The 122,220-nt window shown below is 38.4% G+C and overlaps 5 protein-coding genes and 1 long non-coding RNA gene across 8 annotated transcripts; 1 reads left to right on the top strand and 5 right to left on the bottom strand.

Moving 5' to 3' along the window:
- Positions 1 to 15,158: 15,158 nt before the first annotated feature.
- LOC125244413 (natural killer cells antigen CD94-like) lies at positions 15,159 to 22,514 on the bottom strand. Its single transcript, XM_048154500.1, has 5 exons — positions 22,286 to 22,514; positions 17,761 to 17,970; positions 15,479 to 15,606; positions 15,255 to 15,355; positions 15,159 to 15,198 (listed from the first exon to the last, which is right to left on the bottom strand). Exons 1-5 carry the CDS (start codon positions 22,443 to 22,445, stop codon positions 15,159 to 15,161), a joined length of 639 nt encoding a protein of 212 aa, XP_048010457.1. The 5' UTR covers positions 22,446 to 22,514.
- Positions 22,515 to 59,789: 37,275 nt separating this feature from the next.
- On the bottom strand, positions 59,790 to 68,502 carry LOC125244414. Its single transcript, XM_048154501.1, has 6 exons — positions 68,126 to 68,502; positions 66,922 to 67,062; positions 64,985 to 65,151; positions 61,005 to 61,319; positions 59,968 to 60,095; positions 59,790 to 59,894 (listed from the first exon to the last, which is right to left on the bottom strand). Exons 1-6 carry the CDS (start codon positions 68,500 to 68,502, stop codon positions 59,790 to 59,792), a joined length of 1,233 nt encoding a protein of 410 aa, XP_048010458.1.
- A 16,779-nt stretch (positions 68,503 to 85,281) lies between these two features.
- Positions 85,282 to 109,886, bottom strand: LOC125245985 (C-type lectin domain family 4 member M-like). Its single transcript, XM_048156811.1, has 5 exons — positions 109,607 to 109,886; positions 109,175 to 109,447; positions 86,966 to 87,096; positions 86,790 to 86,890; positions 85,282 to 86,674 (listed from the first exon to the last, which is right to left on the bottom strand). Exons 1-5 carry the CDS (start codon positions 109,662 to 109,664, stop codon positions 86,545 to 86,547), a joined length of 693 nt encoding a protein of 230 aa, XP_048012768.1. The 5' UTR covers positions 109,665 to 109,886; the 3' UTR covers positions 85,282 to 86,544.
- On the bottom strand, positions 94,810 to 95,576 carry LOC125245987. The gene is made up of 3 exons (XR_007179664.1): positions 95,182 to 95,576; positions 94,977 to 95,030; positions 94,810 to 94,834 (listed from the first exon to the last, which is right to left on the bottom strand). It is a non-coding gene; the product is annotated as an uncharacterized LOC125245987 (long non-coding RNA).
- Positions 109,887 to 110,327: 441 nt separating the features above from the next.
- LOC125244415 lies at positions 110,328 to 112,735 on the top strand. The gene is made up of 4 exons (XM_048154503.1): positions 110,328 to 110,405; positions 110,539 to 110,737; positions 110,868 to 111,158; positions 111,643 to 112,735. The coding sequence occupies exons 1-4, from the start codon at positions 110,328 to 110,330 to the stop codon at positions 112,671 to 112,673; spliced, it is 1,599 nt and encodes a 532-aa protein (XP_048010460.1). The 3' UTR covers positions 112,674 to 112,735.
- Positions 112,736 to 112,881: 146 nt separating this feature from the next.
- On the bottom strand, positions 112,882 to 117,049 carry LOC125246229. 3 transcript variants are annotated; one of them, XM_048157143.1, is made up of 7 exons: positions 116,667 to 117,048; positions 116,471 to 116,571; positions 116,066 to 116,192; positions 115,118 to 115,216; positions 114,668 to 114,940; positions 114,208 to 114,391; positions 112,882 to 113,332 (listed from the first exon to the last, which is right to left on the bottom strand). In XM_048157143.1, the coding sequence occupies exons 4-7, from the start codon at positions 115,138 to 115,140 to the stop codon at positions 113,018 to 113,020; spliced, it is 795 nt and encodes a 264-aa protein (XP_048013100.1). In that variant the 5' UTR covers positions 115,141 to 115,216; positions 116,066 to 116,192; positions 116,471 to 116,571; positions 116,667 to 117,048; the 3' UTR covers positions 112,882 to 113,017. The 3 variants fall into 3 exon arrangements, 2 of the variants coding, with proteins under 2 accessions (XP_048013100.1, XP_048013099.1); XR_007179789.1 differs by lacking the exon at positions 114,668 to 114,940 and having other exon boundaries at positions 116,667 to 117,049; XM_048157142.1 differs by lacking the exons at positions 115,118 to 115,216; positions 116,066 to 116,192; positions 116,471 to 116,571; positions 116,667 to 117,048 and having other exon boundaries at positions 114,668 to 115,102.
- Between the last annotated feature and the right edge of the window lie 5,171 nt (positions 117,050 to 122,220).

Consider the following 122,220-nt stretch of genomic DNA (forward strand, 5'->3'; position numbering starts at 1 on the left):
GAGGGGAAATAATTGCCATGTCTACTTACTTAAAAAAATTGAGACAAAAAAATCTTGCATTACAGTTGGACCTACAGAAAGTAGAACAGGAACATAAAGAAAGGCCGAATGATAAAATTTATCAGGAAATTAGGAAGAAAAAAGTGGAGATAAATGATATTTATTCAGCAGATATACAAAAAAAGTTACTGTTCACAAAACAACGGTATTATGAAGCAGGTAGTAAGTCAACAAAATTACTGGCATATAAGTTAAGAAAGCAGGAGGCCAGAAGTAATATATACAAGATTAGGGACTTTCACAATAAAACAATAAGGCATAAGACAGAAGACATACAAAAATGTTTTGAATTATATTATAAACAACTTTACGACCAACCATCCATTGATGATAAAGCAGACATAGAAGCCTTTTTAGATACACTTTCATTACCAAAGGTAACAGACGAACAAAATTCATGCCTGATATCAGAGATTACAGATCAAGAAATAAGATCTGCTATTTCTAAACTCAAAGTGAATAAGTCTCCGGGAGCAGATGGATACCCCTCAGAGTGGTACAAGTTGTTCAGGGAATCATTAATCCCAATGTTAGGAAGAACGTTTAACTGGGTGTTAAAGAAAGGGGAAATACCATATTCATGGCGGGAAGCTATAATTTCAGTAATCCCTAAAGAGGGCAAGGATGAATTGGACTGTTCCAGTTATAGACCTATTAGTGTCCTGAATCAGGACTATAGACTTTTCACTTCAATATTGGCTAGGCGTATTGAAAAAATCTTACAGAGTATTATTCAGCTGGACCAGACGGGATTTATTAAAGAAAGACAAACGCAAGATAACATAAGAAGGGCCTTACATGTGTTGCAGCATATTAAAGAAAACCATACTGAAGCGGTGATTATGGGAATGGACGCGGAGAAAGTGTTTGATTCTGTCAGGTGGGATTTCCTTTACAGTGTGTTAGAAAAATTTAATTTCCATGATATAATAATTAGGACAATACAAGCCTTATATACCGACCCAACGGCTAGGATTAAGATTAATGGTAGTTTATCCAATTCTGTTTCATTAACTCCCTGAGGTCTGAAAACGCGCTGGCGCATTTTGCAGGATTTTTTTCACATTGCAGCAAAACAGACTTAAAATACTCCGTCATTTCTTGTCATAGAGACATAAGTAATATATCAATTGAAACTATAGAATGTCTTCTTTTATTTGTGTACACTCAGAGTAAAAACACAATGTTGTGCTTTTTGTAAAATAAAGAAAACTAACATGATGCGTGATCTCTCCTCTCCCTCTGAACGAAGTCCAATCTGATAGTTCTCAGAAAATGAACTGTAAGTTATGAATACTAATGACAAAAAAATGACAATTACGTCTAAAGAAATGTTGAAATGTCAGGTTTTAAATCATGCAAGTCAAATCGAAAACAAACATTCTGTGTTTATGTAATCTGTATGAATAGAGAGCCATGTCAGAAGTCCATGATTCAGCTCATTATCCGCTAATGCGGCCACGCCCACAGAGTCAGCGCTATTCAGACGCAAATTCAGAGGCAATACATGCATTCATCGTCTCAATCGTGTGTTTATTGTCTTGAAAAGTGTTTATTTGGATGTTAAAGCAATGGTTAGCGATCTCTAGAAGACATGCCGTTAGTTCCTAGTTCATTTTCTTCTTTATATGAATTTGTGGCCTAAAGGTGTACAGAGAGCACCCTCCGGCTGCAAGTATGAATTGAAAATACCATTCCTGAAATGTCCTCTTCTTCTTTAGAATAATTTGTGGACTAAAGGTGTACAGAGAGTGCCCTCCGGCTGCAAGTATGAATCGAAAAAACAGTATCCAGCACTCATAGTGATGACAATAAATATTACTTCTCATTATAGAAAATTGACATAAATATATAAGAAACCATCAATATTTCTCCAAATGTGCATGCTTTTAAGCTAAAAGCCTATATGAAATGCCATAGAGGTAACATAATTGTTCAGACACTTTGCATCACAGAAATACATTTTATTTTAAAGAATATAATAGAATACCATTATTTTAAATTGTAATAATATTTCACAGTATTGCTGTTTATGATGAGCTGAGACATTATTACAGAGGTTTTTTTTCACAGCCTACCTGACTGAAAGGCCTCATTAATATGCAAGTCATTTCAGGTCATTATTATGTGATTCTTTTGTCTTCTCAGGTGTAAATGGCCCATTATTCATGCAGATTCACGCCTCCACGCATACTGTGTTTCTTGACAAAAAGTGTCTTACAAAAACTAAATCAATATATTGTTTTATATGAAGGAGTAGGCAGCATAATTTTTACATAATTCTGAAGCAAAAACTCTAGTCTACAACCTCCAATACCCAAAAGTCTTGTGAACACAGATTTAATATACTTTTTTTGGCCTTATTTCAGTGACTTAAGTTTTTTGTTTTTTCAATAACCACACATAAACATTATTCCTTCAAAAATACAAACATGTACATATATGTTCCTCACATATTATTGTAGCCTAGTTTGTGCTGAATACAGTGTAATGACACTTTTGTCATTTATATGTTTATGAACAACTGAAAAAAGCACAAATGTCAAGGCATGTCAAAACTTCTCCAAGCCCCAAATCAGCCTCAGACTCCAGAGGGTTAAGGCGCGGATGTAGGCAGGGTTGTTCGGCTAGTCCCCTTCTCTTCGCAATTTTTTTGGAACCACTTAGCCAATCCATAAAACAAAAAGCACAAATACAAGGCATAGAGATAAAGGGTACATGTCAGAAGCTTGCCCTTTTCGCAGATGATGTTCTAATATTCTTATCTAGTCCTGATACATCTGTGCCAGCACTCATGTCAGAATTTGCAAAGTTTGGCCAAATGTCCGGATACAAGATAAATGTACAGAAAACACAAGTCCTCACTTTTAATTATAGACCCTCTGAAGCTGTTAAATAAAATTATAAAATTAAGTGGGATTTAAAATCAATGAAATATCTAGGAGTTAATTTGACAAATGATATTGGCCAACTGAAATCAGCAAATTACGACCCACTAATATCCAAAATAAAAGAAGATATTGCAAGGTGGAATTTAATCCCCTTTATGACTCTTACAACTAGAGTAGAGGTGATTAAAACCAATGTTCTTCCCAGGGTGTTATATTTATTTCAGAATCTACCAGTGGAGATACTGGACAAGGAAGTTATAGAATGGGATAAAATTATTTCAAGATATATCTGGCAAGGAAAACAACTTAGAATAAGGTATAAAACATTACAACTGTCTAAGGCGAAGGGGGGACTAGCTCTCCCGTGCTTAAAAAGTTATTATCAAGCAGCGCAAATAAAGCCTTTGTTGAATTTATGTAATCCCTCCTACTCTGCTAGGTGGAAATAAATTGAATTGAAAACGACAACGGAAGCTCCAATACAGGCATTTATCGGGGATAACAAACTCAGGCATCAATCGGAAAGTAGACCCAATCCATGGATTGACATTTCACTTAAAGTGTGGTTTGAAATTCTTACAAAGAACAAATTGACACACAACAATAAGCTACTAAGGTGGATAGGATATGATACAGAATTTTCCCCTAATAGAAGAGATAATAGATTTAAAAATTGGGAAAAGGCCCTCATATGTTTTGGGAACTATTAGAAAATAAGAAATGTAAAAGTTTTGAAGAAATCAAAGAACAATTTGGTCTGGTAAATCAAGATTTTTATAGATTTTTACAAATGAGGCATTATTTAGAGCATGATATAAAAAAGGAAAATGTTGATGTTGAGGTAAACATTATTAAACTCTTTATTTCCGCATATCAATCTAAACTAAACAAGAAACTAATTTCGAAGATATATTCAGGGATAAAAACTTTAAAAGGAGACGATACACACTACATAAAACAAAAATGGGAAAATGAAGCAAATATAAAATTGATGGATGAAGAATGGGAAGATCTCACTCAACAAATATGGAGAGTGACATCATCCTTAACTTGGAGGGAACATGGGTGGAAAAACTTAGTGAGATATTTTAGAACTCCAGCTCAGACAAAATATCGGGATACAAGCTGTTGGCGGGAATGTGGGGAACAGAATGCAAATCATGTTCATATTTTCTGGAGTTGTCCTTCGATGGAGATATATTGGATGGAACTCAAACACAATGTATGGACAAGATATTACTGGTTAATCTCCCTTTCAATTTTGACACATTTTATTTGGGAAGACTTAATATGCAAGGCAAAAAAAATCTGAATTGTAAAATGTTTAAAATAATGCTACTAGCAGGAAAAAAGGGAATTACTAGGAAGCGGCTAAAGATGGATGCGCCAAGAAAGGAAAATTGGGTTGATGTGATGCATGATATATACATTATGGAGAAACTGACGTACACTGTTAGATTTGAAATAGATAGGTTTGAGAGGTTGTGGAATGGATTCTTAGAATTTATTAGGCCAATAAGATTGGGCTTTGTGTAAAATAGAATACCTGGGACATTCCCCTTGTTTATTCTTGCTACCAGTTTATTTAAATTTAATCTTTTCTTTTTTATTGTGGTTGGGGGGGGGGGGGGGGGGGTCATTTAGTTCTGGGGGAAAAAAGAAGACGTTGTAGGACAAGATCAAAATATGTATTATATGACCAAATGTGTATTTATGTCATGCAACTTCAATAAAAAAAAAAAAAAAAAAAAAAAAAAAAAAAAAAAAAAAGAAAACAGCTCTGTTAACGCAAATATAAGGAAGCTTATAGATTTTAGCTTATTACAGGCCAAACGTGTAATTGCATTAGGGTGGAAAAATATTCAAAGACCTGTTCTTTCACAGTGGACAAAAGAGATGACCTTAATCTTGCTTTTGAAAAATTAACATATGTAACTAGAGGTAAAGCAGATGTTTTTAAAAAGATATGGTCCCCCTTTGTTCAATTTGTTAATAGGTAGATGGAGTGGAATGTGATGACTGTTTTTTTTAAATCAGTTGTTTTTATTTTGTATTTTTGATATTTATTTATTTTCATTTTTATTTCAACAACTTTTAGCCACATGTTAAATTTGTTTATTTATGTGTACATGCATGTATGTATATATCAGTGGCGATTTCTTTAAGACTGCATGCAGTCACAAAATTATAATGTCACAAAATTAATGGTCAAATATGTACTATTGTATTAACATTTTATTGACTAAAAATGCGTTAGAAAACGTTCATCTCAAAGACGAGTTCGTTCAGAATCAGTTATAGCAGGTCGGCTGACTCGATTTCCTTCTCATACATTCCCGCAGCGTCACAGTGCATTTCCCTATTGAAGCCCAGCGTCCATTGACTTCAATGGGGCTGCTTTGAACGGTTTTTTTCAGCGCTTCGAAACTAGACGGTCATTGGATAAACGCTGCGATTATGTCCCGCTCAGCGTCTCTGGGGGTGAATGGGGAGTGGGCTGGCCCGGACTCCGAGCTTCTGCGTGATGATTGGAGGGTCTGTCGAAAGACTGCATCTCCTTTTGACTGACAGCGATTCTGTACTATAAGGAATCACTGAAGCTATTCGCGCTCAGTCCCATCGCGGATTTCTCAAGTTCAGTCGAAATAAAAACTGCTGCAACCTATTTCTTTGATATTTGCTTGGCGAAATTGCTTGATTTTCATCATACATTTCACACAATTATACACCACATTCCTTGTTTCAGTTTTACAGAGTTTAATATTTTTTTTTTTAGATGTTCATTCATTCATTCCTTCATTCATTCATTCATTCATATAACGTTAGTAGGCTAGGCTAGCGTCGTGGGTGAAACTGCGCACGATGGCAGACGGTGCTAATATTGTCGACCTGATTTTGGCGAAGCCATTTAAGTGTTCCTTACGAGGAAAAACTTTTAAAAAGAATTAAACAGCAGGGCAGATCAACACCTAAGATTGATTTAGTGCAAAAGATAGGGAAAAATAACAGGTCTTTTCAGCTCTCCTGGTATGACAAAGTCTGTTTAATGGAAGTCATCCAAACTGTTCTCATTAGTGGCAACAATTGGAGCTACATCTGCAGGTGTAGAAAGGAGCTTCTCCTGTTTAAAGCGACTCAAGTCCTACACCCGAAACACAATGGGCCAAGGCCAGTGGGGACAGTGTATTCTGTAACTGTATAATTTTACATTCTGAATTGTTCATGGGGGTTCTACAACAAAATCAATAAATACGGAGTGAAAAAAAAATATGCATAATTAAATTATACATGAAACTAACTCTAAACCAAACTCTATTCCTAACCATATAGTAAGTTCATGTTGTTATTGATATTACTCAGAACTTAAATGTATAATTTCACTCTAAGACATCTTAAAATAAAGAGTAATCAAACTATTACATTAAAAGAAATGTTGACTTATTAGGCTGCATTGTGAACTCAACAATTTCATAAAGACTTTATTAACTTTGTGATCATGATGTGCTCCATCATTTTGAGTTGATTTGACCCACAAACACATTTTGGTTTTATGCGCTAAATTAATCAAATAAAGCTTCTGCTTTCTAACTATGTAATTATACGTTTGTAATCATTTTTGAGAAATAAAAATTTAGATGATTGTCACAAAAATGTGTTAATTTTCTACAAAACTATAATTTTAGTGATATGATTCTCTATAGAGATGCTTGTCATTTTTTTATAGATGAATAATAATTTAAGTTTTAAGTTATTAGTGATGTAATACTCATTACATTATGTGCAGTTATTACATTTTGCTTTATTACATTATTATGAGTTTCTTGTGTTTTCATAATGCATTTTGCTCACTTATTTATTGAAATGTGTCATTTAAAAATAATCTTCTCACAGATCCATCTAAATGCGTTATTACATAGATAATCAGCCCATCCTGTTGAAGATGTCAAAACACAGTCTTCATCACCATTGTAACTATTACACTGCAAAAAATGATTCCGCATTTTAGTTTGTTCAATGTAATTTTGTAAGTTGATACAACTTGTAGTTTCTGAATTTGTTCGTTCAACTTAACATGTTAGGTTTTTACTATCTCAACTAGTCTGTAAGTTCACTGAACTAGAGTATGTGTCGCCTCAATTTAAAAACATATGCTGAACCATTAAGGTATAAGTTCTAATTATTTATCGCGAAATCACGTGAAGCGCGAAAAAGGTCTCGTTCGTTCATCGGCATTGCTGGCATAGACTGGCAGCTGGAGAGTTTGTCGGCACGCGGCAGATTTATCTTCTATTATCATCATCAACTCTGGTAAGTAAATATACGTTCATATTTGTGCAATGACTTTTAAAATTACATCTATGAAGTAATCATCCATGTATTTGTTTACATTATCAATGTTTATTGATCACATTGGACCGTTGCTAATCCAGTTTGGCCAGTTATGTAGCCTAGCTAGTTTATAGTCAGCAAACTAAAGCTAAAAATCTATAAAACTAGCCAACTATTACTTCTTTTTCTTTTATTTATTTATTATTTAACGTAGGCTACATTATTTCATTAAGTTTACGAAATGTGGTGGTTGCTAACGTTAGATTAATTTAATTTAAGTATTTAAAATAAAACTTATCACAATAGACAAAGTAAAGTTGAAATATCTGCACCGAATTCAGTTTGTTTGTGTGTGTGTGTGTGTGTGTGTGTGTGAGAGCGGGAAATTTGCCAAAATTTATAGCGGGAAATTTGTGGCATAAAAAAATAACGCGCTTTCATGTTCACTGTCGTGTTCAAGTTCTTTGCGCCTAAATCAGCGAGTCTAATCAACCGTTTAAGCAAAGCAGCGTCGACGCGTGAGTACGACGACAACGAGCTGACAAATATAATTTAATGTAAAACTGTGTGAGTGGTGCAGCAGAATTATCCGAATCCTCCGGTGTTCAAGCTGGATGCTCCAGAACTGAAACGTCGTTGTACAGCTGTCTAGTTTTACTACTTAAATGTCGAACTCGTTTAAAAGACTGGTCAGTTGTGTTTAGTTTATTGTGGGAGATGATGTAACTATAGCAACCGCTTCACCGTCGCTGTGTTTTAGCAAAAAATATAGTGGAATGCTTAATCAAGCTGTGTCTATACAAATCGCCAAATTATACTGTGCTCTAAAAACATGTAACGTACACATGCGTGTGTAGCAGAAGATTAGTCAAGCTTTGGGATGTACGTCATAACTGCATCTTTAATGTACAGCTCTGTTGCTTAGATAAGTTCATCTTTGTCACGGTTTAAACTGGCCTGTCAATCATCTGATCACAGTTAACATTATCTTAAATGTTAACGTTAGTTTCTTACCAAATCTTGATATGCGTTTATTAAAATGTCTCTTACTCTGAAATAAGGTTATGGTCATATTGTTCACCCCTACTATTTAGGATGGCTAGTAAAGTATATTACATTACATTACATTAATGATATAAGTGCTATAACAAGTCTCAGTTAGCTTAAACGCATATTATATTATGTATATTAACAAATATAGTAAACTTTAGTAGCCTAAAACCATTACAGTAACAGTAATACAACATTTTTTTCAACTAGCCTATACAATATATATTTTTAAATGAATTGCATGTCATTTAGCAACATCAGTTACAGCTTTTATTTATAAATTCTTATGTAGAGCTAGCTTACTGCAAGTGTCTCAGACAGCCACCAAGCTAACACAGTGAGTATCTTTAAAAACCTAACATTCCGCACATTCAGATGTAGTTTAGTATGATTGTTTAGAGGAAATAAAACAGCTTTGTGTAACCTCTAAATTTTGATTTGACAAATACATGTGAATAAATATCAAGAAATTTTGTGAGAAACTATTACTCTAGTCCTAATCTTGACTGTGTAATCTGTTTATTAAATGTTGGTTGACTTCATTTTTCTTTTCTTCATAGAATTACTTCAGGCAGTACTGCAAGCAGTGTGGGGCATTTGCCCTTGACCAATGAAGTGGAGCTGCAAGTTCTGCTATTTTACGACAACCAACCAACTCATTGTGATAAGGCACTACAAGCTGAAGCACTGCCATCACACAAGTAACTATCCGCTTCCCTGCATATATGAAGACTGTGTGTGTTCATTTAGAACTGAGTTTGCTCTAAGAAAACATTTGGCCAGGGACCATAAACAATCTGTCCGGCTCTCTGCTGCAGCCTTTACATTGAAGTGTGATCTTTGTGCTTTTTCAGAGACCTGTGGAATTACTCAATATTTCACACACTTAAAGACTCATCTCAAAAACAGAGAGAGTGTGAAATTTTTTGTGAGAGACAGGTAAAGTCCCAGACTGCTGAAAATGGTGTTTACTTTAATATTTAGATTTTTTGCAGTGTTGTTTAACATGTTGCTGTTATGTTTGTCATTTAATGTAATTATTTTAGATCAGTGCAGAATTCAAAAGACTAATGTCGCTGGACCTGAGCAAGTCCTTTTACGAGGGTCTCGACCGAAATCTACCAAAACTGCTGTGCCTGTACCGTTCAAAGCGCTGTGCTGGGATTGCAGAAATGAGGACCATAATGGACAGCCTAGATAAAAATGTAAGTACATATATTTCTACTGTACTTTTTTCATAAACATTATGAGCATTTCCTTTCTTGTCCTGCATAGCTTTTATTAGTGTTGCAAAATATTGAAGACAAAGGTTAAATGCCATTTGTAAATGCAGAAGTATTTAACACTCTGAGGTCTAAAAACGCGCCGGCGCGTTTTGCAGGTTTTTTTTCACATTGCAGCAAAACAGACTTAAAATACTCCGTCATTTTTTGTCATAGAAACATAAGTAATACATCAATTGAAACTATAGAATATCTTCTTTTATTTGTATACACTCAGAGTAAAAACAAAATGTTGTGCTTTTTGTAAAATAAAGAAAACTAACATGATGCGTGATCTCTCATCTCCCTCTGAACGAAGTCCAATCTGATAGTTCTCAGAAAATGAAGTGTAACTTAGTGAATATTAATCACAAAAAATTCATACTTATGTCTAACAAAACGTTGAAATGTCAGGTTTTAAATCGTGCAAGTCAAATCGAAAACAAACATTCTGTGTTTATGTAATCTGTATGAAAAGAGAGCCATGTCAGAAGTCCGTGATTCAGCTCATTACCCACTAATGCGGCCACACCCACGGAGCCAGCGCTATTCACAGGCAAATTCAGAGACAACACATGCATTCATCATCTCAATCGTGTATTTATTGCCTTGAAAATTGTTTATCTGGATGAAAAAGCCATGGTTAGCGATCTCTGGAAGACATTCAGTAAATTCCTGTTTGTTTTCTTCTATTGATAAGTTTTAGTATGAATTGGTAAACACCATTCATGGAATATCGTCTTCTTCTTAGGTGAATTTGTGGACTAAAATGCACAGAGCGCCCTCCGGCTGCAGTATGAATTGCAAACACCAGCGCTCATAGAGATAACAATGAATATTAAATAAAAAATAACTCCTCTGTATAGAAAATTGACATAAACATATGAGAATCCTATATTTCTCCAAATGTGCATGCTTTTAAACTAAAAGCCTATATTCAGACTCTTTGCATCACAGAAATACATTATATTTTAAAGTATAATATAAAACCATTATTTTATATTGTAATAAAATTTTTCTGTATGTTTCATATACCATGATGAGCTTGAGACATCACAGAAGTTTTTTTTCACAGCCTACCTGACTGAAATGCCTCATTAATATGCAAGTCTTTTCAGGTCATTACTATTCAATTCTTTTGTCTTCACAGGTGAGAATGAGCCATTATTCATGGAGATTCACGCCTCCTCGCATACCGTGTTTCTTGGCAAAAAGTGTCTTACAAAAACTAAATCAGTATATTGTTATAAATGAAAGAGTAGTCAGCATAATTTTTACATAATTTTGAAGCAAAAACTCTAGTCTACAACCTTCAATACCCAAAAGTCTTGTGAACACAGATTTAATATACTTTTATTGGCCTTATATCAGTGACTTAAGTTTTTTGTTTTTTCAGTAACCACGCATAAACGTTATTCCTTCAAAAACACAAACATGTACACACATGTTCCTCACATATTATGGTAGCCTAGTTTGTGCTGAATACAGTGTAATGACACTTGTGTCATTAATATGTTTATGAACAACTGAAAAAAAGCACAAATGTCAGGGCATGTCAAAACTTCTCCAGGCCCCAAATCAGCCTCAGACTCCAGAGGGTTAAAATGAATTACTACTTTTATCTTTGATAATCAAAATGACAAAGTTTTTTTTTTGTTTTTTTTTTTCCCTGTGAAATCAATTTCTACAGGCCGTAATATTTTAGCTTGATTGTAACTTGCTTCATTTATTGTACAGATCTATGAATATGCAAAATACCCCGTTTATTCACAGTGTATAGTATTGGACTTAATTATCTCAGTTTAAAGGGATAGTTCATCCAAAAATGAAAGTTCTGTTATTAATTACTCACCCTCATGTCGTTCCAAACCCCAAGAACTTCATTCTTCTTCGAAACACAAATTATGATGTTTGTGATAAGATCCACAACCTTTCTGACCCTGCATAGACAGCAATATAATTACCACATTCAATGCTAGAAAGGTAGTAAGGACATCTATAAAATAGTCTGTGGCATCAATGGTTCAACCTTCACTTAATGAAACTACGAGAATACTTCTTGTGGGCAAGTAAAATAAAAATGTCTTTGTATAACAATTTCTTCTCTTCTGTGTCATTCGACGTGCATTGACAAAAGTACCACAACACATGCATGTGATGCTGCTGACGTAGGAGCCGGCATTCTGACTTAGGACCCAGATACGCTGCGCCTTGTTTACAAGCAGAGGAATGCACACGCATGTGTCGTGTTACTCTTGTGACCACACGTCAAGGACTGGCATGGAAGAGCAGAAATTGTTGAATAAAGTGTTTGTTTGCTTTTTGTTGTTGTTTTTTGCACAAAAAGTGTTCTTGTATCTTCACAACATTATGCTTGAACCACTATAGTCACATGGACTAACTTAATGTCTTTTATACCTTTCTGGGCCTTGAACATACATGAGTAGTTCCCTTGCTGTCTATGCAGGATCAGAAAGCTCTTAGATTTCATGAAAAATATCTTAATTTGTGTTCTGAAGATGAAAGAAAAAAACGAATACTAAAGTAAAAAGTGAAACCGCTTCAATGCAACAGGCCAGTAAATAAACTTCTAATAACAGTATCATTAAACTTTTTTTCTTTTCTTTGGGGGAAGGCATCAAATCAACGAAAGAGGGTTGCAGTACTGCAGGGTCTGCCATGGTTCATGCATGAGAATCCATCGCAATTCATAAAGATCTGTGAGGTATGTGGAAAGTATGGAGGCACGTTGGAGGCAGTTGAATAGTTGAAGTTAAAGGTATAGTTCACTTAAAATTGGAAATTCTATCATCATATACTCACCCTCGTGTTGTTTCAAACCTCTATGAATTTCTTTCTTCTGCTGAACACAAAGGAAGATATTTTGAAGAATGTCAGTAACCAAACAGTTAACTGGTCCCATTGACTTCCATAGTAGGAAAAAATATATACTGTGGAAGTCAGTGGGACCAGTTAACTGTAACATCAGAAGAAAGAAATTCATACAGGTTTTAAACAACATGAGGGTGAGTATATGATGACAGAATTTTCATTTTAAAGTGAACTATCCCTTTAATGTATTATTTCTAACTATGTGGATGGAGTATGTATAAGATTAAATGTAGCAGAGGCTATGGTATAGGACAATGTAATATCAGCAATAGCACTCTTTGGACTGTAATTGTTTCCCTTGGGGACATCTTAAAAATGAATTTTCATGGACTCTCTATGCATTTGGATAATTTATTCACACTAATCACAAAAAAAAAAATCACATACTAGCCCTTGTAAATGTTGAAATTTCCTTACATCCCCATGAAATACAATTACTATCCATATAAAGTTGATTTATAGATATATTAGAGAATGATTAAGTGATTGAAATGAGTATTCGAGCACCACTTGTCATGAAGGTAGCACTTAACAATAATACTCATGTTGTGTTTAAGTCTTTGAGCTTTAGTGTTGTATGTGTGAAAGCACATTTTGAAGTTTGTCTTTTTTTAATACAGCACACAGATTCCGAAGAAGAAATGATCAGGGGCATGACTCTAGGAATCATCACAGTGGTGGAAGATGTGACAGACCCCATTCCATGCGACTCTGATGTGGCCCTTGTTATAGAGGAAGCGGTTTGTTCTGCGAGGACTTGGTGACATACCAAATGCGTATGTGAACATGATGGGATTGCTTTATGCTCTTAACATAAACTACCCAAAAAACCTCAAATACACTTTTGAGGTAATTCAGCGGCTGCTGATGAACATTGGAGCGGATACATGCAGTGCAAGAGTGCACTCCCTTAAAAATACATTAAGTTAAAGATGTTGTTGAGGTAAGGTGTTGTGTGTTACTATCAAAGGCCTGTGTTTTTTTAATATTTTACAGTTTTTCTTTGTTCTCTGTTCTCTGCATCGATGGCCTGACATCTATTTTAAACAAGATTTCATGTTTTAAAGTTATTTCAGAATTTAAGGGGTGTTATTAATGTGAAAAGTCTTAGTGTTAGTTTACCCAAAATGACAATTCTTTTGTTAGATAATCAACCTCATGTTGCTCTAAACCGTCTTTTGAACACACATCAAGTTATTTTTAATGAAATTTGTGAGCTTTCTGTCCCTCCTTTGACAGCCTACACAACTATCACTTTCAAGGTCCAGAAAGGAAGTAAAAGACATTCTTAAAGTAATCCAAGTGACTACAGTGGTTTATATATTTGTTTGCATGCAACAGTATCTGCTTTCGCATTCGAACAAGAAGTAGGGCTGGGCGATATATCTAACGATATGATCATGCCCATCTAGTCAGTAAAGCCGGTTCCGTGATTATCGCTAAATCGCCATCACCTGCTTTTAAATGGAGTGGCATTTAATAGACAGAGCCGTAGATCACTGACAAGCTACGCAATATCGCGTTCATTATCGAAGGCGATTCATCTGGGATAATGAACGCGATATTGCATAGCTTGTCAGTGATCTACGGCTCTGTCTATTAAATGCCGCTCCATTTGAAAGCAGGTGATGGCGATTTAGCGGTAATCACGGAACCGGCTTTACTGACTAGATGGGCATGATCATATCGTTCGATATAACGCCCAGCCCTAACAAGAAGCATGTGCTGTCATGTTTTTGGAAACATGCGATGGAGAAAACTATTTAATAAATAAAATGGTATGAAACACTAGCAATGATTCATAAAACTGAGCTGAAACCACTGAAATCACTTGGATTACTTTAAGGATGTGTTTTCTGGACCTTGAAAGTGCTAGTTGCGTAGGCTGTCAAAGGAGGGACAGAAAGCTCACAAATTTCATTAAAAGTATCTTAATTCGTCTTCCAACAAAGGCAAGTCTTAACGGGTATTGGATGGCATGAGAGTGATCAATTAACAATGGTATTACCATTTTTTGTGTGAACTGAGACGTTTTTTTTTTTTTATACATGAATACACTTTCCATGCATTTTCACCATTAAAATTTATGAAATTGCAATACCTTTTTATTTGACAGATTGTTTTATTTTGAAATTAAATTATTTTTCTGTAATGTATAATGTAGTTTTGAGTTTGTATTTGAAAATATTCAGAATTGTTTCGAATTTCTACTAAGAGAAGTTTACGCTATATTTTACAGTTAAAAAGTTTACAAAAAAATTCATTGTAATCCTTTGAATGTTAACTGAGTTTGCCCTTAACAGTTATTGAATTGTAAGGGAAAATAAAATCGTTTGTATGGAAAAATCTAATTATTTGGTTGAATGTGCTGTTGCAAGTTGAGAAAAAATTTTAGTTGAATGAACATAAATTTTAGTACAGATAACTTGAAAATTTAAGTTATCGTATTTCAACTAATCTTTACAAGTCCAGGTTAGTTGAAATAAGTTGTTGGGCCAACTATTTTAACTGTGTCAACTAAATTTTTTAAGTTGAACATACTTAGTAGATTAAGTCAATAAAACTTAACTGAGTCAAAGCAAAAAGATAACTAAAAAATATAAGTTGAGTGAACAAATTTTTTTTTACAGTGTAGGCTGTCCAGACCTCCAGATCCTGAAAGAACAGATCAGCATTAGATGTTCAGTGCTGCTTCCTGTGTGATATGATACTGACTGTGAGATATGATCATTTATTAGAGAATAATCAGTTTAATTCAGTGATTTCTCACCCAGAGGTCATGTTGGTGCCATCAAACCATTCCCATCTGCCCTCCACATCACTGTCAGTCAGACCAATCCAGAAACTAACAAAACTGTTACTGACAAATCCCTAAGAATAAAAACACAGATACATTTCATCATTTAGGGTTAGAAGCTAAACACACACACACACACACACACACACACACACACACACACACACATACACACACACACACATTCTTTCACTCACTTGTTCCTCTCTGTTGTTTATGATGATCAGATCTGTTCCTCTCTCTGTACAGTATCTTCTGCTCTCAGCCCAGGTCCTCTCCTCAGAGGAAATGAAGTAAAGACTGGATTGATAGTAAATCCATCCATCTGTAAACACAACCAGTTTAACTATTAGCATCTTTTTCAGTTTTTTAACTTGTTTCGTTCATCTGTGAGCTTTAGTGTTAGTGGGTGGTAACTATAATATGAGATCACTTGGTTCATTCTGTAACCAGGGCAAAAATAGCCTGTAGTCATTCCTTCCCGCCATTAGAGGGCACCCTTGTGCACAGGTAGTTTCTCTAGATAAGACTCTTATTCCTCATCTGGTATCGTTTAAAGCCCTTTGAAGCTGCACTGAAACTGTAATTTGGACCTTCAACCTGTTGGTAGCCATTGAAATCCACTATATGGAGAAAAATCTTGGAATGTTTTCATCAAAAACCTTAATTTCTTTTCGACTGAAGAAAGAAGGACATGAACATCTTGGATGACATGAGGGTGAGTAAATTATCAGGAAAATTGTATTTAAAAGTGGACTAATCCTTTAAGGGATGAAAATGAATAGTAATGTGAAGAATGTTAAATGCATTTAGTTTTGGTCCTATAAGTGTGTGTGGCTTATGAGAATGCATCTTTAATAATATTTCTATTTTGTTCTTTATCCAGAAAACATCAAGCCACCGTTGTTTATTTGGGGGTATTACACAAATAGGGCCCTATAATACACCCGACGCAAGGTGCAGCGCAAGTGTGTTTGCTAGTTTGCGTCCGGCGCCATTCGTGTTTTCCCGTTCAGCGCCACGTCCTTAAATTAGTAAATGCATTTGCGCCAGTTAGTGCGCCCATGGGCGTGCTGGTCTAAAAAAGAGGTGTGTTCAGGCGCATTGCCGGCACATTGCTATTTTAAGGAGCTGAAAATAGACTGCGCCATAGACCGACTCAAACCTGGTCTAAAGTCTAAAGTCAATGGCGCAATATTTTTTTGATAGAGCGCGTTGGTAAAAACTGCGCCTCTGGGTGCGTCCACAGTGCGCGTTGACTTTGCTTATTACACACAGGGATGCGCATCACACAAACATGCCAAATATTAAAAACAAAAGGATTACAGTGTAAAAGAATATTATTGTGTAGGCTACATAAATATAAAAATGTAATGATGAATAGTCATTGCGTGTATTAGAATTAGGCTACCTATTTTCAATTCAGCCTATTACTACTTATAATAATGGCTAATTAATTGAACAATCGTGCCAATACACACACATATTAACTGACTCATTACGTGTACGCCATGTAAATAGCAATACTCCATGGCGCGAGCGCATCTCGCTCTTAAAGGGAATGGGAGATGACACTCTGATTGGTTTATTGAATGTTACGCCCATTACTCATTAAGAGAATAGGGACAACCCATTTTAAAAATGCGCCCCCGCGCACGGACCATTTTTCCGTCGTTAAAATAGCAAAAGTGGATTTGGACACACCCTGAGTGCACCTGCGCCGTGCGCTTTAGACTTTGCATTTAGATCGTTAAAATAGGGCCCATAGTGTGTGCTTGGAGTTTTGTGTACTTTTATTTTATGAGAATTTTACAACCTAGTTGTAAAGGAAATTTGTGCAAATTGATCTGAATTAAGTACACAGAGAGGGACTATTCTTTATTTTAGTTTGTTTCTTTGTACATTTGTGGAACATTGTGATTCACACTATACGTAGTGAACTCTCTGTTTGAACAAATTTTCTTCTGTTTATTTTGTTTATACACCTTTCCTCAACCTCAGACATTAACGCAGCGTCTTTCTCATATGTGGTCAAAAATAAAGAATCCTTTTTTAGATGTCTGGCTGTGTTTGAGTTTATGATAGTCAACACATTTTCATGGCCACAATTCTTTACATTTTACATTGTAAATATATTTTACATTTGAATTTATGGTTCACTTTAGACTTTGACTAACTATAATAACTGCAACTGCAGTCATTGAACTCTCATTAGAGTATCAGTAGACTGTTAGTGTAGGATTAGGGGTCTGGATTAGGAGAATAAACTGACATGTAGTTGTAAAGTTACTTGTAGTCAGTAGAAAGTGTAAAGTGGACAATTGAAATAAAGTGTTACTGAATTTATTTTGTACTATAGACTCTTTCCATGCTGTGAATATGTGCACTAGAATTACACTTGACATTCAAACACCTATGAATACTAACCAGATTATATTCCTGCTCTGTAGAAACTACTAAAATGACAAAAGAAACTCACCCAGTTTACCAAGACTCATCTGAAGATCATTTTTCTCCAGTTTTAGCTGCTCTCTCTCATTGGTCAGGTTTTCATTCTTGGATATTAACTGTCGTCTCTCTAGAGTGAACGTGACACACAGCACTATGACTGCAGTCAGCAGAAGAACACACAGCAGCACCAAACACACTGCAGCTGCTCTGGAGCTTCTGATCTTCACACAAACACTTCCTGAAGATGACAGACATCAAGATAAATGTTTTCTCAATTCCTAATTGTATATTTGTGTTTTATAAAATGGTTAGTTCCTGTCCTCGATTCTAATTGGTCAATAGCTGTGTTTTATTAACGATAATGGCTATGACCGCTTCACCCAACGGTTCTGTGTATCACTACACAACACCCTTAGCAACCACTCTTAGCAACGTAAACTGTTTGTTCTCAGTTGATATTGTTCATTGATGTTTACTGTATTATGTAGAAGAGTGTTGTGAGAAAGAGATCAAGTGAGCGAGTTTATTACCTGCATTCAGATTTTCCTTCAGGTCAGTCCTATAATCATAATAAATAATCTGTTTAAATGTCTGATGTATTATCTTGTCCTTTAACAGTTAAGGGGTTTTCCCGTGACTGACAGCGCTAGTCAAAGCATTTGTCAGTTCTGTCTTATTCTGTGTTCACAACAATTCAGTCTTTTCAATGTAAAAGTCTTTGCTACTGGTATGGAATTTAATTAATCATAACTAACTTTTTTTTTTCTTGCAGGAATAACATTTATATGCATTTGAAACCTAAATGTCCTCAACCGTTGGGCCTAAATCAGTGTGTGTCTGAATCATGTCCAAATATAAGAAAAGGGGGAAAATAAAGGGTTAGTTCACCCAAAAATGAAAATTCTGTCATTTATTACTCACCCTCATGCTGTTCTACACCCGTAAGACCTTCTGAAAGTAACTGAACTTCAAATAACGACTGTATCGATTGCACTGTTATGTCACTAGGTGGCAACAAACTTACTGTTAAAAATGTGTCTATCACTGAATCATTCTTTCAGAAACAAATGAAGTCTTTATGATTCTAACTTACAAAAATATTCTGTTTCAGCTGTCTGGATCTTACATGTGTGTTCAAGCATCTTATCTAATTTGTGGTAACACTTTACAATAAGGTTCATTTATGAACTAACCAAGAGCAATACATTTGTTACTGTATTTGTTGATCTTTGTTAATGTTAATAGAAATACAGCCATTCATAGTTTGTTCATGTTACTTCACAGTGCATTAACTAATGTTAACACATACAACTCTTGATTTTAATAATGTATTAGTAAATGTTGAAATTAACATTAACAAAGATTAATAAATGCTGTAGAAATGCAGTTCATTATTAGTTCATGTTAATGTAGTTAACTTATGTTAACTAATGAACCTTATTGTAAAGTGTTAGCGAACATGAGATTAACAATCTGTTAAATTCATTTTACAAGTATAATAAACACAAAAAGGACTGTTTGAGTAAAGTATTGTGCATTTTTCTCTTACTACTATTTTTTATTAGTTGTTTTATTATTTTTATGGAACCGGAACCGGAATCGTTAGGCAGAACCGGAATCGGAAAATTTCTTACAATTCCCAACCCTAGTAGAGAACCTTATTATGCACCAAATAAATAAACGAAAGATTATTTGTTATTAACTAACATCAGCTATATTACATCTAATGGGAATTAGGAAATTATATACTGATAAAATACAACAATGCCAAGGTCTCTGGAAAGAGGTTTGGTTAAGTGATATTTACGTTCCACGTGGTTGAGTCTGATGACGGTGACGTCTTCCGCTGGTTGTGCTGGGCGACAATGCAGTGGGGAGAGGAGCCAGAATCTGTTTCAACAGTCTTGAACACGAAGCTCTGTGGGATGCTGATCTCCTGGAGCACCAAAGGGTCCTAAAATCTGGAACATGCAGATGAGGCCCTGGTGTAGGTGCAGAAGGTCCTTAACAATCTGGAACACGCAGACGAAGGAACCTTGGAGTGAAGGTTTGCTCTCCTGAGCTTAACCTTGTTGCAGATGTCGTTACTGTCTCGCTGGATGGAAACTCTGAACGTAGTGTTTGTTGATGTCTCTTTCCTCACAGGATGGAGGCTCAAAACATGGTCGTCTCTGTTGCTGCCTCACAAGCTGTAGACTCAGATCATGGGATCTGTTGTTGTCTCTCTGGACGAACCAGAGGTTCAGAAGGAGAATGTATCTGTCAATGTCTATCCCCGTAAAGGACAGACTCAGAATGGTAAATCTCTTGTGTCTCACCTGATGGGAGACCCAGAACAAGGAGTGTCTGTTGAAAGGGTACCTTTATCCCTTTCCGATGAGGAGGAGATTGCATTTTGGCGCTTCTCCATTCGAGTGCTGTGATTGGCTGCTGGCATCAGAGGGGACACACACAGTTTGGCCCACTCTTCTTTCCCCTGTGGAACTCATTTGCATAAAGCAAGGAGTTGGAAGTCTTTACAGTGTCTTTAAAGTTTACCAATGCATTTCTCACTTTCCAAACCACCACCAGAATACCTTTGGCAATATTCTAAACAAATAGAGACTAAACATGATGGAAAAAGATTGAACTGTCATTCAATTGTACATTAACAGCTATATTTGTGCCAGATGTTGCACTACAAATAGCTGTCACTGTGAATACTTATTTCTGTGAATAAGTATAAAATGGATGTGTGTAGTTTGCATCAGTTCTAAGGTTTTCAAACATGGTTTTGAATGGATTTGGATGGATCTTTGTGATCTCTCTTTGTTTCACCCATTGCTGCTAAGGTCCTGAGGAATTTTTATGGCGGTCTGTGACCAGCCTTAGGAAGTAGTGTCTAGATGGGTGAAGGGCAGAAACTGCCCGTGGACCAATGAGAAGTCCTGTCCTTCCTGGTACAAGAGTCTTCTTCTTGCCCTCGAAGAGGTGTCTGGATGTTGTCCTTACATCTTTATCTGATGGCGTTGGACGGTTTGTTTGTGTTAGTCCACCAAGATCCAATTAAAATGTAGCAAAAATTTGTCCGCTGTTACAGACAGAGAGGGACCCGGCCATAAACTGGGCCCTGGAATGTGCTGTTCCCTACACTAGAGACCTTATTCCCAAGTGATAGTGTTCAAAAGGGTCAAGACGTTACCAACTCAGCCGACGTCGATTAGGAGACGTGTATAAATTATTAAAGCATCAATTAGGAGACGAATCAGGTAAACTTAAGTCAGGTGCGGTAGGGGAAAATCTACCACACTACTGACTGACACACTTATAAAGACAGCCTTTGCCTCCATCTAATGGCGTAATAATGTAATAATGGCGTAATAACTTATGTTGCTGCTCACTGTCAGGGACTATTTTTCTGGCGGAAGGAAAGCTTTTAGTGAAAGTTTACTTAATGAAACTTGCATTGATACATAGCATAGCATCTTGTACCTTATTGCTTACATATGTGTACCTGTATGGTTTCTCTTGGTTCAGTGTTTATATTGCCATAAACAAGCTTTTTTGTTCACCTGGTCATGGAAATGATGAAAGCTATATGTGTTTCTACTCTGTAGTCCTCTGCTATTTGAGACTCTACTTTTAGTAGTCGAGGCCAATAAGTGGCAAAGTATGTAACAGTACAAGAGCACGTGACATCCTGTCTGTGAACATTAATTTGCAAAACAAAAAGCTCTTCCTAAAGGGCACTATTGTGATATTGTGTTTAGATGTAGCAGTAGGGTTTAAATTAGCACAGTACAGTTATACATGAGAGAAAAGTCACTTTACCTAATCCAGTGAAATCAAAATTGATGAGAAAATGTAACTTAATTGTGCTTGAACATGAATCAACCCCAGATAATATGGTCATATTTTATGATACTTTCAATAGTGCTTTTGTGTTCTTTTAAGCTTTTTCCTCAAGTTCCTGTGTGAAATCTTCAAAACATCTTCATTTGTTTGCCACAGAATGATTGTAACTAACAGCACTATGTCTGTAAAGTCAAGACTGTGGTTTCTGTTTCTACACCAACACAAAGATAGAGCAGCATTCTCATGAACATTGTTATAAAGGCCTCGGGTACAGTGTATATTTTAGGACATCCTCAGACTTATTACGAATGAGTCATATTTCAAAAAGGCATCATGCCTCAGACTGAAATGCTTCAGTCATTGGACAAAACGGCATCATGCCATAGACTGAAAGTCTCAGGAAAAACAACGTCAGTGTCAGGTCTGGTACAATTAGGCATCAGACAAAAAAGGCATCGGACGAAACGGACTGACCATCCTTACTGAAACACTCAGGCTGAGTAAACACTTTAATCATTTTTTTCTCTCTCTCCAAAATCATATACAGATGGTTAGTTATTAAATCATAAAACAGCATCAGCAAAACACAAAGCTGAACCAAACACACTGTAGCTTCTTCTGATCTTCACACAATCACTTCTGAACAGCACAGGTCTGACATTAGATGACTGAACATGTGCAGACTCTGATGATTTGATCAAAGTAATGAATGTGATTACCTGTACGCTGAAGTGGTTGGTGTGTGTTTGTCTCTGTCCTGAAGTCATGATCTCTCACAAATTCTGCACTCTCATAGATTTCCACTGTCATCTCCATTCTGTCTGTGTTCATTCTCTCAGACTCAGTCCTGATCACATCTTCATAAATACCATCAGCCATTTCTGCTCTTTAACCTTCAAACATTAAATGATCTTGTTCCTTGTTTGTTGTAGATGTAGTCAGCACTCGTCTTCTTTTTAAAGCTAGTGGCAAACAGACTTCAGTGACATCAGACCCTTAAAGTTGACATGAAACAGAAGTTGTGATAGACTTTTTCCCTTTTGTGATGTATATCTGAGTGAAACTCGGCCATTGCTATGATGTCATGTGATTGACAGGTTGTCCCACTCTCGCTCCAGTAAACACGTCATCAGAGAAGAGAAGTCATTGCAAGAGGGAGGGGAAGTTATTTTAATTAAAGATTATGAGGGCACATGAATTTTAAATGTGATGTGCATTGATAAATCACTCATTATTACTGCAATATTTCATAAAAAATAAGAATTGTTGATTTTGATTTCAGTGACTTATTCAGTGACTTATATTATTATCCATTGGATTGGCTCTTTCACTCTCTCTCCTCTCCACCTACAGCTGGTGTGTGGTGAGCGCACTGGCGCCGTTGTACTGTGGCTGCCGTCGCATCATCCAAGTGGATGACCCCTGATATGATTGTAAAGCGCTTTGGGTGTACAGTTGTACATATGAAAGCGCTATATAAATGCCTCATTCATTCATTCATTCATATTCATTGTTGTGGAAAAGTTCTTTATTCTTTCAGTGGTGAGAATGTAATGAAACAAACACTCAGGAAATGTCTTTGTTGATTTTATTCATGCAAGAAGGTTGTTTAAAGAAGATTTCTACACAGTTCTAGAGAGAAAACACCCTCACCCAGAGCGGCTGTCTTATATACGCCTCTTATTGTTCCTTGTTACCCCAAACCAATCATAACACGTTATCATATTAGGATCATAAAAACTGAAAAAAGAGAGGGGTCTAAAACTTAGCAGATGCCCTATTGAAGTTCAAGCTGTCAAGACAAACACATTTGCACCTTTGCCTCACTTCCTTTGTTAGTTTCAGAAGCATTTCTTAAAAGAGAACAGCATTAGCAGTAATTTTCCACTGAACAAGCTGTTTTAAATGATACACAAGACAGAGAGAAAACAAGTATCAATGCATCCATTCATAAATCAGGAGAATAAATGATAAGCAATAAATATTCCTCTACAACGTTTAGAACAAGCACTGACTGTGGCAGGTTACTGGGGAAATGAACATTTGGAAAGGAAATATATTTACAGGAACATTTCAGCAGGTTCAAGATGAGATGAGATGTAAACATCCTCAATTTGGAAATGCATACTCTCACCCATGCTATTCTGAATTTTTTTTGTGTTGGGAAATCGTGAAATCTAAGGTACTGTAAGGCAACAAAGAAGCAGCTAATTTAGTAACACAGGACGGGGGTGAAAACTTTTGAACATTTTCTTGGTTTTTTTAGTACTGCCCTTTGGAAGCAACAGAAGATACTTAATTTGTCATCAGGGAAACATGCAAGTACAATATTCCTTTATCTTGAAATTCAAAAAGTTTTCACCCTCCTGCTCTTAATGCATCATGTTTCCTTCTGGAGCATCAGTGAATGTTTGAATGCTCACATTCGATGGCGTCTGGCACTTTGGAGAGGTGTTCTCCTCACGGATGAATCCCGGTTTTCACTGTACAGGGCAGATGGCAGACAGCGTGTATTGTGCCTTGTGGGTGAGCGGTTTGCTGATGTCAGCGTTGTGGATCGAGTGGCCCATGGTGGCGGTGGGGTTATGGTATGGGCAGGTGTATGTTATGGACAACAAACACAGGTGCATTTTATTGATGTCATTTTGAATGCACAGAGATACCGTGACGAGATCCTGAGGCCCATTGTTGTGCCATTCATCCACGACCATCACCTCATGTTGCAGCATGATAATGCACGGCCCCATGTTGCAAGGATCTGTACACAATTCCTGGAAGCTGAAAACATCCCAGTTCTTGCATGGCCAGCATACTCACCGGACATGTCACCCATTGAGCATGTTTGGGATGCTCTGGATCAGCGTATACGACAGCGTGTTCCAGTTCCTGCCAATATCCAGCAACTTCACACAGCCATTGAATAGGAGTGGACCAACATCCCACAGGCCACAATCAGCAACCTGATCAACTCTATGTGAAGGAGATTACACTAACAGACGTAATAAAGATAAGGGTTTTCAATCTGGTTTCTAGAGTATTTTTGCTGGTTTCTTGACATTGCTAGGGAAAGTTACTTCTCATTATCAGTGTTCCTGCTTGTTTCTTGCATATTTAGACTCTCCCTGTTTAATGAATTTACTCAACAAAATTCATTTGTAGTCCTGAAAGGAAGTCACTTTAGTTTCATATCCAGATGGTGTGAACAGAACCATGTCTAAAACAGGACTGACATCTGTATTCTGCTGTTGTGTGAATGCAGGGGAGGATTAAGGTGGTCAGGAGCCCCTAGGCTGCTCTTTGTGTGAGAAAACACAAGACTTCATACTGATACAAAGCCTAGAGGAGTATAAATAGACAAATAGAGTTATGCTGCATTCACGCCACCTTGTATTTACCGGAATCTTGAGACACATGACGTATTTTACAAGCTAGAATCTCGTAACTACAGGAATTACGAGGCCGCGTGAACGCACCTTATATTACATAGTTTAAACAAGACACAGCTGAAACTGATAAACTATGAGCAGAGAGTTCTGGGAAATGGAGTCCGGGAATAACAGAGTGTGACAATAAGAAAGGCTACCATCTGCTGGTAAACAATTGCATCCGCAGCTGACAGATGTAACATACACACACATTGAGACAGCCAATATTACTGTGTCCTCTACATCCCTTCAAGTGGTAAAATGAGAAATTGAACATTACAAACAAGCACAAGGCCCAGTGCTTAGAAGCAGCCCTTTAATTATGATCAAGAAACAATGAGATGTAAGTGGAAAGAATACCATATATTACCCTCTGCCACCACAGCCACAAAACAGTTACAAAGGAAATCTGAAAATATAAACAGCAAAGCAACAGAATTCATAAATAGCAGTAGTGCTATATCAACAGTGAATAAGGTCACGATGCTGATTCGTCATCTCCTCAGAAGTGGACGCGTGTCACGCGCCTATGCATGTTTCGTATGAATTACATAATCTGAGAATATGTATTTTCCATTTTAATTGGTTCGTTTAAAGTAAGCGAACGGTGATCATCGAGTTTTCCTATTCCTATTGTGTGCAACAGTAATGCAATCAAACTTCAAATCTCAAAAACTGCTTGCAGCCTTGCACACTCGCATTTAAATAACATATTTCAAATCATTAACAAAATCTGAGATGAACTATCACATGAATGTTTCCTATGATGCTTAAAAGCTTATGTTTCAGGTTGCTCCAGCTAACACGCATGTGCAGTCTCGTGCGAGCGCACTTTCTTTCTCCTATTTTTATAATAATATTATGAATGAACCGTCTTGATATATGTAAAGTTTTGGTCAGACTCGGCTTAGAGAGCGCAGAAATGAACGTCAGCGGCCATGTCACTGAACAAGCAATCGTTATTATTCAAAAGGGCAAACAGTCAAAGTTATTTTATTGTATGAGTGGACTCGAGTCTCGAGATACAATGAAATAATGCAAAACTGCAAAGTCGCATTTGTCATCATGACAGCAAGTGGACTATTAAAGCTGGAATAATGAGTGGATTAAGCATTTAAATCGGCAAGAGAGGAATAACGGATGAACTTTCTTGGCAAGGGCATCACAGTCAGGTAACGTACAAGGGAGAAAGCTAACTGTTAGCCTACTAACATTAGGTAAGACAAAATGTTTTATTTTCGCAACTTGTTTATTGACTTACTAATAGCAATTTGCTGTGAAATACACCTATGTGCCGATCAGGTCCTGTCGGGTCTGTGTCTTCCCGGTCGGGTTCGGGTCCAGCTTTCAAATAATAGACGGGTCCGCATTGGTTCCGGGTAGTACATTTATGGCATTTCTTGGTTCTGCACGGGTCCGGGTCCAACTTTCAAAATAATAGTCGGGCCAGGTCGGTTCCGTGTAGCACATTTACGGGTCTCTTCGGGTTCGGGTATGAATTTTTGGACCCGTGAAGACCTCTACGCTAGAGTCAAGAGTCAAACAGGCTCACCAAGGTTAGTTTTGATCTGCCTTCTCAAATTTTCAGGTCAATGGCAGTCATGTGTTTAGAGAGACGCGAAGGTCCTCATAGACATTCATGGCGCCTTCGACCAAGACACTGCGTGCAATTTTCAAGTCAATCGGACTAACGATTGTGTATTTATAGCCATTTTCATGTTTTTTTAATCCTGTTTTAGCTCCACCAAATGGACAATCACTTTACCGTCATGGCAACTTGGACAAGGACAGTGCAGGCCAATTTTCAAGTCAATTAGATTAACTGTTGTTTTTTTTTATTACAGTGCCACCAAGTGGCCTAACGCTACAATTTTTTACTGTTTATGTGAAAATATCTCATTGAAATAGATATAGTCATTTCACTAAAAGGCAACTGCCTACTTTAAACGTTTTGGCGTTCTGTTGCGAACCTCACCAATCAAAATTCTTTTGATAACTTGTTGCCATGAGTATTTCTAGATTATGCATGTCAAGTTTTGAACAAATTGCACAAATGGCCTATGAGGAGTTCGAAAAAGTAGACTATTTTTCAAATAATGAACAATTTGATTGACAGCAGTGGTTCTTGAGGCAAAGTTGTTCAGAATGAGGAGATTCAACATATGATATGAATATTGTGTGTATGTGTGATATGTTGCGTGATATATAGGGTCTAAAACAGGGGTTCCCAACCCTGTTCCTGGAGATCTACCTTCCTGCTAGTTCATCTCCAGCCCTGCTCAACACACCCGTCTGTAATTATCAAGTGCTCCTGAAGATCTTAATTAACTGATTCAGGTGTGTTTTATCAGGGTTGGAGCTAAACTTTGCAGGTTGGTAGATCTTCAGGAACAGGGTTGGGCACCCCTGGTCTAAAACATGATTGCGCCACCCAGTGGCCATTTTCTTTCAAACTTCGCACAGACCTCTAGGGCCATGAGTCAAACAGGCCCACAGAGTTTAGTCCCAATTGGCCTGCATTAACCTGGTCTAAGAGGTGCTCAAAATGTATAGGCTGATGACAGCTAAGATTTTCAAGATATACAAATGTCATCATAAACCATCACGACAACTCTGACAAAGACTAAGAAAATATTCAAGTAAACTGGACTATATTATAGCACCACTAAGTGGTAAATCTCCGCAATTTTTTGTATGACCACAGAATGAACTCGTACATGAGTTTGACAAGTTTGGTGAAAATACCTCATTTTGTTCAAGAATTACAAACATTTACAGTTTTTTTCAAATGATTTGACACATTTCTCACAGTAATCTGAACACTTTGTAATTGCCCTAAACAGGTTGTAAATTTTGCAAAATGCAAAATGTGCACAGTAGTTTATACAGCCACCAAAACATCAATATATCAGGTGAAAACAATTGCAGCTCTTTTTATTGTTTTTTACAAAAATCACAATCATTTGTGCACTTTTCCAAACAGAACTTATTTGTTAAAATCTCATTTGTACTTGGAATGTTCTCAATTAACCCCAAATAAATATCTGCTGAGTTAGTAATACACACAACACAAGAATGCTAATTCCCTAGTTGTTTACACAGTTCAGTTACATATATATATATATATATATATATATATATATATATATATATATATATAAAAAGGGGAAAGAAAAACAACAAAAACAAAAAAAGAAGATAAGCCACAGCATATACCACATTAACGAAATTGAGGCATGATGCCAAAATGACTCTTGAGACTGTAAGTCTGCAGTGCTTTGAGGTGAGAATGACACATGCAAAATTTTGTCAATATGTCACTCTAACCATACCACATGAATTTGGTCAAAGTGCCATCTATTGGTTGAAAGTGTTAAACCATTTATTATTGACTGTATTTATGATTTTTCAGCTAGTTATGATTTTTCAGTCATAATAATCCTACCAGGTCTTTTATTGCTCACTGTTGCAGTTGGTCTGATGCTCACAGCCATGTATAGTCATGACTTGTTGTGCCTTCTTCGTGGTTGGCCCCATAATTAATTGCTGCTTGCAGCTATATTATGTTTTTATTATACTTATGCCTATATAATTTTCTGTAATTTCAAACACATGGTAACTAGTAAAAAAAAAATACATAATTTTTTAAATAATGTAATTATGAGAAGTGCCCCTTTTTCCATTAGAGTCCCTGCGCCCCCAAAATGTCTGTGCATGTCCCTGCTGCTGCACATCATCAGGAAATGATGAAACAATGACAGCTTTCAGTTTTTGAATTTCCACAGGTGGTTCGGAAAAAAGCTAGTGGTGTAAAAAAAGCTAAGTGGAAACCCATCAGTCTTTGGTGTCTTACTGCCAGTGTCGAGACGAGCATTTTTGAAGTTTTGTGTTGCATGAACAATCTTCTTGAAGAATTTGTGTTTCCCCTCAAAGCACATGGTCCAAACATCTATTAATGGTCCAAAAGTCCTAATTAATTTGTTATAATGCTCTAGGTAGTGATGTTTGGGTCGAAGTCTTGTAGAGGGAAACAATGTCTGCTCTGAGATCACTTATCGTGCCTTACTAGACTCTACATCAGTAAGGTAAACAAACTACTTCACATTAAGGGTGTTTTCACACCTATGGATCGCTTGTTTTGTTCCGAAACAGGGACTAAATTTGTTACAATGTTGCATTTTCTTCTTGGTTCGGTTCGCTTTCACATGGCAACATTTCAAAGCGTACCAAAATGCATTCAGGCAAGTCACATGAGAGTACAACTGTCCTCTTATTGGTCAGAGTTTTCGCTGCGTCATCCATCAAAATAATGATTGACAAGCTAGCTCCATGAGCTTATTGTGGCTTTATTTGTAACTGTCGAGACACACACAAACACTTTATAAATGTAGCCGTCTCTCCCGCAGTTAATTCATATTTGCTGCGGCAAATTCAAACCTGCGCTCTTTCTCTCTCTCCATCTCTGGATTTCCCAGCGCTGTCTAGTAGGCGACCTGTTGTCCGTGTGTCTGTCGAGAGAGACCATTTGAATTTTATAATGAAGCAGAGCGGGAATTGAGACTTCGTCGGGACAGCATTCTCGCACGGAGAAGTGTAATTACACACCAGAGGCGCTCGTTGGCTTTCAGATATTGTAAATAATGTGCTCACTCACAGAATCAGACATTACTGATTTTTATATCACATTTTCCGTTATGAAAATGATATCATTTGGTTCGTTGGTCCGTTAACTGGGTCGATTGCTTTCACATCTCAAGCGAACCGCTCCAGAGTTCGTTTGAAAGCGTTCCGAGACCACCTCTTCAAGCAGGTCTCGGTACGCTTGTTTGGTCCGCTTTTGGTGCGCACTCGAGTGCGATTGCTGCTTTCCCACCTGCCCAAACGAACCGCACCAAAGGGGCAAACGAACTCTGGTACGATTCAACCGAACTAAATGAGGCAGGTGTGAAAGCACCCTAAGTAAAGTCAACAGAAAATAATAATTTAACACGCTTGTTAGATATCCAGTGTTAGCGTCAGTTCTGGCAGGTCACCTCAGTCAAGCTTGCATCAACTGACTCCCAGGTGACTCTCGTCAAACTATAGGAATACGACGCCTATCACAGCATTCATATATAAGTTCCTCAGTATCATCAGCAGCTATCACATTTCTCAGGAGCAAATTACCCTCCTCCATCCCCAGGTCCTCCTCTCGTCTGTCAGGATTTGGCTTATGATTCCCCTGAATTAGACTAATTCTTGAAATGTGTGTATGTTAAATTATGACATTAATTATATCTGCATATGTTGGTTCTGTTCTGTTTCCCTAGGGGGGGTTATTGCTGCTCTCCATGTTCTTATCTTATACTGTGTTCACCCAATTACCCACAGTATTTCTGTCACTCTGTTTTAGTTCTTTGTTTTCTGGTCTCATTTCATGTCATGTGTGTGAACTCTACCGCCTGTTCTGATCTGTACTTTACCTGTTTGGATTATTATATTGAACTGTGTTGGAACTTTATTTGTTTTCGTCTTCATCTGTCTATGCACACACCGTCACACATAAACTGTTTCACATACACATATTCAATTTACACTTCTTAAAAATAAGAAATGCATAAATAATTATAAAAATAAAGATACAAATTCATAAAATAAGTAAAAATATAAATATATTATAAATATGTTACATGATATTTATGTATGGCTCCCATAGCTGATCACAGTCTTAGCCTTTCCAGTCTGATACAGTCCGATAACTCATAGATGGAGCATCCATACTCTTCCAGCATAATGCAATAACTCTTCTAACTTGAAGGAGACCAAAGTCTACCAGTTTAATCTGTCTTGATGTTTGTGTATTGGATATGTTCCAAGAATACAAAGTTTTACATTCAAAGGAATTTTAACAATAAACATGTCTGACAAACATTTTATAACCTCCTTCCAAAAGTTTTGCATCTTTGCACATACCCAGAGGCAATGATACAGTGTACCTTTATCGTCCAAACATTTAGAACACGCGTGGAATATTAGCGGACACTTGAAGAAGTTTGACAGGTTATATAAGTTATATAGGTTTTCATGAACCATTTATATTGATGTAATTTAAACCTTGTATTTATTGTCTGTGTTTGTGCTTTAAGACATGCATCGTTCCAGTCTGCCTCATCTATATCTTCCTTTATATCCATTTTCCAGGCATTTAATTGGTCCAATGTTGATTCAGTACTGTTTCACCATAACATCTAGTACACAGATAAATGACCCTTAACCGCTTAAACACTGAAGGCATTTTCAGAGTGACATACAAAAAAGTAAAGACTTATAACTCCAAAATTATAGGAGTCAAAATGATGTTATCATTTAAAAAGAAACTTTTTTTTTTTTTTTAAATAAATTTTTAAATAAAAAATAAATACATTTGGACATTCTCATGCTGAGAAACTGCTAATAAAAGGCAAAAAAAAAAAAAAGTGTGTTCAAGGGAAATTTTACATATCTTTCTAATTTGACATGCGATATCTCATGAAGGAAACAAGGTAGGGGGATAATTATTTTTTGCTATATGTGATCTGCATCTGGTTCAGATTTTGTAATCAAAAGTATGATTTTGCCAACATACTGTCTGCCACATTTAATACATCTGATGACAAATGCAGTTCTCGGCATTTAGAGAGATGTCGGGCAGAAAAAAGGCCTCCCGCCCTCCAAAGGCCTTGATAACACAGGAATTTCTGACTGGCCAAAAATTTTCTCTGGCTCTAGGGAGGCGGTTATGGACTAGCAAGTCCCTCAACTTGATATTACGCTTGTCCAATTTTGGCTGCGAGGCCAAAAGTGAAAAACCTCCCCCTGCCGGGGTGTCTGCCAAAGTCTATGTGAATTTGCACCCGATTTGTCCTGCTAAGTCGACAGTAGCCGATGAGAATGTAAAAATCGCAGGGACCCGAACAGTGTCGGACTGGGAGACTGAGCAACCGGATTTGCACTGGACTCACAATGTTCCTTATAAATGGACCGCAACAGCCTTAAACAGAATCTGCTTAGCCTCCTGAAAGCTATTATTCTGAGAGTAAATACTCCTAAACCTAATCAGTTGTGCTAAGACAATCCCTCTTAATGCATGACGGGGGTGGTAACTCCAATGATGTAACAGTGCATGAGTATCTGTTTCTTTGAAAAAACCTTTGAAATCCAACTGTCCTGTGATATGAAAATCGTGCCCCTTATAAACCGTAGTGTCCAGAAAATTGATGGCTTGTTTGTCTATTACACATTTTACCTTGATGGAAGCATGATATGAATTAAGTACCTGCAGGAAGACTTGAAACTTCTGCAGGCCATGGTGCCACACTCCCCATAACAGGAACCGGAGATAACAAAGCGGCAATTTGGGGCATTTGGGGAATAGTGTTTCCTCCCATTGCGCCATGTAGATATTTGCATAGGGCGGCACAAACCTCTTCTCCATGGCCGTGCCCTTAACTTGCAAATAAAAAGCCCCCTCACACAAAATCGTTTTTTGCAAGACTTAGCTCAAGGTTCTGCAGGATTGCATCATCCGGTCTGGAGGTATTCAGAAATTTTGCAACGCAATCTCGTACTGCATTTAAACCAAGAGGAGTTTCTATATTCATATAAAGACTATCTATGTCTAATGAAAACAAAAAAGCTTCCGAAGGCACCTTAAGTTGCTTTACTTCTTTCAAAAAATCATAAGTGTCTTTGACATAACTTAAATGCTTAGTGGACAAGGGATTTAAATAAAAATCAATGAACTCCGACACCCTATAGCTTTCGCTCCCACAGTCGGACACTATGGGGCGACCCGAGGGCATAAACAGGGTAGGCCATATGTCACTGGGCTTATGTACTTTTGGAAGCAAAAAAATCTTCTTGGCCTCGGATTGGATTCCCTAAACCCTCCTGTAGGTACTGCGGCCTGTCTATGATCACCACTGCACTCCCCTTGTCCGCTGGTTTAATGACAGTATCCCGCATGTGCGATAATTCGCTTAAGGCTTTAACCTCATCAGGTGACATATTGGGAGACGGAGCCTGTACCTGTGTGGCTATTTCATGACACTTTCAAAATTCCTGTCAAAAAAAAATCAAAAACCTCCCCTGGCAAAACTTGGTGAGGGGGAACCCAATCCGACTTGGCACAAAACGGCCGGGCCCGGGAGGAATTTGAAGTCAGTCCCCCAAAAAAAGTTCTCTGCATTCTAACTGAATGTGCTGGAACAAATGATAAGCCCTTGTCCAATAACTGGAACTGTGCCGGGGATAATTGAAAAACTTGAGACAAATTAATGACCGAATTATTCAAAAGAGCATTATTCATTCACAGCAAGTTTAAATGCCCCAGCCAGTGCTTGAACATTGCTTCTGCTGTAGCCGCCATCCAGTGAATTTTATCGGCCTCCATCCTGAACGATTCCCATGGCAGCAGGGGAGTGCTGTGGCCCGTCTTCTGAAAAAACCCATTGAGCATTTTGATGTTTTCCACTAATCTCCCTGGCATGGTCTTGTCATAATTGATCAGGGGCCGCACACTGCAACTGCTCCACGCTCTTGTTCAGAATTGTAGGGTTCCCCTGCTCCCTATTATTCAGGCCAAAAGAGAGGACCACATGTTGGGTTTTAAATCCCCATAATCATAAGCAGTGTCTCAGAACAAGCTGTTTCTAGATCCCTGGCAATGTGTAAGGATCTAATCTCTGCACCCTTGGCTGGACTTGAACCCGGGTCTCTGGTGTTCTAAGTGTGGCGTGTTCTCCCAGACAATGGAACCCAAGAGCAGAAAAGTAACGAGTCAAGAGACTTGAGTCTTCCAAAAAATAAAAATAGTCTTTACTTGAGAAACCAAGGAACAAAGTACAAATGAAATAGGATAGCAGAGCGTCCATAAAACAGAGAAACAAAAATATACACAAGGGTCAAACGGTACAATAAGGCATAAAACTTATCTTGAGATCTGGAGACTGGAGTGCATAGGCTCAAGACTGAACATAATGCCAGGGAACGAGCACACTTATAAAGCGCAAGACACAGGTGAAGGGAATCAGGGCTAATGAGGAGAGTTCTGAGTACAATTAAATACAATAGCACCATCTGCAGGAGTGGAGAGAACTGAGCTTTGAGTTAAAGTGCCATCTGGAGACCTGGAGGGAGCATGACATGGAAGCTTAAGGAGGGCGCCCAGAGAACAGCAGCCCAGAGACTGGATCTTTACACAATGTGACATCACATTAGCCACAGGCCCCGCCCATATATGTTAACAGACATTTTAACATAGAACCGCCCTGAGCAAGTTCACAGTGAGTTGTACACAGTCCGCCATTGCTGCACTGAAGAGAATGTCAGGTGGATTTATTTTGTTTTCGAAGAAAATGCTCCCTCAACTCTACCAAAATTTATGTCTGCGTTGTTTATGAGCCTTTTCAAGCTCCCACTTTTGTATAGCCACTTTTAAAACTTTGGCTATATTAATTCTAGTGTGTGTTAAAAAAAAAGTGGGTGAGTCTGAAACGTGAAACGTTTCATTTCCCACTCTGTGATAATAATAACATGTGCCATGACCAGAGGTGTCAAGTAACGAAGTACAAATACTTCGTTACCTTACTTAAGTAGAAATTTCGGGTATCTATACTTTACTGGAGTAATTATTTTTCAGACGACTTTTTACTTCTACTCCTTACATTTTTACTCAATTATCTGTACTTTCTACTCCTTACATTTTAAAAATAGCCTCGTTACTCCTATTTCATTTCGGCTTGTTTTCATTCCGGCTTGAAAAAAAACCTATCCAGATAAATCGCGCCATCCGGATAGAGTGAATTTGATTGTGGTTGGATGAGAAGTATAAACATTTACCATTCTGACACCCTATTGGTTTGTACGCGATCCATCACACCTGCACGTCACAGATCACGTCACACTCCAGCAAGGTGGACAGTGTTGGGAGTCGTTACTCAAAAAAGATTATTTCTTAAAAGTTATTATTTATCCACTACTGGCTCATTTAGGCTATCAAACGGGTGCTTTCTCTTCTCCTCTGCAAATTAAGCTAGGTAGTTCGGTAGAGAGACGTTTGAATAAATTAGCGTATAGCCTAAACCGGTTTTTTTTTTTTTTTAGCGCGACCCTTTTTATTTATGTGACCCATAGTCACATACAACCATGTAGCTAAACAAGCCAAAACGAATTTATTTAAAATGAAACTGAAGGTAAGCCTGCGTTGCTCTCATGGTGTTATACCTCTCTCTTTCGGTGAAGTGGAGCAGTGCTCTTGCTGAATGGCACGGATTGCACTACGGACTATTATACCTTTTATATATATATATATATATATATATATATATATATATATATTTATTTATTTATTTTATTTTTTATAACGAACAAGCTGCGATGTCACGTTTCCAGTGCTTTGTTGTGTGTACGTGAGGCGCGGGCGCGATCAAACAGCTGTCTTTGCCTCATCGTCATGGCAACGGTTCGTGGCCAGGTCAGATTACGTCAGGCCCTGCGTTCCATTCGGAAGGGCTCATCCCTATGCCCTATAGCCTAATACCTATAAAAGTGTTTACCCTCCGGAGTGAGAGCTTCGAAGGGATGAAGGGTGTAGGGGTCAAATTACTCCTTTTTGGAACGCACTTCTGCGTCATCTTAACAAGGCAATCAAGGAGGATAGATTGCGCAAGCTGCGCCCTTTATTTAACGTTAGTTTATTTATTTATTTTTGGTTTATCGCACCATAATGTATATTGTGTCTATGTATTTGAAACATTTGAATGGACTGATAAAGGGAGCTGTAAAGTATTTTTTGTTGAAGCACAATGTCGTTTTGACCATAATAATGTACTAAATCTAACTCGTAGAAATATTACAGTAGTATAGAAAAATACTATACATACATTTATAGATAAAATCGAACTCCGAGCCTCCTGTACCCATTCTGTGACGTCAAACAACTTCCCTGTGCAAAGGATCATGGGGGCCCAAAGTGTCCATCAGTTGTATCCTTCGAAATCCTTCATTCCGAAGGGCCCTTTAAAGTGGCCAGTTTTGAGCACTTCGGTTTGGAACAACCCTTCAATATTGGCGGCCATGATTGTTTTCACTCCGAAGTACTCTCCAGAGGGCGATATATGCCGTTTGGAACGCACCGAGAGTTTGTTGCCGTTTGTTGGATGCTCAGACGACCAAACAAACGCCGATTAAACATGTTCAGTCTGGTAAAAATAGACTCCGACCAATGCCAACAGGGTTATCACACCTATCCAACAAACTCCAACAGACGAGTGCGGTGTGAACTGAAACAGCTGAAAACTACCCGCATTTGGCAGGTTGGCGGGTGTTAATGTCAAGCCCTGATTGTTACTAAGCCTGCCCTGGGTACACCAAAACTACCCACATTTTTCTTGTCCGCTGCCCTCACAGATTCCTGCAGTTAAGTTTGGATGTACAGTACAGTCCAAAAGTTTGGAACCACTAAGATTTTTAATGTTTTTAAAAGAAGTTTCATCTGCTCACCAAGGCTACATTTATTTAATTAAAAATACAGTAAAAAACAGTAATATTGTGAAATATTATTACAATTTAAAATAACTGTGTACTATTTAAATATATTTGACAAAGTAATTTATTCCTGTGATGCAAAGCTGAATTTTCAGCATCATTACTCCAGTCTTCAGTGTCACATGATCCTTCAGAAATCATTCTAATATGCTGATTTGCTGCTCAATAAACATTTATGATTATTTTCAATGTTGAAAACAGTTGTGTACTTTTTTTCTTTCAGGATTCCTTGATGAATAGAAAGTTCAAAAGAACAGCATTTATCTGAAATACAAAGCTTCTGTAGCATTATACACTACCGTTCAAAAGTTTGGGTCAGTAAGAATTTTTATTTTTATTTTTTTGAAAAGAAATTAAAGAAATGAATACTTTTATTCAGCAAGGATGCATTAAATCAATCAAAAGTGGCAGTAAAGACATTTATAATGTTACAAAAGATTAGATTTCAGATAAACAGTGTTCTTTTGAACTTTCTATTCATCAAATAATCCTGAAAAAAAATATTGTACACAAATATTTTGTACAATTGTACACATTAAATGTTTCTTGAGCAGCAAATCATCATATTAGAATGATTTCTGAAGGATCATGTGACACTGAAGACTGGAGTAATGATGCTGAAAATTCAGCTTTGCATCACAGGAATAAATTACTTTGTGAAATATATTCAAATAGAAAACAGTTATTTTAAATTGTAATAATATTTCACAATATTACTGTTTTTTACTGTATTTTTAATTAAATAAATGTAGCCTTGGTGAGCAGACGAAACTTCTTTTAAAAACATTAAAAATCTTAGTGGTTCCAAACTTTTGGACTGTACTGTACATTTACATTCCAATAAAGGTTATTGATGACATTTTGAGGAGGTGGAGTGCACAATAGACCCCTGTGGCGCGGCCTAAGCTTTTGTCCTTAATGGCATTTTTTTTCCTTACATTACTTTTACTTTTATACTTTAAGTAGTTTTGAAACCAGTACTTTTACACTTTTACTTGAGTAAAAAGCTTGAGTTGATACTTCAACTTCTACAGAAGTATTTTTAAACCCTAGTATCTATACTTCTACTTGAGTATTGAATGTGAATACTTTTGACACCACTGCGCCCCACCGATGTCGACTGCCGAACTGTTGGGTCTTAAAACGGCCGAGTCCCGCCTCAACTCAACTCAACTCAACTCAACTCAGGTATTCCCTACCAATAACGCACTTTAAAAAACGTCCAAAAGCTTCCCCGACATTATTCGCCTCAGTACAAGACACACACACACACACACACACTAGTTTTCTTTATCTTTAAAGCTTTTCTTGTTTTTGTTTTCTTTTTGGGGTAAACGTTCGATTTTTGAACTGTTGTTTTTCTGAATATTTTGATTATTGAAATTTTGTTTGTTGTTTTATTGAATGTATTGAAGTGTTTTGCCAACCTTTTTGTTTGGTTTTGTGATTTTCCTTTTTTGATTGAGACACGAACTCTTACCCCCATGGTTTAATTGCGACACAGCCTATTACATCAAAGGACTTTTTTGCATTTGTGTATTTGTCGGGATTTTCTCTGTGAAAGTGTTTTTCCAATTCTGACATTACAATTACAAATTGATAAGATTGAAATTTTTGTGTTGGATGTTTTTTGTGAATTCCAATATATTGTTTTGACATTTAAATTGTGTAACTGGTGGTTTGAGTTATCCTGGGTTAAATAGTTAGTTAAGTTTAATGTGGTAGATTTGAGTCTGCCTGGCGCCCGAATTAGCAAAGATTTTGAATTAATATTTATTTAATTATATTCCAATAGTTTAGGGAGCCACCGTTACATAAGTGGCGCCCGAACAGGGACCCTCAGATAACTGAGTGTGAATAGTTTGAATGTGAATATACATTGACTTTCTGAATTTGGTACTTGAATTGTTGTGTGTTTTGAAAAGTCATGTAAGGGGAAAGTTTTGGAGTTTTTGGACTTGATGTGTTTGAACTGAATTAGAAATCCTGTTAACTTGTCAAACTTGTGAATTTTTTAACTTATTGTAAAACTGAATTTTTTGGTGGTTGCCCCACATTCTTTATGAAATAGGAGCTGTTTTAATTGAAACATTATGTGATTGCATTGAATATCAATTGTTGTAATTGGTGATCTGTGATTTAGTTACCTTACAAATTGCTGTTCACACTTTTCTTGTTTTGATTGACTTGTGGGACAATTGCTTTAATGCTTTGCACTGTATGAAATGTGAATTATATTTGTGCAATTGAAAGGCAATGTAAATTGTAAACACGGACATATACAATACTGAATCACAACACTTTTATTTAATCATTTTTTGATAACACATTTCCTTTACATAATCATGGCAGAGCAGCCTACCCCACACTCAACCTTTGTTGAGATGGACGTTCCAGATGTGGCTACCCCTAATTGGCCACCTGTGCACCGTCAAGCTCCTCAGGAATTATTATATACCTTCTGTCACACGCCCACCCAGTTCAGTCGTATTGTGCAATCAGGAGCCCATGTGCAGTTTGCATCCCCAGGATGCAGCACTCCAGCTCAACGCTTCCCACAGGAACAGAAAAATCCAGTACCCATGCAATTATGCACTCCACCATATGGAGTATCATCCTCAGCCACGGCTTCTTCACCTTCTCCATCTTCAGGGGTACAGTATGACCTGCCTGGAACTCTCCCAACGCCTGGAAGAGAGATTGGTTATCTCACTGCACAAGCTCAAGGTAACTGGGATCAGCTGAACGATTTCATGACCAAACAAGAAAGAGTTGTAACTGAACTTACCAAGGAACTAAAATCCAATTCGTCCAGTCATGAGAGTCAGATCACTACACTTGCTGGAAAGATTGATGAAATCAAGCAACAACTCTCCACAACTTTATCTACAAACAAGCAGCAAGCTGAAACCGAGTCAGACCAGACAATTAAAGCTATGAAATTTATGATAACCAAAGAACTCCAAAAGATAGAGAATACCTTGGTGTCAGAAGTGCGTTTCATGGTGCAACAGTTGCAGTCTGAGGTTCAGCTGGACATTAAAGCAGTTCAACAGCACTTTCAAAGGGATTGTGGTCAACTGCTGAAAGAAAGTAGTCAATTGACTTTACTCACGGACAAATTGTTCACCAACATGAAAGAACTGCAAACCAAAGTGGAAGCAAAGTTTGAAAGTCAAGAGAAAAGAATGTCTGACTTCAGTGGGAAAAGTATTACTCTTCATAACCCTTTACCTCCACCACCAGTAACTTCTCCAGCAGCAGCTGCTACTACTGTTAAAAGTGACCACATCAAGCTAACATTTCCCACGTTTGGAAGGTCAGCTGATGACCCGGATCCTTTGTTATATGTAACACGTTGTCAAGACTTTCTTGCTGTACATCCTCTAATGGATGCTGACATCTTAGCCACCTTCAGGACAGTTTTATACGGCACTGCACGTGACTGGTGGGAAGTAGCAAGATCATCCATTACAACATGGAGTGAGTTTCAGTCTGCTTTTCTTGCAGCTTTTTTAGCTGAGGACTATGAAGATGAGTTGTGTAGGAACTGTGGACGAACCAGACAAATGAATCATTCAGATGATTCTTTCAAAACATAATTCTAATTCAGAATTGAGGTTCCGGCTCCGGCCCATCTGCAGATAAAGCCAGGCTGATTACTTTTACGACACATGCTTCCTGATAGCAGAAGCGACATACCAAAGGGTCACCCAAGAAGACAGAGAGACAATCCAGACCCTTTTGTTTCCTTACTTCACAGGAAAGCCAAAGAGACTGTTGAACAAATAAATCTGCCTCAGAATTGTTCCAACAATTTTAACGGACTTATCAAACATCTTTTAACTACATACATTTTGCATTATGTGTCCACAAGTACTACCTGTAAACAGTTAGGCTTTAGAACACTCACAATTCATGTAAATGTGTTAACTCTTGACTGAATGACTGAAAGTATGCCTTATTTGGACTTAATTTGATTCTTTCCCCCTTTCCTATATCCTGACTTGAATGAAATCTGTTTAAAATGTATTGTATTCCATTTAATAGAAATTATGTTAAAATGGCACTCTCTGCTGAAGCAGAAACAGGATGTAACACTTATGTTTTATTGGGGGCAGAGGAAGGCCCTCTTGAAACAGGACAATGTCTGATTGGCCAGGACTCCTCAGAGGGGTGACAAACAACTAAGTTTAAATGATCATATTGCAAGATAGTGAAGGGGAGAAGTTGGTTAGTAAACGAACAGGGAGTTGGTTCTGTTCTGGGAAAAGAAGCCAAGACAAGTACCAAGAACAATGGAGTGACAAGAAGAACAGACAAGCCGCTCATTCAAGCCATCCGACCTTCACTCACTTTTCTTTTCTTTACTTAATTTTCCTTTACCGCTGAAAGTCTTGTGTCCTTAGTTTCGCCGCAAAGTTCAACCAATGACTTTTGCCGCTTCAACTCCAGCGACAAAGAGACTTCGTTTCATTGTCCCACACGGACCTGATCTGGACCAATCATCGACTTGGGAAACCCTCCCCTGCACGACGAGGGAAATTCACCTTTAAGTCAACGCAAGCAAGTACCTCCAGATGAAAACTGAACTGGTGCATTTAAATGAATGATTCATGGTTCGTTCTGGTCTTTGAAAAGCATTGATAGGAATTCGGTTAATCAGATCACTCTCTCTCTCCCTCTCTCTCCCTCTCTCTCTTTCAAAAGAGAGATCTTTCTCTCTCATTTCCTTCTTACTGCAACGCGTATGAATGTGTGTGTGTGTGTATGTGCGTGCCTTTGTGTTAGAATAAATAAAATCTCTTGTAGATTTTAAAAGAAAGTGTCTTGTATTATGTGCTTTATGATTTAATGTCTTAAACTGTGATCAAGCTACCTGCTTTAATCAGGGTTTTCACGAGTGTTGGATATTTATATCCGTTACAAGAGCTTATTACGGCTCGAGCAAATGAACGCTGGACGAATCAGTTGCTCGGTCGTAATCTAAACAACTCTTTATAATTCCCTATAAATATTTAATTTGAGCTAATTTTACTTCCTAGGGTGTTTTCCCTACAGTTGGCTGAACGTGTACGCCACAGGATTCAAGGGGAAAAGGAGTCCATTAGGGATTTTGCCTTCTCCTACAGAGCCCTCTGCAAAAGGTGGAAACCAAGTTTAACTGAAGTAGACATAGTTAAGATGATCCTTAAAAACATAAAACCTTACCTTGCCAGTCACCTTCGTAGCCGGGTAACCACTGTGGAAGAATTGGTTCGTCTGGGTCACCAGCTGGAGAAAGACCATGAGCAACAGAAGCAATGTGATAGTAAAGCTGGTTCCAAACCTGTTGTAGCACAACCCAAAGGGGTTATTGTTACCCAACCTACCGTACAATGTTGGCGGTGTAAAGGATTTCATGCACCAGGTACCTGTCCTTATTTCATTTCTCCTGCTCAACAACCCCAGGCTTCAGGTCATCAGCCACACAGTAACAAACGGAATTTCCACTCACCTAAGCAGCCTGGCCAACCTTCCAATAATTCAATAACTTCTGCATCCACAAACAACTTTCAAACACTTCCAGATAAACCCATTTCTACCGTCACATCTGGAAGTATATCTACTGTTTCTAAAAATTCTGTCAGTGTACCACAACAGTTAATTGTTCCTGTTAGTGTTGGCTCGTGGAAGGGGAAAGCCATTGTGGACACGGGTGCAAGTTATACCCTCATCCATGAGACTCTGTGGAAGAATCTTGTTCAGTCACCTAGTGATCTCCAACCTTGGACACTGGGACCCCTGTATTTGGCTAACGGGGAAGCCGAGGTTCCTCTTGGATGGCTGAATGTCGCAATTGGCCTCCATGACCAAGTGTTCACGATGTCAGTTGCAGTTCTATGCACCAAAGCTCTGGCATATGCAGTAGTCCTTGGACTGGATTTTATCTTTTTTAGCGGTTTACAAATAAATGTAATCGACAAAAAGTATGCCTTTAAATCTACCCCTAATGTGGATTACCCATTTCAACCAGGTAGTGCAAGTGTACCTGAGAATAGACCCAGGAAAGGAAAGCACCAAAGTAATACCCACCAGAGTGTTTCTCTCTTGAGTTCAGTTCCTCCCCCTCAACCCCAACTTATATTCAGCACAGATGACATGGACATCCAAAACTTTATTGACAATGCTGTGAATGAAGCCCACCTACCAGCTGATGGAAAATGCCAGCTACGTCAAGTCCTGGAGGCCAATTCACAAGTGTGTGCACTTAGACCTGGTCGCACTGATGTTCTCCAACATCGTATTTACCTCACCCAGCAAGTACCAATAAAACAGAGACCATATCGTATGTCTTCTACCAAACAAGCTGTTGTGGAAAAACAACTGGAAGAGATGTTGAGTGCTGGCATTGTGAAACCTTCCCATTCAGGTTGGGCCTCGCCTGTCGTCCTTGTCCCAAAAAAAGATGGGAGTCTCCGGTTTTGTGTAGACTACCGTAAGGTAAATGCTATTACTGAAAGTGACGCATACCCACTGCCAAACATCACAGAGATCTTGGAATCTCTCTCTGGAGCTGCCATTTTTTCCACTATTGATCTGAACAGCGGATACTGGCAGGTGACCATGGACCCTGAAAGTACAGCAAAGACAGCGTTTATTACTCCATTTGGACTATTTCAGTTTAATGTTATGCCGTTTGGATTGAAAAATGCCCCAGCTACTTTCCAGAGATTAATGGAAATGGTCTTGGGTGAACTACGTGGTCAGAACTGCTTTGTGTATATAGATGATATTATCATCTATTCTCCAACTATCGAACAGCACTTCCTTGACATCCAGAGTGTTCTTCTCAAACTGCAAATTGCTGGTCTGACTATCAACCTTAAAAAAAGCAAATTCTGTCTGCAGGAATTAACATTCTTAGGCCATGTCGTGAGTATTCAAGGCATCTCTGCTGACCCCAACAAAGTTGAGGCTATTCGTACTTACCCAGTCCCAAGAAACCTCAAGGAGGTCCAGCGATTTCTTGGTTTGGCCGGATGGTACCACCGGTTTGTCCCACACTTCTCCCAGCTCGCTGAACCCCTTAATGCCCTGAAGAAGAAAGGCAAAGTTTTCCAGTGGACGCTACATTGTCAGCAGGCATTTGAGCAGTTGAAACTAAGCTTGATGACACCTCCTATCTTGGGACATCCCAATTTACAACACCCTTTCATTGTCTACACAGATGCTAGTGAGACCGGTCTGGGTGCTGTGTTGACACAGAAGGACCATGGAAAAGAGGAAGTCATAGCCTATGCAAGCAGAGCTTTGAATAAAGCTGAAGTGAATTACTCTGCAACGGAAAAGGACTGTTTGGCAGTAGTTTGGGCTCTGGAGAAGTGGCAGCATTATCTTGAACACAAGTTGTTTACTGTTGTTACTGACCACTCTGCACTGCAGTGGGTGATGGGGTCCACCAAGACCTCCAGTCGTTTGATCAGATGGGCTCTGCGACTGCAGAGATTCGATTTCATTGTCGAATACCGGAAGGGAAGGCTAAATGTGGCACCTGACGCGCTCTCTCGAATCCCCATCAGTGTCAGTTGCAATTTGTATGCTAGCCACAAGGAGCCAGAAGATCTCCCAATCTCTCTGGATAAGATCTGGGAAGAACAGCACAAAGACTCGGTGATCGTGAAAATATTACAAACTATGGTAGAAGGTGATGTCAACTTGAAAGAGCAATATGAGGTATTAGAAGACAAGCTTTACCATAAAGCTCACCTGGCTGACAACCAGCTGCATTATCGTGTGTGTGTTCCCAGTAGCCTCATTCCACAGATCCTTCAGCATTATCATGCCAGCCCCTTGAGTGGCCATGGAGGAATTTATAAGACCTATAAGAGAATTCAAGAAGTGGCTTTTTGGCCAGGAATGTGGAATGATGTCAAGCAGTGGGTAAAGGGATGCATAAAATGTCAACAACTTAAGAATGACAACCAAAAACCTGCTGGCAAAATGCAACACACTACTGTCAATCACCCCAATGAAATGCTAGGTGTGGACATAATGGGGCCCTTACCGTGCAGTTCCAACCGAAATGAATATCTCTTAGTCTTTGTTGATTACTTCACTCGTTGGGTTGAAATGTTCCCCATGAGAAATGCCACTGCCCAAACAGTTGCTGCCATTTTCAGGAAGGAAATTCTGACCAGGTGGGGTGTGCCTGACTACTTGTTGTCTGATAGAGGGACACAATTTGTGTCATCTGTATTTAAGGAGGTCTGTGAAAAGTGGAATGTAACACCTAAACTGACTACTGCATACCATCCTCAGACCAATATGACTGAGAGAGTCAATCGCACCCTTAAGTACATGATTGCCGCCTACCTGGATGAAAATCACAACAAGTGGGATCAATACTTACCAGAGTTCAGATTTGCCATCAATTCTGCTGTCCAGGAGACTATAGGAATGACCCCTACTGAACTGCAACTTGGAAGAAAGCTGCAGGGTCCAATGGACAAACTCCTCCAAGGAAAAAACCTCACTCCTGATGTGCCAGCATACGATGTTGTTCATTGTTTAACTCAGCTTCAGTCCAAAGCTGTGGAAAACAGCAAAAAAGCTTGTGTTAGACAAACGAGAAACTACAACAAAGATCGACGAGATCTAACATTTAAAGAGCAAGACCGTGTGTGGATAAGGAACTTTCCACAGTCTAGCGCAAAAGCTAAATTCACTGCTAAACTAGCCAGGAAATGGAGAGGGCCTTACCGTGTAATAAAACAGCTGGGTCCACTCAATTACCGCGTGGCACTGGAAACTACGGGGGAAGATGTCCGCACAATTCATGTGTGCAATATGAAGCAGTGTTACCCGACAGCTGAAGAATTAGAGTCCCAAGGCAAGGAAAAACTCCTAAAAATATTCCAAGACACCTCTGATGAAGAAGAGGAGTTTCAGGGATTTTAACTCTTAAAATCTTCAACCATGGGTTGTTTTTCCAGGGGAGGGGGAATGTGACGGTTTTGGGATTATACCGCACTGTTTTTTTTTTTAAATGAATTGTCGTCATAATCAATCGGGAGAAAGGCGTGACTGATTGAACGGAAATACCTGAATAAAAGAGGAAGTGGAAGGAGCAATGACAGGTAGTGAGTGACGTGTTGAATTCGCAGTGAGAGGGCGACCAACAATAGAGGCTGAGTCGCGGGCTGTTCAAATTATGTGCACGCCAGTTTGCTGCGTTTAATTATGCACATGCCGTTGTGATGGATCTTCCTGGCGCGGATGACCACAGGTGCTGGATCCTATCGCTTCAGTGTTTGTCTGCTGAGCTCGCTTGATTCTTCGTCACCGGCGCTGTCTGCAGAGCGTTGCCTGGCATGGACAGAAGGCTGCCGGTTTCTGTTGTTTCCGTGAGTGTTCGTCTGCTGAGTTCGTTTGATTCTTCGTCTCTGATGCCGGCGAGGAGCGTGGCCTGAACTACGCGCTGGCCTTTTACCTCAGGTCTTCAGTTCACCGTACACGGAGGAATTAATTGCTGCACTGTCATATCGCCCCACCGATGTCGACTGCCGAACTGTTGGGTCTTAAAACGGCCGAGTCCCGCCTCAACTCAACTCAACTCAACTCAACTCAGGTATTCCCTACCAATAACGCACTTTAAAAAACGTCCAAAAGCTTCCCCGACATTATTCGCCTCAGTACAAGACACACACACACACACACACACACACACTAGTTTTCTTTATCTTTAAAGCTTTTCTTGTTTTTGTTTTCTTTTTGGGGTAAACGTTCGATTTTTGAACTGTTGTTTTTCTGAATATTTTGATTATTGAAATTTTGTTTGTTGTTTTATTGAATGTATTGAAGTGTTTTGCCAACCTTTTTGTTTGGTTTTGTGATTTTCCTTTTTTGATTGAGACACGAACTCTTACCCCCATGGTTTAATTGCGACACAGCCTATTACATCAAAGGACTTTTTTGCATTTGTGTATTTGTCAGGATTTTCTCTGTGAAAGTGTTTTTCCAATTCTGACATTACAATTACAAATTGATAAGATTGAAATTTTTGTGTTGGATGTTTTTTGTGAATTCCAATATATTGTTTTGACATTTAAATTGTGTAACTGGTGGTTTGAGTTATCCTGGGTTAAATAGTTAGTTAAGTTTAATGTGGTAGATTTGAGTCTGCCTGGCGCCCGAATTAGCAAAGATTTTGAATTAATATTTATTTAATTATATTCCAATAGTTTAGGGAGCCACCGTTACAATATTATATTAATGATGGTGCTCCGTTCTGTTCTAAGAATAAAGACTCAGAGAGGAAATAAGTTGTTTTGTGTTCATGTTAGCGAGCCTAGCCTACAGCTCATTGATAAACACACAAACAGTCATGGTATATGCGTTAGCCCAACACAGAAACGTATTGATAAAGCACTGCAGTTGTACACCAACGTACTGCTCTATTCTGTATTTCGCGCCACATATCAACGCGAGCACTTTTACGTTCCTTAAGCACACTCTGGCTGGCTCTGGTTCTTACAAAAAATGTTCTCATTTATAATATTTTACGTACTTCTTACCTTAATTAAGCGCTGTGTAAGGAGAAGGGCACCACGAGTAAGGAAGCGAAGATACCGGCATGAAGTTCTGTCGTATATTAAAAAACGGTATGATGAAAATTAAGTACCATTATATTGATGTTCACTGACACCTAGTGGGTCCCAGATAGTACTGAATATATTTACCTCAACCAAATTCTTAATTTCTATTTTTAACTGTTACATTACACACAAAACAAGTGTTACAAACAACTCAAATTGTCTCTACCCACTACAGTCCTCTTGCTGAACCCATTGTGTTAGTTACAAAATGACAGGAAAACAAGTTTAATGTCATTTAAAAAAAAAAAAATTATTTACAATACATAACTCAAGCAAAGTTGAAACAGGTTTGGTGTGATTTATTTTTTCCAGACTAGGGCAAATAGATACTTGCAGCTGAACGAACGAGTCCCTGTGTTAGACAGGTTGCTTGATGGCACCAGTGACTTGAAAGCAGATTTCAGGGTGTCAAGACAATCACTGTTCAGCCTTATTCAAATTCTCTGCCGTCCTTCTGACCAAGGATGGAGACTTGAGATCCAGGTGTCTGTGTTTGTGTACTGGTTAGCGAGCGCAACATCATACAGAGTAGTGGCAAACACATTTTACATCCCACGGGCTACAGTACACAGGATTGTGCACAGGATAGCGAAGGCAATTACATTTTTTAACATATCAAATCAAGTGCACATAATTATCCATTTAGAGTCTATGGTGTCAACAGTTTTTCAAATCATTATTTGAATACACTAGGCCATTTTAGGACTGCTTGACGTAATAGTCACCTTTCCACGGCCAGAGGATCTCCCAGTCATTGGCCAAGGTTTTGCTGACCTGACTGGTTCTCCAGTTTTCCAAAATGCTGTTGGCAGCATTGATGGTTGTCAGGTGGGTGTCCAGCATGTCATCTAAAATGATCAACCTTCTAATTAAGAAATAAAAGTAACAATGACAGCACAGTCATATATAGTGATTTCCATTATTCTCACTTCCCTCTAATTAAAGCAAATTCTGTAAACTTGACAGGAGAGTAAACAACAAATGTACTAACCCTCATGTTGTAGCTAAACTTTTAAGTGTCTGTACTAGCCTTCTGTGATTGTACTTTTGAGTTGCACAGATGAAAACATAAGCACTGGAACAACTGAAATGTTTTTTCCCCTTTTTTCTACATAATTTGTAGGTCAGAATTAAAACACCAAGTGAAGATGCTGTGTGTTACCTCAACAGGAAACTCTTCCACTCCATTAATCTCCAGGCCATGTGTGACCACAAAATGAGATTTTTGGATATTTTTGTGGGATATCCAGGGTCAGTACATGATTCGCGTGTGCTGAAAAATAGCCCCTTTTTCACACAGCAAAAATACCCACCACAAGGCTATTACATTTTAGCTGATGGTGGGTACGCATGCCTCAGCCAGCCAGTAACCATCATAACACCATATCGAGAACCTGTGAATGATCCAGCAAAACGAAGGTTAGCAGTTGTAGCGGTAGGCTTTTTGTTACAGTACATAGTAATACCATTTTATCTAATTTTGCAAATAATTACGACAATCTACAGGTTCAACCGAGTATTTTCTCGTGGAAGGTGCATTATTGGGAGAGCCTTTGGTGTCATGAAGTCCAGGTGGCACTCGATATTCTTTAAAGCCCTGGAGGTCCACCACACCTTTGCCCCCAAAGTCATAGCTTGTTGTTGTGTTCTACACAATATCTGCACTGACAATAAAGACACTGTCGAGGTTAAGAAAATAGCTTTACTAAAACACTGTGTTCAATACAAAAAAAAAGAATCTGGGTTGATGAGTGCAAGTTCATTTTTTTAAAATTCTTTGAACTACACCTTATGCTGATCTATAACAGATTGAAGAAACACCGGATTCAAACGATGACGGTGCGACAGTGGATGAACCAGAGGGACACTGGAGTGGTGAAAACCTCAGGGGAAGGCTGGTGGCTGAACTGTCTGGACACCACAATGAGCATAACTACTGTGCTTGTAAATGTGAGTGAAATGTTGGCTTCTTGTGATATATATTCTACCTCCCACTTCCAAATTCATACCTAAAAGGATGACACATTTGAGTGTTTCATTATTAGCTATTAATAGGAAACAGACAACCCATGCTTAGTGTAACATATTTCATATTCAGTTGTTGTTTACACTGGGACATGACCAAAATGGTAGCCCTATCAAAATAATTGTATTTCAAAAGAAGCAAACAAAACTAATGAAAACCAACAATGTACTACAGGATCTATACTCTTTTCTGGCATGTTGAAAGTGTGAGTTTTCAACTGGAACACTAATGTACCAAAATTATCAGCAACTTATTTATTCATAATAATGACTTTGCTAATCTAAAAAAATAAAAGTAATAATAAATAAAAGTTACACCTGCATGGCTCCTGAAGTTATATACAAGGTAATTCTGATGGCACATGAAGGAAGGCTGCATAAATGGCAAAATTATGAACACATCATGAAGTGACTGCAATTTATTTTTTAAACTGTCATTAAGAACTTAACACCAAACTACATGCTTTTTTAACAATTTTCTATAGAAACCTTTGTTTTAAACGCATTAAGAACATTATATTTGATCAAATAAATAAAATTAAACTACATTTTCTCAACAATTTTCTCAGGTAACTTCACCATCTTCTCCTCTCTCTCTTCTGCCCTCCTCTCAAACCCCCTTGCATATTCTGCTTCCTCCATTGGGAATTGCAGAATTGGGTCATTGCTCTTCCTTTTTTTAGGCCTCCTCTCCTGTCTTAGGGTGCCCCTATCCTCACTCAATGGCCCTTGCTGCTCTGAAGATGGCCCTGGCTGCTCTGCTGATGACCCTGGATGTTCTCTTTCTGCTACAGAAGGGTTCTCTGTTGAGCATGAGGCAATTAAAACTGATGGTTGTATTGAGGGTTTAGACCCAATTGCCTCATGCATTGCAGAGAACCACTTCCACGTAGCAGCAGTTTCTTCACCTCCCTCTGTGGACACACCAGACTGGGGTGCTTTCAGTTCCTTTGTAAAACAGAATTGCTTGATTGTACATAGTTTTACTTAATTATATTTAAAGTTTGTTGTTGTTTTCTTAGTTCAGAAATTTGATGTTTTAAAAACAGTGGATGGTGTTAATATGAATTTCATAAATAAACAATGTTGACGTTTTTAATCAGACAACCTACCTTGTACGTTTTTTTTAAGTTTTCCCACTTCCGTCCTGCCTGCTGTGGGGATAGCCTGCCCTGAAGACCCATCTCTTCAATTATGAATCTAAACAGACATAAGCAGTAATGCAGTAGTGGAAGATGTAAATGATGTCTACGTTACAGTTTAATCGTAATGAACACGTTTGCTACTTCAACACTCTTAAGAGATGCAAACAGGCTTTAATTAAATGTAATTGTTTATGGACTCACTTCCAGCCATCTCTGGCACTGTTTCGACTGCCAGTAAACAGTTGGTCATGTATCCCCCTCAGGCGAATAAAAGTTCTGATTTCCTCATCAGTGACTGTAAAAACACAAAATATGAAACGTTTAAGATGTATAGGTCATGTACACTTGTTAGTTTAATTTAACACGTTTCTGCCTTTGTTGCAGTACAGGCATCGTAACTAGTGATTTTTAAAAACATAACTTTACAAACATCGTTAAACTTCAACCACCCATATATAGAACTTAATATGAAATAAAAAAATCGCTAAATTAATTTATCATTTTATATAAAGCACAACAATAATGTACTTACGTTTGTAGCAGAAGTTTCCCGAGACGTCCGCCATTTGTTTTTCAGTTAAGAGGCTTCGGAATATATGACGTCATTTCCGTTAAGGGAACAGAGTGAGCGTCTATGCTCACTGGTTTTCATGGTGCATTGTGGGACGTTTTAGGGAATGAATGCTTCAGTGCACTGGAACGATTTTGCGATTGAGACAGCCCTTAAAATGGCCGACTCCCTGATCAGTGCCCTGACTACTGAACAAGGGAGCTGATTGAGACGCAACCTAGGTTGTTGTCAACTTTTTCATGGTTGTCATGACAGCGCACGCACGTGCATACCAGACACAATGGGAAGGAACTTTTAGATGCGCGCTTTCCAATTCGAAAAATGGAGAAAGAGACTGAGTCTGAGGCACCGCCATCATCAATTAAAAAGAGAAGGTGTGGGTACAATAAAAACTGGGAAAATGAATATTTGTGGCTGAAAGGTGTTGAGGGGGATACCGAGAGGGCTTTTTGTGACCTTTGCAAAACATCCTTCTCAATCGGACATGGAGGGGAATACGATGTCAAACGACACAGACTCACAGAGATTCACAAGAAACGTGTCCAACAGAAAGAGACATCCAAATCAATGGATGCTTTCCTCCGACCTAAAAACGACTTTCTAGCTGACAAAGTGACTGCTGCAGAGGTGACGAGTGTGTATCACACTGTCCAACATGCTACATCATATCGAGCAGGAGATTGTGGCACAAAGCTAGCCCCAAGGATTTATCCGGACTCGGACATTGCCAAGAGGATAGCCTGTGGTCGGACGAAGGCAGAAGCCATTGTCACGGATGTGCTTGCCCCTGCCTCCGTCGAAGATTGCTTAAAAGTCCTCAGAAGACCACTGAATGAGCAACGAGAGGCAACAACCAAAGGTAAAGTTAACGTTATGTTCATAGATGTAACATTGTTGTGTGCTAGCTATTTGTCTAACGTTAGCTAGCTAATGTTAGCTAATCATCTTCTTCTACTGGTATGTTAAGTCAACTTTTCCTTCAGTTCACTGAAATTGCATCAGTAGCTAACGTTATCTAACATAATGCTGCTCATCCATGCCTTCGTGAAACCAGGCTCTGTGTATCCTTACATGACTGTGAGCAACATTTCACTATTCGTTTATCTCCCAAACAAACAAAAGCAACTATAATTTTTGAAAAGGTATAAATATTTCCATAGATAATATTTATATAAAATCAATAATGATCAAAACAGTAAAGCAGTATCTTGTATTTTTTATAATAATCTGTTTTAAGAGAATCTCTTTTAAGTTCATCCCATCTGTGTGTGTGTCTCCACAGCCCACACACCATTCTTCTCAGTGGCTTCAGATGCCTCCAATCATGGGACCACCAAGCTCTTCCCACTGTCAGTGCGTTACTGGACGCCAGACTTGGGAGTACAGACGAAGGTCCTTGATTTCTATGATGACAGTGATGAAACATCTGCCGCGATCCACAACCAGATAGTCACCAAGCTGGAGGAAAACGGACTGGGACTAGACATGATATCTGCGTATTCTGCTGACAATGCTAGTCTGAATTACGGGAGATACAACTCTGTCTTCCAGAAACTGAAAGAGAACAACAATTGCATTTTGAAGGCAAACTGTGTGGCCCACATCATTCACAACAGTGCAAAACACGCAGGAGATCGGCTAAATATCGACATTGAAAATGTCGTCAACAAGACCTTTAGCCACTTCTCCTCATCTGTCAATTCACACCTTTGTGGAGATAGAGTACCAGTCCCTGCTTAGACATGTGCCCACAAGATGGCTGAGCTTGTGGCCTGCAGTGAAGAGGCTTCACGACAGCTAGGCTCCTATCAAGACCTACTTTCTCTCATTGGGAGAGGACCAGTGCCCAAAGTCACTATGGCGGCTGTTCAAGGATGACCAGGATGGTGAGGGCAACCCCCTTGATCTACAGGTAATTAATTTTAATTGCACTCAACTTTTTTTTCATCTAAATATTATTACATGAAACAGGGATTAGAGAAATGATGATAATGCAAACAGTGCCAGCACACAGGATAATTGACTCTCCTTACTTCTTTTAGGTTTACCTGTCCTTCCTCAGCAATGCGCTGAAGATTTTCCACGACACTGTGCTGGTGCTGGAGCGAGAAAATGGGACTGTCTGTGAGCTCTACGATATGATGTTCACCCTAAAAACCAAGCTACAGCAACGACAGAGTGATGGTTTCTTTGGGGCCCAGACGGGTGTACTCCTCCAGCAGTTTCCAGACAGACAGGCAGCTGTGCTCAGAGAGGACATGTGCAACTTCTACCAGTCCTCTCTCACCTACCTGGAGCAGCGCTATGACTTCTCAGACTCCAACTACCAGAAGAAAGTGGCTAGCCTGGCACTAAAGAGCCCATTCAACTTCTCCCATCTCTGTGAAGCTGTAGAGGTCCTGCAGCTTAGCAAGAAGTTGGACATGGATGCGCTATATGATGAGTATTGTGTCATTCTGCCACACCAACAGGCCATCGTGCAGTCTGGAGCTCCAGTCGTGGAGAAGTGGGCCACCTTACTCAAGCACACACACACACCAAACATGACAGCATTAGCTTCTTTCCTCTTGAGTGTACCAATCACCAATGCTTCGGTGGAGAGGGTCTTTTCACTGATGACAGGATGCTGGACGGACACAAGGAACAGATGTTCGGTAAACCTCATCAAATCAGAAATCCAGGTGAAGAGCAACTTCACATTCAGCTGTAAGGACTTCTACACTTATGTAGTGAAAGAGAAGGTTCTCCTCAATGCTGTACGCTCCAACAAGAAATACAAGTTCAAGAAGAAACCTGAAGGTAAGAAAACTAGTTATGTAAGACCAAATTTGTCTAAGATGAAGTTTGATTGATTTTGAACATTGGTGGACTGTCTACAGGGGTGCAAATGTGTCACTTTTAGGAAACAGTAGCCTTTTAGGTCAAAATATGTAATTGTTTTGCATAGGATTGTATCTTGGCACCTTTTTGTATTGTTGTCACTTGTCACCTTGTGATGGTGATGGGTTTACCCTCCTCTGTCTATACTGGAAAAACATTTGGAAGCTTGTCATAATTCTGTCTCTTATCTTTCTTCCTTATTTGATTCAGATGCTGGTGAAAAGGTTTGAGCCCTAAAGGTGTCCCCAAAGTCCTAAAGGTCTCCCCAGAACACTGAACAGTGCCTGCCTTTACTAATATGCAAGTTCACTCGTGCACGAGTTTTGGGAGGCGTTCCCTCGAAATGAGCTGTGAAGGAGCGGGTTGTTCTTACGCATGTGCTCATTTCAAAAACTCAGTAACAGTCTTTGGTTTCTCAATCGACGAAAAGATCCTCTTTAGCACCTTTAAGGGACACTTCAACAGAGCAGTGCAACATGAAGGTAACGTTTGCAAACAAATTTTTTTCAAAACTTTTTGAAAGATCATAAGACTGTGTGTGACAGTGCAATCGTATGCTGTTGTATTCCAGGGTACACCATACATCGATGCGGTCGCCCCTGCCGAACCCAGCAACATTATCATTGCTTGTACTGTCAGTCCACAATTTTAAGAAAGCCAGATTTCATCACACATTTAGGATCCTGCAAATGTAAGAGCGTTAAGAGAGCAAGTGCCACTGATGCCTGTAACATCACACCCACTGCTGTTGCACAAGCTACTGCCATTGCTGCGCCATCTACCACAGCCATCGCTGCCACCTCTGTGCCAACCACCTCTGCCATTGTCAGGCCAGTCACAAAAACTGGCATCCGTGTGGGTCCAAAAGTATTGCAGAAATGCCCCAAATGTCATTTGATATTTTACGAAAAAAAAATTAAAAAGGCACATTGAACGAAGACACACAGCAAAAATGATGGACATTTCATCCTCATCCCATCTCAAAAGTGAAAACTGAAATGGTCCTTTTTCACCATTTAAAGATTAGCATTCCTAAATGACTCACCCAGGGCTGTGATCATTGTCAACTTCAACATTGTCAATTGATTATCCAATATGCTCTTAGCTATATTTTTAGTGGTTATGCCAATTATTCATTGATGGCTTGTGTATCAGTGATGCGCGGGTTGATCCAAAATGAGCGGGTGCCTGCGGTCATCCAAAAATATTTTTAATGATATTCGGGTCGCGGTCGGTCGGGTCGTTTGAAATAAAGATGCCAATTAAACCTTTGTAATTTTAAAGTAAAATTAGTTTTACTTACTAAGTAAAACTAATTTTTAAAGTAAAACAGTTAGTAAGTTAGCAAGTAAAACAGTTTTACTTACTAAAGGTTTCAGTTTTACTTTCATGGGTATTTGTGAACATTTATTTATGGATATTGTAGCCTCAGTCTATGGCTTAGCCTACCTGTTTTTGTTCATCTAAAATGCGTTAATAAATACTTTATTAACATATTCTATCCCTGCATTTTGTGCTTGTGAGAGCTTCAATTGGGCATTCACGTGGCGAAATAGCCTAAGCCTGCTAATACAAGTGAGAAATCCTTATTTACCTTTTGAATGTTGAGCGTTATTAACTTTTGAATAAATGCTGACGTGGGACAAAATGCCCGATTTCCCAACACGTTGAACTGAGCAATGCCATTTTAATAGGCTACTTTTAAACACAAATAGCTCAGTAATGTCAGTTTTATGTATTTTCTGAGAGGGGGCAGGATTTTTGTTGGGAAAGTCGGGGGAGAGACGCACCCCTAGTTCTTACGTCTATGGCCCAATGACGCTACAATGAGCATTTACTACTTTAAAAAAAAAAATGTGGGTCAGGAAGCGGATCGGGTACAATATTTTCCTTTTTTTTTTGCGGTCCGAGTTGCGGGCGGGTTAGTTGAAAACGTCGGTCGGGTGCGGGTTGTTTATACATTGACCCGCGCATCACTGTTGTGTATATATAAAACAACACTTTTTGTTTGCCCCGCAGGATGTTCTCAATGGGAAACCATCAAAGTGGTTCCCCCTAAAGCCACGTGTGCCAGTATACATGGACAGTGAGCAGCAGTGTGCCATTCTTTCTGAGCACCTCAAAGCTCTGCTGCATAATTCTCAACTGACTCACAGATGAAGTGGAGTTCATTTGTAGTTTTCTTTTTCCTGCGGTAGGCCTGAACATGTTTGTCAATTGGATTGTTTCGATTATTGCCATATATGCAATGTTTTATACATTAATTAATTAATGTATTTATTTATATGGACAGGCCATCATTCATGGCCTATGTGAGCTGCAGGCTTTATCCTGGCAGGAGGCTGAGAAGTAGGGCCACGGAGGAACACCTTATCACCCTAGGTATGCTTGTAATTTGCATTTGCAAAAAAAATATATTATTTATTATTACACAATATTTTTGACAATGGTATTCATCTTTTATTTTAGTGAAGTTGAGGAATTTGACAGGGCGATTGCAAAACGAATGAGAAAAGAAGCAACATTCGCCTACCAGAAAGTAATTCTTTTATCTTATGCATTTACATTACATTTTACATTTATTCATTTAGCAGACGCTTTTAACCAAAGCGACTTATAAATGAGGAGTTTTTTTTTTTTAATGCAATTGAAGACGAAAAGTAAATTCACTAACATAATTCTTTCTTCCTTTTTTCTTTGCTTTGTCCTGTTTACAGCAAGATGACGGTGATCAAGGTGATCGTTAAATAAAGTACAGAATTGTTTATTATTGGTGTTTTGTCTATTCTTATTTGAGTTTTGCTTCACATTCAAAATATCAAAAAACAGGTTTTGTAATGTTAGCATGGTATAATGTTAATTAGACCATTATAGGTTGAACTGAAAGAAAAATTGGAATTTGAATTAAAAAAAAAACATTGTAGCAATATAATATCACATAATATTTTCAGAAGATAGTTCAATGTGTAATTGATAGTAACAAGATAGAACCTTATAAAGTGTTTTATTTTATTTTTTATTTTTTTAGAATTAGAAGGTTCTATCTGCATTTGATCCATTCCAAAAATGTCACTTTTGGTGTGAAAGGGCCTTTACATTTGCCAAAAATATAACTTTTTTGTTGTTACGCAATTAGTACCTTTTATAGGGAGTAACGCAGTATTGTAATGCATTACTTTAAAAAAGTAACTTTCCCCAACACTGTTGAATACATAAAAGTTTGTGTTGTGATAATTAAATTTTAAGCTTTAATATTACATTTAGTTTATTACAAAACAGCATAAAGAAAAGTGCCTTTCAAACAACATGAATTTCGCAATTAAAACAATATCGCAATTAATTGTGATTTAGTTGTATCAACTCATAATGTAACAAGTATTACGTCATTAATGTAATAATTCTTCATAAATGTAGTCCTTATCTAAAAAGAAACTTGAGCTCATGTAATGATTATTCAATGTAATAATTTTTTCACATAATAATCAAGTTTTTGTATGAGAAATTTATTATATTATGAACACACTATAGCAACTTTTAATGTAATGACAGTTCATAAGGTAATATTTGATATTAAAGGGGTGGTTAATTATGATTTTGCTTTTTAAACTTTAGTTAGTGTGTAATGTTGCTGTTTGAGCATAAACAACATCTGCAAAGTTACGACACTCAAAGTTCAAAGCAAACAGAGATCTTTTCTTTTAAATAATTCTCTGTTTAAGAACTACAACAAACAGCTGGTATGAACTACAACGAGCTTCTTCCCGGGTTGGTGACATCACTAACCCTAAAATGTATATAAACCCCGCCCCCAAGAACACACAACAAAGGGGGTGAGGCCATGTTATTGTAATACAGTACATAACACAATGCAATAGCATGTCATAAAAGCAAGATGCCAACATAATCGTAATTAAACTAAACTATACCTGTTCTGTCTTCATGCAGCATATATTCTCTCTGTAGGATCTTACAACAGTTTCCACACGAGCGATTTATAGATTATCATGACAGAATATGCTAATAAATGACATTTGCATTTAAAGGGACACACACAAAACAGAGTGTTTTTGCTCACCCTCAAAAGGTGAAAATTGTATCATGTTATAAAAATGATCTGTGGGGTATTTTGAGCTAAAACTTCACATACACACTCTGGGGACATCAGAGACTTATTTTATATTTTGTAAAAAAAAAAAAAAAAAACCCTTTAATAATACATTTCAGCACAATTGTTATAGTTCAATGTAAAACTAGCAGTAATACTTTATTTTACAGTACTATAACAGTAAATTATGCATAATTAAATTATACATGCAACTAACCCTAAACCAAGCTGCCATAGTACATGTTATTTATATTACTCAGTACTTAAGTGTACAGGTGCTGGTCATATAATTAGAATATCATCAAAAAGTTGATTTATTTCACTAATTCCATTCAAAAAGTGAAACTTGTATATTATATTCATTCATTGCACACAGACTGATATATTTCAAATGTTCATTTATTTTAATTTTGATGATTATAACTGACAACTAAGGAAAATCCCAAATTCAGTATCTCAGAAAATTAGAATATTGTGAAAAGGTTCAATATTGAAGACACCTGGTGCCACACTCTAATCAGCTAATTAACTCAAAACACCTGCAAAGGCCTTTAAATGGTCTCTCAGTCTAGTTCTGTAGGCTACACAATCATGGGGAAGACTGCTGACTTGACAGTTGTCCAAAAGACTACCATTGACACCTTGCACAAGGAGGGCAAGACACAAAAGGTCACTGCAAAAGAGGCTGGCTGTTCACAGAGCTCTGTGTCCAAGCACATTAATAGAGAGGCGAAGGGAAGGAAAAGATGTGGTACAAAAAAGTGTACAAGCAAAAGGGATAACTGCACCCTGGAGAGGATTGTGAAACAAAACCCATTCAAAAATGTGGGGGAGATTCACAAAGAGTGGACTGCAGCTGGAGTCAGTGCTTCAAGAGCCAAAGCTACCAGTACCTGGTTTAAGGACCATGGTATCCCTGTTCTTAATTGGCCAGCAAACTCGCCTGAAAATCTATGGGGTATTGTGAAGAGGAAGATGCGATATGTAATACGTAATATTCTAATTTTCTGAGATACTGAATTTGGGATTTTCCTTAGTTGTCAGTTATAATCATCAAAAGTAAAAGAAATAAACATTTGAAATATATCAGTCTGTGTGTAATGAATGAATATAATATACAAGTTTCACTTTTTGAATGGAATTAGTAAAATAAATCAACTTTTTGATGATATTCTAATTATATGACCAGCACCTGTATAATTTCATCTTAAAAATAAAGAGTAATCAGACTATTACACTATATTTCCTACAAAACTATTTATAATTTTATTGATGATCCTCTATAGAAATGCTTTTCTCTCTCTCTCTCTCTCTCTCTCTTTGAACTAAAGTCATTATTTGCCAAATCTTTCTGAGGTAAACGTAACTTTAGTTCTTCACAGGTTGTTATACAGATGATTTGGATGATGAATATGTAGTAATGTAAAGTAGAATTTGTAATAATTTCATGAATATTTAAATATTTAAATCTGAGGCATTTTGTAGCGGGTTTAAAATTTAGTAAAAAAGTTATTAGTGATGTAATACTCATTACATTGTGTGCAGTTATTACATTTTGCTTTATTGCATTATTATGAGTTGCTTGTGTGTTCATAATGCATTATGCTCACATATTTATTGAAATGTGTCATTTAAAATAATCTTCTCACAGATCCATCTTAATGCTCTACTACATTGATAATCATTCCATTCTGTTGAATAAGTCAAAGCACAGTCTTCATCATCATTGTAATTATCAGGCTGTCCAGACGCCCAGAACCTGAAAGAACAGATCAGTATTAGATGTTCAGTGCTGCTTGCTGTGTGATATGATACTGACTGTGTGATATGATCATTTATTAGAGAATAATCAGTTTAATTCAGTGATTTCTCACCCAGAGGTCAGTGCTCTGCCATCAACCCATTTCCATCTGCCCTCCACATCACTGTCAGTCAGACCAATCCAGAAATTATCAAAACGTTTCTTGACAAATTCCTAAGAATAATAACACAGATACATGTCATCATTTAGGGTTAGAAGCTAAACACACTTTCACTCGTTCACTCACTTGTTCCTCTCTGTTGTTTATGATGATCAGATCTGCTCCTCTCTCTGTACAGTATCTTCTGCTCTCAGCCCAGTTCTTCTTCTCAGAGGAAATGAAGTAAAGACTGGATTGATAGTAAAGCCATCCATCTGTAAACACAACCAGTTTAACTATTAGCACTTGTTTCAGTCTTTTTAACTTGTCTTGTTCATCTGTGAGCTTTAGTGTTAGTGGGTGGTAACTATCTCTTTTGAGATCACTTAGTTTGTTCACATATACAAGCTGAACCGCGAGCGTTTGGAGGGAACTAGGTGTGAAAACACCCTTAAAATAAGTCACTTAACCCGAACGCATCACTTAACAAGTGTCAGTTATGAACACAAACTCTAAAGGCAGGAACACACCAAGCCTTTTTCTTCGCCGGCTGACTAAGTTTTCTCAGTGTGTTCCACACCGTCGGCTGAAGTTGGTCCTCGTCGGCCTTTTTTCGGCTGATTCAACATGTTGAATTGGCGTCGGAGCTCGTCGGTCCATCGGGCCATTGGATCATTCTGATTGGCTGTTCAGCTACTGCCGCCTGCTGTTTCGGAAAGGCATTTCATCTCACGCAGGCGCAGAACTGACGTGCTGCTTGGCCGTCGGCTGTTTAGCGTCGGTTTGGTGTGTCAGGGCAACTCTGGACACAGACGCTGCCAACGTGAGCAAACCCCGCAGTCTGCTTTCGTTGCCACTAGTTCGTCGGCGTCGGCTTGGTGTGTTCTGGCCTTAAAGTATTCATAGGAATTGTACCTACACTCCAAATCTAGACTGTTAGTTTAGGGTTAGGGTCTGGATTAGGAGAATAAACTGACATGTAGTTGTAAAGTTACTTGTAGTCAGTAGAAAGTGTAAAGTGGACAATTGAAATAAAGTGTTACTGAATTTATTTTGTACTATAGACTCTTTCCATGCTGTGAATATGTGCACTAGAATTACACTTGACATTCAAACACCTATGAATACTAACCAGATTATATTCCTGCTCTGTAGAAACTACTAAAATGACAAAAGAAACTCACCCAGTTTACCAAGACTCATCTGAAGATCATTTTTCTCCAATTTTAGCTGCTCTCTCTCATTGGTCAGGTTTTTGTTCTTTATTTTCAGCTCATCTCTCTCTTCTGAGAGGTTGGTAATCATGGTTAGTAGCTGGTCTCTCTCTTGTGTGAGGTTGGTGATGTTAGTTAGTAGCTGGTATGTCTCTGGTGTGTAGTTTGAGCTCTTTGTATGGATGTGGACACACAGCACTATGACTGCAGTCAGCAGAAGAACACACAGCAGCACCAAACACACTGCAGCTGCTCTGGACCTTCTGATCTTCACATAATCACCTCCTGAAAATGACAGACATCAAGATGAATGTTTTCTCAGTTCCTTATTGTATATTTGTGTTTTATAAAACGGTTAGTTCCTGTTGTTGATTCTGATTGGTCAATAGCTGTTTTATTAACAATAAAACATGGCTATGACCGCTTCACTCAATGGTTCTCTTAGCAACCTAAACTGTTTGTTCTCAGTTGATATTGTTCATTGATGTTTACTGTATTATGTGGAAGAGTGTTGTGAGAAAGAGATTGTGTGAGCGATTTATTACCTGCATTCAGATTTTCCTTCAGGTCAGTCCTATGATCATAATAAATAATCTGTTTAAATGTCCGATGTATTATCTTGTCCTTTTAACAGTTAAGGGGTTTTCCCTTGACTGACAGCGCTAGTCAAAGCATTTGTCAGTTGCGTCTTGTTCCGTGTTCACAACAATTCAATCTTTTCAATGTAAAAGTCTTCACTACTGTCATGGAACTTTTTAATTAATCATAACTAACATTTCTTTTCCTTGCAGGAATAACATTTATATGCTTATTTATATGCTTTTGAAACCTAAATGTCCTCAAACTTTGGGCCTAAATCAGTGTGTGTCTGAATCATGTCCAAATATAAGAAAAGGGGGAAAATAAACTTAGGGACAGCTAGACAACTAAATCTAAATATAATATAATACTCATGATACTGAGTAACCAACGAACTAATAAACACATGATTTGGGCAGATCTTGCTTCACCTACAAACAGAAGGGTTTGACATATGAAGAACCAATCAAATTGTAGAATGCTTTACCATGCATATAAACTGTTGTATTCTTCTTGCTGGTGGGATTTTCTGTGATTGATATGAGGTCCTCCAGCTGTGAATAAAGTATATTCAAAGGCATAGTCTGGAGTCTGTCTGGTTATTGCTGCGCAGCAAGTTAGGGAACACTAGAGTTTTTTTTACTTTTTTTACTTTTGCCCATCCAAGGACACAAAGTAAAATAGGGATTGTTACTCACGTCACTGCTGATGTTGTGATTTTTGGATCACACATCACTTAAGGTGTCAAGTCACCTTTATTTATATAGCACTTTTCAAAACAGCTTTACATTGATAACTGGTACATAAATTTTGGCTGCACAGCAGCTCTTAAAGAATAGTGTCAATGCAGGCAGATCAGAAGCATTGTTGAATATCAAATGTCAAGAATACTGTTGAATATCAAATGTCAAGTGTCCCCAACTAAGCAAGCCAAAGGCGACAGCGGCAAGGAACCCAAACTCCATCAGGTGACATCAGGTGGCAAACAGGTGGCAAACAAGTGGCAAATAGGTGTTAAAATGGAGAAAAAAACCTTGAGAGAAACCAGGCTTAGTCGGGGGGGGGGGGGGGCAGTTCTCCTCTGGCGAACAGTGCTTTGTTACGATTCAGGTTGCTATCATAAGTCTGATAGGATCGCAACAATCAAAGTATTTATTTCAGGTGTGTTTCAAGGTGTGTTAATGAGTACATCAGATGACCACTTCCCCACCTCTCTGAATTCAGGGCACCAGTCCAGCACCAATTCAGGCCCTGGTGTAGGTGCAGAAGGTCCTTAACAATCTGAACACGCAGACGAAGGTACCTTGGAGTGAAGGTTTGCTCTTCTGAGCTTAACCTTGTTGCAGATGTCGTTATTGTCTCGCTGGACAGAAACTCTGTATGTAGTGTTTGTTAATGTCTCTTTCCTCGCAGGCTAGAGGCTCAGAATGTGGTCATCTCTGTTGCTGCCTCACAAGCTGTAGACTCAGATCATAGGACCTGTTGTTGTCTCTGTTGATGAAACAGAGGCTCAGAATGTTATGGTGTATCTTTGCAGGCTAGAGACTCAGAACGGTGAATCTATTATGTCCATCCAATGGGAGACTCAGAACAAGGAGTATCTGTTGAAAGGGTACCTTTATCCCTTTCCAATGAGGAGGAGATTGCAATTTGGTGCTTCTCCATTCGAGTGCTGTGATTGGCTGCTGGCATCAGAGGATACACACAGTGTGTGGCCCACCCTTCTCTCCCCTGTGGATCTCATTTGCACAAAGCACAAAATCTCTAGATGGGTGAAGGGCAGAAACTACATGTGGACCAATGAGAAGTCCTGTCCTTCCTGGTACAAGAGGTCTTCTTCTTGCCCTCTAAGAGGTGTCTGGATGTTGTCCTTACATCTTTATCTGATGGCGTTGGAAATTTTGTTTTGTGTTATTCCACCAAGATCCAATGAAACTGTAGCAAACCTTTTTCCACTGTTACAGAGAGAGAGGGACCCAGCCATAAACTGGGCCCTGGAATGTGCTGTTCACTACACTAGAGACCTTATTCCCAAGTGATAGTGTTCAAAAGGGTCAAGATGTTACCAACTCAGCCGATGTCGATTAGGAGTCGCGCTAGCGTATAAATTATTAAAGCATCAATTAGGAGACGACCCAGGTAAACTTAAGTCAGGTGACTAGGGGAAAATCTACCACACTACTGACTGACACACTCATAAAGACAGTCTTTGCCTCCATCTAATGGTGTAATAATGTAATAATGGCGTAATAACTTCTGTTGCTGTTCACGGTCAGGGACTATTTTTCTGGCGGAAGGAAAGCTTTTAGTGAAAGTTTACTTTATGAAAGTTGCATTGATACATAGCACAGTACCTTATTGCTTACGTATGTGTACCCTTGGTTCAGTGTTTATATTGCCATAAACAAGCTTTTATGTTCACCTGGTCATGGAAATGATGGAAGCTATATGTGTTTCTACTCTGTAGTCCTCTGCTATTTGACACTCTACTTTTAGTAGTTGAGGCCAATATGTGGCAAAGTATGTAACAGTACAAGAGCACGTGACATCCTGTCTGTAAAAATTAATTTGCATAACTAAAAGCTCTTCCTAAAGGACACTATTGTGATATTGTGATTAGATGTAGCAGCCGGGTTTAAATTAGCACAATACAGTTATACATGAGAGAAAAGTCAATTTACTTAATCCAGTGAAATCAAAATTGATGAGAAAATGTAACTAAATTGTGCTTGAACATCAATGAACCCCAGGTCATATGGTCATATTTTAAGCTACTTTCAATAGTGCTTTTGTGTTCTTTTAAGCTTTTTCCTCAAGTTCCTGTGTGAAATCTTCAAAACATCTTCATTTGTTTGCCACAGAACGATTGTAACTAACAGCGCTATGCCTGTAAACTCAAGGCTGTGGTTTCTGTTTCTACACCAACACAAAGATAGAGCAGCATTCTCATGAATATTATTATGAAGGCCTCAGGTACAGTGTACATTTTAGGACATCCTCAGACTTATTACGAATGAGTCATATTTCAAAAAGGCATCATGCCTCAGACTGAAAGGCTTCAAGTTTCTGGAAAAACAACGTCAGTGTCAGATCTCGTACAATTAGGCCTCAGATGAAACGGACTGACCATCCTAACTGAACACACAGGCTGAGTAAATATTTTAATCAGTTTTTTTTCTCTCTCCAAAATCATATACAGATGGTTAGTTATTAAATCCGACAACAGCATCAGAAGAACACAAAGCTGAACCAAACACACTGTAGCTTCTTCTGATCTTCACACAATCACTTCTGAACAGCACAGGTCTGACATTAGATGACTGAACATGTGCAGACTCTGATGATTTGATCAAAGTAATGAATGTGATTACCTGTACGCTGAAGTGGTTGGTGTGTGTTTGTCTCTGTCCTGAAGTCATGATCTCTCACACATTCTGCACTCTCATAGATTACCACTGTCATCTCCATTCTGTCTGTGTTCATTCTCTCAGACTCAGTCCTGATCACATCTTCATTAATACCATCAGACATTTCTGCTCTTTAACCGTCAAACACTAAATGATCTTGTTCCTTGTTTGATGTAGATGTAGTCAGCACTAGTCTTCTTTTAAAGCCAGTGACAAACAAACTTCAATGTGTGAAAACAAAAACCTGTGACATCAGACCCTTTGACATGAAACAGAAGTTGTGAAAGTCTTATTTGAGTGAAACTCTGCCATTGCTGCGATGTCATGTGATTGACAGGTTGTGCTGCTCTTGCTCCAGTAAACACTTCATCAGAGAAGAGAAGAGAAGAGAAGAGAAGAGAAGAGAAGTCATTGCAAGAGGGAGGGGAAGTTATTTTAATTAATGATTATGAGGGCACATGAATTTTAAATATGATGTGCATTGATAAATCATTCATAAACACTGTAATATTCCATAAAAATAAGAATTGTTGATTTTTATTTCATAGTGACTTGTTAGTTGTTGTGGAAAAGTTCTTTATTCTTTCAGTGGTGAGAATGTAATGAAACAAACACTCAGGAAATGTCTTTGTTAATTTTATTCTTGCAAGAAAGTTGTTTAAAGAAGAAGAAATCTTCCACAGTTCTAGAGAGAAGAACACCCTCATCCAGAGCGGCTGTCTTATATACACCTCTTATTGTTCCTTGTTACCCCAAACCAATCAGAACACGTTATCATAAGGATCATAAAAACTGAAAAAAGAGAGGGGTCTAAAACTTAGCAGATGCCCTATTGAAGTCCAAGCTGTCTAGACAAACACATTTGCACCTTTGCCTCACTTCCTTTGTTAGTTTCAGAAGCGTTTCTTAAAAGAGAACAGCATTAGCAGTAATTTTCCACTGAACAAGCTGTTTTAAATGATACACAAGACAGAGAAAACAAGTATTAATGCATCCATTCATAAATTAGGAGAATAAATGATAAGCAATAAAAATTCCTCTACAACGTTTGGAACAAGCACTGACTGTGGCAGGTTACTGGGGAAATGCACATTTGGAAAGGAAATATATTTACAGAAACATTTCAGCAGATTCAAGATGAGATGAGATGTTTACATCCTCAGTTTGTTAATGCATACTGCACACGTATCAGTCTCACCAATGCTTTCCTGATTTTTTTTTGTGTTGGGAAATTGTGAAATCTGAGGTTAGGCAACAAAGAAGCAAAACAAACCAATTTAGTAACACAGGACGGGGGTGAAAACTTTTGAACATTTTCTTGTTTTTTTTTTTAGTACTGCCCTTTGGAAGCAACAGAAGATACTTAATTTGTCTTCAGGGAAACATGTAAGTACAATATTCCTTGATCTTCAAATTCAAAAAGTTTTCACCCTCCTGCTCTTATTGCATCGTGTTTCCTTCTGGAGCATCAGTGAATGTTTGAATGCTCACATTCGATGGCGTCTGGCACTTTGGAGAGGTGTTCTCCTCACAGATGAATCCCGGTTTTCACTGTACAGGGCAGATGGCAGACAGCATGTATGGCGTCGTGTGGGTGAGCGGTTTGCTGATGTCAGTGTTGTGGATCTAGTGGCCCATGGTGGCGGTGGGGTTATGGTATGTTATGGCAGGCGTATGTTATGGACAACGAACACAGGTGCATTTTATTGATGGCATTTTGAATGCACAGAGATACCGTGACGAGATCCTGAGGCCCATTGTTGTGCCGTTCATTTACGACCATCACCTCACGTTGCAGCATGATAATGCACGGCCCCATGTTGCAAGGATCTGTACACAATTCCTGGAAGCTGAAAACATCTCAGTTCTTGCATGGCCAGCATACTGACCGGACATGTCACCCATTGAGCATGTTTGGGATGCTCTGGATCAGCGTATACGACAGCGTGTTCCAGTTCCTGCCAATATCCAGCAACTTCACACAGCCATTGAAGAGGAGTGGACCAACATCCCACAGGCCACAATCAACAACCTGATCAACTCTACGCCAAGGAGATAACACTAACAGAAGTAAAAATGATAAGGGTTTCAATCCGGTTTCTAGAGTATTTATGCTGGTTTCTTGACATTGCTAGGGAAAGTTTCTTCTCATTATCAGTGTTCTTGCTTGTTTCTTGCATATTTAGACTTGTTTAATGAATTTACTCACAAAATTCATTTGTAGTACTGAAAGGAAGTCACTTTAGTTTCATATCCAGACTGTGTGCACAGAACCATGTCTAAAACAGGACTGACATCTGTATTCTGCTGTTGTGTGAGCACAGGGGAGGATTAAGGTGGTTGGGGGCCCTAGGTTGCTCTTTGTGTGAGCCCCCCCTGTGAGACAGCCAATATTACTGTTTCCTATACATTCCTTCAAGTGGTAAAATGACAATTTGAACATTACAAACAAGCACAAGGCCCAGTGCTTAGAAGCAGCCCTTTAATTATGATCAAGAAACAATGAGATGTAAGTGGAAAGAATACCATATATTACCCTCTGCCACCACAGCCACAAAACAATTACAAAGGAAATATGTAAATATAAACAGCAAAGCAACAGAATTCCCTGCATTCACAGTTCAACTGCAAGCTGGTTACCGCTTTCAGCTTTATACACCAACAGGTAGGCTACAGCATCTGCATCAGTGCAAAATCACAATTCATTACTCAGACACAAACCACTGTGCAATACACTAAACTGTGTATAAAACAAAGCCATAAAAACAGCAGCAGCACATATGCAAATATGTTTTTTTTTTTTTTGCATATTCCTATATATTGCATATTTCTTTCTAGATTTTCTGACAGATAAGTCCTTAATAAGACCAGTAAAATAAATAAATAAATAAATAATTGCGCAGAACATCATTTTCGATGGACATGAGAGACAGGTGATTCAGTCGGTTTTGGCCCGTTGTGGATCTCAGTCTATTTTTAATTAGTCCCAGTTTTGAAAAAGAGCGCTCCCTGCTGGTGTTGGTTACAGGCAAAGTAATAAATAGCTGGAGTGCAATATCAACATTTGGAAACACTGATTGTAGTTTCCTTGTTCTTATAAGTTGCAGCAGTGCCTTTGCTGAGGTGTCCTTGTTTTCTTTGATAAATTGTCTGAATTGTCCAATTTCATCCACAAAATCCTCCTCTAGATCACCTGCATATTTCTTCTGCAGATTAGCTGCTCCTGTGCGAAGATCTTGTAGGGGGATGGATGGGATCTCACTCAAAAATCCAAATGTCTGCTGAATATCTCTGTAGGAGTGATACCTCCTATCCAGCTCAGCAATGAGATGATCTATGATGGCGATAAAAACAGTTGTTTTGAATTTTTCGCATCCTGACTGCTCATAATCAGGTTCATTGGATTCATCCGCTTGATTTTTCCTTTTCCTGTGTCTCTGCATGTCCACTTTGAAGACTTGTTGGGACAACGACGGAGACATGTTTTTTGCATCACTCTCAAACTTGTCAAATTCTTCTTGAAGACTGGCAACACAATCCCTCAACGAGCGACCAAATTAACAGCAGTACATAAATCTAGGTCAACTGCCTGTAAAGCAGTACTCGTCTTGTGGAAACGCTGCAGTATGTTATTCCACATATTACACAGAATGCCATTCTCTAGCTTGTCCATCTTCACATACAGTTTCCTGGCTTTATCCCGTGCAGTAAGACATTGGTTTGTGTCATTACTGATCTTTTGCAGTGACTCCTGGATCCTGCCGTAATTCTGGTGCAGTGCTTTTGTTGCTTGTGTGTGAGCTGACCATCTAGTGTCTGAAAGACGTTTCAACGTCTCTATCCTCTGGTTGTCATTTGGCTGTAAACCTGCTGTAATTGTCTGCCAATGGGATGTGGATTTGGAGGGAAAATTAAAAAGTGTCTGCACTAAATTAAAAAATTCCAGTTAACACTGTTAACTCCCACTAAATTGAGTGTGTGTGTAAATCACAATGCTGATTCGTCATCTCCTCAGAAGTGGACGCGTGTCATGCGCATGTTTCGTATGAATTACATAACCTGAGAATATGTATTTTCCATTTTAATTGGTTCATTTAAAAGTAGTAATTTCAAGCTTTTCATAGGCATATTTCTCGTATCTGTGAGGCTATAGCTTTACGCTAAATTTCGGCTCATGTTTTTTATGTGCTCAAGTTCAGAGACCGAGACAACAGAACGCGAATCCTGATTGTTTTCATTATTTTACAAAAGCACAACATTTTGCTGTTATTGTGAGTTTACAGAAATAAAAGTAGACCCTTCACAGGTGGCATTACTCTTATGTGTATGACCAAAATGATGGAGTATTTTAAGTTAAATGCAAGTGATCACACCGGCACATCCATGTCATGCAATAAGCGCTGTTAGTATACTATTAGGGGCTGGGGCAGCCCTAGACTGCGGAGTCGTGAACGCGGATTGACAACAGACCCGGAAGAGAAGACGATGCTGAATAAAGTCGTAGTTTGTGTTATTTTTGGACCAAAATGTAATTTCGATGCTTCAACAAATTCTAACTAACCCACTGATGTCACATGGACTACTTTGATGATGTTTTTATTACCTTTCTGGACATCGACAGTATACCGTACATACATTTTCAATGGAGGGACAGAAAGCTCTCAGACTAAATCTAAAATATCTTAAACTGTGTTCCGAAGATGAACGGAGGTCTTACAGGTTTGGAACGACATGAGGGTGAGTCATTAATGACATCATTTTCATTTTTGGGTGAACTAACCCTTTAATAATGTTTTCTGCTATATATATGGAAACCGTATCAACACCAACTCACTATTGCATGTGTCCCAATCAGTGGGGTGTGTCAGTTCATGATGAGCATTCATCATGAGCATTTTAGGACTGGGCCTTCATGACGTCCCAATGTCCATACTATCCATCCTAAATAGTATGTGAGATTAAAATAAGTGTGTCCCAAAGCATAGTATGTTGAAAAGAGTTATGCCAAAAGTCTCCGAATGGTCTACTATTTCCTGTAGATTTTCGAAGTGTGAATCCATGCACAATATAAAGGCTAATATTGCCCACAACCCATTGCGCTTTGGATGAGGTTTCAGTTCAGAACTATAAATACGGGTACAAAGTGTTAAAAAAAACTACAAAACAAGGTGGATATGCGCGACCGACGGTGAGAGGTTTGAGTGACTAATAATCAGTTTAACCTGTTAGAAAATATTTAATGTTATCTGTGTTATATTTCATCTGCAATACCAATGTGGACTTTCATACAGATCTGATTGGCCATTAACTTTTAAATGCATCATTATGCATATGAGGAGAGTTCTCCACATGAAAGACTAGCGACTGCAGATCAACATGGTACTCCATTTCTCTCCAAAACGGTAGAAAATTAAATAAATGAAATGTGGTGGAGGATGTAAGATGATTGACAGGCCAGTTTACGGTGACAGGATGCGACAGAGAGCAAAGACGCAATTGTATGACTTTATAGTATGTTCCAAAGCTTGTCTAGTCGAGTCACCTTTATTTATTTAGCGCTTTTTACAATGCAGATTGTGTCAAAGCAGTTTTACAGTGATAACTGGTATATAATTTTGGCTGCACAGCAGCTCTTAAAGAAAATGGTGTCAATGCAGGCAGATCAAAGCACTGCTGAATATCAAATGTCAAGTGTCCCCAACTAAGCAAGCCAAAGGCGACAGCAGCAAGGAACCCAAACTCCAACAGGTGACATCAGGTGGCAAATAGGTGTTAAAATGGAGAAAAAACCTTGGGAGAAACCAGGCTTAGTCGGGGGGCCAGTTCTCCTCTGGCGAATCAGCAAATTCTTTGATAAATTCTGTATGGTGTCCTAGTGGCCTGTATACAGTAGCCAGCACAAATGTAAATATTACTTATATAACGTTACATAAAGTACCATCACTATTATATTTGAAAGACTTCTGGCTGATACTGTAAATATTACTATAAATTACAGCAACACCTCCCCCTTTGACTTTCTGTCGAGGATTGTGTCGATAATCGTAACCTTGAGGGCTAGACTCATTTAAAGTAATGTAATCGTCCGGTTTTAGCCAAGTTTCTGGCAAACACAGCAAATCTATAATATTATCTGTGATAATATCATTTACAATAAGTGCTTAGAAGAAAGGGATCTAATATTTAACAACCCAAGCTTTATCATTTGTTTATCATTATTATCTCTATTTTTTATTTGTTGAACATCAATTAAATATTTACCTTTAAATGGGTTTGGAAGTTTTTTTGTTTTTACTAATTCGGGGTACAGACACAGTCTCTATGGGATAATATCTAGGTGTAAGAGTTTCTATGTGTTGGGATTTATCTGACTTCTGAAATGTGAGGCAGCTAGCAGACGGTCGGTTTAGCCAGTCTGTCTGCTTCCTGTCCTGGGCCCCAGTTTGTCATGTTTAATTTCTAAGACTATGTGCCATATTACTAGAGAGAAGAGCAGCACCATCCCGGGATGGATGAATACCATCTCTTTTCAACAGGTCAGGTCTTACCCAAAAACTTTTCCAATTGTCTATGAAACCTATATTATTCTGCGGACACCACTTAGACAGCCAGCCATTGAGTGATGATAATCTGCTAACTATCTCATCACTCCGACGTACAGGAAGGGGACCAGAGCAAATTACTTCTCCTGACATTGTACTTGCGAGTTCACACACCTCTTTAATGTTAATTTTAGTGATCTCCAACTGGCGAAGTTGAACATCATTAGTGTCGACGTGAATTACAATTTTAGAGTATTTACTATTAGCATTAGCCATCACTTTTAAATTTGCTTTGATGTCAGCTGCTCTGGCTTCCGGCAAACATGTGACTATGGTGGCTGGTGTCTCTATTTTCACGTTCCGTGTAATAGAATCGCCAATAACTAGATTCGCCTCAACAGGATTCTCAGTGGGTGCATCACTGAGTGGGGAGAACCTGTTTGATGTTCTTATTTGAACGGAAGAGTGGTGTTTTCCGTGGCTAGTCCACATCACCTTTACCCAATTGCCCTGCTGCACGGGCTCTACAGCCGGAACCGAACAATGTACAGAGTTCACTAAGCTAGTCGCATCCAAAACAGTATCTGAAGCCCCTGCATTCTTACTATCCTCGATTAAAGTTTGGATGCGTGTCTCTAATTCTGAGATTCTCTCTGTCAGCCTATTTCCCTATTATACTTGGAGTTTATGGCATGTAAATCTCTTGTCGCTGACAGAGAAAGCTATACTGAACATGTGACAAGCAGAACAAGTAGCAATAGAGGGAGAGGATGACATGAATCACTGTGTTTGTAGACTGATCCGACTTAGCACAGCTGTTTGATTACAGAAGTCTTATTTTGAACCACCTTACATAAATGACTTTCAGACAAGTGGGTTTCAAACAATGGTGCATCTTTTTTATCATTTATCTGTTCCTTTCTTTGTGCGTTTGTTATTTGCACTTGATTTATTGTTACTGGATCTAATAAGATGCATTAAATTCTTTCAAGAAACAATCCATTTTTCTACATTCTTAAAAAGTGCATGTATCTTGCTTTAGACATGAACGTGAGCAAGAGATAAAATCATGCAGAGCTGGACCATATCCCTGGTCAGAGTGTGAAAGCAAGGAAAGAAGAACAGTTTCATCTGCACATTTGACCAAATGACTGTTGTGTTGTAAACTTTGACAATCATTAGTGTTTACTATAATAAAAGATTGGGGAGAGTGCACAACCTTGTGGTGAACCTATAGAGGTGTTTAACATGTCCAATAAAACTCCATTAACCCTAACCCTTTGTTGCCTATCTGTTAAAAAGTTCATAATCCATGAGACTAAACCATGATTAAAATTAAACTGACTAATACATTTTTTTCCCTAAATTAACAGATTGTAGACTGTTAAATGCTGACAAGAAATCCACAATCAAAACCTACGCAAATGTCCCACTATTTTCCAGATGCTGATAGAGAATATTTAACAGAAACAGTTTTGCATCATCTACACCTCTTCCAGCGTGATATGCAAACTGGAGCAGATCTAAAGCTGTCATTATATGCTTTTTGATCACTTTTTCAAATGCCTTCATGACCAAAGAGGTCAAGGCAATAGAATGATAGTCATTAAAAGAACCTGTCTTAGCTTTTTTAGGTATTGGAACAATAGTTGATCTTTTCCACAGATCAGGTACCAACCCTAGATCTCAGGAAGACTGAAACAGCACATGGAGATCTCCACTAAGATGTTCAGCACAGTGATTCAGTGTTCTGCCACATAAACCATCCAGACCTGGGCCTTATTTAGCAGTGTGGCCTTCAACTGACTCAATATATTAATATTATTCACTTATTAGAAAACTTGAAATCGACCATCTCCTCAACATTAGCGAATGTTTCGCTACAGTCTGGAGATAAACTGGAGATTAGGGCTGGAGATAAAGTTGGCTAGAAAGATTGGACACCTTGCCATAGTGCTTCCATCAGACATTGAAGCGTTAATAGATTGTTGTTCTGCCCTTGATCTCAAACGCCTTGCTTGAGTATGCAGTCAAATAACATCTCCTAGGAATGGTTTTCAGGATTTACTGCTGTCCGAGGAATAACGTAAAGCTGTAAAAGTACAAAATACAGAATTCTAAGTCAATAACATGTTCACATAAACACAACAAATGCTCTTTACATTCCTTATAGTTAACATTGACTATATCAAAAATAGATTGTTATTTTACAATGAAATTTTGCCTCACTTCCGGCCGTTGCTGTATCTCTTCTAGGCTGCTGAAACTTGTCTCACATTAGTGATGTCATCATCTAAGGACTTAAACAATTATATGCAATACTCCTCTTTGAACAGAAGGGGTCACTCTACTACAACTTGTTAATAGACTAAATGCAAAATGTTCATAGAGAACAGCACAATTGTAGATATATAGATTAAATATATACGTAATTTAACAGTATTAGAAATAGTTAGAATATTCTGTTTTTATAAAAAGTGAATCATATTGTGTTTAGCATATTAATATTCCTGAATGTGACAACTGAATTGACTTGCTCTTAAGTAACATCATGGTTTCTTTTTTTCTTTAACCCACAGGAAAAGAGTCAGTTTTCTGATGCAAACCAGATCTTGAATCATTGGAGCTCTTGTAATGATGACATTAGACTTCTGAAATTAACGTTTTTTAAAGGTTGTGATGCTTTTGTCCTTTTTGCACGTCATTTTGTCATAGATTGTGTTAAACTGTCAAATAAAATAAATTGACTAAATTGCTGGAAAGGCGTCATTTATATTTTAAAATGTTTTCCACATTTTTAAAATGGTCAGGAATTTGTTGACGCATTATTGAAGTGTTGCTGAAATATTAATACTGTTTAAGTGACTTTGAATCAACATCACATTAACATTGATCATTCAATATTTACCATTGAATATTTTTGTTCATTTCAATACTGATTCAGTAGCAGTGATGTACAATCAATCATAGTGTAATGTTGATTCACTGACATTCCCATTGATGATTTTGTTGAAATCTCACCATTGTTTCAACACTAATGTTAAAGTTGAAGCATCAACATTGTTTCAGTGACTGCATGTTATCTGTGTCTCTCACTGTATTGATCTGGTCAATCTTCAGTATTTGAGCTGTGTGTCATCTAAAGGTTTAATGTTCAGTCTTTGTCTTCATCAAAGCTAATAGTTTTGTGGACTGAGTTCAAGCTACTGGTGGTTATATTTGACTGAACTCATTGTTTGGGCTTTATTAAATATGTTAATAAATAATGTTAAATAATGTGTTTATTGTGATAAGATGTTCTCATGTACTTTACTCACTGACCTTATACAGTAGTTACTGTCATTATTTACATCTATGGTGAGAATATTAAGAAACTCAGTTACAACACACTTCACAAATATATTTCATTTAATTGCTTTTTTCATTTTCTTTCTTTTTTTATTTTAAATATTTTTCTCACAGATCCATTTAAAATCATCATTACAGGGATAATCTTGCCACCCTGATGAATATAACACAGCACAGTTCTCTCTTTCATATCCATTTGGTTCTCCAAACGCCCAGATCCTGAAAGAACAGATCAGCATTAGATGTTCAGTGCTGCTTCCTGTGTGATATGATACTGACTGTGAGATATGATCATTTATTAGAGAATAATCAGTTTAATTCAGTGATTTCTCACTCATAGGTCATGTTGGTGCCATCAACCCATTTCCATCTGCCCTCCACATCACTGTCAGTCAGACCAATCCAGACTCCAGCGTTACCAGATATCTTTTTCACAAAACCTAAGCGATTGCTGAATGCAGTTGGACATAGTGGTGTTTTAGAGGTAAAAAATGATATAAATAATTTTCGGTTTCTCGCACAAACCGATCGTTTTTCTACTGACGAAACAAAGTCACCTACATCTTGGATGCCCTGGGGGTAAGCAGATAAACATCACATTTTCATTTTTGGGTGAACTATCCCTCATATCATCTCTCTATTCCTAAATGAGAGTGCACATTCCTTAAATGTGTCAGTGCAAGATTTTGTGACAGTCACAACTTCTTCGACAGTGGGGAATGCATCTCTATAATAACCCTTATAGTTAAAAGATACTTGTGCCTTGTCTTTAAGCTGTTATGCATAATAATGGGCCAGATATTCACCTTTGCATTAATGTCATTATTACACTTGTTAATGAAAGAAAAGATGGACAGTATAGACTGTCATTCACACAAAATGGGTAATGCTGCAAAAGAACCACATTAGTTAACTAGCAAATTGGGCCACGTTTTTTTTTTTTTTTTTTTTTTAAAGTGATTATTTGTTAGCTTGATAATCAAAGAGTGTCTGGTGAGTGGTTCACAATTGTCTCGACTTATTAACAATACTCATGTTGTCTTGTTTTCTGTCTTTCAGGTGAAGATGAGGACACTATCAAAAATCTTGTCCCTCAAGTTCAATCCAGTTATTGAATGTTGTCAAATGTTTGAGAGAGAATGAGTTGTTTATTTTTCTATTTTCTCTAATGTTATTACAGTGTGACCTAAAATAAATAGGTCCAAGTGTGTAGAGTTTATGTAGAGTTTAATTTAATTTAATGCAATAAAAATGTAAAAGTGCTTGAAGTGTGTAAGTGCCTGAAGTTTTATTTTCTGAAATAAGGCATATTGGCATAGTAACCCAAGTTAGGTTATTTTTGACCTTTGGTTAAAAAGGGACCTACTAATTTCTGGGTTATTTCAACCCAGATATTGGGGTTGTTCTTTTGACCCAGAAGTTGGGTTATATTAACTACAATTTTGGGTTATTTTAACCCAAAATGTGGGTCAGGTATTTAACCCAGAAGTTAGGTCAAAAAGAATAACCCATTTTTCTGGGTTGAAATAACACAGAAATTAGTTGGTCCCTTTTTAACCCAGGATTTGGGTAAAAAATAACATTATGGGTTATTTTTGACCCAGGAGTTTTTAGTGTGTAGACATGGGTGGATGCTGTTGAGTGTCGAACTTGTGCTGCCTCCATCATAACTCCAGTCGCCAGGCCGCCACCGCCACTGTCTTTGGCTTTATGTGAGCGTGGTGCGCACTTGGGAATCCCCAATGATTATAACACCTGTCGTGTAGCCGCCACTGTCTTTAGCTCTACGTGAGCATGGCGCACACTTGAGAGAGGGCTCGTGTGGTAAGCTGACGTGGACGGCCAGTTGTGCCCGACGAGTTCTGTGTGCGTCCTGATGGCCCGCTGATGTTACTAAGCTGTTCTGTTTGTTGTTTTATTTTTGTCTTATTTTGTTGATCTGTGCGTTTGTTTATTTCATGTTCATTGTATCAGAGAGCTGGTTCTATACCACCTGAACAGTTGCCTGTGATACGCGAGTGCTGCGGCATCAATAAACGAATAAATTGTTTCTCTTTGTCTCGCGTGTCCTTTTATGTTGCTTACCCCCTTCCCTAGCGAGCTCTTTGAAAGTGGGGTTCGTAACATAACGCATATACCATGACTGTTTGTGTATTTACCAATGAGCTGTGGGCTAGGCTCGCTAACATAAACACAAAACAACTTATTTCCTCTCTGAGTCTTTATTCTTTGAACAGAGCAGAGCACCATCATTATTAATATAATGTAAGTGATGCAAGCACTGTATACTGTACTTCATGTTAACCAGCAGAAGTCATCTGACCAATCACTGCAAAACGAATCGTTGAGCAAACAAGGTAAAAATAAATGCAGGTTGTGATTTATATAACTAAATGTATATAAAGAAAGTGCAAGTTTATGGAATGACCCCATTTAGATATTTAAGTAAACACTTGTACTAGTAATTGTACAATAATTTAACATTACCCGTTTCATTGAGCATCTTCCACAGTTCATTTCTCTCCTGATTGAACTGGTCTCTTTCTTTAGTTAATTCATCTCTTTCATTTGTCAAGGCCATGTTCTTGTTTAGTAGCTGATCTCCACTTCAGCTGCCGCCCCCACTTCAATTAAACTTGATCTTTGATATGTGAAAGACTGGTGGTTTTGTTTATTGATTTATTAATAAACTTGCACTAATATAAAAACATGTACAAGCAAGTTTTCGGATTTTTCTTTTTTTTTTTTTTTTTTCTCCACTCTGCAATGTAAAAAAAAAATCAGCACGTTACTAACTACAAATGCAAACACTTATATATAGTAGTACTATATGCAAACACATATAGTAAGAACATCTCCTGGAAGATTAAGGAGAATTCTTGGTGGGCCGCTGATAAATTGGGCGGGCAGTAGCCTACTTCAACATAAAGACAGTTTACGGGACGTGCAAAGTCTCTAGTTCATTTTCAATGAGAGACACACGAAAGCCGCAAATCGGTGGTAGTTCTAGTAGCTAGTTGCAAAGCGACGGTGTGTAAGCGGTTCTCTGCACGCCCACAATCCCGTCACTTGCGCGTGCACAGCTCTCCATTATGAATAGAAGTTATAAATGGCATTTATAAATATTGTGCACACAAAGGTGAGCAACGTGACTCCGCTTTCTCCGCTTTTGCAGGTTCACTATATCATTACATTAATAATTATTGTGATTTAATGTTATAAGAATTTTTGTTTTGTTTTTAAAACAATTCACCACTATTAACCAGGCTAACAAAAAAAAACTTATACTATTTTGAAAAATCACATTACAAAAATAAAACAACATAAATATTAGATTAGATAAATAAAACAACATTTAACAAATATTTGTAACAATTATTAGTGAATTTAATATTTTCATTTTTACATGCTGGGCTAGCCAACTGTAGCCTAACTTTTTAAACTTGTAACTATTTTTAATAATTATTTTGCATTTTAGACTCATTATAAGCACTAAGTAAGTTGCAAGTGTATTATTTATTTATTCATATCTGAGTGTACCGTCACCACTTGATAAGACGTGTGGAAATTGCTGCGATGGGGATGTTTAAACTGTCCAAAACAATCCCGCACCCTGTTATAAAACACATAACCATATTACTTTAATTTAACATAAATAGTTATGTTACTACCTTGAAAGTCGAAATAGATAACGATGTTTCTTTTGATAACTGATGATAATGGCGCTCTGCTCTGGTCCAGGTTAGCGGAGTGCGCGCGGCCAAGTGTAGCAGTGACAGCGTAGCTGCACAGCCCCCTAGCCTGGGTGCCAGCCCGAACCCCGCACACAACATTTTTTGGACGGGAAGTTCGGTCTGGACTCGATCCATTGTGGAGTAATTATGCTCGGCTCCCAGAAGGCCGAGCCAATCAAATTGCCAGGGCGGGCTTTAATCGATGATGGACAGGCTATCTGCGGTTACGTAACCACCCACGTCATCAAAGAGCGCTTGGGGAGTTTGATTGACAAGCGATCTAACCAATCAGAACGCCGCATCCGCCATTTTGTCCGACAAAGCAGTCAGGAGTTAGAAGATTAACATCGGTGGAGTTAAACTTGAAAAATTGTGCATATTGACGTCTTTCCGCGTTTGAAACAACATTCATTCTCATGTTCATTCATGTTTATTTGATGCTATAAATGGACTAGTAGGAAGAGATGATCGGTTCACGAGCCTCTTGAGCTGAGGCGCTACAGCAATCTGTCACGATCATGGTCACAACACGTTAAAGAGCCACAAAACGGTTTTTATTGTTTGAATTTTTTTAATAACTACACAGTTTGAAAGCTGGGACTTTGTTTAATATCATAAGTAACCTGCTCTGTCTCGTCTGTCGATGCGTTGTCAGTTTCCTCTTTGCTCCGCGATGTATTTTCCACTCTGTGTGTCGTGACTGCGCCACGGCTTGTCGGACAAAGCAACAGTAACTAAGGGGGGCGAGTCTTTGCGAAAGGTCAATTAGTTTACAACAATGATGGCTGTTGAAGAACTGAGATGTGTAGATTCCGCCATCGCGTCCGTTATAGAAGATATCGACAGCGCATTAATTTTAAAAGAGGAACAGAGGACCGCGATCAAGGCATTTGTCGATGGGAAAGATGTCTTTGCCGTCCTTCCTACGGGATTCGGCAAAAGTTTGATTTATCAGCTGGCCCCGATGGTCGCTAAGAAGAGTTCTGTTGACAACTATGCGTCGCTCAACATACATCACTTACTCTGTAGCTCTGATTGGTTGTAGGTCTATCCAATTGAGGTCTTTCCTGGATCGGTTGAAATACGCCCCCATAATCAAAGCCCAATGGAGCAGTATCAGACTCATATTCTGACTAGAATTGAGTATGACCACGTCAGGCTAACAGCCCCCTCTGTTGGTGAATATAATCACTACATGATTGCTCCGATAACAGGCTGCTTTGGCCCTGTCCCAAATGGCGCACTTCATGTGGACTTTCGGTCTCGTGGACTTAAATTGCGCGTGTTCGCCGAGTCTACGAGTCCGTAGGCCGTCCCATTCAGCATTTTAATGCTCTGAATTGTGCTCAGCAGCGCCCCCCTTTGTACCCTTGAAGCGGTCTTCTGCGATGCCCGCATAGATGCAGGCTCCGCACACTTTAACTACCCAGGAATCCTTGCGAAATGCCAATCAGACAACGGATGGGAGGAGATTTCATGATAACATGGCTGAGAAGAAAATATTTAAGTGTAGGTATCATTACGGTTTTTATGACCTAGGTGTACATTTTACCAGTTGTTACCTACAGTTTATGCAAACATTATGGTCATCGACCAGTGGTTGATATCTCAAACATAATAATACGATCACATTATGATTCATTAAATAAATAGAACCGAATGTCATGGTTTTACTGAGTCATATGTAAACCTAGTATTTATATTTAAACCTGTAAATTCATCTGAAACTCACGCACATGTTTATTATGTGTTAAAAGTGTAATCTTAGTTCAAATGGAACATTATGTATTATTACAACTGTATACATTATTTAAATAAGTATGTATATATTGTCTAATGCCCAGGTGGCATAAGCAAAAGCAGGCTGTGTAGTTGACATGGAGATAATATTTTGCAAAAGAAAAGAAACCTGTTCTCGATGCTAAATATTATAATATTTGTATAAGATATTTGTGATATTTATCTAATAAAGGGACTGATGAGATGACCTTTCAGTTTATTCAGCTCCGTATGGAGAGGGATAAGGCTTTCACAGGCATGAGGAACGCATCTGCTCAAGGGTTTGAGTAAGTGTGAATTGTGTTCATCACTTTTGGATTTGTATGGTATTGAACACTGTTTACACATATTTAGGGAGATTATTAAGGATATGGGACTGCAAGGCCAACTCAATCCCCAGCAAGCAAAAAAAAAAAAAGGGAAAACCTTAAAAGAAAATATAAGGTATTTTCAATACATCCCCTACAAACACAACTATGTAATTGTTACTGATTTGAGGCCAAAATATATGAGTTTAAGCTGTAATATTTACAGAGAATTTTTTTTTCTATAAACATATTTGTTAATATTAATATTAATATTAATATTATTACTGCTGTAGGATTTGTGCCTGCCCAAGATGGGATCTGGAACAGATGAAGGGGAGGTGACAGCAGCATCATGGCCTTTTTTTGAGGCCATGCATTCAGCCATTGGCCAAAGACCAAACGTACGGCCTGTGGCCACCTTTTCTTCTGGTCCCAGTGCACAAATTTCCCCATCAGATATGGCAGGTCCCTCAAGTGCTGTAGTTGCAGACTGCCTGCAGTCTCCCTCTGCCCCTTCTTATTCAGAACCAGCAGTGCAGGATGCAGTAAAACCAGGATCATCAGGGGCTGAAGAAAGTGTAGGTCCAGTAGCAGAAGAGATTCCCGGACCATCTGCCAGGCCAAGTGGAGGAAAGGGTAAAAGCCCCACAAAAATAAAGAGGCAAAATGAGCTTACTTCACTTGAAGTTATAAAGGAAATCGCTGAGAAACAGGACCGCCGTCAGATGGAGTCAGACGCAAGAGAGGAAGAGCGGTTTGCGAGGGCAGAGAATCATTGAGTCTTATATTGTTTATGCTTTAGAGTGTACTACAGTAAAAGTTCCACACAAAAAAATAAAAATACAAAACTTCTAAGTTATTGTTCATGTTACTGTTGTACTGTTTTGTTTTATATTAAATAAACGTTCTTGAGAATTATAATTTGCTTTTATTGTGTCCACCTTACTTTTAAAAAAGCAGAACAATATTTATATATATCCTTGGTGAGGTTAGAAACTATTCTACATGTAATGGTACAGACACATTTGTTAACAAAGTAAATGTCCTATTTTCACATTGCAAATGTACAAGAAAACTGCCCGTCTTTTAGCACATTTTGTGGTAAGTTTGGTTTAAAGGTTTGATAGTCCCCTGTTCTATAATCAGTTGTTTGGATGATGATAATTCACAAATAAGAACAGCTATAACTGCATTAGATGCGTAATAACACTGACCATGTCATTGAATTGTGTAATTTAAATTCAAAATTCTTTACAAATATAAGAAACTGTATAAACAACTGCCACCAAGTAAAGGAAAATAAAATTATACAATTTTATACAGTGCACAATATTAAATGTTCTTCAACATGTACAATACAAACTGAGGTAGATGTACACAAAATGTTTTCTTTTTCAACTATTCAAAGTCAATAATCAAAAGGCACTTCAAGATAACACAATAATTACAGTAACTGTAAAACAAATGATTTTTTTTTTCTCAGTCACTGAGTGTCATCAGTTAAAATAAAGTTCTTCAGTTTTGTAAGTTCAATAAAAATAAAAAAATACTATTAAAAAATGACTTACATGGTTGTGTTTATGCACAATTCTGCACACAGTAGATTTTGGAATAGAAAATGTCTGTGATGTAACTCTGCGGGCCAGTACACAAAAACAAGCACTTCCAAGTGCTGTCCCCATCCATGGTCCTGCTGTGTCATTTCCAGAAGAATCTGAATAAGACCATTGATTGATTGTCTGTTGAGACGGTAGTCAGGACGTGTGTCTCTCTCTGCATCAAAATAAATGTGAAGCACCGGCATAGCTCGGTTCAATCCCGTATATCTAATCAAATGGCTGACCTGTAAATCAAAGAATAAAATGACTTAATGCACTAAGGACTTTTGACAAGTTATAACGTTTAGCTATAAAGTAAATAAATTGAATTTCCTTACCCTTTCCTCCATGCATAACATCAACATTTGTATGCATGAAAAATCTTGTCTTCTACTACGAAGTCAGTGCCCGGTTGCATGAAACTCCTTAAGTGAGGGTTTCCCTGAGGGAGAAAAAATCCCTGAGGTAAGGGATTTCACTAAGAGCGTTGCAACAAACTTCTTAACTTTCACCCTTACCTAAGTGTTTACACTAAGCGTTTCACGGTATTTTCTGACAACATACGGCAATGATCGCAGCGGTTGCTATAGTTACTACCTCTAACAGTAAACAGAACATAACGAACCACAAAGCCAAATCCTCGCTAAAACCACATTTGTATTAATATATTTGTGCTATGGAGTTACCTGCCGGGTTTGGTGCTCAATGTCATGTTCTAGTGTCGCGGTGAGACGAAGGATTGACTGGCGGTCAAACCGATATTCTCTCAATAACTGTATATCATTCATCGTCTCCAAAGGATTATTGCGATCATTAAAAACACGCCTTGGTATTTCCTCCTCTTCAATTAACACTAAATCAGCCATCGTATTTTGAGTGTCAGTTGATTTAAGGGAGCTGTTTTGGTCCCTTAAATTTATTAAGGTGAAATGGTCGCTAAGGACTTTGTAGCAACGCTTAAGGAAACACTTAGATAATTAAGGGGAAAAACTTAATAACAGCCTTAAGTTCCTTAAGAAAACCCTTAGGGTTTTTTTCTTGCAACCCAAGTTTCACTAAGGGTACCCTTAACCTTATATTTAAGGGATTTCTTAGCTTAAGGAGTTTCATGCAACCGGGCACAGAGCACAAAAATACGACTTCTCTGCATGGCAAGCCATCTCGCAAACACAATGGTAAAAACAAAACCAAAAATAGGCAGCATATTCCCCGAACCTGCAGCTCCTGTCAAAAAACAACCAGACCGTTATTTCCGGCGTGACGATCGAGTCGGTCCCAAAAATACCTCTCAATGCGCACTCGTAGACTCGCGCCAAGGGCCCTATAGGTCTGCACTACATGACGTCACCAAAGTGCGGACTCTGAGGACAAGTCCGGAGTGTGCCATTTGGGACAGGGCCTATGTTGGGCGGGCTTTAATGCAATGTATTTGCGGGTTATTTGAACGACCTATAAAACGGGGACATTTCCACGGACAGCTCCATTCGTGGACGGAGCACCAAAACGGGGACGTCTGTTCACTACGTTCACAAACCACTGTTAATTTTAACAGAAAATAGGCCTACTGTATAAGGTATGGCAGAAGGCGCGCAAAGAGTGCTCCCTCTGTAATCACTAAAATGTTGTCATATCTCACAAAGTTCTTATAATAAATGAAGCTCTCACACATTGAATCTCTTATTTACATAATTCTACATTTCTTTGTTTTTATGATAGAATTTGCGATCGTGCAAACTCATAGTCCACTCGCCGTTTTTTTGTTTTGTTTTTTTGTTGGCGCTCATAAACTTAAATTGACAGTTCTGAACTCTTGCTTTAATACAAAATACATTGAATGGACCCCCTGACTGACCAGAGCCCTTCGAATCGTCCCAATCTCTCTGCAGGAAACAACACACAGTATTGAGATTCAAGTAAATGTACACCTTTGAATGGGTTAATTTTGTGGAAATTCATCTATTATTGTGTCTTGTGGACTGTATGTAAACATCTGTTATGTGAAATAGCTTGTTCAGGGAAACACTAAATAAAAACAGGCAATTTTTTCATTATTTTGTTAAAATTATTAACATTCTGGAAGGTTTATGTAAACTTGACCTCGACTGTACCACTAGATTATATGAACAAAGCATTTGTGATTATCTTCAATATTTGTAATAAAATATAAATCAATCAATAATCAAGGAAAAATATTCTTTCTGAAAGTTGATAGATGATCATATCTGAGTGTTCGCTGGATGAACAGATTAATTGATTGTGATATTAATTCAGCTACATCAAGTTAATTATATTAACTGATCCAAACATTTATAATTAATTATTCATATTTCCCTTTGAGCTCATTTACTACACATGTATTAAGTGTAAAACAAGAAAGCACAGCCTTATGAAAAGAAAAAACATGAACCTCGTGGTTGTGGCAGTTGCTTGGATTCGTCAGCGGTTGGCTTGTCATTATCATGATATTACAATACTGCAGTTATCATGACAGACCTAACCACAGGCTTCCTCCTTGCTCGGGCCCTGGAGCTTCAGCCCCGTCTACTGTTAATGCGGCCCTGTGTTCAGGTACAGGAAGTTCAGCTCAACACAGAATGTCACACAGGTGCTTGAACTGACATAAGTTTAATAATTATACCTGGAACCTGTCACTGTTTGATTGATCAAAATGTTATGGCCAAACTTTCCAAAACTGATGTTTCTGGAAGGATTAAAAATACTGTAATTTGTAGCCATGTAGACATAACTAAATTACATGGGAAAATACTCTGAGGATGTAGCTGAAATAGTAACTAATCACATGAAATTTCTGTCAAATCACACATTGTAGCAAAGATTAAAGTCATACACACTTTCATATCTGATTTCTGATATCAATGATGAATTTTAATTTCATTGATTTGATTTGACATATTTGAATACATAAAAGTTGTTGTGATAATTCAATTTTAAGCTTTAATATTACAATTAGTTTATTACAGAACAGCATAATAAAGAAAAGTGCCTTTCAAACAGTAACATGAATTTGTTAAGTCAATAATTGTGATTTAGGAGTTGTATCAACTCATAATATAATAAAGCATAATGTAATAAATGCACATAATGTAACAAGTATTACATCATTAATGTAATAAATTCTTCATAAATGTAGTCATGTATAAACAAAATCTTAAGCTCATGTAATGATTTTTTAATGTAATAATCTTTTCACAAAATGTCAAGTTTTTGTAGGAGAAATTTATTATATTATGAACACACTATAGTACCTTTTAATGTAATGACAGTTCATAAGGTAATACATTTGATATTAATACATTTCAGCACAATTGTAATAATAGTTTAATGTAAAACTAGCAGTAATACTTTATTTTACAGTACTATTACAATAAATTATGCATAATTAAATTATACATGAAACTAACTCTAAACCAAACTCTATTCCTAACCATATAGTAAGTACATGTTGTTATTGATATTACTCAGAACTTAAATGTATAATTTCACTCTAAGACATCTTAAAATAAAGAGTAATCAAAATATTACATTAAAAGTAAAGTCGACTTATTAGGCTGCATTGTGAACTCAACAATTTCATAAAGACTTTATTAACTTTGTGATCATGATGTGCTCCATCATTTTGAGTTGATTTGACCCACAAACACATTTTGGTTTCACAGACAGGGTTTAGTCTAAACCAGGATTAAGCTTTAGTTTAATTAAGGCATTTAATTAAACTTTCACTAGAAAAACACATTACTGGTGTGCATCTTGAGACAAAACAATGACACTGACATATTTTAAGATCTGTCAGTACAAGTTACTTTCAGTTAAAACAGATCAAACATGCATTTTAGTCTGAGACTAACTTAAGCCTCGTCTGTGAAACCGGGGGTTTAGGTTTTATGCACTAAATTAATAAAATTAAACTTCTGCTTTCTAACTATGTAATTATACATTTGTAATCATTTTTGAGAAATAAAGATGTAAATGATTGTCATAAGAAAAATCATTTTCTACAAAACTATAATTATAGTGATATTATTCTCTATAAAGATGCTTTTCATTTTATTTGTAGATGACAAATAGTTTGTTTTAAGTTATTAGTAATGTAATACTGATTACATTATGTACAGTAATTATATTTTGCTTTATTACATTATTATGAGCTGCTTTTGTGTTCATAATGCATTATGCTCACATATTTATTGAAGTGTGTCATTTAAAAATAATCTTCTCACAGATCCATCTTAATGCTTCTTTACATGGATAATCAAACCATCCTGTTGAAGAAGTAAAAGCACAGTCTTCATCATTGTAATTATCAGGCTGTCCAGACCTCCAGATCCTGAAAGAACAGATCAGCATTAGATGTTCAGTGCTGCTTCCTGTCTGATATGATACTGACTGTGAGATATGATCATTTATTAGAGAATAATCAGTTTAATTCAGTGATTTCTCACCCAGAGGTCAGTGCGCTGCCATCAACCCATTTCCATCTGTCCTCCACATCACTGTCAGTCAGACCAATCCAAAAACGATCAAAACTGTTCTTGACAAATTCCTAAGAACAAAAACACATAAATACATTTCATCATTTAGGGTTAGAAGCTAAACACACTTTCACTTTTTCACTCACTTGTTCCTCTCTGTTGTTTATGATGATCAGATCTGCTCCTCTCTCTGTACAGTATCTTCTGCTCTCAGTCCAGTTCTTCTTCTCAGAGGAAATGAAGTAAAAACTGGATTGATTGTAAACCCATCCTTCTGCTAACAGAACCAGTTTAACTATTAGCACCTTTTTAACTCGTCTCATTCATCTGTGAGCTTTAGTGTTAGTGGGTGGTAACTATCTCTTTTAAAATAAGTCACGTAACCCGAACACATCACTTAACAAGTGTCAGTTATGAACACAATCTCAATAGTATTCATAGGGATTGTACCTACACTCCTGATCTAGGAATTTCATAAATGTGTTATTATAATTATTCTAACAAGAGTTTGTTTGTTCATTCTTTACATTTTTAATTGTAAATAGGTTTTACATTTAAATTTATGGTTCACTTTATTTTGATGGTTCACTTTAGACTTTGACTAACTATAATAATTTTTCAACTGCAGTCAGTGAACTCTCATTAGAGTATCAGTAGATGGAAGTAGACTATTAGGGTCTGCCCTAGTGAAAAAAAAAGTATGCTAAGTATACTTGCAGCAAGACTAATTAAAGTGTGCTATTTTGAAACAACTAATTTTGTACTAAGTATATTTTAGTTGTAATTAAGTTGTATTAAAACTCAACTTTAAGTATATTTAGTGTACTTTTGTGTGCAAAATTGGAACAACTTTAAGTATACTTAGAACACTTTGTGGCGGTTTCCCGGACAAAGATTAGGCCGAGTCCTATGTAGGGACCTTAGGTCATTTATTAGCTCAATTTAATTGTTACAGGGAATAAGAATTGAATCAACTGTAAATGATTCACTGTAAATGATTCAGAATTAATATTTAACACTTCATCAATTATTCGTCCAGCGAAAACTGAGGTTAGAGTATTTTACCAATTCTGGATAAAATATTATTCTGCGGCCAACAGTAACAATATTTTATTATGATTATTATTATTATAATTATTATATTATTATAAGCAAGAGGTAACTGATCTTTGAGTTTAAGACAGTAATTTGACACACAGCACAAGAAACTCGTATATGTGAAAATCAAAGCAAGCATTATTTATTGTTTTGGAGTCTGGATGTGACGGCTGTCGAATGATCAGCGGCGCAGCTCGTGGTTGAAGTCGGCGACTGTTAGATGGAAAATCAGCCCCGGTCAATCAGTTCTCAATGACCCATGCGACTTTTCCGCCGTGGTCAAAGTAGCGGTGCTTCGGCTACTGGGCTTCAACGACTGTGCTTCAGTCCGACTTCTGACCGACCTTTTGACCGATTTCTGACCGATTTCTGACTTCCAGCTTGTTCAGACAGCATAGTTTTAAAGGAGCAATTTTGGCTCCATCCTTCAGATGCGATCCTCCAATGAGACGTTGCTACGGAGATTAGACACGCCTCGTCTATTGTCTATTGATCACATTGCGTGATATCTGTGGAACATTCTCCTGTTTTATTAACAACTTTATAATGTTTCTTAATATTTTCCTGATACTGAATTTCAGTGTTTCATTCACACAGAATTACAGAGAATTATAAATTCTGCATTTTGAACTCAAACATGACACACTTCTTACACACATATTACTAGACTGACCCAATTAAAACAATGATTATAAGAGAAAGAAGATGCATACAGGAATACAAACATATAATGCATTGAATCCAACATGTTAGTAATCACATCATAGCAAATGTTATTCTGGATATAGTTAATACTTTAAATGATTGTCCCTTTTGAGATTCAAGATTGAGTCCTTAAGCATAGAGTTTAAACTTTGACCGGAGTCACGAGTGACCGGGTCAAAAAGGGATTCCTAATCAGGGTATGTCTGTGAGGATCCTGGTGCATTTAGGTCCGTTAATTAATGTTTCCTGTTCCATCCGATAATACAAGAGGGTTCTGTGAGAGAATCAATAGATTTAACATGATCAGGAAGGCCTCAGAACAGATATTCTCTGTTCTTAAGTCACGTTACCACTTCTCTTAATGCTGACTAGCTGGAATTAGGAGCTATCCAGTGCCCTGGGGATTCTGGGGTCAGCGAATGAATCCTTTGTCAAATGAAGCTTTGTTCGGTCACGTTGTTCATTGATAAAGTCATTGGTAAATTCTGTCGAGCGAGGCCCTACACCTAGAATAAAATGGCCCTTTAAACCAGATTAACAGAAATCTGCTTTCTCTGTCATGGTTTAAAATAGTCCTAGACTTAGTCTAGTCCAGAGTTTAATAAGCTGATTTCCTGGAGGAAGACTAGAGCAACTCCAGGACTAAATTGAGGCTTAAATTAAACCTACCAGGAGGCAGGTTTAACTTCAGATTAACGTTGTGTTTCAAAGAATACACATGTATTTCTTGTATATATATATATATATATATATATATATATATATATATATATATATATATATATATATATATATATAGAGTTTGGTTCCAAAACGCAATAACTCCATTTTGATTAATTTGAGTAAAAAGGTGTTTTCTTTACCAAGAAAGTGGCAAGATGAAAACCACTATTTTCTGTTTCAGACTTTCACATAGCATCTTTTGGTAATTAAAACATTAAACATTCAAATCTACATTTTGATTTTAAAAAGTTTATTATAAAAACGTATTATTTTTTTCCCAAAATGCAATAAATCCATGACATTTTTTTTCAAAATGCAATTAATCCATCAATATAAAAGTTATTTTTCAAATTGAAAATACACAACAAAATAAGTTGATTCACATATATGACAGAGTCTAAACTTTGCCAATATTTATCTTATATACAGGCATTTTATTAAAAATACATTCAGCCGTCGCTCCCAAAATGAATTCAACGGGTCATCTTGTTAATGTTATAAATTATTTGTTATTACCGATTAAAGAGTATCTGGTTAAATAAACACATTTGCCGAGTACATTGGTATTAAAAACGGCTTTTTAAAAAGCCTTCGATGTTTACAGTGCGTGGAATGGTGCGCTGTGATTGGTTGAGCGTATATATCGCGTTCTGCAGAGAAGGGAGACTGGCGTTTATCGCGTTTTGGAAAGACAGGGAGAAAACATTACAGAATAACACGACGGATATCGCATTTTGCGCAAAATTAATAAAGGACTTTTCAATGCCGACCAGATACAATACTGATTTTGGCGAAAACTCATTTTTTTGAAAATGGCGTTTATCGCGTTTTGGAACAAAACTCTTCATATATATATATATATATATATATATATATATATATATATATATATATATGTTTCAGTCAAGTAACCCAATCAAACAGGACTTCCCATCATCCCAGCCAGCAATGACATGTGGGGCCCAGATGAGGGCTTCTTGGGCGGCAAATGTGGGCCCCATTATGGGCTTGCACCCGGGATCCACATTGGGGCAAGCCGTGGAAGCCCAGGCGTACTAAAAGTGGGACCTGTAAGGGTACTGTATGGGTCTTAATTGGGCAATTCATGTCAGACCCATTTGGGCCCCACCTGCCCAAAGGGGTCCAAAGTGGGCTTTGCAACATGGCTACACAGATGGGCTTTAAATGGGATCTGTAAGAGTCTTATGTGGGTCCTAACTGGGCAATTCATGCCAAACCCATTTGGGCCCCACCTGCCCAAAGAGGTTTAAAGTGGGTTTGCAACCGGGATCCACATGGGGGCCAGCCGTGGATGCCCAGATGGGTTTTAAGTGGGATCTGTAAGGGTCTTATGTGGGTCTTAACTGGGCAATTCATGTCAGACCCATTTGGGGCCCACCAGTCTGAAGGGGTTTAAAGTGGGCTTGCACCCGGGATCCACATGGGGGCCAGCCGTGGATGCCCAGGTGGGTTTTAAGTGGGATCTGTAAGGATCTTATGTGGGTCTTAACCGGGCAATTCATGACAGACCCATTTGGGCCCCACCTGCCCAAAGGGGTTTAAAGTGGGTTTGCACCCGGGATCCACATGGGGGCCAGCCATGGATGTCCAGGTGGGTTTTAAGTGGGATCTGTAAGGGTCTTATGTGGGTCTTAACTGGGCAATTTGTGTCAGACCCATTTGGGCCCCACCTGCCTAAAGGGGTTTAAAGTGGGCTTGCACCAGGATTCAACTGTGAATGCCCATATGGGCTTAAAGTGGGCTCTGTAAGGATCTTATGTTGGTCCTAACTGGGCAATTCATGCAAGGTAAGCCCAACCATTCATTTAAGGAAACAATCTAAGAAAAATTAAAAACGAAGAATGAATGTAAGTACAAGATAAATACAAGACACTTGATGCTTTTGTTACGGTACACAGGAGGCAGACACAGATGTAACAGGTATTGGTAGTTTTATTGACCACAGTAGAGCAAGAGATAACAGACAGGTGAGTGAACTGGATGCAGATGATATAGAACTGGTAGTACGAGGAATAGTTACTGTCCTTTCCGTTGCAGGTAGAGATACGCTGGAGCTTGGAGATCGCTGGAGTAACTTGGAGCTGGCTGGAACACACCCACACAGCAGACGAGGCACTCAGAGGGAAGGAGACACGCTGGAGACAGGTGAGTATACGAAGAGGAGTCCTTGAGGTAAGCATAACAGGAAGTATATGCGAACGAGACCGGACATAGAGTGCTGTGTGCGTGTGTGCTTTATAGTGCTGTTGATGAGTGGGGTGATGAGGTGCAGGTGGCGGTGATCAGTACTCTGGAGATAGCGTGCGTTGTGATTGGGTGATGTTGGAACCTGACGTGTCTGTGACAGCTTTGAACTGCAAGAAATATATTAAATTGAACAACAAAAATTATCTTTAAAAACAATGTCACAACATACGGTAAACTAAAAAATATATTTAAAAAAATCTCTGAAAAAAAAACTCCAAAAATACAATACAAAATACACTCATTATATAATACATTGAACAACAAACATAATCTTTAACAATTTAAATTAAAGCCTTATCCCAGGAACATCACGGTTGATGCTCATGATGCCAAACCACTCAGATGTTCCTGGGAGTCATAAGGCTGATATTAATTCAGCTCCATCAAATTGGCTGTGCTTGTTTTACTTTCATATACTTAAAATGTAGGTAATTATATTATTATTATACAATTATCATTTATTTAGCTCCTTTGTCAGAATATTTTACGAGTTTTAATAATTCTTATATTTTTATAATAAGATATCTGCAGCTATATTTGCTCTTTGGGTTATGCAAGCAAACAAAATTCAACCTTAGTCAATATTTATCCTTCATTTTGTATTAGCTGCTAGTGCAGTTGTAACTGCAACACTACAACTAACGATAGAAGCCAGCAAGATGCACAGGGAGACCGGGGAGACCGACATTATGATGTTTACAAGCCCAAAACATTTGAGACTGTTTGCTTACACATTTAGTTTGATTTGATTTGTTCCAATTTATTCTTAGAGCAAAAGGTGGGGACAGTGCAATATGTTGAAGTATGTGTTATGCAATATGTGCAATATGTTTTTATGTTTAAAGCATGAGGAAGGGTTCGGGACGGAACCAAACTCTGAATCTGATATTGACTCAGATGAATTTGAAGTGAAATAATGATGAATATATTTTATATCATATCACCGTTATTGAATAAAAGTATGTGATATATTGATACTGAATTATTGTCCAGCCCTATAGCTAAACCAAACCCGCTGTTTTTCCTTTTGGTTAGATTCTACATCAGATTAAACAGCACAAACCAAAAATACAGACTACTGTACAATCTGCAGTGTTATTTTTATGGCAACATAATGTTTCAACTTACCTTAATTTTATGGAAATTCGGCGTTGGTCGGAAGAAATATGCATTTCACCTCCAAGTCACAGCCAGCTTGCTTTCCGATTCCGAATGGACTGTTAACGTTTTGAGCGCGAAACACGGCCTTTGCATACAGGCCCCAGAGATGTCCGAACTGCCTGACCAAATAACAATTTAATACAGTAAAATTCGTAAATTAAAGGATATGTGAGAGAATTAACAAACGACTTAACTGCTTCGCTGGCTTCATTATGAATGAGCCTAATTAGGTGTTGTAGGGTCTGCACAGTCTCAAGGATGAGCAGGTCCCACCATAAACTGTGTTTAAGTCTCAATTCGCGGAAACTTTGGTTTGTAAATCTTACATTGATTCCGGACCGGCAGACACAAATGGATCACGAGACTCTTTTTTATGACTATTTCGATAAGTCCCAAACCTCTCCTCTGTGACTTCAAAGGAGATGCGAACGCCACGGATCGGGTTTCGAGGAGACAGGCCCGAATTCCAAACGGTCATAAAAAGGAAAATACACGCACGCACCCACAGACACACACACACATACAAAAGCCCTACATAAAGACTGTATACACAAATATTATACCTGCAAATATGAATGTATCTGCCATTATGGTGCTTGTTGCATCTATGTGTTACTAATGTAGAATCGTAGAATTGACTGTAGTAGGTTAGTTTTCATGTTAAACGATAGTATTAGAGTAGAAAGTGTATCTTCTTTATATGATGAGAGACACCTGTCGAGTTTGATCTCTCCGTAAAGCTGTGAGTCCGAGCTATTCACCCATGTACGTTACATTTCTGTCAAATGCATCGTTCAATGTTTAATAGTACTATGAAGAAAATGCACCGATTTGACATACCATAAATTAACCCGTTGGACAGGACAAAGAGATGTGGAAAACCGCCAAATTGCAACGCGATCATTGGAGGACGTTATCAGGAAGGCGTTCTGGTCTGTTGTCTTTAAAATACCACGACACACGTCTTTTCTTGCACAAGTTTTTCCTGCACAAGTTCCTGCCGTAGAGACAGACTCTCTTCTTTATCTTCCGGTCATCTTACTTCCAGTTAAGCCTTCGTCTGAAACTTTGCTGAAGATCACCTCCTGAAGGACCAACCACCACACTGAGCGCTCCGAATCTCTAAGCACCACAACGAACCTACATGCAAGTATTTGTTAAGATTTTAAATACTGGGTTTCCTTGCTGGCTCTTCAAGGTTGACTGTTGGAATTGGCCATTCTTTGATCATCTCTCTTTCTGACTTTTACTTTCACTTTGTATGTATCTATGTCTACTTGTGTACATTTATCCGTATAACCTTTGTATTACCCGTTCCGTATATTAAACACGTCATATCCATGCTTTTGTTCACTTGCTCATTTAACAACAACCAAGTCACTTTAACGTTCTGATCCTAATATCATTGCTTTACGTTTGGATGCTATCACAGAAATTTATCCTCGTGGCCTGAGTATAACATTTCTGTCGTAATAGTCTGTGGATACTTACCGGTTTGCTGGACGGACCGATAGCTTTCCACATAATTATTAAACTAGAACTGATCATATATGTGAGTGATTATTCACTGTGATTAATTCACCATATATGGTTAATTCCCCCTTGGGTTGGAATGCGCATATAATTATTCATAAAACGTTATGAATTATTATATTCATATTCCACCCATAAATTGATTGATAACTGTACAAGTCGTCACAGTGTTGTTGTGCATAACAGGCAGTGGTGGAGAGTACTGAAAATCTGTAGTCAAGTACAATTAAGTGCATTGCTAAAATATTACTCAATTATGAGTAAAAGTACCGGTGTTAGAGAAATACTCAAGTAAAAGTACAGTTTGTAAAAAAAAAAAACTAAAAAAAACCTAAAAAAAAAATTAAAAATATTCAGAGTATTAGTTACTTTTAACCACTGATGTCACCGTCACTTCTCCAGACTAGGGCTGGAAATTGTGTGTTTTCCTTTACCAGAAGTTAACATGTGTAACGGTGCTGTCTCTGCGTTGTGTTGTGTATAAGTCAGGATGGACACCGATTCGCGCTTGAAGACAGGCTTTTATTCTGTTGGCAACATTAAACAGCAGTGATCAGATTCGCAAATCACCCTCGTGTGTTCGCAGCCATTCACTCTCTCGGCTGGCGCGAATCTAAATGATTAACATTTATATGAACAGTTATACAATAACAATTGAGAAATATGTACCTGTTGGCAACATTAAACAGCAGTGATCAGATTCGCAAATCACCCTCGTGTGTTCTATATTGAGGTGAACAAACTTGATGTTACCATAAATGTGATGAAGCATGAACACAAATCATATATTTAAACACATATCTATATCAATATTAGTCCATGAAATGGTTATACAATTAATACAATATACTTTTATCACGGAGCACTCACTCACCGCAGCCATTCACTCTCTCGGCTGACGCGAATCTAAATGACCCTACCGGAACCAGTTCATTCTATGGGTGGAGTGTACAGGTTGAGTGCAATTAAAGGGGCCATACATGAAAATGTGTAGCAAGTGGAAACACCTTTTTAACCCTGTTACACTCCCCCCTGCTGCTTTCGCAAACACGTACACACACATAAAATGAGCACTAGAGCAACAACAAGAGTGAAAACACTGACCACATAATAACATCAGGTACATAACCTCAAGAACCATATACAGCAATAGGAAGAAAGAAGGAGAGAAAAAAAAAAAAAATAATAATAATGTATAGTGTTCAAAACTCCATGAAATTGTCAGTTCAATTCAGTATAGTCACTATTCCCCACAGGAATTAAAGTGAAAAGAAGGTGGCCAATCCTCTAGACACTCTTAGACAAACATGCCCATTACATGTTAGCTCAGCAATGACAATTCATACATTTGGACACACGAGTTGCTCAGGCAGAGAGACTTCACTCCCGTCTCAAATCAATACATTACACTTACTGAAAGCATCCAAAACACACCAATATAAACAATATCAGTAACATTTGCATTAACCAATAGAGCAAAATGTATACCATAGAAAAAAAAACCCATAAAACTCAAGCAACATATTCATGTTTACCCCAGAACTTTTTGCTGGTTCATTATCTCAATAAATCTAGTAACTGGTTTAAACAATCTACCAGCCCTGGATTTCACACGACTTAGTGAACGTTCAGCAGGAAAGTTATAAACACTTATATTTGACACTGAATTCGCTTCTACATGGCGACCACCATTAGGCATTGCAGCACTCAAGGAAACAGGAGCAGATAATTCAACTTGCTCTGCAATGGATTCAGGTACACTCCTGTCCAAACTCTCAACATCATCATAACCCTCGGTTCTCAGCTGGGTTGTATCAGGGCTGTTAATTACATCTTGCTCCATTTCATTAGACTGAGCCGTATCCAAAGCTTGTAAAGCCTCAATTACATCTGTAGCTTCCTCCACATCATACATGTCTGCATCATTCATGCCATTGGAAGGTAGCTGTGATAACCCATGCTTGTGTCCTGTAATTAGAAGTATCTTCAGACACGTCAACGACCACAGAATCAACACTCTCAGAGTCACTTTGGTGGTTTTCGGTCGCATCTCCTTCTAAGTCATCATCAGGAAGTGGAAGAAAGTTTACTGGCATTATAAGGTTACGATGTACAGTCTTCACAACACCAGTACGACTGTGCTGAATTCTGAAGGTATGACTGTCTGCATTATGTCCAACAACAGTGTAAACTGCATCCTCCCAAAGATCAGCAAGCTTCCGTTTCCCACATGCTCCCTTGTTGGCAAGCAAAACTCTATCACCAACATCAATTGGTCCACCCTTGACTCTCCTATTGTACAAGTCAGCATGTCTCTTAAGCTGTTTTGTGGCAGATGACTGTGCAACGCGCATTGCCTCCTTCATATCTCTCCGAAGAGCCTGGATGTAATTGTCGTAGTTCACAACATCAGGACTGTCCAGAACAGTTTCAAATACAAGGTCAACAGGCAGTCGCGGAATCCTCCCAAACATCAACAGGAAAGGAGCATACCCCGTGGTTTCATGGATGGTGCAATTATAGGCAAAAGTTAGAGTTTTGAGTGCTTGCGGCCATTTATTCTTGGTCTTTGCTGGCAGAGCACGTATCATGTTGCCCAGCGTCCTGTTCATCCTCTCACATGCTCCATTACCCATCGGATGATAGGGAGTTGTTCTCGATTTTTGGACTCCAGCGACATTCAACATCTCAGTGATCAGGGCACTCTCAAAGTTGGCTCCTCTATCTGAGTGTATACGCCCTGGGAAGCCGTAAACACAAAAGTAGTTATGCCACAATTGATGTGCCACTGCTTTGGCAGACTGATTTGGACACAAGAAAGCATTAGCCAGTTTTGTGAAGTGATCTGTTACAACAAGAACATCCAGAGACCGGTTGGCAGAGTCCTCCGCTGACCAAAAGTCTATACAGACTAGTTCAAGGGGCTCTGTTGATCTGATGTTTTCCAACGGCGCACGACCTTCCGGTTCTGGTGTCTTGCTGATGACACATCGACGACAGCACTTCACATACGCTCTCACATCCTTCTCCAGGCCATACCAAAAGAATCTTTGCCGAGCAAGATAAAGAGTCCGCTGCTGACCTTGATGTCCTGCTTGATCATGAACACCTTTTAACACCATGGTTTTCACTGCGTCAGGCACGACATACAGGTAAGTTTTCTTTTTGGTTACACTATTCTTTGAAACCCTGTACAACACACCATTCTTCATCAGTAGTTTTCCCCAGTGTTTCATAAATTTCAAGACAGTTGTTGGTTCATTTATTCGTTCCCTCCTGTTAGGTCTCCGTCCTCTCTCGACAAAGCAAATGACCCTGCTCAAAACATTGTCTTCCTGTTGTTTCCTAATCAGATACTCGTGGGGGAGCACATCAACGTCTGGCAATTCTGATGGCATTATTGCTTGTGGGAGGTGAGGCAGAAGTAAGGTATGCGACTTGATGTTCTCATTGCTATCCATACAGGAGTGCAGAACAGCTTCCACTTCCTGCTTCGACATTGTGCCAGGTATGGAGACTTTAACTGTATGGCAGGCAACAGCCACTTCTTCAGTATCAGGAGTACAGTCAAAGGGGTGAGTAGACCAGCGAAAGACATCTTGAATATGGTCTGTTTGCACAGCGTCAGCCTCTGCCAGCAATTTACTATAAGGAACTCTCGTCAGACGATGGAGTACGCTAGGGTGCACGAAGGGCTCTCGGCTCAGGGCGTCAGCAACTACGTTTTTTGGACCAGGAACGTACTTGATGTCAAACTGGTATGGCGCTAGTTTAGCAACCCATCTGTGTTCGCAAGCATCCAATTTTGCTTTGGACAGAATATACGTTAATGGGTTGTTGTCTGTCCAGACAGTGAATTTCTGACCTCTGAGCCAATGATGGAATTTGTCACAGATAGCCCATTTCATGGCGAAAAACTCCAATCTATGTGCAGGGTATCGTGACTGAGCATAGGTAAGTGACTTGCTTGCGAAAGCAACCGGCCTAGCGACTGTTCCACCAGCAGGAAGCTGAGACAGAACTGCCCCGAGTCCATTACTTGACGCATCCACAGACAGCAAGAATGGCTCATCAAAATTTGGATGGGACAAGATGACTTTTTCAAGCAAGGCATTCTTTAGTTGTACAAAAGCTTGCCTACACTCCTCCGTCCAATCTGAAGATGACAACTCCTTCTGACATGTTCGACGCTTCCATTTTCCACGTGGAGCCTTTTTCCCAGTAGTAAGATTGAACAATGGTTTGGCAATAGCTGAACACTCCTCAATAAACTGCTGGTAAAACACTACCATACCCAGAAAAGATCGTATTTTCTGCCGGCAGGGGACATTAGTACCTTCGACCATCAGATCATCTTCAGTGACAGAAGCGATGGCTTGGACTTTTTCAGGATCGGTAGTAATACCATCCACACTGATGATGTGACCTAAAAATTTTACAGAACTCCGCAAGAGATGACATTTCTTCGGAGCAAGCTTGAGGTTATTAGCCTTCAAACGCTTAAACACAATTTCCAGACGCTCTAACGCCAGCTCTTTGGTGGGTGCAAACACCAGGACGTCATCCAAATAACATAATAGGCTGTTGAAATTCTGATCCCCGAATATCGTCAACATCATCCGCATGAAAGTGGCCGGACTGTTACACAGCCCCTGCGGTAAACGATTATATTCGTATAACCCAAAAGGTGATGTAAACGCTGTGTATTTCCGGTCATCTTCATGAACTTCTACATTATAGTAGCCAGATGTGAGGTCCATAGTTGAAAAATAAGCATTTCCACCCAATGCAGCAAGAGCGTCAGCTTGATGGGGAAGGGGATGCGCGTCCTTGATTGTGCGGGCGTTAATCCAACGGAAGTCTGTGCATATTCTCAAATCTCCTGACTTCTTCCAGACTAGGACAAGAGGTGATGCAAACTCACTACTAGATTTCCGTATGATCTCACATTCTTCCATCTCATTCAAAGCCTGTCGAAGTTTGTCATATTGATTTGGAGCAAGGCGTCGATACGGCAACCGAAAGGGTTTGTCGTCACTCAGGCGAATGCGATGAACAAAGCCTGTTGCTTTTCCACAGTCCAGCTTGTGTCTGGAAAAGATAGAATGGTACTGAGAGATAAGCTGAACAAGTTTTACTTTGCAATCTGCAGACACATCGCAAGAGTCCACATCCAAGTCAGCTAAGCCCAAGTCACGCAAGACTTCCATGCCATCAGCGGAGTCATTCGTCGCAGATTCAACTGGTAAGCTTAGAGCATCAGTTACACTCATTTCATCCTGCCTGTCAGTTAAAACATCAGCTGTTCTCTGAACATTTTGTTCTAAATCAAATGAGCAACCATCAGGAATTTCAGAGCTGTCAAAATCCTGCAAGGCCATGCAAGGAAAAGCATCAGCAAGCGTAGAATTTCTTTTCAAAGTCACTGCTTTCTCAGAAGGATTTATCACTTTGAGTGGGACCCATCCATCCTTACGTATCAAAGCTACTGTTTTTCCAACCAGCACTGACCTTGGCCTTGATTTTATTCTGCTGGGCTCCAAAATGACAGCACTGCCAGCTGAGATGTCATGAGTGCCTTGCAGTCTGCCCCAAACTAAGTTTTCAGTCATGGGCTCGAGTGACACTGCCTTTTTGATTCTCACAGTTCCCACTAAGTCAGGGACAGTACCATTTCTCCACTTTTCCACATTGGCTAGCAGGTCCAGTAACTTGTTTTGTTCGTTATTAGCGTACTCACGATCAGACACACTTAATAGTAACTCTGCAGAGCTTCTCAGCTGATGAATCAAATGTTTCAAGAGGTTACTGCCAAGAATTAGATCATCACTCTGTCCATCGACTACCAAAGTCGGAACAGTGACGTGACAGCCGTACACGTCCATATCCAGCTCACACACTCCTAAAGGGTTTGTTCTGGTACCTCCACATCCAACTAAAACAACATCTGTTGGGGCAAATGAAAGGTCTGACAGCACGCCAGTACTCAGCAGTTGCGGTAAGATCTTAGAGCTCATGGTGCAAGCCATTGACCCACTGTCGAGCATTGCTTTTGCCTCAACTTTTCCACCAATAATCACTGAAGTGTAGAAAAGATCCTCATATGGCTTAAGTTTCTGTGTATTTTGCAAGACAACTGTACATACGGAACTATACTCCTCACATACACGTAAATAGAGAGATTCCAGGTCACAATCCAACATTGATGGGGGATCATCATTTGGCCTTACACTCACCCCCTCCACATGCAGGCCTATTCGTTTCCCGTACATGGAGGAGCATCCAACTCAGGCATCCTATCGGCAGCTGTGCAGGCTTTGGCTTTAGGACACTCCACACGTGAATGACCTGCTTTGTAACAAAGAAAACACAGATGATTTGCTCTGCAGTGAAAATGGGTGGTGTGGCCAATATCTCCACACACCTCACATGGTAGAGTAGGCCTCACTCTGCTTCTCTGTGACCTAAACGCATGACGCTCCATGCCAGACTGATTTCTTGATTGCCCTTGGTCCAAGACACGTTCTAGCATCGCTAAGATTCGTTGCATGGGTTCAACATGCTCATCAGTTGGAGTTTGGCAAGGAACAGACTCAGGCTTAACAGTTGTCTTAACCTTTGTTTCAGTAGGCTGAACAGCAACTTCCTGTTTCAGAAGAGGAATGGCTGGGGAACTCTAGACACAGAGCTACATCGTTTCTCTCTACCATACTCTTCCAAACGTGCATGGATATCTGCTGCAGTCCACTGTTCCAACGGTCTGCACTTGAAAATTAGGGAAAGCTCAGGATCTGGACAATGTCTGATAAACATTACAGTGAGCTCATGGGACAGATCATCAGTCTTTTTATTTTGTCTCTTTAAGCAGTCCTCGGCCATGTCCATGGCTCTATTTAGCCTCAGCCAATAATCAAAGGGGTCCTCACCCATGTGTGGGAGTGTGCCATAAAAATCAGCTAATGGCATGCTAGAAAAAGCTGTGTCACTGAAGTGTTGCTTCAGTAAATCAAAAATAGGACTTGAACTTTTGGACAAATCAATAGAGGGGTTACTGCGCAAGCCCACCCTCACAACTTCCCGTGCCCGCCCCATAAGCCTACTCATGACTTCATCAGCTTGTTCTTCAACTGGTGTCCCTATTTTGCGCAAGTATGACTGCACTATGGCTTCCCACTCATGTATTGTGTATGGATCTGTCCGATCACCCCTAAAACAAACAGGTTCTTTGATTTCAGATTTTAGAACTCTGTTCAAGACAGATGGGTCTGTATTACTTGAACTACACATTTTAGACTCTAAACAGGTAGCAATGCTCTCCCCAATAGAGCGTCCCATTCGTTCTACCATCCCCACTATTAATTCCATTGACTCATCCCCTCTCAGAATTGGTTGTTTCAGTCCACCTTCATTAAACTGAGGTGGAGGAGGGCTTGAATTATCATTTACATCATCAACAGCCTCTAAGGCAGACATTGGAGTCGATGTGACAGGAGTATAATCAAGTCTGCCTCTCCCCATAACTGATGACATAGGAGAAAACATGAAGAGACCTCTACCTCTGCCAAAACTGTTTTCAGACTCCATACCCAATATTGACAATACCAATGATGGGGAGAAAAAAAAAAAAAAAAAAAAAAAAAAAAAAAAAAAGAAAAGGAAAAAAAAAAAAAAAGAGATTGACAAATGAGAAAAAAAATCTTCAGTTCTCCAAATGTTCTCAGTTCAGAGTTCAATAAAAAGTATTTGTTCAAATTTCAGTCTTTTCCACAATTATACCTCAGTCATCAAAAATGTTTTTTTTTTTTTTTTAAGTTAAATAAGTCAATAATGCTTTCAAATGGATACCACAATACCAGCACTTTGCTCCTCTCAACGGTGAAACATGTTCCTTTACTCCTCCTTGTGGATAGAAACGGTATTGCGCCTAACAGCACGGACGCGAAAACTCGTCACCCACGGCGAAAACTCGTCACCCACGGCACAAACTCCTCTGGAAATCTCCGATCAGTCGTCTCAGCACGCTGCTTCCAGAGTCACGGTCACGGCACCATTGTAACGGTGCTGTCTCTGCGTTGTGTTGTGTATAAGTCAGGATGGACACCGATTCGCGCTTGAAGACAGGCTTTTATTCTGTTGGCAACATTAAACAGCAGTGATCAGATTCGCAAATCACCCTCGTGTGTTCGCAGCCATTCACTCTCTCGGCTGGCGCGAATCGCAGCCATTCACTCTCTCGGCTGGCGCGAATCTAAATGATTAACATTTATATGAACAGTATACAATAACAATTGAGAAATATGTACCTGTTGGCAACATTAAACAGCAGTGATCAGATTCGCAAATCACCCTCGTTGTTCTATATTGAGGTGAACAAACTTGATTTACCATAAATGTGATGAAGCATGAACACAAATCATATATTTAAACACATATCTATATCAATATTAGTCCATGAAATGGTTATACAATTAATACAATATACTTTTATCACGGAGCACTCACTCACCGCAGTGTACAGGCTTGAAAATCTACTCATAAAAGTACAAGTACCCCAAAAAACTACTTAATTACAGTAATCTGAGTATTTGTAATTAATGACTTCCACCTCTGATACCAGAAACCACTCCCCAAGCGGGTCTTGAATCTGGGTATCCGGCGTGGTAGATGGATGTGCAAACTGACCAAAAGCCAATAGGGTAGCAAAATGGGTCCTATGAGGCATCAGGGAGGATTACCCAACATTCTACAGGCAACTATATGTTATAAGCAACTTATGTTAAGTTAGCAAAATATTCATACAATATAAATATTGTAAATATTCAAATGCCAGCAGTAGCAATGCTGTCTCCTTTACAGACATCCCAACCTGCAAAAAGTCATTTCAGGGAGGTAACTAATTTGCGGGTATCAGGGAGTCGCTATCAATATGCGGGAGACTCCCGGAACTTCCGGGAGACTTGGGATGTCTGCCTTTACACTTATCCCCATAAATCTGTCCCAATCTGGGTCACTGCACCAATGAAAGTGTTTATGTGAATGCTCCATGCACTGTCGGAAGGCTTTCTGCAGCTTTATTCTTTTACTTAAATTGAAAGGGCCTCTGTCCTTACAGGCCTACTTCTTTAACTACCTCAGCCCCTCCCTTTACCGTCTTAAACCATAAACCATGTATATTTCAATGCATCCTGAAGATCTTCAGATAGCCTAACCAAACAGATCTACTGTACCTGTACCTAGTTAAGCTTATTTTATTTTAGATTCTTGTTTGTAGATGAGCATTACATAATATTGCTGGACCTGAACCAATCACCCAAACCCATGGCCACTTGGCCCATAAATATGCCATTCAAGACCCATATATGTGTTCCCAGATCAAACCCATGCCCACTTGGCCCATAAATATGTCATGCAAGACCTATATATGTGTTCCCAGTTCAAACCCATGCCCACTTGGCCCATAAAATTTCTATGCAGGACCCATATGTGCATTCCCAGTTCAAACCCATGCCCACTTGGCCCATAAATATGCCATTCAAGACCCATATATGTGTTCCCAGATCAAACCCATGCCCACTTGGCCCATAAATATGTCATGCAAGACCCATATATGTGTTCCCAGTTCAAACCCATGCCCACTTGGCCCATAAATATGCCATTCAAGACCCATATATGTGTTCCCAGATCAAACCCATGCCCACTTGGCCCATGCCTGTCCCTTATGGGGCCCATGTAATCAGCTCATATGGGCTTCCTATGTGGGACTCGTACTACAAAACCTACATGGACCCGCTGATTTCACCCAGCCAAAGCCCATGCCCACACAGTACCCATGGAACCCGTAGTTAACCCATCTGGGCCCCACGTGTCATTGCTGGCTGGGATGCTTTGCACTGGGCTGCATTGGGAGAGTAAATGTTGAAAAAGTGTTATTTTATGCATTTTTTAGAAAGATGAGAATATGGAGAGGCTTCTTACTGTTTAATGTTCTATTATGTAAAAGTTTTTGATATGTTAGTGTTTTTTGGAGATTACCGTTGTGGTGAAGTGTTGAGCTTGTGCTTGAGTTGAGGACCTGCTAACAAGAATTACCTTTTTATGTAATGAAGCAACCACTATGAAAGTGCTTTGGATCAAACCAGTATAATTTCTAGACTGCCAACACTGATCATCACATGTGTAAATAGATATGTTTAGTTTGTTGCTATGTAAAGACAAAACAAAAGCATTAATAATCATAAGATTATTATATATGTACAGAATTCATCTTTTTAAATAGAATTCATTACAAACATCTCTCTCCATATTCTCATTCTCTTTTTTTCCACAGCTGATGTATTTTGCTTGCTTTAAAAGAAATGTCTCTTGTTTAGTAAAGTTTTTTTTTTTTTTTTGATTGCAGTCTTCTTCTGCTGCCATTGTTTTCCTTGGATTTGCTTCTCAGTTCCATGCAATTTTAAGCTTTTCTTGGTTCATTCCATGTTTTACAGGCAACCTCTCTCATGCTAATTCAGATTAGCACAGTTGGTTTTAAATTAATCTAGTTTATTTTAAGTCTGGACTCCATAGTCCAGGTTTTAGTAATCTGTATTTAATCTGTGTTTCAGAAAGCCATTTTTTAAGCCATGATTAACTATTCTAGATTAAGGCCTATCCTGGCTTAATTTAAACCCTGTCCGGGAAACCGCCCCTTTAAGTATATGCCTGTGTAGGGACTTATTACATGCTTGATTAGTGATATTGAAGTGTACTTAATTTGTGTTATAAGTATACTTTGTGTTATAAGTATACTTTATTTGTGTTATAAGTACACTTTATTTGTGTTATAAGTACATTACAAATTAATTACGAGTGTCTTCCGAACACACAAGCAATATACTATGAATATATTATTTTACAGGTAATAGTATATACTGTATGCTCAGTACCTTTGGCTTATTCCAAATACTAAACATTACACACTTTGCAGTCAATAACAATACACTTTATTATTACTTATACTTTGATTAAAGGTTTTGATCATCTTCAAATGTTGACTACTGTACTTTGAATTACATAATCTTACACAATACTGTATTATAATTGTGCTACTATTTAAATACAGTTTAACACATTTTGTTAAGTTGAATGCATTTGTTTTCAAGGCCATTAAAATAAATAAAATGTAAAAACATCACTAATGAAGAGACTTTTATTCATTAACAAATCCAATGGTTTTTATTTAAACTTAACATACATTCAGCAAAACTTACCATGATTTTCATTAAAGAAAAAAAAAAAATATTGGACCATGGTGACCCTCTATACACAAATACAAATTACACATTATATTTCATGTTCTGATGATCTTCTCATTATTGTGTCTGATGGCACAATGATGACCGCAGAGACTCGTGAAGAACAGCATCTGTTAACAGAATATACCAAAAATATAAGACAGCATGTTCAACTCTTTATTCACGTTTACAATAGTCTGTCTGAATCCTACATTGAACCAATACTATTTCTGAACAGTAAATGAGGATTAGCAGCAGGGAACTGTATCAGAATGGCATGTCGATATTTTCGGTACATAGTCAAGTATAAAACACTTTATGAATTAATATTGTACAGAATACGGGTCGATTTGACCAATCATATGGTATACATACATACATGGGTCAAAATCACTATAAAGTGCCTTTGAGACTTCACAATTTCCAAAATAAAAAGTTGTGATTTTCCATTTAACTTCATATTTGTTGTATTAAGAAGACCTTAGGCTGTTAGAAATGCATGATGGTCAAGCTCCAGCACTTTTTGTAAATTAACTGTAAGCAGACAATGCACGAGCAAACCACAAAATATGTCCACCCTGTCATGGACTAAATCAAAGTAGTTTAAATATATTTTCATTGCATAGTGATTTTAAAATATATATTTTCAGTAAGATACTTGGTCCCTTTCTCAACAATAAATTTTAGTAAATCAGAAAAGTCTTTTGATAATAATGAAACTGCTGAAAAATAATTGTCTCCCTTCAAAAAATGCAATACTTGCAATTTATTTTCTAAATAACGTCTAACAACAAAGATATCTGGTCAAATTTTCATAAAAGATGAAAATTACAGGGTGGACAATGACAGGGTGGACAAAAATATGACAGAGTGGACAACAAGATGACAGGGTAGACAAAGACTTTAATCGGTGAACAAAACGAGAATATCAGAGAAACAACAGGAACAAGAAGAAATCCTTAAGCAATATATAATATTCTAAGTATTAAAGTAAAACTGCTCACTTGATTCCTTTAAAACCGTGCCTTCATTCATAACAAAACACAGATTTGTGTTGCTTTGTTTGGAACTATTTTTAGAACAAAAACAGACAATATTGACAATGTTGTGTTTATTAACTTCTTGTTTATTTTACTGTTGTATAAAATAATTATCACATTTTCAAATCGAGCAGATATTCAGGAAAACAGCACTTTTTTCTTGTGTGATTGCTTAACTATATCATATAATATAAATATAAGACAAAAACCCATTCGGGGCATTTTTTTTATCTTCATATCTTGAATTTAGGCACATTCTAACTACATTCTAACAGGCTTCATCACACAGCGAGTCACTGTCATACATCATCTTCCATCACTATGCACCTGCATGCAGTGTAAGATGTCGTACATGTCTGGGCCGGGGCAGGGTGCGCTAAATTTATTTATTTGGACGTATTATTTTCTCCATAATTAATCAGACCAAATGAACATGTTAAATCGACAGCCCTAGTGAAAACATTATCAGAATGTGGCAAAAACTATGCACATGTCCATGTACAATGTCCACCCTGTCATGGAGGGCTTGATGACAGGGTGGACAATGACAGAGTGGAAATTTTTGGCAAAATTTTGCATTTAATGGACACATGGTGTACCTACACTTAGTAAAGTGATTCATTGTTTAAGATAACAGTGTACCGTTTAATATATATATTTTGAATTTCTGATAGTTTTTATATTAATTAATATTTTACTATGACAGGGTGGACATTTTAAGCTTGACAACATCCAACTACAAACACAATATGATGAAAATTAGGGGAAAAAAGTGTAGATTCTCAGTGTACTTGCAGCAGATGTTTTAAACTCCGTTGAATAAAGACCAAATGGGGGTGGGGATGTCACTGACTACATCAGTTGGTTTCTTAAAGAGGCGTTTACCCCAAAATGACAGGGTGGACAGCAATTTCAGGGACATGTGTAAAATGCTTAATATTATTATGAAAATAGAATATAATTGATTGAAATTTCTTTTTTTTATCAAAAAACTTGAGGACAATGAGAACATTCAAAAAGTTTTTGAATTTTATGTCATTTACTCAGTTTTTACACTCGCTGAAGTTAGCTGAGCAGTGTCTGGGGACATGCCAAAACCGCATACATCCAATCATAGAAAATGGTATAAAATGAGAAAAACACATTTCAAGAGATTTATCATTGTACTTCTATGTGTGTAAATGTTTGGCCATTTATAATAAAACATCAGAATTTCATTATTTTGAAATACACTGCATTATATTCATGATGACAGAGCGATTCTGATGAGGACAACCACTCACAAACTCAAAAAGGAGATATCAAGCCGAAATATCGCTCTCCGTTTGTTAAAGAAAATAAAATAAAGTTTGTTAACTGGTAGACTACAACTCACCTCCCAATAGCAGCACTTTTCTCCGGTTCTTTCAGGATCGCGTAGGCCATTAGATTAGCCGGTTGTCGTCGCCATCACAGTCAGTCTGCGATGTCACTTGATTGAACTGGTCAGAATCCCCAAGATTGAGCGATGTATTGCGCTTTCAGTGTTTTATTAAATAAATTATACATTGCGACAATATAATTCACCTGAGCTAGGGGGATTCAGACGACGACCGTGACTTCAGCAGCTCTGATTGGCTGAAGGTAGTGAGCAACAAAATCTGATTGGTCACAGACCAAGTTGAAGAGACAAATGAATTCCGATAAGTCTCAACTCTCAACCACTCGACATATTATTTGCATGTAACGTTACTTGTGCTGCTGGTGTGTTGTTCAATATAGATTTGTGTGTACGATTGTAAAATGATTCTGCCAGTGTAAACTTAATAAACATTTACACATATTTGGAAATTGTATAGGCTACACTGCATATACTAAATGGGCTTGTAATGCATTCATACTGAAATAAATAGCACAAGTAATATAATGAATTCCAAGGATGAAGAAGTAAACTTAAAAAATATACTCAAATTTAACTTTAGATACAATACAACTTCAGGATATTAAATAATGTATTTTTTAAATACACTTTCAGTGCATTGTTACAATGATCATTTTCAGCACAGTTAAAATATACCTCAAATATATTTTTATAAAGTGCAAATACAGTTTTAAAAAATAAACTGAACTTACACTTCAAGTATATTTTTCTAAAATATATTTTTTAGAAAATATACTAAAGTACAATTATTTTAAAGTGTGTTAAAAGTTGTATTGTGAAAATATGATAATAATATACTTTTTATATATTTAATGATAGTACATTTTTTGTTAGTATATTTGCAGTGTACTATAGAAAAAGGGAATATATTTAAAATACAATAAAGTATACTTTTTTCACTAGGGTGGATTAGTAGAATAAACTGACATGTAGTTGTAAAGTTACTTGTAGTCAGTAGGATGTGTAAAGTGGACAATTAAAATAAAGTGTTACTGAATTTATTTTGTACTATAGACTCTTTCCATGCTGTGAATATGTGCACTAGAATTACACTTGACATTCAAACACCTATGAATACTAACCAGATTATATTCCTGCTCTGTAGAAACTACTAAAATGACAAAAGAAACTCACCCAGTTTACCAAGACTCATCTGAAGATCATTTTTCTCCAGTTTTAGCTGCTCTCTCTCAATGGTCAGGTTTTTGATCTTTATTTTCAACCCATCTCTCTCTTCTGTGAGGTTGGTGATGTTAGTTAGTAGCTGGTGTGTCTCTGGTGTGTAGTTTGAGCTCTTTGTATGGATGTGGACACACAGCACTATGACTGCAGTCAGCAGAAGAACACACAGCAGCACCAAACACACTGCAGCTGCTCTGGAGCTTCTGATCTTCACATTATCACTTTCTGTAGAATAACAAACATGACATTATTCTCTTTGTTTATCCACTTAACACAACACACATCAACTGAAAGCATGAAAACTGAGTGAATTATTAATCTCAGTACTTGTGAGTTCAGATGATTTTCCTTGCGTTGAGTCTGTGATCTCTTTTCCAATTTTACCTTTTATAACGTCATCATTTTCGTAGATATTAGTGGTTTGTCCATCTTTTCTGCTCATTTTGCAGGTTGTACTCCTCTCTATATTTTCATTTACACTTTCAGACAGTTTTAGTGTCTTCAGGATGCCAACGAACTAGTACTAGTTTCTCCTCTGGAGTGAACTGTGTTTTGTTCCTCATCTGTGTTTGTGTTTATTGATTGTATTCATGCAAAAGGAACTGTTCTGTGGAAATACTTCAAGTATTTATGCATTAAGGAACTTCAAGAGTAACTGAAAATATTTTTTAACAATACAGATTGTGTTCATTTAAACACATTTATTATCACAATCACTCAGTGTCATTATATGTAAAGTCTGAAGTACAAAGTTAAGTCTATATATATATATATATATATATATATATATATATATATATTTTTTTTTTTTTTTTTTTTTTTTTTTTTTTCTTTTTTTTTTTTTTTCTGGTAATCAGCATTATGCTACAAATTCTGTCAATTGAATTTGAGCTAAACTAGTTTTGACCCCAGAATATTCCTTTAATTGGAAGATAGTTAATAACACCTACTGACATTAACAGAAGTAATAAAGATAAAGGTTTCCGATCTGGTTTCTAGAGTGTTTTTGCTGGTTCTTGACATTGAGTGCACCGTCTTTCTATATAAAGTGTTTGGTGCAGTTCAGTAAAGTGCTGTTTCACACATGCTCTGATCTGAGCCGACAATGGACTGTCTGGATAGTGAAGCGCCTAAAGGCAATTCACACCACAGACAGACGCCGACAACTGATAGCCTCATCATTGTTGGCCTCTTCAAATAGGTTGGTTTCACGTGACGTCACATTGCTGCTTCGCGAACGCGCGAAATTCAGATGGAGGGCAGGGAGTGAATTAGCGAGGATCTGCCGTCTGTAAAAATGCCAATGTTTTGTGCAGTTTACGGCTTGCTCCAATCGTTCTAACCGTGAAAAAGGAAAGGGTTTTTTCAGAGTTCCAAAGATTGTCGTTCATAAAGGTGAGAAATGTAAAAAGCTCACAGAACAACGACGTAAAAAGTGGATTTTAAACGTACGTCTGCGGTCGGGAGGAGCAGAGTCTGCTAATGCCCGTGTCTGCAGTGACCACTTTGTCGGAGGTATGTTAGCTAGCTAACTTTTTTGTGGCTGTGTTTATATATCTATAGGTTGTCGTTAAATGCAAATTTACTTAGTAATGATTATTAAGTTACCGGTTAGTCTAATATGGACTTCATTGTGACTGTTTAGGCTGCCCTAGCGCTTCGGTTGACGTTGAGTCGGTAGACTGGGCTCCGACAGTCAACCTCGGTTACCAAAAAACTAAGCCCAAATCAGAGGCATCTCTGCAACGAGAGCAGAGGATGAAGCTCAAGGAAGACAAACAAAGACGGTCGGAATGTGCAGAGGCTATGTTGAATCTCCAACAGACAGCTGAGAGCCCGGATCTAACGCAGACAGCCGAGAGCTCCGAACCGAATCAGTCAGCTGACAACTCACAGTCAAAGGACATCAGTGGGAATGGGACATTAAATGATCAAGGTAAATTATTGTGCTAAGATGTGTAACTAGCATTATTATTAAATGTTACAAATGTGATTGTCAGAAAATCACCCTGTGTAATTGGACCAGAGAACTTGCATGTTTGTAAAAAGGTTGTCAAAAAGATAACTTCACATAAACGCACATAATTCATATTCATGAATTTCAGGTGAAACTCGAGAAATTAGGATATTGTGCAAAAGTTCATTTATTTCAGTAATTCAACTTAAAAGGTGAAACTAATATATTATATAGTCATGCAAAGTGAGATATTTCATGCCGATATCTGTTATAATTGAAATGATTATGGCTTACAGCTTATGAAACCCCAAATTCAAAATTAGAATATTGTGAAAAATGTTTTGCCTTTTAAGTTGAATTATTGAAATAAATTAACTTTTGCACAATACTCTAATTTTGAGTTTCACCTGTTATGTTTCACCTGTGAGTTTCACTAATTATGCTCCCGACTGCTATATTGCAGACTATGTAGATGCCGGATGCCAGACTGAACTAACGATGGATGACATTGAGAAGATGGAGGATGTTCTGAGACAGAACACAACAGAGCTGGGAGATCTTCGGACCAAAGCACTGGACGCACAGTTCAACCAGGAGTCCTTTGAAAAAAATGAAGACAAGACAAAGTTCTACACAGGGCTTCCCAACTTCTTGGTTTTAATGCAGATTTTTGAGCTGTGTGAACCCTACATCACATGTGGTCCTATGTCTGTGCTGTCTAAATTTCAACAGTTCATCTTAGTTTTGATGAAGCTGAGACTAAATCTCCCACTGAAAGATTTAGCTTTTAGGTTCAAGATCTCTCTGCCCACTGCTTCTAGAGTTTGGCATAAAGTAATTGACATACTTCATGACAGGTTAGAATTTCAAATTGAGTGGCCAGAGCGGCATGTACTTCAAGCTACAATGCCAATGGCATTCAGACAGGCATTTGGATGTAAAGTTGCTGTGATAGTTGATTGTTTTGAAGTTTTTATTGAGAAGCCCTCTAATTTACTAGCCCAAGCTCAAACGTGGTCAAATTACAAGCATCACCATACTGTAAAATTTCTGCTTGGTGTTGCACCCCAAGGCTATGTCACTTACATATCTTGTGCCTGGGGAGGGAGAGTCAGCGATAAACAGATCACAATAGAGAGTGGCCTCCTAAAAAACCTGTTACCTGGAGATACTGTTCTAGCAGACCGTGGGTTCAATATTGGTGATAGTGTGGGATTTTACTGTGCTTCACTACAGATACCTGCATTTACCAAGGGGAGAAAACAGCTGTCAGCGTATGAGGTGGCAGAAACTAGAAAAATAGCGAATTTGCGTATTCATGTTGAGAGAGTCATCGGTTTAGTCAGAAGAAAATATCAGATTCTGCAAAGCAGGGCTATGCCCATAGAGCACATGGCAACAAAACCAGGTGAGGCACTAGCAATGATTGACAAGATTGGGGTTATTTGCTGTGTCTTGTCTAATCTTTGTGAGTCTGTTGTCCCATTAGAGTAAGGAGAAAGGGAAGGAGAAGAGAGAGGGACATCATTTTGTTAATATGTTTTAAATGTAATATTTTTATCCAATAATCCAATTGTACTGGCGATATGTATTATATGTAATGAAATAGATTCCAATTTATTATTGCACACCATGTTCTTGTAGTTATTATAACAATTGTTGAAAAATCTAATCTTGTAAATAAACCACCATGTATTATTCTGTATTCTCAATAGCATTTAATCATAACAATATTCAAAATGTCATGTCTCATACAACAGTATTGATATAACGGCAATGTATCACACAGCCCACTTTCAAGAGTGCCTGGAACTAAGTACATAACGTTTCATCATATTTTACACATGTAAGTTTGTAACTTGCTGTCCCAGTATTTCTGGAAGTAAACAGTTTCTAAAAAAGCACTCAACTTTAGGAATCACATCATCCCAAAGTTCAAAATCAGGCAAAATCCTTTCCACAAAAATGTCATTACAGTTCCACACAACAAAGTCACAGTACTCAGCACCTACAATGTGAAGCTGTGCCTGAACTTGGTAGTAGTAGTCATGACTTCGGTCCAGTTTAACATTATCTCCATCATTGATGAGGCAGAAACTCTTTTCCCCTGCACACATGCGCAGATTGGCTTCATCCTGGTGAGAGTGTGGGCACTAAAATAACAGTGAGAAGGACATATGAACAATAGATTAAAGGAAAACACCATCGTTTTTCAATATTTTACTATGTTCTTAACTCAATTTAGAGAAATTAATACATACCTATCTTTTTTCAATGTGTGCACTTCATCTTTGCACAGTGCATCATGAATGTGTTAGCATTTAGCCTAACCCAATTAATTCCTTAGGATCCAAGCAGGGATGAATTTAGAAGCCACTAAACACTTCCATGTTTTCCTTATTAAAAGACGGTTACATGAGTAGTTACACGAGTAAGTATGGTGGCACAAAATAAAACGTGGCGATTTAAGTGGATAAAAAATGAGAACTATATTGTATGGCGGAAGAGCACTTAGTTTGCAGCACTTCAACCTCAGCACGCAGTAACATCATCTCCTAAAAACCCACCCTCCCCCACTCAAACTTCTGAAGTCAGGAGTGATGTTACTGAGCGCTGAGGTCGAAGTGCTGCAAACTAAGTGCTCTTCCGCCATATGATATAGTTATTTTTTTATCCGCTTAGAAAATCGCCACGTTTTATTTTGTGCCACCATACTTACTCGTGTAACTACTCATGTAACCGTCTTTTAATAAGTAAAACATGGAAGTGTTTAGTGGCTTCTAAATTCATCCCTGTTTGGATCCTAAGAAATGAATGGGGCTAGGCTTAATGCTAACACATTCACAACGCACTGGGCAAAGATGAAGTGCACACATTGAAAAAAGACAGGTATGTATTCATTTGTCTAAGTTAAGATTCGTTTTCCTTTAACAAAGATAATTTCTGCCTTTTTGCTCAGTTTAGGACTTGAGACTTGACTCGTACTAGAGATATAGGGAATTTACTACAACAGAGACTGTAATGTTACCTTAATCTCGCAGATGCCAGTTCCGTGACAGTCACAAGCGACAATCCCATCAGGGGAGGACCCCATGTATGGCCACTTGGGGTTCAGCCAGAGACCACTGTCCATACAGGAGAAGCCTGCATGCTCCCGAACCATCAGCTTCTCATATGCTCCTCTGGCTTGTGCTTCATGTTTGCATCCATAACTGTACACAGTACACATGCAACACATGAAACGGAAATTATTACTTTGTATTGCACATGTAGAGCAAGTTCAGTGATTTAAATGCCATTAACCTAACCCCTATACTTAGTTCTAATCCTGCATAACCCTTATAACCCTATAACTAATGTTTATCTTTCAGGGCTGTCCATACCATGAATCAACTATGAAAACAGTAAACATTTGTTCATATCCCATTTGTTCATGCCTCATACCCCAAATCTTACCTTTGCCTTTCCCTAATTCAAACCCTAAATACCTTGTAGCGGCTGTGGTGAACCTATATGCTTCTGGGTAGCATATGCCCTTGATCAAGCTCTTGGATGGCTGCTGGGGGTTGGTCTTAAGAACTTGTTTCAGCTTTGAGGCCGTTACACGTCCTGCTCTTTGCCTAAACCAAACCCTGCTTGCACTCTGACTTCGAGTTGCCCTCTCTACAGCCTGAACTTGAGACAGGGTGAGCTCTTCTAGCTGGAAATCCTGGCATAGCTCTCCAAGCTCTTTGGGGGGAAGCTGCAGAGTCTCTGGTGTTCTGTATTCAAGAACAGTTTTAGGAAGCATGCAAGATTTGGGGATGAATTCTTTGTGGTAAGGCTCCCTAGCCATCAGTGCTGCACTCCTTGGACAGTTTTTGCTTAATGTCTCAAAAAACCTAGCATATGTTTCTGACCCTCTCTTCACTCTTGGGCATGGAAGTGATTTTCCCAACCTTGTTGTCAGTTGTCCTGCCATCAATGGAACGGTCAAGCTTTATTTTTTTTGCTTTTGCTGAGGAGAAGTCAATCAGAGCTACTGGAGCAGCAGGAATCTGAAAATAAGTTAACACAAAGAAGATCATTAACTCCACATTTCTGGGGTCCATAACATATCTATATGCAGTTTAAATCTGCCGTTTATCCGATGGCTGTGAGGAAAACAGGTAAGGCTATCATCACAGGATTGAGATGCCAAACTGTATTTATGTGGGTCTTTGTTGTCCTTAACTCCTCTTTGCCCAACAGGGAAATTGTGACTGACCACAATGTCACAAGCTACACAGATTTAGGCAGAATATAGAATAGAAATACTTTAATAATCACCGACATTAGGTAAGATGAAATATAATGAACATCCCCTCATAGAGGAGGAAATGTAGACGAAGGCAAGCAATCTACTTGTCTACTGTATGTTGTGTCCTGATGAATTAACCAGAGTAAAGACATAACCAAAGGGGCACAATATAAACATCAAAAAAGGATAGTTCACCCAAAAATGAAAATTCTGTCATCATTTACTCACTCTCATGTTGTTACAAACCCACATAAATTTCTTTGTTCTGATGAACACTAAGGAAGATGTTTAGAGAAATGTTTGTAATTAAACCGTTCGTGGACCCCATTTACTTCCATAGCAGGATAAAGGAATACTATGTAAGTAAATGGGGTCCACAAACGGTTTGGTTACAAACATTTCTCAAAATGTCTTCCTTTGTGTTCATCAGAACAAAGAAATTTATGTGGGTTTGCAACAACATGAGAGTGAGTGATGACAGAATTTTCATTTTTGGGTGAACTATCCTTTTAATTTATTAACATCATAATTTAGCCTACTGTTAAACAGTGTCCCAAAATAACATTCTCTGTCCCACATTAGGTTTGCTGTGAAGGTGTCACCTTACCTTTTTTACATGTGATGGCATGAGCCACTTGCACTGCTCTGTTGTGCAGGAAGCTGAATCTCGCATCTTTACCCCAACTTCAATGGAAAAAAGAACTGCCCCTACATGAGAACACGATTCTGATAGTCTGTGAACAGAACACAATATGACATTTTTTAAACCTCAAATGCAATCTGCACAAGTGGCAAAGTGCCATATATATCAGCACATTTTGATGATGTGCAATATAGCCTACTTATACTAATATGGATGGAGTAGCACTTTACATTAATCAACATGTTTATTCCTTAAAGCTCTCTCTCCGCTGGTTCTGAAGTACACAGTATGCTAGCAGTAAGGTGTGTGTGTGTGTGTGTGTGTGTGTGATCTCGTTGTAAACATCCCTAGCCAACATAAATTACTTACCCTGCCATGCAATTGCAATGAGCTGCAATGACTTCTCCAGCCTCCTTCGCAATAATCCAGGTCTTCAGAGGTGTTTCGCTTGACCTCTGAGAGTGGTTTACCTTGGAACATAGACGACTGTCAGACTAACGTCGTCGTAAAGATGTGTTGCGTTACTGCTAGCCTCTTAGCACAAAAAAATATAACAAACACTCACTCTGGCGAAGACCAAACGATGATCATCGTGGAGCCGTTTGACACCGAGGTTGTGGACCCATCCGTTGACAAAAAAGTTGTATGCCTCCAGACTTTTATAGGCCTTCATTTGCTGTCTGTTGTAGTACGATGTCTGAAGGACCAGATAGTTGGTGATGTCAACAGCCTCAACTGTCGGTAAATCTTTCAGTTCTACTGAAAACTCACTCATCTTCATGAGGTACGGGTCACGTCCAACATATCTGTTAATTAACTCCTTGTATCTATGTCTTGAAACTGGATCTAAATCCGTACAATACTGACTTTCTGCAACGGTTTCCTCTATAGACGTATTCTCCATGTTTACTTCCTACCCTCCATCTGCCTTCTTCCCGCCCTCGCGCATCATCATAATCACGTGACTGAAACCCTGCAATTGACAGTTCTGAACTCTTGCTTTAATACAAAATACATTGAATGGACCCCCTGACTGACCAGAGCCCTTCGAATCGTCCCAATCTCTCTGCAGGAAACAACACACAGTATTGAGATTCAAGTAAATGTACACCTTTGAATGGGTTAATTTTGTGTAAATTCATCTATTATTGTGTCTTGTGGACTATATGTAAACATCTGTTATGTGAAATAGCTTGTTCAGGGAAACACTAAATAAAAACAGGCAATTTTTTGCCTATTACTTTGTTAAAATTATTAACATCCTGCAAGGTTTATGTAAACTTGACCTCAACTGTACCACTAGATTATATGCACAAAGCATTTGTGATTATCCTTAATATTTGTAATAAAAATAAAAATCTTCAGAATATCAATAATAATCAATCATTCTCAATTGTTTGGAAGAATATTCTTTCTGAAAGTTGATAGATGATCAATACTGAGTGTTCGCTGGATGAACAGATTAATTGATTGTAATATTAATTCAGGTACATCAAGTTAATTATAATAACTGATCCAAACATTTATAATTATTTATTCATATTTCCCTTTGAGCTCATTTGCTACACATGTATTGTTTAAAACAAGAAGGGCATAACCTTATGAAAAGAAAAACATGAACATTGTGGTTGTGGCAGTTGCTTGGATTCATCAGCGGTTGGCTTGTCATTATCATGATATTACAATATTGCAGTTATCATGACAGACCTAACCACAGGTTTCCTCTCTTGCTCGGGCCCTGGAGCTTCAGCCCCGTCTACTGTTAATGCGGCCCTGTGTTCAGGTACAGGAAGTTCAGCTCAACACAGAATGTCACACAGGTGCTTGAACTGACAAGTTTAATAATTATACCTGGAACCTGATATCTGATATCAGTGATGAATTTTGATTTCATTGATTTAATTTGACATATTTGAATACATAAAAGTTGTTGTGATAATTCAGTTTTTAAAATATATTTTTATTATGATTTTTACAAACATACAGAAAAAACTAACAACAAACAGACCCTTCATATAATAACAATCCGTGCAATGTGTAAAATAAAGCACAAAAAAAAGAGAGAGAGAGAATGACGATATACAAAAACATTTCCTACAGTGTGTAATTACCATATTTATAGAAAAATACTGTTACAGATCCGGAATAACTGTGTAAGTCTTTTAGTCCTTGTGGCTCTTCAGAAAAGAAAAAACTGGTTCCCACATTTTGTCAAATTTTGCAGAGTTCCCAGAGATGGTATATCTCATTCTTTCCAGGTGTAAGGTGGAAGTGAGTGCAGTAAGCCAGTCAGAAAAGAGAGGCCTGACATTTTTCTTCCACAACAACAGAATAACTTTCTTAGCTACAATCATTCCATATAGAACAGGTAACCGTACCTTCAAACTGAGAGCCTCCAGCAAATCTGACCAGCCAAAAATTGCTATCATTGGATCGGGGAGTAAAACACAGTCATAAACCTTGGCAAGAAACTGGAAAATTTCTAGCCAGAAACTCTGAATTTGTACACAGTACCAGAAAAGATGTGCCAGGGTACACTTATCACATATGGGGGAGACGGAAGGATAGAATTTGCTAAGCTTTGTTTTACAATAGTGAAGTCTGTGTAATACCTTATATTGAATAAGTTGATGTCTTGAATTTTATAGAGCATTAATAAATAGACAAAAGGCATTTATCCCAGTCACTCTCGGAAATCCCAAGCAGCTTTCAAATGAAGGGAGGAAAAGTCTGTTTCATCTTTAAAAGCATTAAGGAATAAGGATATTAGGCCTCTAGAATTAGGAGAATTTGAGAATAAGTCAAATATTTTACAATCTCAAGACAAAACATCAAAATTTGAAATATTAATTCGAGCATAGTTCCTGACCTGAAGATATCTGACGAAATGAGAAGAAGGGAGACTGAATCTCTCACTGAGCTGAGAAAAGGAGGCAAAAGCCTTATTAAAGTATAAATCTTTAACACTGAAAATTCCTTTGCTATGCCATTCCTTAAAAACTTTATCAGTGAGAGATGGTTTAAATGCATGATTATACCAGATAGGAGTAAGTGGGGAAGTACTTGGTAACTTGCTTACCTTTCTAATTTGGTACCATATTTTGATAGGATTAAATTATCTTTGGGAACCTCTTTACTAAGCAGGGGTATTGAAAAAAGCAAAGCAGAAAGAGAAGAGTGAAAGGTACTTTGTTCTATTGCTTGTTCTATTGCCTGGAAAAGAATCCCGCCAATACATTAAAATTCTGCAATTCACTGCCCAATAATAATGACGAAAGTTAGGCAGACCAAGTGTTTAGGTTTATACACATGAGTCTTAGATATACAAGCACTTTTGAAACCCCAGATGAAAGGCATAATATTGGAGTCAAGAGTTTTAAAGAAAGATTTGGGTAGGAAAAAGGGCACATTTTGAAAAAGCTATAAATATCTCTGAAGGCTCGGAAGGCATTTTAATTGCATTGATGCGGCCAATCATTGATATAGGGAGTGATCTCCATCTTTCTATGTCCTGTTTCAAGTTATCTAGTAGCACAAAAATATTAAATTTAACTAAATCCTTTGGATTCTTGGAGACGACCACACCGAGGTATTGTATCATGTCCAAAGCCAGTTTAAAAGGCAGACTCTGCATGAAAACTGGATCTATAGTATTGCTGATGGGCATGAACTCGCTTTTTTGCAAATTAGCAGAATAACGTCTCAGGTTATGACTATAACCATAGTTCCCTGAGAGAGGGAACGAGACACTGCGTCCCGAAGGGGGCGCTATGGGAACGCCCTCAGCGTGAAAGCGTCTGATGCACGTGTGTCAACTAGTCCAATGGCGAGAGTGAACGTCACCGGCGGGTGACGTCACGACCAGGAAAGTATAAATACACATCCGGAAAGACCGGCTTCAGCTTAAACTGCCGAAGCAAATCGATCACAGGGATGCAGGGAGTATGGCAACGCGACGCAGTGTCTCGTTCCCTCTCTCAGGGAACTATGGTTATAGTCATAACCTGAGACGTTCCCTTTCGAGGGAACTCGCACTGCGTCCCGAAGGGGGCGCTATGGGAACGATATCCCAAAACGCCATAATTCCAAAATGCCTGTCTGTGTGAAACTGTGGCACACTAAGACAAGAGCACTGAAGAGCCTGGAGCTGCATCCAGGTCGAGATACATCATCTCACAACGTGAGTGGCGAGGATCAGCCCGCCACATCACAGACTTCCTTGAGGAAAACCCCCAACATCAAGGCCTTGGAGGCCGCCATACTCCTAGTAGAGCGAGCTCTGGCAGACAGTGGATACTGCTGGCCGGAGACCTCATACGCAAGTGATATAGTCTCAACTATCCACTTGCTAACCAATTGTATGGACGCAGGGAGACCCCTAATTGCGCGGTCCAAAACAAACAGTTGATCTGAGGTCTCCCACAGGGCAGCTCTGTGGATATCAGGTGTCCAGTGCTCACACTGGACACACAAGAATCCACTTTTCCTGGTCTGGATCTGAGAACAGAGGACAGAAAGCTTGCAGCACTATAGGCCGTGTCATATTGGTCAGAACCTTAGGTATATAACCCGGTAGGGTAAAGGAACACTTTGACCATCCCTGGTGCACACTCAAGGCACGTAGGGGATACAGATATGGCCTGAAGGTCTCCTACTCTTTTAGGGAAGAAATGGCAAGGAGGAAAACAGTATAAACAGAATCAAGCGGCTCAAATGGAGCTGCAGATAAGCCTTCCAACATAAAAGGCCAAGTCCCAAGCAGGAACCCTAGTGCATGTTGCAGGCCTCAGCCTCAGAGTGCCACGAAGGAAACGATACCTCAAAGGGTTATTCCCCACAATTGTACCAACCACAGGGACATGGTACTGCAGAAATACGAGGATAGTTTCCTTGTGGTTGGAGTTCTGGAGTAAAGTATGGTCACCACAACCTCGGTTGAGAGACCAGATACTATGAGTTGGGCCCCCTCAGGGGCCAAACCCACAGGTTGAATACTTCTGGGCGGGGTGAAAAATCCAGCCCGTTGCATGAGATAGGTCTCTCCTGAACGGAATCTCCGAGGGAGAGCCGTCAAGGATAGACACGAGGTCCAAGAACCATATCCGACTTGGCCAGTAAGGCGCTACTAGCAGTAGACTTATCCCTTCCCGGCGAATTTTGTCCAGAACTCCTGGGAGCAGAACAATTGGGGGGAAAAAAACGTACAGACGTAGCCTCGGCCATGTCTGTACCATGGCATCCAGTCCAAGAGGAACTGAATGTGTAAGGGATAACCACAGTGGACAGTGCGTCGTATCCTGAGACGCGAAAGATCCATATGAGCTTCACCACTTTGGGGTGAAGTCTCCATTCCCCTGGCCTCAGCCCCTGTCTCGACAGGATGTCTGCTCCTATACTGTAGGTCCCTGAAATAAGATTGTTCTCGAGGAGAGCATCTTCCCCAGGGACCACAGGAGGATCTGGTGCGCCAGATAGTGGGCGCAAACGCAAACCCCCCTGTTGATTTATATAAGAGACCATCGATGAATTGTCTGTTTTCCAGACAGCTCGATGACCTCTCAGGTCTGGGAGGAAGAACTTCAACGCATTGAAGCCCGCCATCATCTCCAGGCAATTAGTGCCACGAAAGATGATGACTCCTCAACAGCCCTTGAGCTGAGCGGCCTTCCATTACCACTCCCCAGCCTGTGAGAGAAACATCTACCATGAGAGTGACTCAATGATATTAAGCTCCTAACACAGGTCCCTGGGACAGGAACCAACTTTTCTTCCATATAACCAAGGCGCGGAGACACCGCTGCATGATCTTGATCCTAGGAAGTGGATTCCCCCTCAGGGAAAACCCTTGGTCCTGAACCACCACTGTAAGGGTCTCATGAACAGCAGGCCAAAAGGTATCACCGTTGGACACAGCTGTCATCAGACCCAACAGTTTTAGAAAACTGTTTTACAGTGAGTGACTGGCCTAGTTATATTTCCTGTGTGACTGAAAAGATTGCAGCAATACGAGTGGGCGACAGAACGGCCCGCAGCGTCACTGAATCCATACCATGCCCAGGAAGGTGGTTCTCTGTAATGGAGAAAGCACACTCTTCTTGGCGTTCAGCCACAACCCCAAT

Source organism: Megalobrama amblycephala, linkage group LG14, assembly GCF_018812025.1.
Source record: "Megalobrama amblycephala isolate DHTTF-2021 linkage group LG14, ASM1881202v1, whole genome shotgun sequence".
Taxonomy (NCBI): Eukaryota; Metazoa; Chordata; class Actinopteri; order Cypriniformes; family Xenocyprididae; genus Megalobrama; species Megalobrama amblycephala.

What these genes read in the sequence shown, in the direction of transcription:
- LOC125244413 (XM_048154500.1), bottom strand. Translation starts at nt 22,445, where the DNA reads ATGGCTGATGGTATTTATGAAGATGTGATCAGGACTGAGTCTGAGAGA. An exon ending in CCAACCACTTCAGCGTACAG is followed by an intron (nt 17,971 to 22,285) that starts GTAATCACATTC and finishes TGTCATCTTCAG; the next exon opens with GAAGTGTTTGTGTGAAGATC. An exon ending in GGCACCAACATGACCTCTGG is followed by an intron (nt 15,199 to 15,254) that starts GTGAGAAATCAC and finishes CATATCTCACAG; the next exon opens with TCAGTATCATATCACACAGG.
- LOC125244414 (XM_048154501.1), bottom strand. Translation starts at nt 68,502, where the DNA reads ATGTCTCCGTCGTTGTCCCAACAAGTCTTCAAAGTGGACATGCAGAGA. An exon ending in ACCTCAGCAAAGGCACTGCT is followed by an intron (nt 67,063 to 68,125) that starts GCAACTTATAAG and finishes TCCTTGGCGTAG; the next exon opens with AGTTGATCAGGTTGTTGATT. An exon ending in CCAACCACTTCAGCGTACAG is followed by an intron (nt 61,320 to 64,984) that starts GTAATCACATTC and finishes TGTCATTTTCAG; the next exon opens with GAGGTGATTATGTGAAGATC.
- LOC125245985 (XM_048156811.1), bottom strand. Translation starts at nt 109,664, where the DNA reads ATGAGCAGAAAAGATGGACAAACCACTAATATCTACGAAAATGATGAC. An exon ending in GATGAGTCTTGGTAAACTGG is followed by an intron (nt 87,097 to 109,174) that starts GTGAGTTTCTTT and finishes TGGTTCTGTTAG; the next exon opens with CAGAAGGATGGGTTTACAAT. An exon ending in GGCAGCGCACTGACCTCTGG is followed by an intron (nt 86,675 to 86,789) that starts GTGAGAAATCAC and finishes CTGTTCTTTCAG; the next exon opens with GATCTGGAGGTCTGGACAGC.
- LOC125244415 (XM_048154503.1), top strand. Translation starts at nt 110,328, where the DNA reads ATGGACTGTCTGGATAGTGAAGCGCCTAAAGGCAATTCACACCACAGA. An exon ending in CAACTGATAGCCTCATCATT is followed by an intron (nt 110,406 to 110,538) that starts GTTGGCCTCTTC and finishes TGTTTTGTGCAG; the next exon opens with TTTACGGCTTGCTCCAATCG. An exon ending in CAGTGACCACTTTGTCGGAG is followed by an intron (nt 110,738 to 110,867) that starts GTATGTTAGCTA and finishes GTGACTGTTTAG; the next exon opens with GCTGCCCTAGCGCTTCGGTT.
- LOC125246229 (XM_048157142.1), bottom strand. Translation starts at nt 115,014, where the DNA reads ATGGCTAGGGAGCCTTACCACAAAGAATTCATCCCCAAATCTTGCATG. An exon ending in TTCACCACAGCCGCTACAAG is followed by an intron (nt 114,392 to 114,667) that starts GTATTTAGGGTT and finishes TACTGTGTACAG; the next exon opens with TTATGGATGCAAACATGAAG. An exon ending in CTGGCATCTGCGAGATTAAG is followed by an intron (nt 113,333 to 114,207) that starts GTAACATTACAG and finishes CTGTTATTTTAG; the next exon opens with TGCCCACACTCTCACCAGGA.